At 46.8% G+C, this 128614-nt stretch overlaps 2 protein-coding genes across 10 annotated transcripts; both read left to right on the top strand.

Moving 5' to 3' along the window:
• The first annotated feature begins 31148 nt into the window (after positions 1-31148).
• Positions 31149-46057, top strand: OSER1 (oxidative stress responsive serine rich 1). Of its 6 annotated transcripts, none has more exons than XM_054466825.2 (5): positions 31358-32007; positions 34438-34485; positions 35035-35152; positions 38928-39041; positions 44272-46057. In XM_054466825.2, the coding sequence occupies exons 2-5, from the start codon at positions 34449-34451 to the stop codon at positions 44957-44959; spliced, it is 957 nt and encodes a 318-aa protein (XP_054322800.1). In that variant the 5' UTR covers positions 31358-32007; positions 34438-34448; the 3' UTR covers positions 44960-46057. The 6 variants fall into 6 exon arrangements, with proteins under 6 accessions (XP_054322802.1, XP_054322800.1, XP_063515591.1 ...); XM_063659522.1 differs by having other exon boundaries at positions 31394-33397; XM_054466827.2 differs by lacking the exons at positions 31358-32007; positions 34438-34485 and adding an exon at positions 31149-31322.
• Positions 46058-53130: 7073 nt separating this feature from the next.
• JPH2 (junctophilin 2) lies at positions 53131-128344 on the top strand. 4 transcript variants are annotated; one of them, XM_054468116.2, is made up of 7 exons: positions 53131-53149; positions 54937-55558; positions 81391-82180; positions 121429-121547; positions 123682-124406; positions 125196-125290; positions 126521-128344. In XM_054468116.2, exons 2-6 carry the CDS (start codon positions 55180-55182, stop codon positions 125274-125276), a joined length of 2094 nt encoding a protein of 697 aa, XP_054324091.1. In that variant the 5' UTR covers positions 53131-53149; positions 54937-55179; the 3' UTR covers positions 125277-125290; positions 126521-128344. The 4 variants fall into 4 exon arrangements, with proteins under 4 accessions (XP_054324091.1, XP_054324090.1, XP_063515589.1 ...); XM_054468115.2 differs by lacking the exon at positions 53131-53149 and adding an exon at positions 54246-54261; XM_063659519.1 differs by lacking the exon at positions 53131-53149 and adding an exon at positions 54390-54451.
• Positions 128345-128614: the final 270 nt, after the last annotated feature.

The raw sequence follows: 128614 nt of genomic DNA, 5'->3' as shown, positions 1-128614 counted from the left end.
AACAAATAAAAGCCAGCTTAACTTCTTTCCTAGTGAATCATCTGTGTTTCCATGGGGACCTGGACAATGATAGGACTATGTGATACGTGCTGTGACGGGGATGGGAAAGAGGTGTGGTAGAGCCAGAAGGGGACATCTGGATCCCCCATCTAAGCACTGGTGATGCCAGGGAAGGCTTTTCAGAGGCAATGGCTCTCAGTATGGGTTCCTGCCAAGCAGACCCTGAGACAAGTATTCAAGGGCACATAATTAACTTTGGAGAAAAAGGACATCCTGGGAGGCAAGTGGGGAAGACAGGAAAGACAGCCAAAGAAGGTGTATTGCCAATCAAGTTACTACTGTGGGTGACCAGGGCTTAATTCCAAAGGGAAATTCTGAGAGCCGCATGAAGGCCCTCAGCATTACCCTGCCCAAGGAGGGGGAGAGCTGGGGTATTTATACACCAAGTCCTGTCAGTCATAGTTTGAGGGCTGCTTCTTGAGAGAAGTTTTAATTCCCTGGCACTTCAGGCCTGCCCTGCAGTTGGCAGAGTGGGTCCCAGTGGCACAGAAAGCCCTCGGGCAATAAACATGGGTGTTGCCAGCTAGGGGTCAGCTGATGTGCATTGAGTGGAAAGAGTGGGGCGTACAGGCAGGCATCATCAGCGTCTGCTCAGGGACTTGAAGCAGAGGCTCGTGGGATGAGGGGGACATAGCCAGCTGGGGAGAAGGAGGTGGAAAGGATGCGTGCTCCAGGTAGAGACACAGGCCCAGAGGTGGGACAAGAGTGGAGTGCTTGATGGGCTGATGCCCACTCATCTGCTGGAGGCAAAGTGGAGACGTGAGGCTGAATGGTACTGCCAGGCCACTTAGGCCACCTGCAGGAGTCATCACATTGTGCCAAGGGCACTGGGGAGTCCCAGAAGAGTGTTTTTTTTTTTTTTTTGAGATAGAGTCTCGCTCTGTTGCCCAGGCTGGAGTGCAATGGTGCCATCTCGGTTCACTGCAACCTCCACCTCCTGGGTTCAAGCAATTCTCCTGCCTCAACCTACGAATAGCTGGGATTACAGGCGTGCTCCACCATGCCTGGCTAATTTTGTATTTTTAGTAGAGATGGGGTTTCACCATGTTGGCCAGGCTGGTCTTGAACTCCTGACCTCAGGTGATCCACCTGTCTCGGCCTCCCAAAGTGCTGGGATTACAGGTGTGAGCCACCATGCCTGGCCCCCTAGAGAGTTTTAAGTGGTGAAATTATTGTCCAGTTGGGGTGTCAGAAATCCGAAAAGGCCTGAAGTATGTATTCCTCACAGGGTGGGACTACTCCTCCCCTCCTCCCGTGACACCTAGGAATGGACTCAGCCACCAAGTGGTTGCCACTGAATGTGAACCCAGGGCACAATGAGATGGGGTGCCCGGGGAACATCTCGCCCAGAGCTATACTGGCAGACTGTATACTAAAATGTCTGATTACACATATGATCATATGCTATCATGACATAAAACAGCCAGGAGGATGTTCCATGTGCTCAATACCTCGCTAAGCACCACACTGTCATTATCTCAATGAGGTGGATACTGTTATCACCTTGATGTGGGGATGGATGGTTCAGTTGGCCCATTCTGGGATTTCCCAGCCAGTGTCTCTCCTCCCTGAACACAGCTAGGACACACGGCTGACTTCTGGCTCTCTGGGGCCACCTTTCCAAGTTTTTTTTTACTGACTCTCTCTGTCTCCTGTCTTTCTCCAGGCAGGGTTTAGATCTCAGGGGTGTTTAGAGACTCACAGTCAATCCTCCAGTGGTGTCTCATCTCACACAGAGGAAAGCTGAAGTCCTAATGACTTAAAGGTGCTACCCGATCTGGCCCCATCTGGTCCTGATCTGGCCCCGTCTGGTCCCCATCACACCTCCCCATCTCTTTCCGCCCTCCCTTGCCTGCTGCCCCAGCCCATCGGCCTCCTGACTCTTCCCTAGAGGCAGAGGGTGCCGCCCCAAACTTTGCTGAGGGTCTCTTCACTTGCTGTTCCCACTGCCTGCCATGCTCTTCTTCTTTTTCTGTCCCCAAGCTCTCTCCCTCACCACCTTCATATCTCTGCTCATGTGAATGCCACCTTAGAATTAGCTAAACCTTTCCTGACTGCCCATGTAAAAGAGGTAGCTACTCTGACCCAGCACTCCTTTATATGACTTTATTTTTCTCCATAGCACTTACCAACAGGGGGTCTGCATGCAGGGTTTTTTTGTTTGTTTGTTTGTTTGTTTGTTTGTTTTGAGATGGAGTTTCACTCTTGTCACCCAGGCTGGAGCGCAATGGCTCGACATCGGCTCTCTGCAACCTCCGCCTCCCAGGATCAAACGATTCTCCTGCCTCAGCCTCCCAAGTAGCTGGGATTACAGGTGTGTGCCACCTTACCTGGCTAATTTTGTATTTTTAGTAGAGATGGGGTTTCTCCATGTTGGTCAGGCTGGTTGCAAACTCCTGACCTCAAGTGATCCACCCGCCTCGGCCTCACAAAGTGCTGGGATTACAAATGTGAGTCACCACACCTGGCCTGCCATGCAGTTATTATTTATCTCTCTGATAAGGATACAAGCTGCATAAGAGTAAGGACTTGGTAATGTTCACCTCTGCCTTCAGCTCCCGGCCTAGAGCTTGACACAGAGTAGGTGTCCAGTATTAAATAAACAAGTCAATCAATGAATGACCCCTGGCCTGCCCCTGGTGATGACCTCTGGTCAGCCTGACGGAAGTTTGCCGTGACCCTAAAGTCTCCGTTCCACACTTTTACACAGTTTCTCAATTCTCTTTTCCAGAACACTAATCACATTCACTGGGTGTCATTTTAATTCCCAGAGGTGACATTATTTCCAGGGTCTTGAAGGGCACTGCTGCTCCCCATCATTTTCCCTTCTGCCCCAAAACACTTCAAATCCTGCTTGGACTAAAAGAGTAGGGGAAGGGCTGACAGATTTGATACACAAAGCTTAACAAATTTTGTACCACGAAAATTATAAAATAAAGTTAAAGGATAAGCAATAGACTGGGAGAAATATTCACAATTTACATAAAAAATGTATTAGTCCATTTCCATACTGCTATGAAGAAATATCTGAGACTGGATAATTTATAAAGAAAAAGAGGTTTAATGGCTGAGGAGGCCTCATAATCACGGTGGAAGGTGAAGGAGGAGCAAGGACCTGTCTTACATGTACTCTCTTGGCAGCAGGCAAGAGAGTGTGTGCAGGGAACTGCCCTTTATAAAACCATCAGATCTCATGAGCCTTATTCATTACCATGAGAACAGCACATGAAAACCCGCCCCCATGATTCAATGACCTCCCACCAGGTCCCTCCCACCAGGTCCCTCCCACAACATGTAGGGATTATGGGAGCTACAATTCAAGAAGAGAGTTGGGTGGGGACACAGCCAAACCATATCAAGGCATAATATTCATCATATATAAAGAGCTCCTACAAATCAATAAGTAGTAGTGAAAATTAGAAACAAGCAATTCATACTAAAATCTGCAGTGGACACTGTGGTTATCTGTCCAATATCCATTCTACACACATCTACCTCCCCTCATCCCACCCCATCATGTTCCAGCCAAGGGAGTGGGGTGGGGCTTACCTTGACTCCTGTCCCAGTGGTCAAAGCCAATCAGGTTAATCCCATCCTCCCTTGTTCCAGTGATTGTTTCTAATACGTGAGCCAGTCAGCCCAGAGCATTTCGCTGGTGGTCCAGGGGTGGTCTTGTTAGCACTGCACAAAGCTCAGGTTTTTGTGCAGTGCTTGTGGGATGTGTCTGCTCTTTTTTTTTTTTTTTTTTTTTCTGAGACAGAGTCTCACTCTGTTGCCCAGGCTGGAGTGCAGAGGTGTGATCTTGACTCACTGCAACCTCCGCCTCCTGGGTTCAAGTGTTTCTCCTGCCTCAGTCTCCAAGTGTCTGGGATTACAGGCACACACCACCACACCTGGCTAACTTTTGTATTTTTAGTAGAGATGGTGTTACACCATGTTGGCCAGGCTGATTTTGAACTCCTGACCTCAGGTGATCTGCCCACCTTGGCCTCCCAAATTGCTGGGATTACAGGCGTGAGCCACTGCACCCGGCCATGAGATGTGGCTGCTAGACATCAGCCAGGTAGCCTGTAGCCTCCACTGCTCCCAGCGGCCATTCTTGAGGAGAGCCAGACTTGAATGAAGCAGACACCAAGTGACAGGGTACTGAGGTGGAAGCAAATGGCCTCTGGATGAAACAACTGAGTTGCTATCATAAGTAACCCTACCGCTCCAGCCTACTAAACTTGCCAATTATGAAAGCCAATAATTCCCTAACTGCAATTTTAAAGTCCAACGTTATAAAATCAAAAGTTTTCTCTCTCTATCCCAACTACAAGTTACAAGTTTAAGACAAACTCATTTAGTGGCAACATCTGCACCGAACCGATATGAGACTATGATCTTTATCTCTCTCTAAAGAAACATTAATGTATTTGATTATGAGGTGCTGCCCCAGCCCCCACTGGGAATTTCACGTAATATATAGTATAGCCCTACATTACCTTTCTAAAATCCCACAAAAGCTAAATTCAAAAATTCATTCCAGATAACAGATTGTGGATTTGCCTAGCCTTTCAGGAAGAAAATTTGGTGAAATTTAACAAAATCTATCAAATATACTTACCTTTTACGAATTTATCATATAGAAACCATTGGCTAGGTATACAAGGTTGTACAGATTTATAATAATCATAATAACAGCCATGAGGGTTTCCATGTGTCAGATAGTGTGCTAAGCACTTTATAGACGTTATCGTAATTGAGATAGATATTGTTATTATCCTGATAATATATATCGGGAAACTGACACTCATCTGGATATGAATGTTAGTAGCCTAAAGTTAAGAGCTAATGAACACTAAGTCCGTAGAAAATGGACTTTGAAGTGTCCAGATGATAGGGGATTTGACTTAAAAATTAGAGTATATCTATAACATGGTTGGACGAATTGATTGATTGAGACAGGGTCTCACTCTGTTGCCCAGGCTGGAGTGCAGTGACACAATCATGGCTCACTACAGCCTCAACCTCCACAAGCTCAGGTGATCCTCCCACTTCAGCCTCCTGAGTAGCTGGGACAACAGGCTTGTGCCACCATGCCCAGCTAACTTTTGTACTTTTCATAGAGGTGGGGTTTCACCACGTTGCCCAGGCTGGTCTTAAACACCTGAGCTCAAGCAATCTGCCCATCTAGGTGTCCCAAATTGTTGGGATTATAGGTGTGAGTCATCATGCCTGGCCATGGAATAATTTATATCCACTAAATATGAGGAAGGATTTCATGATACGTTTAAATTTTAAGAACAGGTATTGATTATGTAAGGTGTTTTAAAAATTCTATTTAGCTTAGGTTATTACAATCTTTAAAACGTAAAGAGGAAAAAAAAGCAGGTTACCAAAAAAGTATATACAATTCAATTTTTTAAGACATATAAATTATAGAAGGGCAGTCAATAAAAGTTCAATAGTAGTCGTGGTTATATTGAGATGGGTGGAGACAAGGGTAAGAAGAGATCATGAGTGGGTTTTTTTGTTGTTGTTTGTCTTTCTTTCTTTCTTTCTTACTTTCTTTCTTTCCTTCTTTTTTTTGATGGATTCTTACTCTGTCACCCAGGTTGGACACAATCTCGGCTCACTGCAACCTCCACCTCCTAGGTTCAAGCAATTCTCCTGCCTCAGCCTCCCAAGTAGCTGGGATTACAAGCACATATCACCACACCTGACTAATTTTTGTATTTTTAGTAGAGACAGGGTTTCACCATGTTGGCCAGGCTGGTCTTGAACTCCTGACCTCAAATGATCCACCCTCCTTGGCCTCCCAAAGTGCTGGGATTACAGGCATGAGCCACTGCACCTGGCCTGTTGTTTATTTTTCTTAATTGGAGTTTCTGGTTTTCCTTCTGTTATGGACTTAATTGTGCATCTCAAAATTGATATGATGAAGTAATCCCTAATGTGGTTATATATGAAAATAGGGCCTTTGAGGACATAATAAAGGTTAGATTAGGTCATAAGGGCAAAGCCCTAATTCAACAAGACTCTTGTTCTTCTAAGAGGAAGAGACACAGGAGTGCTCACAGAAGAAAGGCCCTGTGAGGACACAGTGAGAAGGTCGCTGTCTGCAAGTCAGCAAGGGAGGCCTCAACAGAAACCAACCCTGCTGGCACCTTGATCTTGGACTTGCAGCTTCCACAACTATGAGAAAATGAGTTTCAGATTTTTTTTTTTGTCTACTTCTTTCATTTAGTTTCTGATGTGTAAGCCACCTGGGGTGTGATATTTTGTTATGGCAGCCCAAGGTGACTAATATACCTATTGTAGACATGCATTATTCCATCTTTTTAAATTTTTAAAATCCAAGTTGTTCAGAAAAAAAAAAAAAGATACTGCTTGATTTCCCTGTGGCTACTGAGGGCAAGCCAGTCCTGGTCCTCACATTGCAGGAAAAGGGAAGGGAATTCACATCGTCTGAGTGTCCTTCTGAGCTAGACCTGTTACCAAAATCTCATGGAAAGGGCATTAATGTCCACATTTGACAGATGGAAACAGCGACTCAGAAAACAATAAATGCTGACCAGGGCTGTGGCTCACACCTGTAATCCCAGCACTTTGGGAGGCCGAGGCAGGCGAATCACCGGAGGTCAGGAGGTCGAGGCCAGCCTGACCAACATGGTGAAACCCTGTCTCTACTAAAAATACAAAAATTAGCTGGGCGTGGTTGTGGGTGCCTGTAAGCCCAGCTACTTGGGAGGCTGAGGCAGAAGAATTGCTTGAACCTGGGAGGCGGAGGTTGCAGTGAGCTGAGACTGTGCCATTGCACTCCAGCCTGGGTGACAAGAGAGAAACTGCGTCTCAAAAAAAAAGAAAGAGAGAGAGAAAGAGAGCGAGAAAGAAAGAGAGAGAAAGAAAGAAAACAAGAAAACAAGAAATGCCTGGCCCCAAATCCCCAGCTGGGAAGCAAGCATAGCTGGTGTTGGGACCAGGTCTATCTGACCCCCAAATCCAGTTGAGCTTGTCCCATCTCTTACCTCTGCCTCCATATGGCGGATGCTGAAATGGCCACAGATATGGGTAGGGTCGGGGTGGGGAACATCTTTCAGCCCGTAAGGAGTACCCAGAAGATTTTGCTTCCAAATTCTGGGCAAGAATGGCTTTGCTGAGAGTAAGAAGTCACTTGAATTTTGCTGTGAAAAATCTTAATGGCTAACGCGTAACTTCTACAACTATTCCATCAGGGTTCACTGACTCGAGAAGCTGTAGGCATATGGGAGAAGTGTCATGAATGTGAGGCAAGCCAGGCATAAAGCAATGCTGTGTGGTGGAGACTGTGGCAAACTGGAGAGCACAAGTTCCGCTCAACAGGACAGCTGTTCCTCGTCCAGCCACTGGAATGCAAACCCAGGTGCCAGCAATTCTGGGTTTTCACGAACCTGGAAATCTGGATGTTTGTGTGAATTTGCTCATTTAAAAATTTATTAATAAATTGGGCTGGGTGCAGTGGCTCCCGCCTGTAATCCCAGCACTTTGGGAGACCAAGGCGGGTGGATCACCTGAGGTCAAGAGTTTGAGACAAGCCTGGCCAATATGGCAAAGCCCCGTCTCTTAACACAAAATTAGCTGGGCATGGTGCTGTGTGGCTGTAATCCCAGCTACTTGGGAGGCTGAGGCAGGAGAATCGCTTGAACCTGGGAGGCGGAGGTTGCAGTGAGCCAAGATGGCGCCACTGCACTCCAGCCTGGGCAACAGAGCGAGACTCCATCTCAAAAAAAATAAAAATAAAAATTTATTGATAAATTTATATAAAAAAGAACACTGGGGCAGGCATAACAGAACATATTTACAGGGTGGATCAAAGCCCACACATTGTCTGTTTGCAACCTCTGCATTAGAGCATTTAATTTTTGCCACACTCCCAGAGGCAGTATGTTTGGTAACATAGCACTCGTTACTTTAACAGATACAAGTCTCAGTGGCTAAACACATGGAAGTTTATTTTTCACTCATATAAAGTCCAGTTGGCAGCGGTGTGGGGAGGAACAAAGAGTTCTATCAACTTTCCCTTGGGGCTTTCAAGCTACCCCAGGCATTGATATCCAATGGGCAGATGGGCAGAGAGAGTGGAGGATCATGGGGGTTTTATGGGCAGCAGCATTCCTCACTTCTGCCCATATTCATTGGCCACAAGTCAGCCATGTGGTCGCCCCACCTCAATGCAAAGTGGAGCCGGGAAATGCAGTCCCTGGTGAGTGGCAGCCTCTTTCCAACACCTACTGCGTCCTATGGACTGAGAACACAGGTCTCTGGGGGCAGAGATCCATCTCTGCCTCATGCAGTTATTATCATCATCTCTATTTTACAGATGAAGACATGAATCTCAGAGAGGGTAAGTGACCTGTGAGAAGTCACACAGCCAGGAGCCCTGTCTTACTGACTCCAATCCAGGGATCTTTCCTCCATCTGTGTTTCTCAACTTTGCATCTCATGAGAATCACCTATGGCACTTGTTAAACATACAGGTTCCTGGTCCTCATCCCAGACTTTGAATCTGAATGTTCAGCGGAAAAACGTGGTAATCCTAGATGGTTCTTATATTACGCTCTACACTGGTGGCTGAACCTTAGCACCATCTGGGTAGCTTTGTGAAACAAGGTTCTCTTGGCCCTGACACCTAGCAATTCTGATTCAGTTGGTCTGGGGCAGGAGCCCTGACATGGACATTTTATAAAGCTCCCAGGTGATCCTGAAAACCACTGCTTCTGCTCCAAACCAAACTGGGCTGGTCATCAGTCTCACCCAGTAGAGATTTCAAGCTGAAGCAGTGAAAGAGAAGGTGGCGGGGAGTGGAGGGGTGTCAATCAGTGATTTTTTACCGTGTGTGCACATTAGAACTAAGGCCTTTTATAAAGTAGCAATGCCAGGAATCCAGCCCTAGAGATTCTGATTTAATTGGTTTATGGTACGGCCTGGGAATCCATATTTATTTATTTATTTATTTATTTATTTATTTATTTATTTATTATTTTTAAGATGGAGTCTCACTCTGTTGCCAAGACTGGAGTGCAGTGGCATGATCTCAGCTCACAGCAACCTCTGCCTCTCGGGTTTAAGTGATTCTCCTGCCTCAGCCTTCCCGAGTAGCTGGGCTTATGCCTGCCACAATGACCAGTTAATTTTTGTATTTTTAGTAGAGACAGGGTGTCACCATGTTAGCCAGGTTGGTCTCAAACTCCTGACCTCAAGTGATCCACCCGCCTTGGCTTCCCAAAGTGTTGGGATTACAGGCGAGAGCCTGTAATAAAATAAATAAATAATAAATATGAATATAAATAAAATAAAATATAAATATAAATAAATACAAATATATATAAATAAAAAAATAGGTGCAGAGCCTATTTCTTTATAAAATAAATTTATTTTAAAAATATAAATAAATAAAATATAAATATAAAAAATATATAAATATAAATAAATAATTAGGCACCCAGCCTATTTATTTATTTTTGAGATGGAGTCTCACTGTGTCACCAGGCTGGAGTGCAGTGGCATGATCTTGGTTCTCTGCAACCTCTGCTTCCTGGGTTCAAGCGATTCTTCTGTCTCAGACTCCCATGTAGCTGGGACTACAGGCACCCACCACCACGCCCAGCTAATTTTTGTATTTTTAGTAGAGACAGGGTTTCACCATGTTGGCCAGGCTGGTTTCGAACTCCTGACCTCAGGTCATTTGCCTGCCTCAGCCTCCCAAAGTGCTGGGAGTATAGGCATGAGCCACTGCGCCCAGCCACTTTCCCTATTTTTAAAGATCTCGTAGAGGACTGTGATCCTCCCCTCTGCCCCAGGGTCTTGCTACTCAAAGCAGTCTAAAGCATCAGCACATCACTGAGAGCTTGTAAGAAATGCAGAGTCTCAGGCCCTACCCTAAGCCCACAGTTTAGCAGACTCCCAGGAGATTGGCATGCACTTTAATTGTGAGAAGCTCTGCTGTAAGGCACACAGGCTCCTTTTGGGAGGATGGCAGATTAGGTCCTCCAGTCAGGGCTGGCCCATCTTCTCTTGCTTCCCCACCCAGCTCTTGAAGCTGTGAAAGTTTTTTCAGTGTCATCAGCATAGCTAGCTGGCCCCCAGGTGTCTGGCCCTTGCTGCCCCCTGCTGTGGCCATCTGCTCATGAATACTCTGTCGGAAAGTCTGGGCATGTGCAGTTTGGTGAATCAGCAGGGGTTTGCAGGCCCTTCCTGCCAGGGAAGGGCATCACAGACCCTCGGCATCCACTCAAGGAGCAGACCATGGGATTGCATGCTTCACCCAAGGAAGATCTAAAGGTCTTTAGATCTGCAGGTTGGAGAAAATGACAGACTTGTTCTGTGAGGTTCTGGGACCAGTCAGAGGAAGTTATAGGGAGGGCTGCTGCAGTTCAATATAAGGCAAAGGTTCAAACAAGCAGGAAGGGGCTGAGGCAGAGGGCAGTGAACATCCTGTTTCTGAAAAGAACATGCAGGGGTTGAATGACCTTCTTTCAGGGAGAACCTGTGGGTTGGATGTGAGCTTGGAGGGGGCCTCCACTCAGGGCTGGAACATGCAGCCCCCTCAAAGGCAGGGAGGCCGGGTCATGGCACGAGAAGAGTATGGGGAGCGAGATGATTCGGGGTTCCTCTGTGTCTCTCCCTGCCAACGTTGATTCATCGACGCCTATGCCCAGACCTCCTGACAGTTTCCATAATGAGGGAGCTGTGGCCGAGGTCATGGGGCATGAAGGCAGTTTGGTTAAACACAAACTGAGTGTGAAATAACTTCCATGTTGGTCTCTGCTAGTTTGTAAGCTCAGTAAAGTCAGTGGCGGCTACCTGTTGAGTCTGCAGCACCTGGCAGAGGGTCCAGCAGATAATATTCATAGCATCTGCCCAATAAATATTTGTTGACTTAAATATAATTGGTTGAAAATATTAGTTCCTTGTTTGTTTGTTTGTTTTTTGAGACAGTCTCACTCTGTTGCCCGGGCTGGAGTGCAGTGGTGTGATCTCAGTTGACTGCAACCTCTGCCTCCTGGGTTCAAGTGATTCTCCTGCCTCAACCTCCCAAGTAGCTGGGACTACAGGTGCATGCCACCACACCTGGCTAATTTTTGTATTTTTAGTAGAGACAGGGTTTCACCATGTTGGCCAGGCTGGTCTCGAACTCCTGACCTCAAGTGATCTGCCTGCCTCAGCCTCCCAAAGTGCTGGGATTACAGGTGTGAGCCACCATTCCCGGCCCCTTGTGTGTTTTTTTGTTTGTTTGTTTGTTTTTTGAGACGGAGTTTCGCTCTTATCACCCAGGCTGGAGTGCGATGCCAGGATCTCGGCTCACTGCAACCTCTGCCTCCTAGGTTCAAGCAACTCTCCTGCCATAGCCTCCCCAGTAGCTAGGATTACAGGTGTCCGCAACACCTGCCATATTTTTATATTTTTAATAGAGACAAGGTTTCACTGTATTGGCCAGGCTGGTCTCGAACTCCTGACTTCAGGTGATCCACCCACCTCAGCCTCCCAAAGTGCTGGGATTACAGGCATGAGCCACTGCACCCAGCCCCTTGCATGTTTCTTATTGATAATTTTTATCACTGTAGGATAATTTGACATCCTTTTGTGCCCTTTTGAGCACTTTTGTCAGCTGTTCAAATTTTATGGGTTTTTTTTTCGATTTCTCTTTATGCTCTAATTCTTCTTCACCCAACTTATATGTGCACTGCACTCGTTGTAACAGCAACACAACTAGAATATCCTAAAGGGCCCACAAAAGATGGTTTGTTAAGTTAAGCTCAGTATATTAGTAAAGGACAACAGCAAATTGCAAAATAGCCTGTGTGGTCAGATCTCATTAAAGGTATTTTTTATATATATGCAAAGAAAATACTCAAAACACTGGTTCTTGTTTCAATGAGTCAAGAACCTCTCTGAATTGAATGAGAGGTAGAAACTCAAACCTAAACACACAACTTTAGTGAATTCAGGGGCTCCTTTCCCCAAAAGCAGGCTACTAATCCGGGTTAAGAATCACATATCGACCAGGTGTTGTGACTCATGCCTGTAATTCCAGCACCTTGGGAGGCCGAGGCTGGCGGATCACTTGAGGTCAGGAGGTCGAGACCAACCTGGCCAAAATGGTGAAACTCCATTTCTACTAAAAATACAAAAAATTAGCCAGATGTGGTCAGGGGCTCCTGTAATCCCAGCTACCCAGGAGGCTGAGGCAGGAGAATTGCTTAAACAGGGGAGGCAGCAGTTGCAGTGAGCCCAGATTTCACCACAGCACTCCAGCCTAGGTGACAGAGTGAGACTACATTTCAGTAAAACAAACGAAAAAGAACCACATATCTAGAAGGCTTCCACCAGGATGCCACGGCCTTTGGGTGGGTGGAATCATGGGTGTTCTTTAGGAGCTACTTTTTGCTTGGCTGTATCTCTTTTTTTTTTCTTCCTGTTCTGAGCATTGGTTACTTTTGAATAAGAGACAGGAGCTGGACTTACTCTAAACTCTACTTTAAATCTCTAGTTCATTTTAGCCAGCTTTCTCTAATTGGCAGTGTTTATGAGGAAACTTCAGATTGAAAAACGGTGAATGCTTCCAATAACCAGTTAATGAGGAAGCTGAGGCCCAAGAGGTCCAGTGATTTATCTGCCCAGGGTGGGCAGCAGGGCAGGCTGAGAACTCAGGCCCATCTCCTTATGTCATCTCCTCCCCTCCCGATTACTGCCATCTCCCCAAGTCAGCAATGCCCAGGTGTTTCCGGCATTCATGGCCTCGCAGCTTGGACACTCCATGCCCCTGACATGACTGGTGTGGATTCTAGAGAGTGGAGACCTTAGACCATGCAACCTCCACATACGCCTTTGCTTTACTGGAAAACCACAATGGGCTGCAGATCAAACACACAGAACTGCCGGCCAAAGTCCTGTGCCCGGCACCAGGGCCAGGAGCCGTCTGCCCACTCTGAACGTTGGCTATTGGAGGAGCCCACTCCACATGATTCACAAGGGCTGCAGGCAAGTTTACGCTACTTCTACCACATGGGACATTTTCTTGGGAATATCCAAGTGATACCAACAAGTTCCCCGTGGACACTTCCTCCAGGCTGACTCTGGCTGACTCTGGCTGACTCTGGCTGACTCTGCACCAAGTGGAAGGAACGCGGCACTGCTTCAGGAGTCCTTGCCATGCCGGGTGGGGGGGTGAGGGGGTGAGAGTGGGTGAGACTGGGCTCCACTCCATTTCCACTCTGACGGGACGTAGTGGAGATGAGGAGGGAATGTGAGCCCCACCAGAGCCTATGCCAGCAGCTCCAGCTCCAGCTCCGCAGCAGCACCAGGGGGCTTGGCTCAGCTCTGACAGCCCTGGAAGTTCACTGGACAAATAGATCTCAGGTTTCAAAGCTGGGAAATGAACGTGAGCATGAAATGTGTCCCTGGGCAGGTGAGTCCATGGTGTATGTGCTGGGTTTCCCAGGGTCAGCCGCAAGGTACATTTTGCTTTGGAGGTCTGCTCAGTGGTAAGGAGTCTCTCTGGGCCAAGATGATTCTTGGAGACAGCCCCTGGGCCCGGGTGTCCACCAGGTGAAAATGGTTTGGAAGAGCAATAGAGGAATTCTGAAGGCCAGAGGATGGGAGACTGGAACCTGAAGCACGGATGGATTCTCAAAGCCCGCACTGAGGACTTCTTTCTATACCTCATCAAGGAAAAACAAGCAGGCACGTACACAATTAAGTCTTAGGAACACACTGCAACGTCAGTCAACAATTAATGGTCCAAGAGGTAGAGATCTTTAAAAAAACCCCTTAATGGCGCTGAGTGCGGTGACTCACTCCTGTAATCCCAGCACTTTGGGAGGCTGAGGCGGGTGCATCACGAGGTCAGGAGCTCGAGACCAGCCTGGCCAACATGGTGAAACCCTATCTCTACTAAAAATACAAAAATTAGCTGGTCGTGGTGGTGGGTGCCTGTAGTCCCAGTTACTTGGAAGGCTGAGGCAGGAGAGTTGCTTGAACCCGGGAGGTAGAGGTTGCAGTGAACCGAGATTGCGCAATTGCACCCCAGCATGAGCAACAGAGGGATACTCCGTCTCAAAAATAAATAAATAAATAAAAAATCCTTAATGGCTTTTCAAAAGAATTATAGAAATCATACATGTTCATCATATCAAATTCAAGTAATATATAAAGGAAGAAATAAAGATATCTCTATTATCCTGAAGAGGTACAGAATAAATTATCATTTTGCAAACTACCAGATTGCCAAGATTGAAAAGAATGACACTGTCCACCACGGCAATCTTGGTGGAGGCCAGGGTTTCTCATCCTTGGAACTATTGACATAATTCTTTGTTGTGGGGGACTCTCCTGTTTATTGTAAGGTGTCAGGCAGCATCCCTGGCTTCTGTCCACTAGATATCAGTAGCATCTCTGTCACCATCCCCCAAGTTGTGACAGCCAAAAATATCTCCAGGCATTGCCAAATGTCCCCTCAGGGGCAGAACCTCAGAGGAAGAAGCATCTCTGGCTGAGAACCACCGCAGGCCAATGGGTGCCCCAAACACCACTGGTGGGAGTGGAATCCAGGAATTCTGCCTGTTCATCAAATATTACAATCTGTGTTACCAGCAACTTCACTTCAAAATACATTTACAAGAGTACAAACTTGTTTGACAAGCATTTTAATGCAGCACCATTGGTAATGTTTTAAACATTGGTAATAACCAGGCCAGGTGTGGTGGTTCACACCTGTAATCCCAGCACTTTGGGAGGCTGAAACAGGTGGATCACCTGAAGTCAGGGGTTTGAGACTAGCCTGGCCAACATGTTGAAAACCCATCTCTACTAAAAATACAAAAATTAGCCAGGTATGGTGGCGCATGCCTGTAATCCCAGCTACTAGGGAGGCTGAGGCAGGAGAATCACTTGAACCCAGGAGGCGGAAGTTGCAGTGAGTCGAGATCGCACCACTGCACTCCAGCCTGAGTGACAGTGAGACTCTGTCTCTAAATAAATAAATAAATAAAATTGGTAATAACCCAAATTAAATAATACATTAAATATACATACCTGTAAAACGCCCAGACATTGAAAAGAGTTTCTATGTCTGTCTTTTTTTTTTTTTTTTTTCTGAGACGGAATTTCGCTCTTGCTGCCCAGGCTGGAATACAATGGTGAGATCTCGGCTCACTGCAATCTCTGCCTCCCGGATTCAAGCGATTCTCCTGCCTCAGCCTCCTGAGTAGCTGGGATTACAGGCACGTACCACCACGCCTGGCTAATTTTTGTATTTTTAGTAGAGACGGGATTTCACCATGTTGGCCAGGCTGGTCTCGAACTCCTGACCTCAGGTGATCCACCCGCCTCGGCCTCCCAAAGTGCTGGGATTACAGGCGTGAGCCACCACGCCTGGCCATGTCTTTCTTTCTAGAATAGAAAAGTAGCTCTGATGTAGCAAGGTCTTAAAATTATGAGGAGGAAAAATCGTGATGCAGTATAGAGGACATTTTTATAAAATTTAAAGAACAAACTGTATGAACAAGTGCATGTGTACATGTACTGAAAAAGTATACACAGAGAAATATGCATGGGTTTAGTTTATTTAAAGCCTGGAAGGAGGTGTACTAAACCACAAACAGCAGGCAGCTGTCTCTCTGCAGAGTAGAATGGAGGGGCATGGGGGAGCACATGACAATTTTCATTTCTACTTTAAGTATTTCAGCCCCATCCCATTAATGGATATATTATACTCAAAGGAAAAGAAATCGTTCTACCACAAAGACACACGCACCCACATGTTCACTGCAGTGCTATTCACAATAGCACAGACATGGAATCAACCCAGGTGTGGATCAACAGTGGATCTGATAAAGAAAATATGGTACATATATACCATGGAATATTAGGCAGCCATATAAAAGAATGAAATCGTGTCTTTTGTAACAACGTGGATGCAGCTGGAGGCCATTATCCTAAGTGGATTAACACAGAAACAGAAAACAAAATCATACACCACGTTCTTTTTATTTTTTTATTTTTATTTTTTTGAGATGGAGTCCCACTCTGTCACCCAGGTTGGAGTGCAGTGGCACAATCTCAGCTCACTGCAACCTCCACCTCCCCGGTTCAAGCGATTCTCCTGTCTCAGCCTCCTGAGTAGCTAGGACTACAGGTGAACACCACTACACCCGGCCAATTTTTTATGTTTTTAGTAGAGACGGGGTTTCACTGTGTTAGTCAAGATGGTTTCGATCTCTTGACCTCATGATCCACCCATCTCGGCCTCCTAAAGTGCTGGGCATGTTCTTACTTCTAAGTGGGAGCTAAACATTGAGTACACATGGTCATAAAAACGGGAACAGCAGACACTGGGGAACACAAGAATGGAGAGGGATGGGAGTAAGGACTGAAAAAACTACTTATCGGGCACTATGCTCACCTCTGGGGTGACTAATTCATTCGTACCCCAAACCTCAGCAGCCCACACTATACCTATGTAACAAACCTGCACATGTACCCCAATTCTAAAATAAAGGTTAAAAAAGAAAAAAAATATTTCAGCATCACTTGTTTCATCTTACAAGGGCATTGTAAAATAATAAAGATAAAAGTTGAGAGATAGGAAAAGAAAAAAAAGGGAAAAAGAAAAAAACCCTCATTGGAGTCCTGTTCTGCCCACCCCTGGAGATACTAAGTAAGCCCAACTTAAGGGGTCCCTTGAGCTCCAGACTGTAAAGCCCCCAAGGCAGCATCATCCACACCACCTTATCAGATGCTCAAAGCAATTCTAAGTTGGTAGACCGGGGTAGTTATTTCCATTCTGCAAATGGGGAACTGAGACTCAGAAAGTACAGTGACTTGCCCAAGGGCCCACAAGAAGTGGTGGCCCTGGAGGGATGAGAGGGAACCCAGTTCTCTGGAGTCCCAGGCCACTGTTCCTTCTGCTGCAGCTCCCCAAGTAACAGGAACAGGTGCAGCAATAGGCGTTTACAATCAAGGGCCAAACATGCAATCCTGTTCAAGCTTGTGCCTCAACTCTTTCAATTCCTTGTCAGCTTTTATTCCTTCAAAGCTGGTATTCATCTTTCTAAAGTAATTTCCATTCTTCTGGCTCTTCTTTTTTGAAGGCAGCACACTTTAGAAAGAGCAGGGCTTGAGATCTGACTGTCACTCACGAGCTCAAGTGGCTTCGCCTCTCTGGGCCTCATCTGCAAAATGGAGATAAACATAGTAACTCCCACAATCATTCTGAGGATCAAGGCAGTCATGTGTGAACGCATTTTGTAAAATACACAGCACTGGGGAATACTGATTTTACTTTAACAAAATAAAACTCTAGCTCTCTTTCTGGGAGGTTAGGATACCAGCAGTAGGGTAACTTAAAGGGAGAGTACACTGAACGGGAATCTGAAGTTGAAACAGGCACAAGTATTGGCAATATAAGTTGGGAAGGCCACACACAGATTTCAGATAATGGGTCAGTCCAGCTAAGCTCGTACCTTACCTGAGTCAGATTTCTTTAAAATCTATTACTGGGCTTTGAGACTGTGCTGTCACCAGGGAGGGAGGCCACATGCTAAACATCTTAAAGCAGGGGCAACAGAGAAACAGAAAAACCAGTGAACTGGCTAGGCAAGGTGGCTCACACCTGTAACCCCAACACTTTCGGAGGCCACGGCGGGTGGATCACTTGAAGTCAGGAGTTTGATACCAGCCTGGCCAACATGGTGAAACCCTGTCTCTACAAAAAAATACAAAAAAGATTAGCTGGACGTGGTGGTGTGAGCCTGTAATTCCAGCTACTCGGGGCGCTGAGGCAGGAGACTTGCTTGAACCCTGGAGGCGGAGGTTGCAGTGAGCCGAGATGGTGCCACTGCACCCCAGCTTGGGTGACACAGCAAGACTCCGTCTCAAAAAAAAAAAAATTTCCAGCACTGAAAATTATATTTCCACCCGCAGGAAAACAGACCAGGCAGGAAACAGGTGAATATGTCCACTCAGGGCTTATGGGACTGTTAACTAATTTAAGAACATTATAACAGGCAGCATAGGTAGAAGCACCTTGAGCATGGGACCAACCCCCACCAACCCAGGGACATGTAGTAAAACCTGCCTTGTAAAGAAATAGCAACAAAGGTGGACTTTGAAAAAGCTCACCTCACTGCCTGAAAGGGTGTGGTGAGGACGGCCCTAATACACACACTGCTGAGAGTAAACGGTTGAGAACTTTCCTTTGAAGCAATTTATTAGTGTGTTGCCGGAAACTTTAAACTGTTTGTACCTTCCCACCCAGGAGTTCCAGGTGTAAAATTCTATTCTAAGAAAATAATCAGACAAGGAGTTTTGGTTTAGAGTTTTTTTATTACAACAAACACCCACACACACCCCTAATTGTCCAGAAACAGGTGAATGGTTAACTACAGAATAAGTTATGAATATATTTAAATGATGGACTATTATACAGTCATTAAAATAATGTTTTGAGGAATACTTTGTGACATAAAAATGCTAATAGTAAATTGAAGGAAAGCAGGATATAACACGTATGCCCAGTGTATGAGGCTGTTCGTGCACTGATATAAATAAATGCCTGAGTCTGTCTTTATAAAGAAAACAAGCTTAATTTGTTCTTAATTCTGCAAGCTGTACAGGAAGTGGGGTGCTGGCATCTGCTTCTGGTGAGGCCATAGGGAATTTACAGTCATGGTGGAAGGCCAAGGGGAGCCCATGTGTCACATGGCAAGAGCAAGAACAAGAGAGGGGGAGGTGCAGCACACCTTTCAACAACCAGATCTCCCATTAGCTCACTCATCACCACGGGGATGGCGCTAAGCCAAGCATGAGGAATATGCCCCCATGATCAAACACCTCCCACCAGGCCCCACCTCCAACACTGGAGATTACAGCTGGACGTGAGATTTGGAGGGACAAACATCCAAGCCAGCTCACACAGTGTACCAGCAATTAAAATGCACACACTTAAAATACTAATGATGATAGTAGCAGTGGCTGATGTTGTTGAATGCTGTATTAGTCTGTTTTGCGATGCTATAAAGGAATAGCTGAGACTGGGTAATGTACACAGAAAAGAAGCTTGCTTGGGTCACAGTTCTGCATGGCATCAGCATCTGCTTGGCTTCTAGTGAGGGTCTCAGGCTGCTTCCACTCATGGCAGGAGGTGAAGTGGAGCCGGCCTGCGCAGATAACATGGCCAGAGAGGGAAGCAAGAGAGAAGAGGCAGGAGGTACCAGGCTCTTTCTAACAAATGGGCCTGGGGTGAACTCATTACCATGGGAGGGCACCACGCCATTCCTGAGGGATCCACCCCCATGACCCAAACACCTCCCATCAGGCCCCACCTCCAACACTGGGGGTCACATTTTGACCTGAGATTTGGAGGGGACAAATATCTAAGCCATATCAGATGCTATGAGCCGGGCAGTGTTCTACCACATCAGTCATTTCATCCTCTCCTAGCCCTCTAAGGGAAGTCCTATGATTACTACCATCATCCCCATTTTTCAGAGGAGTAAACTGGGCACAGGGGCTTGGGCAGTGTGCCCAAGGCCACGCAGAGGGGTAGGCGTGTGAGGCAGGGCTTCTCAGAGACAGTGTGGCTCCTAGGTGCTCCACAACACCTTTACCAAATGCTGCCAGGGGACATCCTCAAGGGTAGGGGCCAAGTCCAGTGCTTCTGAGGCAAAGGCCAAGCCCCTCAACTGAGTATCCCAAAGACAAGACCGCCTCCAGCTCGCAACCAGAAAGACCTGGGCTCAAATCCGGCATAGATCCTTCTGACCTGTGTGAAAGCAGCAAGCCGTTTTCCTCTCTGAGCCTCCGTTTCCCAATCCGTAAAACGGGGATAAATAATAGTACCTGCCTCCCAGGGCTAACCAGGAGGTAAAAATGATACGATGCCTGAGTCTTTATATTTTCTAAATTTTCTATAAAGGTATGCTTTTCTTTTGTTAAAATTATTTTTATTAAAAAAATATATTAACACATTAAAACATTTCCGGGGGGGGGGTATTAAGTAACCCAGGAGCCAGACGGATGGGAGGAGGTGAATCACATTCAATTTGATTCAATTAAACTGGAAGGGACTGGGGAAAGGCCAGGAGACCAGGCTTAGGGGGAAAGATAAGCTGCTCAATTAGAAACACATCTATGTTTCACCTGGTGTCAGCGGGACATCCACATACGCGACTGACTAGGAAGACTGTGGACACAGAGGTGTGGCATCGAGGAGACACATGGGCTGCAGATATGAATGTGGTATCAGCAGCAGGCAGACGTGACCTAAAGCTATGGAAGACATTTACTGTTTCTGCCTGCCCTTTCCCTCTACCCCTTTTATGGGTGACAGCAGCTCACTTTTCCCTTTGGAGAAGTACCCCACCCCTTTCCACACAGTCTTCGTGAGACAATCAAAGTGTCCTGCCACCCGAGCAGTGGGCACATCTGCCAAGACAGGTGTAAAGGAGGATATTTCTTGAGATGAAACCAAATGCACTTCTGTTGTGGCTAATTCCTAATTCCTAGTTAGCCTGCAGCTCCCTCCAGCCATTCAATCAATGGGAGCCGTTGCCTGGCTCTGTTTTAAATTAGATTTCTTGAGTCTGTGGACACTAGTGTTAAAATGTGACTTCGCTGAGGCAGAAACAGTTTTCCTAACTTCCAAAATCTTCCCTTTACATAGCAAGAGGACAACTTGGGGATGAGAGGATAGAGATTTTCTATAGGCCATAGTGTGGAGATGACACAGTATAAGGTTCAGACAAGTTCCTGTACAGCAAGAGGGGCAAAAGCCTTCTGGTGCTGCCAAGCAGAAAAAAAGCAGCACAAGAGTTCAGGCCAAGTGTCCACTCTCCTCGAAGGAAAACTCCTATGTGGGACTAAGAAGCATCTGGACAGGTTTGGGGGACAGTAGGATCCCACTTTCCCAAGCACAGCCCAGGGAGAGATGCCCCCCACTGACCACGCCACAGCACTAAGCTGGCACCGAAGCTGTAACAGCAGCCCGTGTCCCCTTGACCTGTGGGTGCCATGTAGCTGGTAATCCAGATGTGTCCACGTGTCTCAGTGACGTGCTAAGTGTACTGAGGGACAAAGAGAGGCCAGGTGACAAGCTGCGAGGGTTGTGGCACATGAGGACCTCATGGCTACAGACTGGCAACTTTCTAAGCAGGTCCGTGTACTGCTCGGGAACTAAATCAGGTTCACCCCATTTTGGTAGGTTCCACCATAACCCATAATGCCCAGGGGCAAATTCCGAGCGACCACGTGGGAGTGAAGACCACCAACGGGCAGGGAATGGCATCTGAGCCATGAAGCTCACCCACTGCCCCCTTATACCCAGATGCCACCCCGGGAGGATGGGAGCAAACAGGAGAGAGAAGGATCCAGAATATTGAATATCTGCGCAAAACAGAACGCTGTAAACCAGAAGAGAAGGAAATATCCCCTCAAATTGGGAGAATGGAAGTTTGAGATGAAAATGAGATTAGATGAAAATACAGGGCTGGGTGTGGTGGCTCGTGCCTGTAATCCTAGCACTTTGGGAGGTCCAGGCGGGCAGATCACTTGAGGTCAGGAGTTCGAGACCAGCCTGGCCAACATAGTAAAACACCCGTCTCTGCTAAAAATACAAAAATTAGCCAGGAATGGTGGCGCATGCCAACAGTCCCAGTTACTCGGGAGGCTGAAGCAGGAGGATAGCTTGAACCTGGGAGGTGGAAGTTACACTGAGCCGAGATCGTGCCACTGCACTCCAGCCTGGGCGACAGAGTGAGACTCCATCTCAGAAAAAAAAAAGAAAAAGAAAAAATACAGAGGAAATTGCAGTTTTTGCCCCTGTGAGTAGGAGTGGGTCAAATATGACCCTGCCACGAAAGCCAATCAATTTCTTTCCTGGGAATTTGAATCTTGTACGGAGAGATGTATCAGGAACAAAGATGTGTGGAACTGAATCACCTGGAGGCAATGCTCAGAGATTCCTGGCACCTGGGAAAGGCTCGGTCTGGCTCCCAGGCTGATAAGGCCTAGCTGTTCAGCTTTTCCTTTTGTTGAGTGAGCTTTCTGACATTCTTCCAGTGGATTCCTTTTTCACTCGAGCAAGTCAGATTTGTTTTCCATATTCTCCAACCCGGGATCATCCTGGAAGTGAATGTGAGATGAGAAGAGAGCCAAGGCATGGCCCCTGAGGGTCAGCAGACCAGCGAGAAAAGAGGAGCCTGCAGAGGAGATAGAAAAGGTGAGGCTGAGAGGGTGCCCCTGTGAGCAATGGCCACAGGGGCTGAAAGGAGAGCGAGTGGAGGAGGCGGCTGTGTTCAGTGTCAGGCAGGGCTCAAAACTCAAGCAATATGTGAACGAGACTAGGGCCACTGGATTCACCAACAAGGAGGTTATCCATGACCTTGGCAAGGAACATTTTAGTGGGATAGAAGTCTGGTTGCAGTAGATTGAAGAGAGGGTGGTGAGACAGAGATACACAGAGAGAGAGAAGGGGCGTGGGTGGAGAGGGGAAGAAGTACAGCAACTGAGAGAGAGAGAGAGAGAGACTCAGAGAGAGAGAGAGAAGGTGGGTGGATGGAGAGGGGAAGAAGTAGAGCCACTGGCTAAGGCTCCAACAGGGAGAAAAGGACAGGAGCTCTATGGGGAACCTGGGTAGAAGGGGGCTTTGTGGGTTTGGGGTTTGCTTTTTTTGTTTTTTGTTTTACTATGACAGAAGACATGATGTGTGTTTGCATATACAGAAGAAAGTGAGTTTCCTGAGAAGGAAAGAGAGCTGGGATTGGTTTTAGCTAGGAGGAGGGAAAGGAGAACGGATGGCTAGAGAGACAGGCAAAGATAAGGGACAGAGAGCAAGATTTCATATCTATTGGTTTCTGAAAACACAGATGTACTTTTCTGGTGAAAACTTTTCTTCTTCCCCTCAGGTAGAGTTAGATGCTCATGAATACATAAGCTGAAAATGAAATACTTTGAAAAATGATAGCTAGCTGAGTGTCAACACTTGAGGGGCAAGATTGGTTTTGAGCATATGGAGGGCAAAGAAAGAATTCTTGAGAGTTAGGCTGAGCCAGGAAACTGCAATACACTTCCCTGAACTGTGTTCAAATGTGGAGTAAGCTGAAGACTCTCACCAAGACACAGCTTAGTTCAAACTGAAAAACCAAACCCAGCTATTCTACAATTGGGCAGATATAATAATTTATGAATTCCTAAAGGCTTAGCTCAGCAGCTTTAGAGCAGGAACTCTAAACTTTGTTTTGTTTTGCACAGGTTATACACTGACACGATTCAAAAATCAGAACACGAGGTATACACTCAGAGGCCTGGCCCCTCCTGCTGGCCCCCAACCACTTCCTGAAACACTTCTCTTAGTTTCTTGTCTAGCTTATCAGTTTTTCTTTATGAAGATAGAAGCAATACAAACATATATTCTTAGCTGTATGTCATGCTTTTTTTCACCTATATCTTAGAGATCTTTCCTCAGCACACACAGAGCTTCCTCAAACTTTTTCCCAGTTATATAGTATTTTGCTTCGTGGATGCACCAGTCCTGTACAGACACTCCGGTTGTTTCCGATCTTTTGCTACTGCAGCCAATGTTGCAATGGATCACCTTTTACATAAATTATTACATATATGTACAAATGTCATCACAGGGTAGATTCTTAGACTTGTAATTTTGGTAGATATTGCCCAAATCAACAGGGCTGTCAATTTCACAATCCCACTGGTAATGTATTAAAGGGCCTGCTATTTATTCTCCTGACTCACCCACCTCCAGCCCCATCCACAGGGCATGCTGTCAAGCTTTGGGATTTCTGCCAATCTGACAGGTTAAAAATGGTATCTCCACATACTTTTTATAAGCACTTCTCTTTGAAGATTGAGACTGAGCATCTTTTCATAAGTTTAAGTGCTATTTGTTTTTCTTTTGCTGTGAACCGTCTGTTCATGTCCTTTGCTCACTTTCTCTATTCGGCTGCTGCTGCAAAAGTCCTTAACCAGTGGTTTGTGGCTTTCTCGGAGGAAGGGAGGGAGGGCTGTCTTGTGACTCAGATAAGGTTAAGAATTGTAGGGAAAAGAACAGCTCACCCTAACCTGAAACCTATTTTGTGGTATACATAGAGATGTTTAAGTTTTAAAAACTTTTAACTGAAGTTTAGTTATACACACAGAAAAATGTACATATACTACATTACAGCACACACTCCTATAACCAACATCAGATCAAGGAACAATATTACCAGCACCCCAAAAGCCCCTCTTAACACTCCCTTCCAATCCTTACCACATGGAGGTTCTTTCTTCTGCAGCTTTATTTCTTGATTCTATTCTAAAGGCAAGTGATCCACAAATCCCGGGTCTTCCACAGTTTTGAAGCCACAGTGAAGGGCTTTACCATAGGTAAGGAAAGAGGCCCTGCAGTCCTAGGGCTCCCTCTGCTGGTGATCAGCAGCTACCAGGAAAAGCTGCCCCTCCCCTCCTGGAGCTCTGAGGATTGACTCGAGTCTTAGAAATCAAATCGGTGCAGGCTTAATGGGAATCGGCACACAGGTGCATGGCTAAGGCATCAGAGTCCTCCTTCACTCTCCATCCTGTTAACATTTCGGGAAAGCAACTATCAAAACAATAGACCACAGTAGCTTGGGGGCTATGAAGAGAATGACAAGAAAGCGCAGCGAATTCCCGCTTCCCAACCCTTGCCTATTCCCCACCCACAAAAACAGGAGGCTGTTATGAAAGGTCCTGCTGCTCGAATCAACTGTCAAAGGCATCAACAGTCCCCAGTCATGTTTCTAGAAAGCCAGTAGACAACTGGAATTATTTGCTGAGATGACTGACTGACTGATGGACTCACTGGCTCCTGTGCTAGGTACAGAGATACAAAATGCAGCTCCTATTCTGGTGGACTGCATGTGAAGTCTCATGGGACAACAGGGTCAGGCCATTTAACCCACACAGGGGAGCAAGGGTTGAGGGAGGGAAAGTCAACGTAATAGGTTCTTCTTGCCCTCCAGAAATTTAGAATCTAGCAGGAGATACAAGAAATGTATGGGTAAAGGGCTGAAAATAAGTTCAGGAGGGACCTGAAGAAGCTCCAGGTGAAATGTTACTGTGGTCTTAGAGACAGGGAGGGGACCTGAGCTGATGAAGTGAATGGGTGGTAGATAGAGGAGCTGGAGGCTCTTCAGTTTTGGGGAGGGGCAAAAAACAGATGCCCAGAGAAGCCAACAGGCCCCCAGTGGACTCTCATGGTAGAAGAAAGTGGGGAGGATCACCACCATTGAGGCAGGTCCTTAGGGTTGTGGGTCCAGGAACTCCATTTTGTCAGGGTACCCAGAGCCAAACAAATTCTGGGGGATGGACTATCTGTTGACTGAAGATCTATAAGCCAGGTGCAGTATATTCATTTGCAGAAAGGACTATGTCCTTCCCACAACTGGAATGCTTGTGTTTGCCTTCCAGGGCTCCCTTGTTTCTTTCCTCTGATTATTTCCCACCCTCTCCTTAAGGGTCCTGACCTTTCCTGTGGCTTCAATGGCCACCTGTATGCAGACTCCACAGTCTTTATTTCCAGTCCCCACCTCCCATGTGAGCTTCAGAACCATGTATCTTCATGCCTGCTAGACACCTCCACGCGGCTGCCCCACGGATCTCTCAGGTTCACTCTGTCCAAACTGAGCTAATTTAGAGATATATCAGCACAGAGAGGCAGTGACAGCACAGACTCTACCAAGCTGCCCAGGTTCAAATTCTAGCTCTGCCACTTGTTAGCTGTGTGACCTTGGCGAGTTACTTAACTTCTCTTTGCTTCAGTTTCCTCATCTGGAAGATGAGTGTGATAATGGTAATCTCATAGGATTGTGGTGAGAACTAAAATGAGTCTTCTGATGCATAGGAAGAGCTATGAAAGTATCAGCTCTCACAGGCTGGGCACGGTAGCTCATGCCTGCAGTCCCAGCACTTTGGGAGGCCGAGGCAGGCAGATCACTTGAGGCCAGGAGTCCGAGACCAGCCTGGCCAACGTGGCAAAACACTGTCTCCACAAAAAAAAAAAAAAAAAAAAAAATTAGCCAGGCATGGTGGCACACGTGGGTGACTGAGGCAGGAGAATCACTTGAATTAGGGAAGCAGAGGTTGCCGTGAGCCAAGATTGCACACTGCACCCCAGCCTGGGCAACAGAGCAAGACTCTTGTCTCAAAAAAAAAAGAAAAGAAAGAAATAAAAGAAAGTATTAGCTGTTACTATGATTCTCCATTTAAATGTTCTTCCTCTGCTCACTGTCAGCTGGGTTCAACAGAGTTTAATTGAGACGGGCACCAATATCCATTCAGTTGCTCAAACTGGAAAGCAAAGTATCATTGTAAGCTTTCTCTCACTGCCCATCCTGTTCATAGTCAATCTCTCCCCGAGGCCTGATCTACACAACTTTCCAATCGGCTCACTTGTTCTCCATACTTAGGGCCACCTGCCCCTTCGATCACCATCATCTCAGGCCTCGATCACCATGCCAGTTCACACTGAAATCAGTCATCTTTCTAAAATAAATTTGGTCATTTCTTTCCATAGCTCCTACAGTTCTCAGAAGGAGAAACCTCAGGGTAAGTCCCTTGCCGCAGGCTTTGGGACCTGAGTCCTGCTTTCATCTGCACTTGAAACTTTTATGTTCAAAACCAAACCGTCCCACAGTCCCCAAACCTAGTCTTCTTGGATTCCCTTCTTTAGTGAAGGGGGCCACCTACTGGCGCGGCTCAGGCCAGACATCTCTGCTCAGCAGGCCACCGGGCCCTGCTGGTCTCACCATCCTTCAGCCATGGTTCCCATTCTGGTCTTCCCCCAGATTATTTCAAGTGTCTTCTAACTGGTCTCTCTTACATTCCCCACCCTCCCCATCTACTTTCTAAGAGTCTGCTAGAATGATATAAATTGCTACTAAAAATACAAAAATTAGCAGAGCATGGTGGTGCTCGCCTGTAATCCCAGCTACTGAGGAGGCTGAGGCACGAGAATCAGTTGAACCTGGGGGCAGAGGTTACAGTGAGCCAAGATCGTGCCATTTCACTCCAGCCTGGGTGACAGAGCGAGACCTCAAAAAAAAAAAAAAAAGGTTTCAATAGTTTCTGGCACACAACACTCAATGCCTTCCTTTAACAAGTAATTACTGAGAGCCAACTATGTGCCACATAGAGTTCAGGCCTTGGGGATACACTGTATTTTCATCAGTTCTAAGACACCATCGTTTTAAAGACTCACCACTTACTGTAGGTACAAGTAAGAAAGAAAAAAATACTACCAATTAAACCAGGACACACTGGCGATTATAAGACACATCCAGATTTTCTAACCACTATTAATAAATTGTGGGAAAATGTGCATCTTTGATTAAAAAAAATAGTGACTAAGAAAAAAAAACACAAAGTCCCTGTCCTCGGGTAGCTTCTATTCTAGTGAGGGGACCAAAAAATAACTATACATTGTCAGGTAGTGACAAGTGCCATGATAAAGCAGGGTAAGGGGATACAGAGTGAAGGGGGTGCTGGGGAAGCCAAGAAAGACCCCCCCGGGGAGCTGATATGAGCAGAGATTTTGAATGACGAGATGAACTGTGGGTAAACAATGCTCCAGGAGGGGAAATACATACAAAAGACCTGAGAGGGAAATATGCCTGCTGGGTTCAAATATATGCAAAGAAAGTGTCGCTGGAACAGTCCTAGGCCCTGGGCAGCCAATTTCCTCAAACCCAGTGGTATTTTCCAGGTGAAAGCAGGTATCCCTGGTCTAGCTGGGTACATACAGGAGGTGAAGGTGGGGAGGCTAAGAAAAGCAGTGTAACTCAGCGATCAGCAGGGTGCTATAGTCAGACTGCCTAGACTGGAATCCCCGTTCTACCACTTACAAGCTATGTAACCTTGGACAAGTTATCTAACTATTCTGAGCCTAGTTTCCTCAGCTGTAAAACAGACATCATAGAAGTACATTTCCCAAATTGGTTATGAAGATTACATGAGCTAACATCTTGTAAATCAAGACAAATAATCATTATCACTTCCTTCTATCCCAAAGTCATTTTAATTTTTTTTTTTTGAGACAAGGTCTTGCTCTGTAGCCCAGGCTGGAGTGCCGTGGCATGATCTCAGCTCACTGCAACCTCCACCTCCTGGGTTCAAGGGCTTCTCATGCCTCAGCCTCCAAGTAGCTAGGATTACAGGCGTGCACCACCATTCCCAGCTAATTTTTGTATTTTTATTTATTTATTTTTTCAGTAGAGATGGGGTTTCACCATGTTAGCCAGGCTGGTCTCGAACTCTTGACTTCAGGTGATCCACCTGCCTCAGCCTCCCAAAGTGTTGGGATCACAGGCGTGAGCCACCACGCCTGGCCTACCCTAAGTCATTTTAAAAAGTATATCGAGGTAAGAAATAAATTACTTTGAGTCTTAAAACATAAGAACAGAATATTTTCCAGATTACCAACTGGTAGGATGGCAGCCACATGGTTAGGCAAATAATTTTCTTTATTACTTTGGACTTGGCTTCTCCAAAGTTATTTTTTAAGAGAAACTATTATCTTCCTATATAAATTGTTCTTGCAGTATAAATTCATGGAATTAAGTCTCTCTTACTAAAGCATGTACAAGACACTTGTAGCAAGAAAGAAGCACTGTTAGAGGCTTCTTAATTAAATGGCATTACCATGTGCATTAATACAAAGTTGATTTCTTCAATATAAAGTCCACACACAAATTCAGGTTTTTTCCCCAAGGTTAAAAAGACTCGGAATTGCTGGTATAGGACACCGATCTGGCTTTTTGTTCACTCAGATCCATCCCATTTTGTAGCTTTTCTATCTCATTCCAAGTCATGATGTACCACACCGTGAGCCAGTCCTATGTATAATGACTTAAAACTTCAGGCCATGTCAGGTGTGTGAGTTAACAGGCTTCAGCATTCACAAGAGGTTCTCACCTTCCAAGTACTCCCCGAGTAATGAGTCACATTCTTGGAAAGCATCTAACTCTTTATGATGGAGATGTGCTTACATAAAATGAAATATTGTAACTTTTTAGTTTTTGGTATTTAATATAATTAGGGATGGAAAGCAGGTAAAATGAGAATTCACCAAAACTGTATTGAGCATCTACTAATCCCCAGGAAGTGTGCTAAGCCCTGGGAATTCAATCACGATCCAGACAATTCTTTCCCCTCAAGGATATATGAGGTTTTTTTTGTTTTGTTTTGTTTTGTTTTTTTTTTTGAGACAGTTTTGCTCTGTTGGCCCAGGTTGGAGTGCAGTGGCGCAATCTCGGCTCACTGCAACCTCCGCCTCCCGGCTTCAAGAGATTCTCCTGCCTCAGCCTCCCGAGTAGCTGGGATTATAGGTGCACGCGCCACCATGCCCGGCTAATTTTTCTTATTTTTAGTAGAGACAGGGTTTCGCCATGTTGGCCAGGCTGGTCTCAAACTCCTGACCTCAAGTGATCCGCCTGCCTCGGCCTCCCAAAGTGCTGGGATTATAGGCATAAGCCACCGTGCCCAGCCTTCTCAAGGATATATGAGATTTTAACTGAAGTTATATTTTGAAGTAGCAGCTTAAAAAGACATATTTGGTCTTGACACATTTCACTTGGCAAGGTCTGAGGAAAAAAATGCATCATATTTCCCGCCTTTTCTTGTCCAAGAGATGTTGAGAAGGGCAGTTTAAATCCTGACTTACTAGCACTGTGAGACAGGACAAAGGCAGCTAGAACAAGTTATCTAATCTCTAATATAATCTAATGCTATCTAACTAGCATCATTAGGTTACAATGAACAGTTTTCTTTCATCCCGTCAGTTACTGAGCCTCTGGTAAGAACGACGAGAATTTAAAATGTTTTATCCAGGGCCAACTTCATGTTTAACAACGTTATACAATAAATTGTTAGATTTCATTTACAGACATAGGCCAGGCATTCCAAAGCCTGGCTGTAGTTAAGCTGGACACAGTTAAACCATCTTCGGCAGCCTATCTAGTTAGTTGACTACAACTAAGGTATTGGGGAATGATGGTGGATGGGGCCAATCTTGGTTCAGAGAAAAACCCTCACTCTAGGGGTGGGCCACAATCAACGCCAGCCAACTCTATTGGGCAAAATAATCTGTTCTCACGAAGCTTTGAGAAGTGCAGACGTGGAGCTGGAGACTGGCAGGCGAGGAGAGGCACAGCTAGATCAGCAGAACCAGTCCTGGTGATGGAGCGGGTGGCAGCTGTTGCACAGATCACCTTTTACCGCCTACCATCTGAGCAACATCCAGAATCAGAAAAATGTAAAGAACCCTAAAATTCATCTCCTTTGGTGAACTGCCTAAATCCTTTTGCAAAATTTGGTGTGTAGCTGCATTTCTTTGGCAAGAAGATCTACAGTTCTTACTAGATTCTCAAAGGAGTCTACGCCTGAAAAAACGAGACTCACCGATAAGGTTCAACTTTCTCACTTACTAGATGGAAAACTGAGAGACCCAGAGGAGGAAAAGCAGTTGCCTCAAGACAAACAGCAGCGATATCAAAACCGAAGGCATTTCAATTCAATTCTAATTCCAGCTTCACACTATTGACCCTGGCCACGTCCAATACCTCTTCGCTTCTCTGCAGGCCCTAAAAGATCACCAGGAGGCGAGGGCTGGTGTCCGAGTCCAGGAGAGGTCGCAGGCAGTCCAGATTGTAGCATCACAGAAACTCTGGCCAAGCGCTCAGCCGGGTATTGGCTGCCATAAAGACCCCCTGTCCTTGTCCCCGCCCCGCGGAATTCCGCTGCATAGGTGACTCCAGGTAGAGGACCAAGCACAAGGAGATCCCGGGGCGGTGGAGGCAGAGGACGACTGTGAAGAATGACGCCTACTCACCTGACAGAGAGGAGGTAGCACGCATGCCCCAAAAGCGGGTTGGGAGCAAATCCACGCCACTGGGAGGAGGCAAACCAAAGAATAACAGGAAATGACGTAAGGCGCACGTGCTTCTGAGGGGGGCGGGTGCAGGGCGTTCGAGAGGCGCGGCCGCCGCCCTGCGCCTGCGCAGTCGTCGCCTGCCGCGCTGCCGAGTCACTGGGGTGGGAGGAGCATGAGTAGGGGGCGGGGTGCATGCCGGAGTGCGCAGGCGCAATGCGACTCCCGAGGCGCGGGCCGCCCCCTTGGCTGGTTTGGATCCGGGTCAGTCGGGCGCCGAGATTCGGGAGAGACGCTCTGTACTGACTGCACCGCATCACCGGAGCGCCCCAGCTGCGAGGAGGTAAGTGCCCTGACGTGACGGGGAGGGGCCGCAGCACTGCGTCTCGGCTTCCACAGCCAGTCTGGCCGCGGGCGGTTTTCCCCGGGCCCGCCCGCCTTGGGTCGCGTCGTCTCCCGACGCCTCCTGCCTGGGCCGGGCCTGGGCCTCTCCGCGCTCCCTTATCTGCTGCGGCCTGTGCCTGCTGGAGCTCCGAGCTCCGCGCTCTCTGCCCTTCCCGCCTTCGCGTCCTCCCGCGGTCCCCGCCCCGTCCCGCTCCTCCGCCGTCTCCCGCCCAGCGGCAGCTTCCCCTTTTCGCCCTCCTTGGCCGCCCTTTGCCCCTTCCAGTCCTTTCCCTCTCGCCTCGGAGCCCCATTCTCGTTGGCTACCTCTTCGGCCCCACTCCTTTCTTCTCCCGCATCCCTTGTGCCTCGCTCCGACTCCAGCCTCTCTTTCTGACGCCAGGAATCTCCCGAGGAGCGCAACTTTCCAGCTGGAGACCCCGGGCGGGCAGAGCCCCTGGACAGCTCCCTGCTCGGCGTTGTCCCCAGACTCCCCAAGCCCCGTCCTACCCCTCTGGGTTCTGACTAGGAATTTTCCTCCGTTCATGTTTACCCGCGACAGGCACAGACTCTGGGTGAAAAGAAGGAACTTTGTGCTTTGGCTGCAGCGCTGCGAGTATAAAGGGATGAGTGGGTTGCACGGAGAGGTGTGAATGTGCTTTTTGTCCTGGGGGCTGATTGTTTCCTCCCGGTCTAGTTTGCCTCTTAGAGTTGCTGGGCATGGTTTTCTTCCCCCATACTCTACGCTTCCTGGTGGTCTGGGAGTTTCGAAATCTTTAACGTTGTGATGACAACGCTTACCTGCAAATCCCTTCTTGATCGTTCTTAGGTCTTCTCAGGGGCCTGGAAATGTAGACCTAGACTTGCGATTCAAGGAGGTCTTGGTTAAAACGGCAAGATGTAAATAAGATTGTGACGCATCCATTTCGTTGAAAGAAAAAACCAGGAATTTGTCCTTTTGATGGAGGAACTTAAAAGAACTTTGTAATTTTTGTAAGGTTGTGGAAAATCCGAGGCAAAGTTAAATTGCCTGGTGTGATTTGACTTAAAGTAACTTCGAATAGGCTTTTTAAAGTTTCATCTCTTTGGAGATTGTTCAACTCCACGAGTTCACTGCAGTGAAAACGCCAAGACTGTCTCCCACAGATTTAATATTAATGAAGAAGGGCAAGCCAGTTATATGTGTTGTCCAGAGTTTGTACAACCCTTTCTTTGAATGGGGATCTGGGGATGCAGAGGAGCATAATGAGCCTTTTATAATTACAAACGTGCTCTTCTCTAGCTCTTAAGGTTATGCCTAACGCTCACTTTTGCTCTTGGCTAAAATAACTGAGACAAAAAGTTAGTAGTAAAAAAAATGCTGGAAGTCTGAAAATCGTTTAGACAGAACTTCATTCCTGAAGTTTTAGTCTGTAGCCAGATTTTAATTCTGGCCTGTTTTGGTTTTTAGATGATAGATATTTTAGTGTGTCAACAGGAATGTAAAGTTTGTATTAACATCTAGGGTGATCACCTGCCATGCTATTAAGTCAGCATGGTGTAATTAAAAGTTACATATGTCGGTTCAGAGCCTCTTAGCAGAGTGTTACATTGTAAGCTCTTGGAGGGCAGGAATGAGCTTCTAGTCCTTACGGAAATGGAGTTTAGGCTTCTATCCCTAGCATTCATTCTAGTGCCGTGCACGTGGTAGTAGGAATTCTGTAAATATTTGTGAAAGAAATGAATTTCTGCCTGTAGGGTTCAGCAGTGTATACTTAAATGTGATGTGTACGTAAATGCTGACTGATTTCCAGAGAGGGCTAAGGAGGACTTGTGGGGGGTCTGCGGGTTGGGGAGATTGGCTCAGATGATCTATGAACTCGGTAAGGGCTGAACATTGACTAACGGATCATAAGGTAATTGAGGAACACTGTAAGTCAAACTTCAGTTTAGTTCTACCAGCAGGAAGAATTTGTTTACAACCTACAATAGTACTCTTTTAGATGATGTGAAGCTTTGAAAATATTGAAATAAGTGATTGCTCACCTCTCCCTCCAGGTATATAGGAATTGATTGTGTATTTGGGGGATCCTACCCTAAATTGAGAATTAGAGACTAGTGAAGCATGGGATTGTGTGGATAATGTTTCTTCATGTTTATGTACTTAAATTAACCAGCAAAATATACGTGGAGAATGTATTTAAATTTTTTTTTGTCCTAAGAAGTTGAGGTGCAGGCTGGCTGATTTTTTTTTTTTTTTTTTTTTAGTAGCTGAATTCTTTTGAGACTGTTTTCAGTGTTCCCCAGAGAGCTCTGCCTAAAATACCTTAACTTCCGCAGATAAGTAAAGTGAAAAGTCCTGATTCCTTGCCTCTTTATTTTGCGCTGGTACTACAATAATATAATGGTTACATTATATCAAACATTATGACACCTTGACCTTTGGAATATTAGAGGTCTCACAATAACTTCGGAGCCACCTTGAGAAACGAGCAGATATGAATCAGAGAGGACCCAAGGGCCGGTGGAGAGGCACTGCTCCCTCTGAGAATGCCCAAGAGGGGTGGGGGCGGGGCGGGGGGGGCAGGTAAAGGCTTAGAAATAAAGAGGTGAAGTGAACCTTTTGCTTCAAATATTCTTTATTTCTATTTTTTTGTGGTACTTTTTTTTCTTTCTTTCTGATTCTCTCTGATATGTTCATAGATGCTGGTTTGCTTAATTTTTATTCAAAATTTGGTACTAATAATCCTGAGTGAAAAAATAATTTGGAGACTAGATTCAAGGGTTTATTAACAGACTTCTCTGTTGTGTTTCTTGTTGCTTTGATTGGTTCTTCATCTACCTTTCTCTGTTTAAATATAAAAATCAGGTGGAAAATATGGAGGACTTTGGTTAATCAAACTAGTTAAGAGATCATTTAGTGGTGCGTCTACACAATAGTCATTTCTATTTTTTTCTTTACTTTCAGCCTTTCTTTAGGCTAAAGAGAAGTTTGTTTGTTTTTTCTTCTTTTTCCACTCATGTGCACGATGAATTTTTTAGAGGGCTGCAAGTATATAGTTCATTTATTTTCTTTCTTGTTTAACAATTAATTACAGTATTCCAGGCTATGAAGAAAAACACAAATGGAAGTATCAACCTTACTGGTAGAGTGCATTTCTAATTCTGCTTTCACAGTGGTAACGTCTTGTTCTCTAAAACGTGTCTTCTGTGAACATAGCTGTCTGGGTCAGGACTGCTCTAGAGAAATGCTATCATGTGTCATGAAAGTTATACTTAACTAGTGTTAGGCCAGACAAATAGTGTCATTTTAAAGAATCAGAGTGCTATAATTTGAGCTATTCCCTTTTATTTCTGATGTCATTTTGTTCATAGGTTTCTAGACCAACTGGGGAGATTCCCCTGTTAAAAAGTATGTATACCGAAACATAGACTTTAGATCATCTAGTTTCCAAAATTGTGTAATAGGATTTTGGCATCAAGTATGTGAATAGTTTATATTCTGTCATAGTACGTATCCATTTTTGGTATCATTTCATTTGTTTGCCTTTAAGAAATAAAACCTATAGTCTCCAGTTATCTACACTGAAACTTCGTTTTTGAAATAAAAATTTGCTTTTTTCCTAACAGTAATGGTAACAGGTATACTTTTGATCCCACCTGTTTTTACTTTCTCACTTTATTTTCTTTTTTAGTGTTAACAGGAACATCGATAAGTAGTGTAAAAACTTGCACAATGAAATCCGAAGCCAAGGATGGAGAGGAGGAGAGTCTACAGACTGCTTTCAAGAAATTAAGAGTGGATGCATCAGGGTAATTAAATATGTAATATATTACTTGGAATTATTTGTTTACTCATTTTAAATAGTCCCTTTTCCCTAAAAAGCTCTTCCTCTTTTAATAGTTCTCATTATTGAAAGAAAATATAAATGCTAATAGTGCAACATTCTTCCAGATTCTGCACAGTATGGTTTTAGTTAAAAAAAAAAAAAAACTCTTTGGTTAAATTTGAAAAGTAGCAGTTCATTTGCCCTCCCAGGTTGGGTGTTTTGATTTTTGTTCACTTTGAGGAGGGCTTCCCCCCACCTCTTTTTAATCGAAGATTATCAAGCGGTGTCCCACCAGGGATTTTATCATACATCTCAAGGGAATCACAGTATTTTTCACTAAAAGTGGGTTGGCTCAATGGAAATCTATGAAGACATTGTAGATTTCATGGTCTGTGATTGCTCAGTCTATCACTATGGAAACCTCTATTCAGTAGGATTCTGTCACTGAGGTCAATAACCTTAGTCCCTTTGGCCAAACTAATTAGAGCACCTGCATACCAGCTGCTGTCTGAATGTTAATGTTTCACCCTTTGCAAAATGTTCTGTGTGAGACTCTTCTCACACCAATTCTTTCTCCCAGGCCAAAATAAATCAACATTTTTAATGGATATAAGAATTTCTTTTCATGAATGGAAACTAAACACTGGAAGCTCAGAGTAGAACACCCACAAGTAATAATCGTCATCATTAAAGTTTATTATTCACTTCCTGTGGCCTCAACACTGGGTTAAGTACTTTGTGCACGTTATTGAATCCTCACTACACCTTAGGACGTGGATACTACTGTCATTTCAGTTTACAGATGAGACTCACACAAATTAAATTACTTGCTAAAAGTCACATTGGTAGGAAGTTGCAGAGCCAGGATTTGAACCTAGACAGCCTGTCTCCAGAACCTCTGCTCTCTTTTTTTTTTTTTTTTTTTTTTTGAGACGGAGTCTGGCCCTGTCGCCCAGGCTGGAGTGCAGTGGCGCAATCTCAGCTCACTGCAAGCTCCGCCTCCTGGGTTCATGCCATTCTCCTGCCTCAGCCTCCCGAGTAGCTGGGACTACAGGCGCCTGCAACCACGCCCGGCTGATTTTTTGTATTTTTAGTAGAGACGGGGTTTCACTGTGTTAGCCAGGTTGGTGTTGATCTCCTGAGCTGGTGATCCACCCACCTTGGCCTCCCAAAGTGCTGGGATTACAGGCGAGAGCCACTGTGTCCGGCCCAGAACCTCTGCTCTTAACCATCCTTTATGTGGTACCTTGAAGACAATATGAAGAAATGCATGCAGTACCTAGCACAAAGTAAAAACTAGATGTTAGTTGTTACAGCCACCTGCCTATTGCTAGTAGTATTTTTGGCCTATCAAATGAGAAGATTTATGCTGATAGATTTGCACAGTAGATGTTGTAGGTGCTCATATTTGCTTCCATGATACTTCAAAAACATATCTTTCCTCCTGATGGTTTTCTAATATGGTCAACTTGCCAGTTCATATCAGTACTTTGATAAATTGTCTTGGGAAACAGAAGCAAAGCAGAGAAGCAGAGCGTTCCAGATTGTGGCTGCAGTGTATCCTTTGTGATTTCTTATATAGGAATAATTTTTTTAAATCAGGAAAATACTAGGAATGTGTACACACAATTATACATACAAATCTCTTAGTGTGTAATTTTGTATAAGTAACTCTTGATACACAGACTTCTTTCCTGATGTTTTAAGAAGTTGAAATGTAAAATAAAGCCAGGCCGGGCATGATGGCTCACTCTTGTAATTCCAGCCCTTTGGGAGGCCGAGGTGAGCACAACACTTGAGCTCAGGAGTTTGAGACCAGCCTTGGCAACATGGTGAAACCCTGTCTGCAAAAAACCAAAGAATTAGCTAGGCGTGGTGGTGCGTGCCTGTAGTCCCAGCTGCTCTGTAGGCTGAGGTGGGAGGATCACTTGAGCCCGGGAGCTGGACGTTGGAGTGAGCTGAGATCATGCCACTGCACTCCAGCCTTCGCAACAGAGCAAGACCCTGTCTCAAATAAAAAAAAAAAAAAGTAAAATTAAGCCATTTTGGTATCCCTAAAAATTACTTGGAACATTATTTTAAAATTTTTCAAAATATATGGTCAAAAATTAGATATTTGTAAAACCAAATGCTGCATGTTCTCACTTAGAAGTGGGAGCTAAACATTGAACACACATGGACATGGGAACAATAGACACTGCTGACTACTGGAGTGGGGAGGGCAGGAGCAGAATGTGGGTGGAAAACCTACCTACAGGGTACTGTGCTCACTACCTGGGTCCAGTATGCCCATGAACAATCCTGTGTATGTACCACTTGTATCTAAAGTAAAAGCTGAAATGAAAAAAAATTATATATTTGTAGCATATATTCTGCCTTGAGTAAAATTATAAGAAGGGAAGGAGAATATTTGAGAAAACGAAATAAGGGGTGAGTCATTAGCATGACTAAGCAGAATAAGACTTGTGTAGTAGTGTATCATACATTCTAGTTGTTTTATATTGTTGCCAGTTTACAAATGGGATATCTGAGGATTGACTCATAAACTAACCAGGCCTTGCCAGGAATTTAGCATGATCCTGTTCAACAGGTTTTGATTCCTTAGTGGTATTTGTCTTATTAGGACAAATCTCTGTATATTTATTATAAAACAATATCCTATTTATGTGACTGTAACATAATACATGCTTATTATAGAAAAATTTACAAAAACAAGACAGGATAAAAACGGAAGTAAAAATCACAGTTTCCCATAACCACTGTTAACATCTAGACCACTGGTTCATGATAGCCTATACTTATTTTACATAGTTGAGATCATAATATATGTATAGGTGTTTAACCATGCTGCTTTCTGCTTATAAGCATTCCCCCATATCATTAAAAGTTCTTTGTACACTTAATTTCTAATAATTTCCCAACATTTTACCGTATAGATATGCCATAATTTAGAAATACAGTATTTTTTTCTATTATTTAGTTATTCCCAGTTATTTTTTACTTTCAGTTATGTTTTGTTGAACATCCTTTCATTTTAGTAGATTAATGTCGCTTTCTCAAGAATTTTTGTCAACACCATAGCATGTATAGTAGGGTGTGTGTGTGTGTGTGTGTGTGTGTGTGTGTGTTGAAAAAGTCTGGAAGGATTTCCACCAGTGTTCGATGTTGGTAGTCTCTGGGTTGTGAGGTTATGGATGATTCTGTTTTTCTTGCTTTTAGATTTTTTCACGTTCTTTACTGGGAACCCATATTATCTGTATAATTTTAAACCACAAGGATTTAACTCAGTAATATTTCAAGTTCATTAGTTGCAAAAGTTAGAATATTTTTCTAAAAGTTGCATAATATTTGAAAATGTATTCAGTGTTAAGTTAGATGGAGTCTCCTAAAGTTTTTGCTTCTAAACTTAGTTCCATGACTCTGGTTTGCCCGCATAAGATAAATGGTCAGTGTCATTAGCATTCTCTGGCCATAAGGCCTGATCTGCCCCAGGGAAACAGCCTGAAAGTCTATTTATATCCTGCTGCTGGGTACACTTACCAGTCATTCTTTGGCTTATGATTTTGCAGCCATGGGCTTTTAGGGATACTCTAGATTTGGTTTTGAAGGAAAATTTACATTAAAAGCTGAGCAATTTTTGAGAAACCCAAACTAGAAAAAAAAATGTATTAATAAAAGTTGTATTTGAGTTAGTGAGAACAATATGTTCTCCTCATTTTACAGGTTTTTGTAGCTGTAAACTTTATTCTTGTCTTCAGGTCCATAGCATCTCTGTCTGTTGGAGAAGGCACAGGTGTCAGAGCACCAGTCAGAACAGCAACAGATGATACCAAACCTAAAACCACATGTGCATCTAAAGACAGTTGGCATGGGTAAGAGCTTCTTATTGAAATGATTTTTATTCCAATATTATAAAATATTATTGGATTTTCCTTTCTGAGTGTCCAGAAAAGAGTTAGGTTATGATGTAGAACCTAAGACCCAATGATTAGATAAGGACCTATTCCTTCTTTTGCTGAATTTGCTGAGACTTTTTTTTGGCCTGGTCCATAGTCAATTTTTACAAATATTCCATGTCTGTTTGAGAAGATTGGGACTTCTCTAATTATTCTTGGGTTCTCTGTCCATTAAGTCAGGCTTTTAAATGTGTTATTGGAACCTTTTTTTCCAATTTTTTGGTCAACTTGACCTACAAATAATAGAGATGTATGTAGAAATCTACCCCATGGAAGTGAATTTGTCTATTTTCCCTTTAAATTCTATGTTTTTGCTTTATGTATCTTGAGGTTATTTTGTTGGATTTATATAGCATAGGTTTAGAATGTTTTCCTCCTGGTGAATTGAAACTTTTATTATGTAGTGACATTCTTAATTCCTCATAATGGCTTTTGTCTTAAAGTTTTCTTCTAGTTAGTGTTTCGCTTGTGTGTCTTTTTCTATTCTTTTTTTTTTTTTTTTTTTTTTTAAGACGGAGTCTTGTTCTTGCTCTGTCACACAGACTGGAGTGCAGTGTCACAATCTCAGCTCACTGCACCCTCCGCCTCCCTGGTTTAAGCAGTTCTCCTGCCTTGGCCTCCCAGGTACCTGGGGTTATGCAGGTGCCCGCCACCATGCTCGGGTAATTTTTGTATTTTTAGTAGAGACAGAATTTCATCATGTTGGCCAAGCTGGTCTCAAACCCCTGACCTCAGGTGATCCGCCCACCTCGGCTTCCCAAAGTGCTAGGATTACAGGTGTGAGCCACCACACCCAGCCTACTAGTCTTTCAAGCGTTCTGTGTTCTTGTATTTTAGCTGGGTTTCGTATAAATAGCATATGACTAGGGTTTTTTTTATTCGGTTTTATTCAATGTGATCAGTTTGTTTTTAACTGCTGAGTTTAGTGCATTTACATTTATTTGATTATTGGTATCTTCAGAAGTGATTCTGTCATTTTACTTTATTTGTCCTGCTTTTTTCTATTTTTTTCCCACCGTACCTCTCCTCCTTTCCTTTCCAATTGTTTAAACACAATTGTTTGCAAGGATTTTGTTTGTTCTTTTCCTCTAGTGGTTTGGAAATGGCACACTTTGTTTCTATTCTTTCAGTAGTTGTTAGCCTTGATTTTACCATGCATGCTTTTAACAAAGACAAAAATTAATGGTATTTTAGCCCTTCTCCTTAGAAACCCTTTCCTCTGATCTCCTGACTTCCATGATATAGTTGCCCAATATTTTAGTTGTTACTTAATCTCACAAACTAGGTTTTGTTATTATTATTTAAGCAGACAGTGTTTATTTAGATTTTTCTACTTGTTTATAACTTCTTTCCTCACCATGCTTTCACCTCAGACCTCACATATACAATCACTTACTTTTTTCCTAAAGTAGTTTCTTTAGTGAAGGTTTATTATTAGTAAATAGGACCTCTGCATTGTATAACTCCATATAAATACATTTGAAAGGGCCCCCGATGTTAAATAACATCATGTCCTATTGGTAAATAACAATCATCTGTATCCATGGGGGATCAATTCCAGGTCCTCCCCTCTCACACGCCCCTCTCAATACCAAAATCTGAGGATGCTTATGTCTGTTAGACAGAATGGTATAGTATTTGCATACAACCTATGCTCATTCTCCTGTATACTTTAAACCATCTCTAGAGTACTTATAATACCTACCACAATGCTTACACAGCACTTCACTCACACAGACTCAGCATAGTGCTTAGAGCACAGCAAATTCAAGGTTTGCTTTTTGGAACTTGGTGGAAGGGATATTTTCAGTCTGCTGCTGGTTGAATCCACAGGTGTAGAATCCATGGATACAGAAGACCAACTGTGCTTTCATTTATCTGAAAATGTCTTTATTTCTTCCTTGTTTTTGAAAGATAGAGTTGATATAGTCGACATTATATTTCTAGATTGACAGTTATTTTCTCTTAGCACTTAAATTAGGTACAGTTCATTGTCTTCTGGTTTCATTACATTGATATTGAAAAGCATACCTTCAATCCAATTGTTATTAATTTGGAAATAACCTTTCTAGTCTCTGGCTGCTTTTAAGATCTTCCTGTTGTCTTTGCTATTCTATAGTTTTGCTACAGAGTGTCTCTTATGTGGATTTCTTTTTATCCTGCTCCAGTGTATTTCCTGTGTTCATAGATTCTCTTATCAATTCAGAAAATTTCTCGGTCATTATGTCTATAAAAATCACTTGTCGTCTGTTCTCTGTATTCATTTCTTCAGAAATTCCAGACTTACTCTGTCATCTCTCTTAACTTTTACATTTTTTCCAAATCCTTGTCTCTGTACTGCCTTTTAGGTCAGGGGTTGGCAAACTTTTTTTGTAAAGCACCGTATGGTAAATTTTTTAGCCATTGGAGGCCAAGAAGCAAAAATCCAAGGATATTAATAAGTGCTTAAATAAGAGAGAAAATTCCTACTCTACCCTGTTTGCCTGGGGTTGGCCGTCCTGGCTGGTGGACACATTTTGTCTTCAGTTGCTGAGACAGTCGCAGGGTAGTGACTAGCCTGAAAGGAGAACCTTGTGGAATGGGTGGGTAGCAGGTAGTGCCAGGGTCAGTTCTACTCTCTGTCCCAGTGAGGCTCAGATCCCAGCATGCTCTTTTCTCCTCCAGAGATCCCAGCATTGGTTGGAGTCTTGAACTGAGATTCTGCCTCTCAGTGATCAGCAGTTGCCAACCGTAGAGACCCAACATGTAGATGTTAGCCAGTGTGGGGCTGGACAGTGGCGCAGCGTGTCTACTGGCCAGGAAGGTGGGCAGGGAGAATAGGGACAGGGGGGGATCCCCTAGCCTGGTCTGTGGCCCACAGTGCTAGCCCACTGGAGCAGTGTCCACAAGCTGTACAAAAACAGGCAGGGAGCCAGATTTGACCCACAGGCTGTAATTTGCTGGCCCCTGTTACAAATAATTCAAATTTATTTTCCAGTCAGTCATTCCTTCTTTAGCTGTGTGTACAAGTCCCCTCTTATCCATAGGGAATATGTTCCAAGAACCCCAGTGGACACCTGAAACTGCAGACAATATGAAACCCATTTGCCATCAGTCAGAGCATGTTTTTGTTCGTGTCTTCCACCCACACATTTAATGCCTTTTCCATCTTAACTAAGGACTTACATGCACTGTGGCTGTAACTTTCACATTTGAAGTGCAACAGCAAGTCTATCACAAATTTGTTTTTCCTTCTTCATAATTTTTCAGATAGATTCGTTCTTACCGTAGATCTTAGCAACCTCAGTATATGATTTATTTTTTTCCTTTCCTTATTAAGTCAAGAACTTTCACCTTTTCACTTAAAGAAAGCTGTCTTAGTTCATTTTCTATTGCTATAACTCAATACCTGAGACTGGGTAATTTTTAAAGAGACTTATTTCTTACATTTCTGGAGGCTGGGAAGTGTAAGAGCATGGCACCAGCATCTAGTGAGTGTATCATTGCTGCATCATAACATGGGGAAGGATATCATGTGGCAAGGGGGCTCGTGAGAAGTAGCCAAACCAGCTTTTATAACAGAGCCATTCTTGTGATAACTATCCCTCTCCCTCAATAACCCTTTAATTCATTAATCTGTGGATGGATTAATGCATTCTTGAAGGCAGAATCCTTGTGACCCAATCACCCCCAAAAGTCTCAGCACTGATGCATTCAGGACCAAGTTTACAACACATGAACTTTTGGGTGACGCATTCTAACCACAGCAGAAGCACTTCGTGGCTTTGCCTGGTATACCCAAACTGCTAGCATCACTACTGTTGCACTGTGGGGCCATTGTTAAGTAAAATAAGAGTTACTTGAACACAAGCACTGCAGTACCATGATGGTTGATCTAATAACCAAGGTGGCTACTAAATGACTAATGGGTAGGTGGCATATACAGTGTGGATACCCTGGACAAAGGGATGATTCACATCCCAGGTGGGATGGAGCAGGATGGTGCAAGATTTCGTCGTGCCACTCACAGTGGGGCGCAATGTAAAACTTACGAATTGTTTATTTCTGGAATTTTTTATTTAATATTTTCAGACCATGGTTGACTGCAGGTAACTGAAACTGTAGAAAGCGAAACCGTGGATAAGATGGGACTACTGTGTTCTGTTTAGCTTTTTAGTGTCTTGTTTGGTTCTTGTCTCTAATTCACTTAGCAGTTTTGAGTATCTTTTCTTTTCATTCAGTTCTTTATTTAATTTTTTTATTTAATTTATTTATTTATTTATTTTTTTGAGACAGAGTCTCGCTCTGTTGCCCAGGCTGGAGTACAGTGGCGTGATCTCGGCTCACTGCAAGCTCCGCCTCCCAGGTTCACGCCATTCTCCTGCCTCAGCCTCGCAAGTATCTGGGACTACAGGCGCCCACCACCACGCCCGGCTAATTTTTATATTTTTAGTAGAGACAGGGTTTCACCGCATTAGTCAGGATGGTCTCAATCTTCTGAGCTTGTGATCCACCTGCCTCGGCCTCCCAAAGTGCTGGGATTACAGGCATGAGCCACTGCGCTTGGCTATTTAAATATTTTATAAATAGTTATCTTACATAGTGTGTCCAGTAATTCCCAGTATCTGAAAACCTCAGGGGTTGTAAATATTGTTAGTTTTTTGGTTTTGATTGATTGGCTGTTACCAATGATAGAAATGAATCAGAAATCTATTTAATAGTAATGGCATAATGGTCATTTGTAACGTTAGCCTCACAGTGGTTCTGAAGCTGCTATATTCAGGTTTAGGGCACAATATTTAGGCTTTACAGGATCGGTTTCAGTTGTCTGTTTGAGGTGCTTCCCTCAGACCCACTGGTCAAAGGCTCCCAAGCTTAGAGTTGGAACAGGGCAGGTGTTCTGTCCCAAATGTTTGGCTCAGGTGATTCAGTTAAAAAATACCATTATCTCACCTGGTTCTATAGCTTGCTAATAAGATGATGTTGAAGTTTTTGAGACACAAAGACTTAGGCAGCATGAAAATGGAGGCAGGTACATCTCTTGCAGGAAATTTATGAGCTTAGACTCATAAATCTGAGGGAAGGTAAATTTCCTACTGTCATAAAGAATCTGTTTAGGACAGCTCCATATCCCAATATCTTCTTGTATATTTTTTTTCCTCTTTAGGTCTACAAGGAAGTCTTCACGAGGAGTGGTGAGAACTCAGCGTCGTCGACGTTCTAAGTCTCCTGTCCTTCATCCTCCGAAGTTTATACATTGCAGTACGATAGCATCTTCTTCCAGCAGTCAACTCAAGCACAAAAGCCAGACTGATTCACCTGATGGCAGCAGTGGGCTGGGAATTTCATCCCCTAAAGAGTTCAGTGCAGGAGAAAGCTCTGCTTCTCTCGATGCTAATCACACAGGGGCAGTCGTTGAGCCTTTGAGAACTTCTGTTCCAAGGCTCCCATCAGAGAGTAAGAAGGAAGACTCCTCTGACGCCACCCAAGTCTCCCAAGCAAGTCTCAAAGCCAGTGATCTCTCTGACTTTCAATCAGTTTCCAAGCTAAACCAGGGCACGCCATGCACATGCATAGGCAAGGAATGCCAGTGTAAGAGATGGCATGATATGGAAGTGTATTCGTTTTCAGGCCTGCAGAGTGTCCCTCCCTTGGCTCCAGAACGAAGATCCACACTTGAGGACTACTCTCAGTCGCTGCACGCCAGAACTCTGTCTGGCTCTCCCCGATCCTGTTCTGAGCAAGCTCGAGTCTTTGTGGATGATGTGACCATTGAGGACCTATCAGGCTACATGGAGTATTACTTGTATATTCCCAAGAAAATGTCTCACATGGCAGAAATGATGTACACCTGATAGCAAGAAGCTAATTCATATGCTTTAAACCAATGAAGGCTTGTCAAAGAGATTTAGTTAATGGCAGACCTTGTGGCCACTTTGTGTGAGAAGACATCTCTTTCTGCTCACTGTGCTTGCAATAAAAACTTTTCTTGGCATCTCAGTTAATCTTCATTCTTTAAACTTACTCTCTGAGTTCTTACATACACTTCAAGGCGAGCAGATCAAAGAAAAATCCCCCTTATTTAGAAATGTTCCTGGGGAATGAAGAAACCATAATTACTTGAGACTGGCAGCAGTGGGTATATGGTAAAAGCCTTTGTAAAACTGCATTTTTCAGATTTGTTTAAGGTTTGGTAGCCAAGGAAAGTAAAATGTGATTTTGTAACTGCACTAAACATTTGTCATGCTGTAGTTGCCAGCCCAGAATATTAGAAGTTACAAGACTGATTTAAACCGTCTCTGATTTAATGCAAGATATATTGTGTCTATAAAGGTTTCTCTTGTTATTGTTAAGCCAGAGATCTAAGGTTTAGATTCATTTTGAATAAACTAGCTGGCCTGCCCTCTATTGTTTGAGAGAGTTATTAACCATCACTAGATAAGCCCCTGCTGGTGCTATTCATCCTGAGACATGTTACATGCAGTTTCAAGTAAGCAGCTTGGAATGGGCTGCTTCAGTTGGAGGGAGGGGGTGTAATATTTGAAACAAGTGTGTGTCTTCACCATCTCCAGCATTTTAAATATATGGCTTTTTTTGTTGTTGTTATCAGTTGTAATACAGGTCTCATACCTCAGTTTCAGATGTTACAGATGGTTACCTCTTTGAGTTGCCCTGTCACCCCAGCAACCCTTAAAGAGAATTTTGTACATTCTGTATCCCACAGATTTGGTCAACCATTTCAAAATTCCCTCCAGTTTGGTAAAAATCTGTCTTCAGTTTCAGCTGGATGATGAATCCTTGTTTTTCAGGTGGCTCCAAAAAGAATGTTGCATGTGTTCAGACCATCCTAAGCAGAGCCACCAAATTTAGTGACAGTGTCTAGCCATGTTAGCAATAATGTTAACAGAAGCTTTTGTTTAAATTACAAAATACATTTATACTATTTACTAAAACATCGCGCTGGTTGTGGTTGATTCATGATAGTGGGATGTGGGCTTCAACAAATAGGTGATTTGTACTTGGGGGAGAGGGGAAGGGTGTTTACTAGAAAAACCCTAAGCTTAAGTAGTGGGAGTCCTCTGCTGGTCATTGGTTTGGTGTGGATTTAGTGACATCTGAAGGCTGTGGTTAAAGCAAGGGAGCAAAATACCTTATCACAGCTCTAGAAGCTGTGACAGATATTTCCTAATAATGGTGACAGAAGGTACACTAGTATATCTAAGGCAGAAATTCTCAAACTTTTTGTAAGCACTTCCTTTACACTGACAAATTCAGGACCCAAAAGGTTTTGTTATCTCCAAAAGGATATAAATATTTACCATGTTAGAAATTAAAACTAAGGTATTTTAAAAATATTTATTTAAAAACTCATTACAAGCTAACAAAATTTTTGAATGAAAAATAGCTTTTCCAAAACAAAAAATAGTAGAAGAGTGGCATTGTTCTACCTTTTTGCAAATCTTTTTTAATGTTTGGCTTAATTAGAAGACAGATTCTCATATGTTTCTGCATTCAGTCTCTGGGATATCGCATATTGTGTGGTCTCTGGCAAACTTTTGTACACTTGGGAGAATGAATGTGAAAAAGGCAACTACAGGTTGAATATTCCTTATATGAAATGCTTGGGACCAGAAGTGTTTCGGATCTCAGATTTTTTTTAGATTTTGAAAGATTTGCATTACATGCTTATCAGTTCAGCTTCCGTAATCCTAAAAGCCAAACTGCTCCAATGAGTATGTCCTTTGCTCCTCATGTCAGTGCTCAAAAAGTTCTAGGTTTTGAAGCATTTCAGATTAGGGACCCTCAACCTGTAATGTTTTAGTACCATGAAAATAATTTTGACCTCAGATTTCCTAAAAGGGCCTCAGGGACACCCAGGGATTCCCAGACCAAAATTTAAGCTGCTGGTTGTAAAGGTACCACCCCGCTTTCACCTCCACAACTTGTGTTTTGGCTCACCTTTAAAAAAATTAAAACTGGGCCGGGCACAGTGGCTCACGCCTGTAATCCCAGCACTTTGGGAGGCCGAGGCGGGCGGAACGCAAGGTCAGGAGATCGAGACCATCCTGGCTAACATGGTGAAACCCCGTCTCTACTAAAAATACAAAAAAAATTAGCCGGGGTGTGGTGGCGGGCACCTGTAGTCGCAGCTGCTCAGAGGCTGAGGCAGGAGAATGGTGTGAACCCGGGAGGTGGAGCTTGCAATGAGCCAAGATTGCACCACTGCACTCCAGCCTGGGCAACAGAGCGAGACTCCATCTCAAAAATAAAAGCTGTAGAGGAGTGGAGCTATTCTAATTAAGTAGTGAGCTATTCAAGTTCATGTTAAGTGGGCTTAACATGGGCTTAACATGTTCTTTGAATTAAGATGAGTTCTTAAGCCTTTAAATCCCTTTTAGTTTGTTTTTCAAGCCAGCGGTCTGGTTATTTACTTAGTGCTGTATATTAGTGCAGCAGTCACCAGAGAATGATGATACGTATTCTTTTCATACGAAGGTGTTAGGAGGGTGTAAGGATTGAAAAGGGCAAAGTTCCAACGACCTAGTAACTCAAAATCCAACTTGCATAAAAGTTTAGGCATTCCAGATTTGTGGGAATAAGTTGTAAGTTATCTACATCTCAGCAAAATCTTCCTCAAAACATGAATCTTGAAGTTAAAAATTACTCTGCTCAGACCTAATTGGCCCAACTTTAACATTAGGGTCCCTCATTGGGACATTTGACTTTCTTTTGTGAATGTGACGTACCAAACTGATCTCCTTGCTCTGATATATCTAGGAAAATGGATTTGGTTTGTGGATTGAGGGATTAAGTCTCACTCTGATGTTCCACAAAAGTAACATCCTGATTTCCACATGCCTTTATTTAACAAGTTTTCATTGAACGTTCATTCATTCATTCATTCATTCATTCAATAAGTATCAAGTGCTTACAACACACCAGGGACACTGTACTAGATTCTGGGAATTGAACAGTAAGCAGAACAATATCCTTGTCCTCAGTAGAGAAAGGTGACGAACATATAAGTTGTATGGAGAGAAAAAGAATTAGGAGATAGGAAGGGGTGGGCTAGGGATAGGGTTGCTATTTGGGGTGTGCAGAGAAGATGCTGTGATAAGGTAACATTTGAGCAGAGACCTGAAGGAAGTAAGAGAGTGAGCCACGGGGGCATCTGAGGGAGGGGCATTCTTGGCAGAAGGAACCACAAGGATGTCAATGCAGCTTGAGCAGGTGGGGTCAGAGACAGATGAGTAGGGCCAGATCATGGAGGGCCTGGTAGGCTATTTTAAAGGTGTTGGCTCTTTGGCTCTTACTGTGAGAGATAGGGAGTCATTTGGGGAAGCAGAGGAGAGAGACATGACCAGACTTAACTTTTTTTTTTTTTTTGAGACAGAGTCTTGCTGTGTCACCCAGGCTGGAGTGCAGTGGCACGACCTCAGCTCTGCAACCTCCACCTCCCGGGTTCAAGCAATTCTTGTCTCTCAGCCTCCCAGGTAGCTGGGATCACAGGTGTGCACCACCATGTCTGGCTAATTTTTTTGTATGTTTAGTAGGGACAGAGTTTTGCCATTTTGGCCAGTCTGGTCTCAAACTCCTGACCTCAGGCAGTCTGCCCACCTTGCCCTCCAAAAGTGCTGAGATTACAGGCATGAGCCACCATGCCCAGCTGAGACTTAACCTTTTGAAAGAGCAGTGGCTACTATGTGCAGCCTAAGGGAAGGCAAGGAGGACAGTTAGGAGGCTACTTCAGTGAGTCAGGCAATGGGTTTGGTGGCTTGGGCACTTGGCAGTGCAGGAGATAATATGTGTTCTGGAAGGTTTTTTTTGTTTTTGTTTTTTGTTTTTTTTTTAGACAGAGTCTCGCTCTGTTGCTCAGGCTGGAGTGCAGTGGCGCGATCTCAGCTCACTGCAGTCTCCACCTCCCGGTTCAAGCAATTCTGCCTCAGCCTCCCGAGTAACTGGGACTACAGGCGCATGCCACCATGACTGGCTAATTTTTGTATTTTTAGTAGAGATGCGGTTTCACCATGTTGGCCAGGCTGGTCTTGAACTCCCGACCTCATGATCCACCTGCCTCTGCCTCCCAGAGTGTTGGGATTACAGGTGTGAGCCACCGTGCCCAGCCTGTTCTGGAATTATTTTAATCTAAATCCCTTCAGGGATTTGCCGATGGACTGGATTTAAGGTGTGAGAGAAAGACAGGAATTAAGGTTGACTCCAAAGGTTTTAGTAAGTTTGGAGTCGGCTGGAGGGACAAATTTGCAAGTGGAAACTGAGAGTTTCATTTGTTCTTGTCAAATCTGAGATGCTCGTGAAATATTTAGAAATGTTGAGTAGGTGGCTGGATGTCTGACTGAAGATCAGGAAAGTGGTGCAGCCTGGGGATGCAGACTTCGAAGTCATCGGTAGAGGGAGGTTATGCAAAGCCATGTGACTAGAGACCTCCTCAGAAATGAATGTAGATAAAGAAGCCAGAGAACGAAGGTTTGGGACATTCCCAGGGTACAGAACTCAGGGGGATGAGGAGGAACCAGTAAGGTAGGAGCAGAACCGAGAGAGATTCTAGAAGTCAATTGAAAAAGGATTTCAGAAGGGGGTCATCAGCTGCTAGATGCTGGGAAGACCAGGAGCACCCACTATGTGCAGGCACTGGGTAGACACAGATGAGCTGCAATATCTACTGTACAGCAGGTGCTCAGGTTTTTTAATAATTTAAGTTCTGAGGTACATGTTCAGGGCATGCAGGTTTGTTACATAGGTAAGCATGTGCCGTGGTGGTTTGCTGCACCTACCAACCCATCACCTAGGTATTAAGCCTGTTAAGCCCCATATGCATTAGCGATTTATCCTGGTGCTCTCTCTCTTCCTGCTCCCCCACCCTACCCACAGGCCCCATTGTTCCCCTGTCTGTGTCCATGTGTTTCCATTGTTCAGCTCCCACTTATAAGTGAGAACGTGTTCGGTTTTCTGTTCCTGTGTTAGTTTGCTGAGAATAATGGCTTCCAGCTCCATCCGTGCCCCTGCAAAGGACATGATCTCATTCCTTTTTATGGCTGCGTAGTATTCCATGGTATATATGTACCACATTTTCTTTACCCAGTCTATCATTGATGGACATTTGGGTTGATTCACTGATCATTAGAGAAATGCAAATCAAAACCAGAATGAGAAACCACCCCATGCCAGTCAGAATGGCAATTATTAAAAAGTCAAGAAACAAAAGATGCTGGTAAGGCTGTGGAGAAATAGGGATGCTTTTATACTTTTGGTGGGAATGTAAGTTAGTTTAACCCTTATGGAAGACATTATGGCGGTTCCTCAAAGACCTAGAACCAGAAATACCATTTGACCCAGCAGTCTCATTACTGATTTATATTCCTTTGGGAATGGGTTTGGTGGCTTGGGCACTTCGCAGTGCCCAAGGAATATATATTTATATTCCTTTGGGAATATAAATCATTCTATTATAAAGATACATGCACACCTATGTTCACTGCAGCACTATTCGCTATTTTTTGGAAAGAAGAAAATCCTTGCTTTAAACAACTCATAGTTTGGGGGAGGAGCCAGCATGTGGGAAGGGCACCAGCCCAGCCAGGACACCTGCCTGGAAAGGCTTCCTGGACGGTGAGGCTCGCTCTGCTGAGCCTTCCATGGCTAAGAAGAACTCCAGTGGATTTCTGGGTGCAGTCCTTCTTGTTCCGGATTTCCAGTTCTCTCCCTTTGAGGCTCCCAGAGAAGCAGTCAAGCTTGAGAAGTTGAGCAGGAAATAGAGGGAGAAAGTGACCAGGGAACAGAACCAGGGAGTGGGAAGAGATCTGAGATGAAGAGAGGAAATAGGCTAGCTACCTTTAAAACCAGTTTATAATTATTTCAAGTTTATTTTATTTTTTATTTTTATTTATTTTTGAGATGGAGTCTCACTCTCGCCCAGGCTGGAGTGCAGTGGCACAATCTCAGCTCACTGCAACCCCTGCCTCCTGGGTTCAAGTGATTCTCCTGCCTCAGTACCCCCAATAGCTGGGATTACAGGCAGGTGCCACCACGCCCGTCTAATTTTTGTATTTTTAGTAGAGACGGGGTTTCGCTATGTTGGCCAGGCTGGTCTCGAACCCCTGACCTCAGATAATCCGCCTACCTTGGCCTCTCAAAGTGCTAGGATTACAGGCGTGAGCCACTGTGCCCGGCTTATTTATTTATTTATTTATTTATTTATTTATTTTTTGCGAGAGGATCGTGCTCCATCACTCAGGCTGGAGTGCAGTGGTGTGATCATGGCTCCCTGCAGCCTCGACCTCCCAGGCTCAAGCGATCCTCCTGCCTCAGCCTTCTGAGTAGCTGGGACTACAGGCATGCACCACCATGCCCGGCTAATATTTCAAGTTTAGTAAATTCCATTGGATTTGAAGAACTTGGTTTTTCTCAGGAAAGTCCGTTGTAATGCACATAACGCCACAAGAGGTCTCCCTTTCCCTGAAATGCACTGGTTTAAAAGGTGGGGCAAATGGTAGCTTGTCAGAAAGCTCTGGGCAGGTAAGGCCAGTACCAAATTTGGCAAAGAATCTTATTTAAACTTTTACAAAGTCAAAGTATCCCTTTACCGGTAACTTCGTTTTGCAGTTTAAAACATGAGAATAAGGAGTGCTTCGATGTCAAGATATTTAATATTTAGGAGGGGTTCTCTCTTCCCTCTTTGACGACTATTTTATTAAGCCTGAAAAGTAATTTAGTGTGTAAGAGTAATACTCATAAGAGCTAACACTGATTATATGTGTAATGTGTTCTGAGCTTTTTACAGTATTAACTCTGTAATCCTCACCCAGTCATATCAGGTAGATACTGTTATTCTTGATACCAATAATCCTCTGAGGTAGGGACTTTTACAGATGAAGAATTTGCAGTTTAGAGAAATTAACAATTGGCCCAAGGTCACACAGCTTGTGAGGGGCAGGACTGGGATTTGAAGATGTATCTAACCCCAAAACTACTCATCCTGCGGTAAATGAATTCATGAATTTTTATGTTATTAAATAGTTTCTTAATTTGAAATTTTACCATGGTTTTGTTGTTGTTGTTTTCTATCTATTTATTTATTTTTTGAAATAGGGTTGCCAGGCTGGAGTACAGTGGCACAAATATAGCTCATTGCAGCCTCCAACTCCTTGACTCAGCGATCCTCCTCCCTCAGCTTCCCATGTAGCTGGGACCAAAGGTGTGTATCACCACACCTGGCTAATTAAAAAAAATTTTTTTTAATTGTAGAGGCGGGGTCTCACTTTGTTGTCCAGGCTGGTCTCAAAACCCCTGGGCTCAAGCAGTCCCCCAGCCTTGGCCTCCCAAAGTGCTGGGATTACAGGTGTGAGCCACTATAACAGGCACTTACAGTGTTTTTAACCAGAGATGAAAATCAGATTCATCTGAGGAGCTTTTAAAAGAATTCGACTGCCCAAGTCTTCTCCCAGAACAATCTAATTCTGTAGGTCTCAGGTGGGGCTCTCGGATCTCTTTATGTTTTTAAGTTCTATAGGTGATTCTTATGTGTAGTAACTCTGGGTAGACAGCTACCCTAGGGAGCTGCTATGGATGAACAGTGGTTAAATTCACATAGGTAGAACACCCTGCTAAGATGTAGCAATGGCTGCCTGGCCTAAGCATATGATTACAGTATTGAATCTGCAGCTCAAGCTCCCCTAGCTTCCAGTTTGAGATGCTCTTCCCTTGACAGCAGAGCTAGAAAGAAGTTTGTGATTCTCCGAAGACCTAGTGAGAAGTGGCGAAAGCAGAACTCCCTGGGAGTAGCCCTGAGGTGTTCTTAGAAGTGAATTGTGCAAGCAGGCTGTCAGTCAACCTGGCCAGGGCTCACACCTAACTACCCAGAGGACACATTTTTTATCCACTACGTGCTCCCTGTCAGCTTGGCAAACAGACGGTGACAGTGAGCCCAAGAGGCTGGGTGCCTCTACCTGGTGGTGAAACGCAGAAATAGAAGGGGCTCTTTAAGGTCAGCGGCTGTGACCAAGGATGGAACCAAGTCCTAAGAACAGGTAACCCACTGGAAGGAAAGCAGGGAGTACTTTTTACCCACTCCCCAAACAGGAACAAGACTTCCGCAGTGACTTCACGTGGCCTAAGTTCTCATGGGGTTTGGAAATATGTCAGATAAGTTTAAAGTCAGATAATTGTCTAATGTTCTGTAGTACCTTCTGTGCTTAGTTCTCTCTTTCTCTTCTGTCCCTGTCTTCACACACACACACACACTCACATAGAAACACACACACTCACCACACACACACACACAAACACACACACTCTTACCACACACACTCACATACACTCTCACAGACACACACTCACACACACGTTCACACACACGCACAGACACACACAGATCTTCCTAGTCTTGGTGGCTCTTACCTTTCCCAGAATTTCTCTATACTCCCACTAACCTTGGGCTTAGCTGGGATTTACAATCATTAGCTCTGGCCACAGCTTCTTGCCATGGAGATTTATTTGTTCTTTTTACTGGAGTTTGGTGGGAACCTGAGTGGCTGGGAATCCACCCAGGCCCTTCTCTCCTGGCCCTGCCCCAAGAGCTTTCTGAAGTCTGGCCTCACAGGCTCCTAGGACACTAGAGCAAAAGACAGCTCGGAAAGGGAAATTTTAAAAAATCATGACCCTTGAGAATTTCTGAGAGGACCTCATTACAACACAACCCTGCGTTGACAGGAAGGGGACTCCTTTGACCCTCAGGGTCTGCTGGGTCTGCGGCAGGGGGCAGGGAGGGCGCCGAGGCATCAAGGGGTGGGGAGAGGAAGCCCAGCGGGACGCCCAGTCTGTGTCTCAGGCAGAGAGGAGGGCAGGCTCCTCTCCCTTCTCTTTGCCCTTCAGGGGAGAGAGAAAGGGAATAGATGGTTGCTTCTTGCACCAAGTTCTCCCAGGCTTCCAGGGGTGGAGGGATCTCAGGGTGGTGCGTGAGCACTGGACTGAGATTCTGTGTATCTTCCAGACTGTTTCCATAGCCTCCCCTCTCTTTCTGACTTCCCTCCTCTGCTTTCGGAAGCACATGTGAAACTGTCTCCATTCCTTTCTCTTTAGGTCACCGGATTCCTTGATGGGGCTGGCAGTGGTGCTGTAACCCCAGGTCCCCTTAGGGCATGTGAGTGGTGATGGGGCTGAGATCTGCCAACCTCCTCGCTCTGGGGGATTTTCAGTGTTCCAGGACTGGGTGTTCTGCTGGTCTCCCTCTCCCCTCCCTTCCCCGATTCCCCGGCGCCCTCCCTGCCCGCAGACTCAGGGGACTCTGAGAATGGAACGGAGCTGTCATTCCCGGGAGGAAAAGACACCAGGTTCCCTGGGCTGCCTGCACTCTGTTCTCAGCCTCCTTCCTCATCCCTCCAGCCACTGCCCGGGGCTGCAGCACGGGCGCGATTTGAAATACCCCTCCTTCCCGCTTTGAAGAAGGCTGGGCTGGCTGGGGGTTATTTTGGGAGCAGCTTCTGAGATCCAATGGCCTTGTTAGGGCAACACTGACCTTTCCGTCCCAGAAGGAGGGCAGGATTGGAGAAGGGGGCGGGGCAGCGGCGGGGAGACCGACAGCCCCGCACACCCACTGGGGTGGAGAAGGGGGCCAGCGGGCTGCGGGAATTCAGCCTCCGGCGGGGGCCGTCACCGAGGGGAATTTCCCCTCTTTGAAAAGGCTGGGGACCCCTCCACCCCACCCTTTCACTGGGCTTCTTAAAGAGATCACACCGTTTTCCCTTGGACTTCTTGGAAGGCAGACTTGGGACGCTTTGTGGGGACTTTGAAACTTTCCTTCCTGCTTTCTTTCCAGCAGGCAGCCTTGCTCTGGATGGTGGAGTCCGGGCTCCCGGGCATGGCACTGACTAGCCGACCCGGTGCTGACTTGGCGCCGGGGCACTTTCAGCCTCTGCTGGCATCCTGCTTCCTCCCTCCTGGGGTGCAGTGGTGAGTCTGGGGGCCTGCCTCCGAGGGCACTGGAGGAGTGTTGCAGGCATCACCCACGCCCTCTGCACCCACGCTGGAGGACGGGGAGGTTGTCAGGGGCTATGATGAGATGAGCGGGGGCCGCTTCGACTTTGATGATGGTGGGGCGTACTGCGGGGGCTGGGAGGGGGGAAAGGCCCATGGGCACGGACTGTGCACAGGCCCCAAGGGCCAGGGCGAATACTCTGGCTCCTGGAACTTTGGCTTTGAGGTGGCAGGTGTCTATACCTGGCCCAGCGGAAACACCTTTGAGGGATACTGGAGCCAGGGCAAACGGCATGGGCTGGGCATAGAGACCAAGGGGCGCTGGCTCTACAAGGGCGAGTGGACACATGGCTTCAAGGGACGCTACGGAATCCGGCAGAGCTCAAGCAGCGGTGCCAAGTATGAGGGCACCTGGAACAATGGCCTGCAAGACGGCTATGGCACCGAGACCTATGCTGATGGAGGTGAGGCCAGCTGGGGGCCTGCAGAGGTGGGACGGGGCCTGGGAGGGTAAGAAACCCTGGTGGAGGGTGGGAAAGGTGACCGGCAATTGGCACAGAATCAGATGGGCTAGGATGTGATTTGCTGTGTGGCTTTGGGCAAGCTGCTCTACATTTCTGAGCATCCATTTTCTTGTAGTAAAGATGGAGCTAATAAAGGGGTTATTGAGAGGATTGGTGGGAGTGCTTAGTACAAAGCCTGCCATATAAGTGCACACTCAACACACAATAAAATGTAACTACTACCGTTAGCATGTTCGGTATGCCCCAACATAAGCAGCCATGGAATATACTCTAGCACAATTAGGGTCTAGTCTTAACTTTGCCATGAAAATTATTTTCAAGCAATAGATCATGAGGAGTATTCATCCACCCACCCACCCATCCATCCACCCATCCAACTATCCACTCATCATCTATCCACACACCAATCCACCCACCCGTCCATCCATCCATCCACCCACCTGCCTGCCCATCCATCCATCTACCTATCCACCCATTCATGCTTCCACCCAACCATTCATCTACCCATCCAGCCATTCATACATCTACCTGCCCATCCACCCATCCATCCTTCCATCCATCCTTCCATCCATCCACCCATGATCCATCCATGGATTTTTTTTTTTTTTTTTTTTCGAGAGAAGGTCTCGTTCTGTTGCCCAGGCTGGAGTGTAGTGGCACGATCTCGGCTCTCTGCAGCCTCGACCTCCCAGGATCAAGTGATCCACCAACCTCAGCTTCCCTAGTAATTGGGACTATGGGTGTGCACCACCATGCCTGGCTAATTTTATTATTATTATTATTATTATTATTATTATTATTATTATTATTATTATTTGTAGAGACAGGGCTTTTCCATATTGCCCAGACTGGTCTCAAACTTCTGAGCTCAAGCAATCTGCCTGTCTCTGCCTCCCAAATTGCTGGGATTACAGGTGTGAGACACTGTGCCCGGCCTACATTCCTTTTGTGTTTCCTTTTCCAAATTTTTTAAAGATAGGTCTTGCTCTGTTGCTCAGGGTGAAGTGCAGTGGCACAATCACAGCTTACTGCAACCTTGAACTCCTGGGCTCAAGCAATCCTCCCATCTCGGCCTCCTGAGTAGCTGGAACTACAGGCACATGCCACCAAGCCTAGTTAATTAATCGTTTTTTCTTTTTTTGTAGAGATGGTGTCTTCTTACTATGTGGCCCAGGCTGGCCTCAAACTCCTGGGCTCAAGCAATTCTCGGACTCCGTGGCTCACGCCTGTAATCTCAGCACTTTGGGAAGCCATAGTGGGAGGGTCACTTGAGGCCAGGAGTTCAACACCAGCCTGGGCAATCTAGCAAGATCCCCATCTCTACAAAACGAAAAATCAAAAAACAAAGATAGGCATGCAGAAAAACAGTTATACACATTATACACGAGTATGTACAGATACTGTAAAGGAGAATGTAGACTTGAGGAGGTCAGGAAATACTCTAAGTGGAGCTGACGCCTGAGCTTGGTCTCTACAGGAAAGTTACGTTTGTGAGGGTGGGCACGGGGCCGAGAGAGGAGTGAGGACAAAGGCTCAGAAGCATGAGAGTAGCAGTGGTTTAAAGAAACAGAGAGGAGTTTTCTGTGGCAAAACAGCCCTGTGGAGTGGCAGAGCAGACGTCATTACCTAGTCCACGGGGTATAACATTGGACATATCACTTAGCTGAACCAGTTTCCTCATCTATGAAAAGGGACACTTTAGAATATCAGTACTGCTCAAAATGTGGTCGGTGGACGGGCAGCATCAGCACCATCGATCCACCAGTTAGAAATGCAAATTCAGTGGCCCACCCAGACCTTCTCATCAGAATCACTGAGTGTGAGTCCAAACACTGCTTTCACAAGCGTATCAGGCAATTTTTTAAACATCAAAGTTTAAAAAGGATTGATTTAAATTAGGGCCTAGCAAACCAAAGATCATGGGCCGAACTGGCCCGCTGTCAGTTCTGCACAGCTTATAAGCTGAGAATGTTGGAAAAGAAGAAGAAGAAGAAGAAGATTTTTTGACACGTGAAATTATTTGTAAAGCCCCTATGTAACATCCTCAATTTTGCTTCTTGTCCTGCAAAACCCAAAGTATTTACTATCTGACTTTTTTTGTTTCTTTGTTTGTTGAGACAGGGTCTTACTCTGTCACCCAGGCTGGAGTGCAGTGGCACAATCTCAGCTCACTGCAACCTCTGCCTCCCAGGTTCAAGTGATTCTCCTACATCAGCCTCCCAAGTAGCTGGGACTACGGGCACCCGCCACCTCACCCGGCTAATTTTTTTTTTTTTTTTTTTTTTTGGTAGAAATGGGATTTTGCCACGTTGGCCAGGCTGGTCTTGAACTCCTGACCTCAAGTGATCCACCCTGCCTTGGTCTCCCAAAGTGCTGGGATTACAGGTGTGAACCATCACACCCCACCCTACCTGACTCTTTCCAGTGAAAGTTTGCTGGCTGCAGTTTTGAATCGTCATTCAAACTCTTTCTGATGCAGGATAATTCTATGGAGTCTTCCTAATGAGCTGCATTGGAAGGAGGAACTGATGCAGATAACTCAAAACTGGCTAATTTTTACAAATGACATTTGGCATCAGAAGGCATTCGTAGGACATTATATTCATCACTAGTGTCTCCTCTTTTTGACATTGGCCAGGAAGTGTGGGACTGGGGCTGGGATCAGGCCAGCTGGGGCAGGAAAAGGCATCAGCCAGCCCAGGGAGCAATGTTTGCTGAAGCCGAGGCCCTTGGGCATGTTGAGAGCAGTCTCAGGTGCAGGATAGATTTGCATCTGAGCTGCCAGTTGGTGGGTGTCTGGATGTTAACGAGGTCTCTGGAGTTTGTGCAGGTGCCTATGGCTGCTACCCAGCACTGGCTGGGGACTGAACAGCCCTGAGCACAGATTCTGGCTCTACCACTTTCTAGTTGGGTGACCTTGAACTGTTTTCTGAGCCTCTTGAATCTAGTGCAATTCAGTTCAGCAGATGTTTATGCTAGGCACTGGAGACACAGCAGAGAGCAAGCCTCAGTTTCTCTGGCTAAAAATGGAGATAATCCTTCAGTGCTTATACAGCATCAGTTACCTATGCACAGTGGTGCTCTGCAGGCATGCGTAGAGTGTCTGTTCCCATCCCTCTTCTCTTCAAACCAAGGTGTGTGTGTGCATGTGTGCATGTGTGTCTGTGTGTGCATGTGTCTGTGTGTGTCTTTATGTGTGCGTGTGTTATGTGTGTGTATATGTGTGTTTTGGGTCTGGACATGAGTCACAGGACACAAATCTCTGGGTCAAAACGAGCATAGGAAACCATAGGTCCATCTCCCAACGTGTCTCAAAGAGGAAAACCTATTCATTCATTCATTCATTCATGCAACCAGTACTACTGAGCACCTGCTCTGTTCCAGGCACTGCTTCACAGCAAGTTTTAGGGTGGGGGCAGTGAGCAAGACAAGGTCCTCAAGGAGCTCCTTGTCCAGTGGAGAAACATAAACTAGAAAACAAACATACATGTAATCTCTAAAAGTTACAAGTGTTATGGAAAAATCTAATAGAGGCGGAAGAGGAAGGTGTTCTTAGACGGAGTCATCTCAGAAGCAGGATGGGGGAGCCTGTAGAGGAAGTAGGTCCCCTCATGCAGAGGGAATCCCATTGCAAAGGCCCCAGGGCAGAGCTGGGCTTAGCAGGTTTGAGGAACAGCAAGAATGCCAGAGTGAGCGAGGGGTGCAGACATCGTGGCCTGGGCTGGATCGCACAGACTTTGCAGGCCCTGGATTTTATCCCAGGTGTGCCCAGGAGCTCTTCAGGCCGGGTGACCAGAAGCCCTGCTGCCTTGGTTTGTGAGAGCCCCAGACTTCTCCCAGATGAGATGACCCCACATCCAGGGGCCCTGGAAACCTCACAGATTCTCTTTCCCAAGCCACACACGAGCTGTAACTCTCCAAAATTAGACGTGGCCACTGCTTCGGAAAATCTCTTTAATCAACCTGTCATCAGTCCCCCGAGGGTTTGTTAAGGATCTGCCCTCACCCTTTGCCCCAACCTGGGTATCGCTAAGGGGAATGTGGACAAATAAGATCCTGTGATTAGGAACGGCTGGGAGTCAGGCAGCCCTGGGTCATTCCCCTAGTCCTGCCACATTATTTAAATTCACCAAACCTTAATTTCCTTGTCTATAAAATGGGCCTATCCGAATCTCTCAAAAGACTTCTTATGGGATGAATGAGTACTTAGTAAATGGTGGTTGCTCTTATTACTATTACCTATTATTAATTCATCCAGTAAATATTTATTTAGTGACTATGATGCAGCTAGCACTACGCTACACCTCTGGTGTAGAAATAAGCAGAAGGGAAACACTCCCTGTCTTCATAGCAAATCTAACAGGAAATTGTCCTGCAATTCTGTGTTGGGTGCTAGGTAGGGACAAACAGGGGAGTAACAAAGCCAGAGTGGGCAGCTGACAAGACGCAGGCATTCAGGGAGCCTTCCTGAAGTCAGCTGCAAGCCGAGCCCTGACATACGTGCAGGAGTGAGCCAGGTGACAAGGGCGGAGGGAGACTCCAGGACGAGAGGACAGAGCATGCAAAAGCTGGGTGGTCCAAAACTTGCCATCCAGCTAGGAGATAAAGCTGAAACTTGCATCTTATCCTCAAAGGTTCAGAAGTCTTCTCCACTGCCCTCCTTTTCTTGTAGTCAAATGCTACAAAGGAAACAGCAGTTTTCCAAACTGGAGATGTCAACACATTAGTGGATGGTGAAGTCAATTCAGTGGGTCAGGACCTGCATTTTTCAAAAGGAAAGAACAGAACAGAATAGAAAAGTATCAGAGTATTTCACAGAGAATAAGATAAAGTATTATTTTCTGAAATATTTATTCAGTTGGCGAGATACACATATATTTGCACACACACAATGTGTGAGAGTGTGTGTGTGTTTAAAAGTGCCTGCATTTATGTGTGTCTTGCAATGTAAAATGTGTTTCTTACTGCAAGTCATGGTCCAAAAAGTTTGACACTCATTGTTCTAAGGTGACTTTACATCTTCTTCAAAGCCCTGCCATTCCCATCTGCAGGGCTTTGAATAAGTATTATTTAAAATACTTATTTTAAATAAGTATTTAAAATACTTATTTAAATACTTGTCCTCTAGGCTTTCTCTTTGGTCTAAGGATAAGCTCTCCTGCTCTCGCATGGGAAAGGGAAGGTGGGGCTGGTGCAGGAGCTCTGGCCTCCCAAACCCTGTTGTAAGCTGCTTGGCACCCCTCCCCCTCCTATAGCCCTCATTCCTCCCCCGGCCATATATAGCAAAGCTAAAAACAGCTGCTGACTTAAAGCACACGCACACGCCCCAGCCCTGAAAGAGTTATGTGCCTGTTGCGTGGCTGGCTGGCTGTTCCCACCGAGACACTCACGGACTCTGGACCTCCTAGAGTCCTTAGTGCTTGTTGTTTTCTGAGGTTCTTGGTCCTGGGGCCCCTGCGTTGGCCTCAGAGACCCATAAATACCCTGAAACTTCAGGCGTGATGTGAACATATGTGCAAGACTATCTGTGTTTTTCTGGGAGGCATTTTCTCACATAGTCTCAGATTCTCCAAGTCATCTCTGGCCCAAATAAGTTCCAGAACCACTGATGACTTTATTAATCCCCTCCCCAAAATGTGCACTGGAAGAATCAAGCCCGAAGTTGACTTTTTTCCATAAAGCTAATAAAAATAATAACAGTAAGGCCAAGGTGGGCAGATTGCTGGGGCCCAGGAGTTCAAGACCAGCCTAGGCAACATGGTGAAACCCCATCTCTACAAAAAAGAAAAATACAAAAATTAGCTGGACGTGGTGGCACATGCCTATAATCCCAACTACTTGAGAAGCTAAGGTGGGAGGATCGCTCGAACCTGGGAGGTCGAGGCTGCAGTGAGAAATGTTCACACTACTGTACTCTAGGCTATGCAACAGAATGAGACACTGTGTCAAAAATAAATAAATAAATAAATAAGAATAATGATAGCTAATATTTTTGGAGTGCTTACTAAGTCCCAGGCACCGTTCCTAGCACTTGCGGTACTTGAGGTATGTTGTGTTATTTATTTATTTATTTATTTTTTGAGACGGATTTCCGCTCTTGTTGCCCAGGCTGGGGTGCAATGGCGCGATCTTGGCTCACTGTAACCTCTGCCTCCTGGATTCAAGCAATTCTCCTGCCTCAGCCTCCTCAGTAGCTGTGACTACAGGCATGTGCCACCATGCCCAGCTAACTTTTTGTTTTAGTAGAGATGGGATTTTACCATTTTGGCCAGTCCAGTCTCGAGCTCCTGACCTCAGGTGATCCCCCTGCCTTGGTCTCCCAAAGTGCTGGGATTACAGGGGTGAGCCACTGCGCCCAGCCTGTTGTATTGTTTAAACCTTCACACAACAACCTCATGGAGAAGTAGTTACGGCTCCTGTTTTACATATGAGGAAACTGACATGGAGATCATGCAAGTACCTCACTCAAGGTCGTCTAGCCAATAAGAGGCAGAGATGCAATTTGATAATAATAAGTGATCATTAAACATTTTGTATTATAAATAAGTATTTTAAATAATAAACGGGAAACAATGATACAGAATAGGACATGCTTCATAATTCGTGAGACCCAGTGCAAAATGAAAACGTGGACCCCTTCTTTAAAATCATTAAGAATTTTAAGATGGGGACAACAGAGCATTAACCCAGGCGCAGGGCCCTTCTGAGTGCTGGGTCCTACGAGACTGCATGGTTCCAGCACCCACGAAGCTGGCCTTGACAATAGTAATAACTGTTCCTGGCTACTAGTTAATATGCCTTTACTATGTACCAGACTCCGGCTAAGAGTTTTATGGGCATTGTATCACTTGGGTTACCTCATAACCCTCTCATCTACCAACCTAGTGGCTTTTAAACTGTTATAATTGCAATCCCACTATAATATATGTGTTTTATTCCTTCCCTGGCGGTGAATACAAAAAATATATGTATTTTACATTGTAATTCTATACCTATACACATCTAAAAAGAATGTAAAATTGAAACAAACCGTCACGAAACAAGATTTCCCTTCCTAGGTGCAATGCTTGTTATTTTCTCTTTTATTCTATTTTGTTGAGAGAATTAAATGAGGCCCTGATCCATGTAAAGCTCTTAGAACAGGATATGGCATGTGTTAGTGCTTTTATTACTACTACTATTATTATTATTATTATTACATGCTGAAAAGTTGAGACTTTATGTTTAATTATGACGATTGGGTCAAAAACCCAAGCTTCTGCACTCTGGATCCAGTTTTCTTTCTTCTTCTCAAAGCTTATGACTTAAGCTAATTTTAGTCCAATTGACTCTGAACACAGGAGCTACGTGATTTTGCCAGGCTGGAGGACTGAGCAGTAAGTACCTGGTATCACATTCTCTGGGCCTGTGACACATGTTCCTTGCAGAGATAAGCTTGAAGGAACTTAACTTCCATATTTATTTATTTATTTGCATAATAGAATATCTTTTCTGTTGATCAGTTTGTCTATCTTTATGCCAGTGTCATGCTGCCTTGGTTACTGTAGCTTTATATAGTCATAAAATCAGAGTAAATTCTTCAACTTTGCTCTTCTTTTTCAAAATTGGATTATTCTAGATCATTTCCATTTTAAAATCAGCTTCTTCAGCCTGGGCAACAGAGTGAGACCCTGTCTCAAGACAAAAACAAAACAAAATAAAACAAAGAAAAGAAAACCAGCTTCTTGATTTCTGAAAAAGACCTGCTGGGATTTTGATGAAGATTGTATAAAATCTATAGATCAGTTTGAGAGAATGGACATCTTATTAGCAGTGAGTCTTCCAACCCATGAACATGGTATATATCCCTATTTGTTTAGGTTTTCTTTAATTTCATGCAGCAATGTTTTAGAGATTTCAATGTCTTATACATCTTTTGTTAATTTTATCCCTAGATATTTTATTTTTTGTGATATTGTAAACGGCATTTAACATTTTATTTTTTCAATTGTTCACTGCTAGTTTATAGAAATACAACTAGTTTTGTATATTGACTTCGAATTCTTTTACCTTGCTCAGTTAATTTCTTAGTTCTAGTGGATCTTTTTGTTTTTGTTTTTCAGGTGAAAAGGAATCTCTTTTAACTTAAAATAGTTTGATTGTTATTGAAAATCAAGTGTAGAGGCCCTGAGAGAATCTGATATTACTAAAGGAAGACGTGATATTTAAGCATCTGAGACTTAGAGTAGCCAGATCGGGGTTCAAATCCCAGCTGTGCCGGTTCTTAACCATATGAACCTGGGTGCACCATGTAACCTCCCTGAGCTTCTGTTTCCTTTTTTCCTTTAGGGATGTGTTAAAATCACCCTCAGAATATGGTCAAGACAATGAAACAAGATAATACATATGAAGCACTTAGCATCATGCCTGGCACACAGGAAATGCCAAAATATATATTCCTGTATTTCCTTCACATTCCAAAGGGTGAATTAATTCAGGATGGCCTGAACCATAGCTGTCCCTGTCTTCGGGAGGATATTTGAGGACAAAAATGAGTTTTTGACTTTGGAACAGTAAATAAGACAAGACTTTGAATTCACTTAGTTCTGCCTTGAGTCCTGCCAGTGAAGATGGAATCCATGCCAGACACGATTCCATTTCGAATGTAGAATCAGCATAATTTAACCTCATCTTGGAAATCTCATGTCCCAGTTCACAGCCAGGCATCAGTGTGACAGTCAGCTGAGCTGCTGTCTTAGCAGCTTCTGGGCATTCTATAGAGACCCCAGGAGAGCACAGCAGACCCTTAGCAGGGCAGAAAAGCAGACCTTATTAGTCTTTCCTCTCCACGGCCTTGTTTTCGGTGATTCATGTGCCCGATTGGCCAAATCTCTGCAGACGTGCCCCTGTCCAAGGCCAGGCTTCTGGGATTCATCGAGCTTGCTCGTTTCCAGGGCCTGCTAATTCCGTGCCCAGCAGCTGTTCCCCGGAGCAGGCCCTGCCCTCCACACCCTCATGAGGAATGCCGAGTCTCATTTTCTGAGGGCCCTGATTGAGGGTGGGGTGTGGGGCAAGGGGGACAGGGTTGCTTCCTGCCATAGACTTCCTGCTTTGGAGGGTTATCTTTGTTCTCACCTATCCCTTCCCGAGCTGAAGCTATAGAGTAGGAGAGAAGTTAGGGCTGGCACACCTCCCTCCCATGTAACTTTCACTCCCTGCTTAAAGGGAACTGATGAGAGTTGCCTGGCACAGATCTGTGCCTGGCAGAATCCACAGAGCAGCCCAGGTGTGCTAGGAACTCCAGAGTGACCCCTGCTCCAGGCCAGGAATGAGCACCTTGTGCCTGGAGGTCTTCCTGCCAATGCTGGCTGACCATTGCTGTGGATGGGGTAGAGTTGGAGTCACACATGGAGGCTGGACAGCCGCATGCAGCCTGCAGGGGACACTCTGGATGGCATGCACCATGTTTTTATTATTTCTATTTTTAATTAAATTGGAATCCTTTATGGGTACTTTTTTGTTTGTTTGTTTGTTTGTTTTTAACAGGGTCTTGTTCTGTCACCCAGGCTGAAGTGCAATGGTACAATCACAGCTCACTGCAGCCTTGACCTCCTGGGCTCAAGCGATCCTCCCACCCCAGTCTGCAAGTGCCTAGGATTACAGGCGCACACCACCATGCCTGGCTAATTTTTTTGTAGAGATGCGGTTTCTCCATGTTGCCCTGGCTGGTCTCAAACTCCTGAGCCCAAGCCATCCGCCTGCCTCAGCTTCCCAAATTGCTGGGATTACAGGCGTGAGCCACTGTGCCTGGCCTATGGCTACCTTTTAAAAAAGTGATCAAATTTAACATCATCAGTGACAGGCAAACCTACAGTATGCACCCTTGATGGGATGTACTGAGAAGGCCAGCGCTTTAAGACGCCAAGGCAGGAGGATTGCTTGAGCCCAGGAGTTCAACACCAGCCTGGGCAACATAGTGAGACCCTGTCTCTTAAAAAAAAAAAAAAAAAAAAGACAGACAGGATCTGATCCATGTGATGAGATTCTTTGATTCTTTTAGCTATTGTGTTGAGAAGAAGCAGTTTTGGGAAAATAGGTATTAGGTGAGGGGGAGATGGCATGGAGACCAACTAGTGAGTTTATTACAATTATTACTGGTGAGATGATGGTGGTTTGCACCACTACCTTGTAGTAGCAGAGGTGGTGAGAAGACACATTTTGAAGCAAAAGCTTATAGACTGGATAGGATTGAGAGAAAGAGGAGTTAAAGATGGTCCCAAGGCTTTTGCCTGAACCGTGGAAGGATGGTGTTGCCATGAACTGAGATGGGGTGAGGGTTTGAGGAGGGAAGGTCAGGAGTGCAGTACTGGACACCATGGGTGAGAGATGCCTGTTGGAAGTGTCCATGGGCATTGGGGTTGTGGGCAGGCCTGTGCACAGGTAGGTGGGGCTCCTTTTAGACCCTCTCCCCTTGACCTTTCTTACCTTCTGCACACACAATCATTTCTGGTCTCCAAGGCCCTTAGGGTTGCTGAGCTGACCCCAGGCCTGGAAATGGGCCTTTTCCCCAGGCCACAGGCTCCAGGGCTGTCAGCACCCAGGAGATGCCTCCTGGTTAATCCCCTGCTTCTGGGGGTGAGCCACAGGGCATCATCTGGGGCAGCAGCCTCTGGATGTAGGGGTGGTGGAGCCCTGCGGGATCAGGGACTTGTCATCCACCCGCTGCAACCTGACCCTGCTTCTGGGAGCTGGTCCCAAATGCCGCCAGCTCCTCCGCTTCGGGTTGTCTGTTGGTGATCCCAGGAAACCAGAGACTGTGGAGATTTGATGGACAGCAGCATTTGGAAGCCATGGGAAGGGACTTTGGTGCCAGCCTTGCAGGCGAGCCAGAGAGCAAGGCCTTGGGATTGTTACGGGAAAAATGTAACGCAGTCTAAATGCTCACCGAAGGGACTGTTAAATTAATTTATGAGACCATGCGATGAAGTACAACAGGCCTTTAAAAAGACAGAGGTGGACCCACCTATATTCATACAGAAAGAAATCTAAGGCATTATAAGTGAACAAAAGCCATGTGGCAAATATTTATTGAGTTCCTGCTAGGTGCTAGGTAGCGTTCTCAGAGATGGGGTCAGTGGTAGACTGGTGAACAGCTAATCTTTTAGTCTATTTGTGATAAGTATACGGTTGCAAATTGGCAGAAAAAGGCCTGGAAGGACCTTTAAATCATTAACAGGAGTTACCCTGGGGAGACCGGACAAAGGTGTTTTCTTTTATGTACTCTTCTCTTGTTTGGATTTTTTTGCAATGAGCATATGACTTTTAAAATTTTGTTTTTTTTTTTTTTAATTTGAGACAGGGTCTCACTCTGTTACCCAGACTGGAGTGCAGGAGGGATCTTGGCCCACCGCAACCTCCACCCCTGCACAGGGCTCAAGCAATCCTCCCATGTCAGCCTCCTGAGTAGCTGGGACCACAGACTTGCACCACCACAACCGGCTACTTTTTTGTAGTTTCAGTAGAGACAGGGGTTGACCAGGCTGGTCTTGAACTCCTGAGCTCAAGAGACCCACTCACCTCAGCTTCCCAAAGTGCTGGGATTACAGTCAGGAGCCACCACACCTGGCTTACTGCAACCTCCGCTTCTCGGGTTCAAGTGATTCTCCTGCCTCAGCCTCCCAAGTAACTGGGATTACAGGCAAGCGCCACCACACCTGACTAATTTTTGTATTTTTAGTAGAGACGGGGTTTCACCATGTTGGACAGGCTGATCGCGAACTCCTGACCTCAAGTGATCCGCCTGCCTTGGCCTCCCAAAGTGCTGGGATTACAGGCGTGAGCCACTGCACCTGGCCCAACTTTTGCAATTTTTAAAAAGTGTTTTCTCCATACAAACAGTATTTACACGTAGACATAATAAGGAGCCCTCAGGATGCAAAAAGGGTTGGGGGTGGGGGTGTCTAAGCACAGTTTTCCAGAATGTAGGCTCAGAATCCTGGATGGCCTCCCTTTGTTTCTCCCTACTCTGGGTACTCAGCTTTTCAATGCAAGGCAGGGTTGAAAGAGCATTTGAGGCAAGGGACCTGTTCTTCAGTCCCAGTTGAGCTACTCCTGGGCTGTGTGGCCTTGGGCAGGTCCCTCTACCTCTCTGAGCGTAAGCTTCCTCCCCTGTATAATGGAGGAATAAGACTATACTTACCCATGAAGGTAAGCAGATTTTCTCATGCACAACACTGGCTAATTGGGTGTGGCTACCTGTGGAAGTGGTGAGGGGGGGACTGCAGGCTATAGTGCTACTCAGCCTCATGACCCATTAGCAATGTCAGTTGTGGACACAGGACGGGGAATAAGTGGCCTAAGTGATGGATTACTTATGGGCTTGGACTAGAAGATCTTATCATCATCTGATGAATTGTTTGTTTGTTTGTTTGTTTGTTTTGAGACGGAGTCTCTCTCAGTCGCCCAGGCTGGAGTGCAGTGGTACGATCTCGGCTAATTGCAACCTCCGTCTCCCGGGTTCAAGCAATTCTCTGCCTCAGTCTCCTGAGTAGCTGGGATTACAGGCATGCGCCACCATGCCAGGCTAATTTTTGTGTTTTAAGTACAGATGGGATTTTGCCATGTTGGTCAGGGTGGTCTTGAACTCCTGACCTCATGACCCACCCACCTTGGCCTCCCAAAGTGCTAGGATTACAGGTGTGAGCCACAGAGCCCGGCCTTTGTTTGTTTGTTGTATGGATAACATTAACTTATTAGGACAATGGTATTATAGTAGAGGAAGAGTTTAATAAATGTAGGGCTAGTCATGTGGGAAGATGGGGGTTTATTATTTAAATTTATGTCTCTGAAAGTTTGGAAGGTAGCGTTTTTTTAAGGATAGTTTGGCGGGCAGGGAGCTAGGGAAAGGGAAATGTTGATTGGTTGGATTGGGGATGAAATTATAGGAAGTTGAAGCTGGCTTTTTTGTACTGAGGCAGTTTTGGGGTGGGGGTTATAGGACTGGTTGAATTAGTTTTTTGTTATGAGTCACAGGTCTGGGTAGACTCGTCAGAATGTAAAAGTTCAAAAAATATTTTAAAGGCCAATTTTAGGTTTTGACAGTAGTGATGTTATCTATAGGAGTCACTGGGGAGGTTACAAGTTCTGTAACCTCTGGCTATATTTCTCTGGAGTCATAATTTTATAAAGGCAGTTTTGGTCTCTGAGTAAAGAGGGGGTTAGTTTCAGGAAAGGACTGTTAACTATTTTTGTCTTAAACTATTAACTCAATTTTTGAGTAGTCAGTTTGGTCTATGTCCAGCCATGAATGAAGACAGTTAGCTTGTGAGGTTAGAAGTAAGATGGAGTCAGTTATATCGATTTTTTTTTACTGTTAAATATTTTTATGTCAGATTTTTTTCACTGTCATAATTTTTATAAAAGCGGTTTTAATCTCCAAGCTCCACTCCAGCTGTGACCTTCTCAGGATTGAAATATCCTCACTTGCGCCACAGTTGAGGTTGTCTATGGCTGTGTGGCACATTCGCAATAGAAACCTGAGTGCTCGTATTAAATATGGGTTATTGAGCTGGGCTTGGTGGCTCCTGCCTGTGATTGCAACACTTTGGGAGGTTGAGACAGGAGGATTGCTTGAGTCCAGGAGTTCAAGAGCAGCCTGGGCAACATAGTGAGACCACGTCTCTACAAAAAATAAAATTAGCCAGGCATGATGGCATGCACCTGTGGTCCCAGTTACTTGGGAGGCTGAGGTGGGAGGATCACTTTAGCCCAGGAGGTTGAGGCTGCAGTGAGCTGTGATTGTGCCACTGCACTCCAGCTTGGATTACAGACCGAGACTCTGTCTCGAAACAAAACAAAACAAAAAATATTTATATATATACACATACAGGTTACTAGAGCCAGCTCCTGCTGGCTCATGAGAGCTCAGGAACTTTGCAGTCATGGTGGGGGTATTTACACAATGGAAACTGACTAATAATACAAACTGAGGTTGGTTGGTTTGTTTTTCCTAAAGAGCTGGTTTGCTACTATATCCTGACTATTGTACTAATATGAAATGCCCCTTTTTCCTTCTCACCCCAATTTAGGATGATCAGCCATCTCAATTTACCTGAAACTGCCCAGTGTCAGCATTGAAAGTTCCACATCCCAGGAAACCTCTCAGACATAGGCAAACTGGGATGACTGGTCACCCTACAGTCTTTTCCCATGAAGTGAAGGGAGCCAGCCTTTGTTGAGAGCCCGAGATCTCTGCTAGATAAACCATGTAATACAGCAACCTTGCAAAGGAAACTTGCTATGCTCACTTTACTGAGAGGAGACAGACTCAAAGAGACCTTATTCAAAGCCTGTGCTTGTTAATGCATTTGACAGTATCTGCTGAATGTCTTCCATGTGTTAGTTCCTGCATGGAGTGCTGGGGATGCTGTGGTGGGCAAGGCAGACCTGTCCCTGCCCCCAAGTGCATGTATGCTAACAGCAGAGACTGGCATCTAACAGTTACTTAAATACAAAATGTGATACATATTTTGAAGGAAAAATAGAACAGTTTATGAACTGATAACAGAGAAACCTGGTCTGGTCTGACAATCAGAGAAGGCTTCCTTGAGGAAGTGATGTTTGAGCTGAGATATGCAGGATGAATAGAGGTAAACTTGGTGACGGGGAGGCCGCACAGGCAGGCAGAAGGGGCAGCAAATGCAAAGGCTTGGAGGTGGGACCTGAGCATGCTGTGTTCCAGAAAAGGCTGGAGCACAGACTCAGAGGGAGAGTGGGGTGGATGAGGCTGGAGAGATTGGCAAAGCCCAGATCATGAGGGTTTTGTGGATCACAGTGAGGAGCTTGAACTTCATCCTTCTAGTAGATTCTAGGCTACCCCTTCAGACACTCCTTAGGACCAGGGACACATTCCCTGAGCTGCCAGGAGTGTTAGCAGCTGACAGATCCTGGCTGGGTATTTCTCTCCAACAAAAGGAGCTGCCTCATTCACATCCAATGACTGTAAGGACCTGGCTCCCTTGCTTTGATTTTGGGCGACGCTGAAGGGCTATACCAGCTTAAATCCCCCTGGGATCAGTTGAATATTCTGTTGCAGATGTTCAGCTTCTTCCACTGCCAAATCCTGCTTCCTTCCTTACACGTGCTCTTCCTGAGAGCACTCCCCGATAAACCTCCCACACATCATCTCAGCTTCAGAATCTGTTCCCTAGGGATCCTGACCCGAAACACTCCTCAAGGCACTGGGAAGTTACTGCAGGGTTTTAAGATGGGGAGTAACCTGCTGAGAGTTGCATCTTACGAAGAAGATGAGCGGCAGCAGCAAAGGGTCAACTGAAGTCGGGGGCAGGGAGGATACTACTGTCATCATCAAGGGAGAAAAGGATGTGGCTTGGACTAGACAGATAGGGTGGAGACCAAGAGAATTAAGGAGTATCACAGTGCGTCATCATGAGAAAGTCATTTAAATTCTTAGTTTCAGTTTTTCCAATTGTAACATCGAAATGATGATGCCTGTATCTGTTAGGATACTTTCTTATCTATTCATTTTAACAATATATTAAACAAAATTAAGGAGATTTTCAGAGTCAGGTGTATCTGAAGGCCATGTGATTTCCATTATTCTTTGCTACCTCCAAAGATGTCTTAGTCCTGATTTACTTTCTCTGGGATGCTGGGTCCATAGTCTTTATCAAGGTGGGTTAGAGCCAAGCTGGGATGAGTCCCTTATACTCAGGAGCATCTGTGTGGTGTCGGTGGCATGGGCATGTGTGCTGACCGCAGTGAGCATTTCTGGTTCACCTGGTCTGATCTTGGCATGCTTGGACAAGAGCCACTAACCCCTGGACTCTCTGATGCTCACTCTGTATCTGCCATGCTCCATCTTAAACACTGAAATTTGTTGATGACACTTCTATGGGCCACCCAAAGATCTTGTGCCAACATCTGGTACTATGTGAGAGGACTTGGAGAAGGATCAGGGATGGCTGGTAGACAAAACAGGCAAGATAAAGACAAGAGAGCTGCCATGGGAAGTAAGAAGTGATAAATGTCTTGGGCAATGAGAATCTGGAGGAAGGAAGGCGGTTCCCTGAAGGAGGTGGTTTGAAACTGGGCTATGAAGGATTTGGGAAGACAAGGCTGAGAAAGTGACTTGGAACCAGGTCATGAAGGAACTGGACTATCAGGTAAGGACTTCTATAGGCAATGGGGACTCCTAGAAAGGAGCTAGTCCTCGTTCCTTTCTCTCCATCTCTGTTCAGTTCTCCAGTGTGTTAGTCTGCTTTCCGTTACTTATAACAGAATACCTGAAACTGTGTAGTTTATAAGAAACAAAATGTATTTCCTAAGAGTTCTGGAGGCTAGGCAGTCCAAGGACAGGGGGTCATATCAGGAGCGGCATTCTTACTGGCGGAGACTCTCTGCAGAGTCCCAAGGTGGCACAGGGTGTCATGTGATGAGAGGGCCGAGTGTGCTAGCTCAGATCTCTCTTCCTTTTCTTATAAAGCCACCAGCCCCACTCCCATAACCAATTAAACCATGAATCCGTGAGTGGATTAATCACCTCTTAAAGGCCCCACCTCTCAATACTGCCACATTGGGGATTAAGTTTCAATTTGAGTTTTTTTAGGGGGACAAACATTAAACCGTAGCACCCAGGCATACTGATATTCCAACCTCAGAGAGTTCCCTAGAAATAGGAAGGTGTCGCTGGCCAGATGGGGTGGTGTTCTCAGTGTCCATTCTGTATTTGGAGGCAGAATGCTGGTCTGGCCCATATGTCTCTTTGATGTCTCAAACTGGATTCTGGATCTCCCAGCTCTTCCTTGGTGTCTTAGTCAATTCTGTGTTGCTATAAAAGAATACCCGAGGGCCAGGCATGGTGGCTCATGCCTGTAATCCCAGCACTTTGGGAGGCCAAGGCGGGCGGATCATGAGGTCAGGAGTTCGAGACCAGCCTGGCCAATACAGTGAAAAACCCCGTCTCTACTAAAACTACCAAAAATTAGCTGGGCATGGTGGCAGGAACCTGTAGTCCCAGCTACTTGGGAGGCTGAGGCAGAAGAATTGCTTGAACCCAGGAGGCGGTGGTTGCAGTGAGCCAAGATCACTCTACTGCACTCCAGCCTGGGCAACAGAGCAAGACTCTATCTCAAAAAAAAAAAAAAAAATACCCAAGGCCAGGTAATTTACAAAGAAAAAAGGTTTATTTGACTAACGATTCTGGTGGCTGGAAAGTTCAAGGTGGAGCATCTACCTCTGATGAGGGTCTCAGGCTGCTTCCACTCATGGCAGAAGGCAAAGGGGAGCCGGTATGTGCAGAGATCACATGGCAAGAGGGGAAGCAAGAGTGAGAGTGAAAAGGTGCCAGGCTCTTTGTAACAACCAGCTCTTGTGGGAATTAACAGAGCAGAAACTCACTCACCCCCAAGGGAGGGCATTAAGCTATTCATGAGGGATCTGCCCCCATGACCCAAACACCTCCCATTAGTCCCCACCTCCAACACTGAGGATAACATTTCAACATGAAGTTTGGAGGGGACAAACATCTGAACCATAGCACTTGCATTTCCAAAACGGTCGTGCTTTCTTCAGAGCTGAGATTTGGGTGAGAATTTTGGAACTTTTAACATGTAAGGGAAGTTCTCATATTCTTAGAGGTGAAAGCACTCATCAGGACGCTTGGCTGTGATTGCCAACAACTGCCACATTGTGTCGTCATGAGCAAGTCATTAAAATTCTTAGTTTTGGCTTTTCCAACTGTACAATCAAAATGATGTTACCTGTATCCATTAAGATACTCTTTTGTCTGCAGGTGACGGAAAACCCTAACTCCAAATGACTTAAACCAGCACTTTCTAATGAAAGTATAATATGAACTACATATGTAATTAAAAAATTTTTAGTAGCCATATTTAGAAAGGTGAAATTATTTTTAATAATACATTTTATTTAACTCATTATCCAGAATATTATCTTTTTTGTGTGTAAACAATATACAATCATTAATGAGATATTTTCCATTCTTTTTGTGTGAATTTTTAAAAATTCTGGAATATTCAAAACCTGAGTATTCCAGAGCACAAACATGCTTTCTTACAAACAACTGGACCCGGGCAGAAAATTGGAGCTGGTCTCATTTTCTTCCTGAGCTCTGTCTGTCTTCTGTGGCTCCTTTTCATCTTTCCAGTTAATCCTTTCTGGGCAAAGACTCTGACCTGTCAAAAATCTAGGGTTTATTGAACACTTACTATATCCTAGGCACTGAGCTAGCTGCCTCACACAACAGTTTATTTAATCTTCAACCCACCCTCCCCACTCCCTGCCACTCAAGACCTGGGGCATCACCTCTCATCTGGACTGCTGCCATGGCTGTATTTATTTCTGTGATTGTTTAATTAAATTTAGTCTATCCCTGGCACAAGACTCTGAGCCGCTTGCTGGCAGCGATCATGTCCACTTAGTTCACGGCTGTATCCCAGCACCTAGCTAGAAGAATGCATGGTCTTCATCTAGCTTGTCAAATGCAAAGGGTTGTATGAACAACCAGATGAAGTATGTATCATGATTTCCATTTTACGGAAAGACAAACTGAGCTCCGCAGGCTTAAATAGTCTATGCATGTCTTAGAACTATTCAACGTTAGAGTTTAGATTTAAATCCCTGTTATTCTATACTCACCAGAAGAGCAACTGCAAGAAGGCTATATTTAGGTTTTATTAATTTCAGGAGTCCTATCGGGGGGACAGGACCGTATTTTTGCCATGGTTATGGCCTTCACCAGCATTTTACATGTCCACCAATAACTCCCAGGGCTTGAACTGCTGAATCTGGACCTGAACACCCTTGGCAGCCACTGCTGTCCACTACTGAGCACCTACTGCATGCCGACTCATGAGGGAAAAAAGATGGGTTTCCTGCCTCTCAAAGGACATAAGAGTGTCATTCAGGAAAAGAGTTGAAAATTCATCGGATGCTTACTGAGGATTTCCCTGGGCCTGGGAACTGTGCTAGATGCCAGGATCTTAGCAAGAATAAGGTAGACAAAGCTTCCTCCCTCTTGGAAGGCAAAGACAAGCAGTGAAGGCTTCTGGTGAACAAATGGTCATGATAATTATTCAATGGCACCTGTGGAAAGTGCTAAGAAAAATGGATGACATGATAACCTGTGACTGTTTCCGGCAGCACTCAGGGAATGGGGCTCAAGAAATCTTCCTGGATGAAGTCACGTTTAAGCCAAAGCTTGAACTGTCAATAGAAGTTGGCCAGGGGAAGAGGGAAGAGCATGTGAAGAAATGGGGAAAGCTTGTGCAAAGGCCCCAAGGTGGGAAGGCAAGTGTGAGTGGTGAGCAGTCCAAGATGAGGCAGGGGAGGTGGCAGGGGCGGCCCCTGCCAGGTTTTGTAGGCTGTTGGGGATCTCCCCCCTTTCCTTTGGGACAGTGGGAAGCCCTGCAGGGTTTACAAAGCTCAGTGAGGAGGCAGTCCAAAGGGTACAGGAGGAGGCCCTTCCTTCTGCAGACGGCCCCTCTCAGCCAGATGGCCATGGCCAGAGGCCTCCCTCTCTCCCTCTTCGGATGCATTCTTCCTGTCCCCAGGGAGAACTGTCCTGTCTTGGAGGGAGTTGGAGTGGGGGTGGCCTCAGGAGTTGGTTTTTCCCCTTCCCAGGGCCCTGTCACTCCCAGCCTCCCCTGGGTGTCTGTGCCTCTTGCCACTTGCTTGTAAGTTTCCTAATATAGCCTGACTGTTGCCTTCCCAACTGGTGGCCAAGAGCTGCTCTCCTGTTGCAATCTCAGCTTTTCTTGGGCTTAAAGGGACTATGTCAGCCCATCTCATGCCAAACTGAAGCTAAAGGTAGGTTGGTTGATTTAATTTCATAAAGTTGTCCAACCCAGAGGTTAGATGTCTTCTCTCTTTCTCCCAGTTTACCATCTTCTCTGCTCTCTGCCTGTTCACTTTTCCCTTTCATTTTTTAAAATTTCTTCTGAGAAGTAGAGGAGCATAGCCAGACAAGGATGTGGGTTTGGCTCTGGCATATTTATTAGCTGTGTCATCTTGGATGAGTCCTTTGTCCTTGACGGGCCTTAGTTTTTTCTCATCTGTAAAACAGGAACCATAAAATACCTCCCCAGAGCTGTTATTTCCACAGAGCTGTTTGCAGATGGACAAAACAGAAAGAAGAGAATAAACAGTTATGGAATGCCTGCTGTTCATTCATCCATTCATTCATCCAACACATATTTACTGAGTACCTATTTGGCACAGTTCGAGGCACTGAGGATACCACAGTGAACAAAAAAAGAAAAGAATCCTTGCCTTTAAGGAGCTTGCATGCCAGTGAGGGGGATGGTCAATAACACAAGAAAAAGCAAAATGTATGTTGCATTAGATATGCTCTAGGAAAAATAAAGCAAAGAAGGGAGATAGAAGACCTTGGGCAGGGGCTGAATCTTAAATAGGGTGGTCACGGGTGGCTTCGCTGAGAAGATGACATTTGAGTAAAGGCTTGAAGACGGCAAGAGGGTGAACCATGTAGGTATCTGGGGGAAGGGCATTACAGGTAGAGGGAACAGCAATACCAAGGCCCTGAGGTGGTTCCATGGCTCCTGTGCAGCAGCAAAGCAGTCTTTGTGGCTAGAGTGGAGTGAGGGAAAGGGGAGGATGCGGGGAGAGGAGCACAGAGGAGTGAATGGGGATGAAGTCAGGTAGGGCCTGTGGGTCACTAAGGACTTCAGCTTTTCTTCTGAGTGAGAAGGGTCAGTGCAGTGTCATGATCTGACTTAATACATGTGAACAAAATCCTTCTGATTGCTGTGTTAGGGACGGATAGAGGGGCAAGAGTGGAATCAGGAGACCAGTATGGCAGTGACTATGAAAATCCAGGTGAGAGAGAACAGTGGCACAGACCACCATCTAGTTGAAGTGGAGGTGGTGAGAAGCAGCTGGATTCTGGATTCATTTGGAAAGTAGAGCTGATGACTTTCCTGATAGATATTTGCAGAATGCTATGCTGGGTTGTTTTTTTGTTTTTTTTTTTTTCTGAAAAGCTTCTTTACAATTTATTTATTTACATTACAAAAATCAACTTTATCAAGGTGTAATTTCCATATGATAAAATGCATTTGAAATGTACAGGTGTGACAGATGTACACACTTGTGTAAACCATCAGCACAATCAAAATGCAGAACATTTGGCTGGGCGCAGTAGCTCACACCTGCAATCCCAACACTTTGGGAGGCCAAGGTGGGTGGATCACCTGAGATCAGGAGTTCGAGACCAGCCTGGCCAACAGGATGAAACCCCATCTCTACTAAAAATGCAAAAATTAGGTGGGGGTGGTGGCACACACCTGTAATTTCAGCTACTCGGGATGCTGAGGCAGGAGAATCGCTTGAACCCAGGAGGCAGAGGTTGCAATGAGCTGAGATCGCACCATTGCACTCCAGCCTGAGTGACAAGAGCAAAACTCTGTCTCCCAACCTCCAAAAAAACAAAAAAAGATGCAGAACATTTCCATCAACTCAGAAAGCTTCCCTGTGCCCTTTTGCATTCGATTCCTTCCACACCCAGCCCCTGGCAACCACAGATCCACTTTCTGGCACTATAGGTTCGTTTTTTTTTTGAGGCTTTCATGTAACTGGAGTCACACGGCTTTCATCTCTAGCTTTGTTCACTTAGCATGTTTTGGAGACCCATTCATGTGTTGTATGTAACAGCAGCCTGTTCTCTTTTCTTGCACTTTTCTAGCACACTCTCTTTTCTAGCACTTCACTGTGTTAGTTTATCCATGTACCAGCTGACTGACATTTGAATTGTTTCCACTTTTTGTTGTCTCCTTTTTAATCCTCAAAAGACCCCTGGAAAGTGGGTATTACTTTTCCATTTTCCAGATTAAAAAAACTAAGAATCAAAAGAAGGAACTTGCCCAAGGTTCCCCAGCTTAGACGATATTTGAAGCCAGGTTGACTCCACATTCCATTCTGTCCTCAGCCTCCATCAATGGGATCACATGTGAATGAGCTTGGGAAATGCGACCTGTTGGTTTCCCATCTATCCAACTTCCCATTTTTCATCTGCTATACCACATTCTCATTTCTCTGTTCATTGCACCTGCCACACAATCCCATTTCCTGCTTCCTTAGCTTAAGTTGGATCTTAGTTCAAATCCCATTTCTGCTCCTTTCTCACTGTGTGACGTTGGGCAAGTCACATAACTTCTCTGAACATCAATCTACCTATGAAATAGAGGTCATATTTGCATCTTCCTCTATGAGATCATGCCCAATGATTTCTTCTCCATTTCTGTCTCTCTCCATTTCTCTTTAGCCCTTTTATTGCCGATATTCCATGATCCTTGGTTTTTTGAGACTGGTCATTGAAGGGAACAGAGCCCCGGTGACTCTCCCTCCTGGCTGTTCAGAGGGGCTAGAAGCACTAGGGATCTTCTCCAACAGAATAAACTGGAATTGATGGTGGTGAAGCCCAAGGATCAGTTGTTTTCTTTTAAAGTTTCACTGGTGCTTCTAATGCACACCAGGATTAAGAGCCACGGGCTCGCAGCATACATTCTGGCATCAGACAGATTTAGGCTTGGATCCCATTTCCTTGGTCAAATTGCTTAACCTCTCAGATCACCTGCATCCTCCTGGAAAGGAGGATTATCGTGGGACCCACCTCACAGGACTGTTGAGAGGTTTAGTGAGCCCCTGGCATTGTACATGATCCTTAATGGGGGTTCTTGATTCTTAATGGGGGCTCTTCATGCAGAAGGGGCAGGGTGGGGTAGAAGTGGGATCCTGAGCTCAGTGTGCTGGGAGGGACCAGGCAGTGTGGAAGCATCCAGATGTGCCCTCCTTCGCCTCCAGAGTCACAGTGCACCAATTCCTAGAAGCTCAGCATCTCAGAGTTAGGTCAAGCCTTGGAGAGCTCTTCACCCAACACATCATTGACAGGCAGACAATGGAGGTGTTAAGAAAAGGAATTGCCAAGGTCACCCAATGAGATGGAATTTTTGAACAGGTTTAGTTAGTCAGCCATTTTGCAGATATTAACGGAGCACCTCTGTGTACCAGACACTGTTCCAGGTTCTGGAATCCATCCAAGAACAAAATAGAAAAGATCCCTGCCCTCATGGAGCTTCCATTTTAGCAGAGGGAGAAAAGCAATTAATGTAATAAATAAGTCATATGGTATGTTAGAAGATGATATGTGCTATGGGAAAAATAAGGAAAAGTAGATAAGTGAGCAGGGTGGTGGGGGTGCAGGCAGATTGCAATTTTGGAAAAAATTTTGTGGGTTCATAATAGATGTATATATTAAATATTTATGGGGTATATGAGATGTTTTGCTAAAGGCATGCAATGTGAAATAAGCAGATTGCAATTTTAAACAGGGTGGTGTATTCATCAGGGTTCTCTAGAGGGACAGATCTAATAGGGTGTGTGTGTCTGCGTGTATATATATATATATATATATATATATATGAAGGGAAGTTTTAAGGAGTATTAACTCACACGATCACAAGGTCCCACAATGGGCTGTCCACAAGCTGAGGAGCAAAGAAGCCAGTCCAAGTCCCAAAGCTGAAGAACTTGGAGTCCGACGTTCGAGGGCAGGAAGCATCCAGCATGGGAGGAAGATGTAGGCTGGGAGGCTAAGCCAGTCTAGGCTTTTCACATTTTTCTGCCTGCTTTATATTTGCTGGCAGCTGGTTAGAAGGTGCCCACCCAGATTAAGGGTGAGTCCACCTTCCCCAGCCCACTGACTCAAATGTTAATCTCCTTTGGCAACACCCTCACAGATACACCCAGGATCGATACTTTGCATCCTTCAATCCAGTCAAGTTAATACTCAGTATTAACCATCACAGGGGGTCAGAGTAGGTCTCACTGAGCAAAGACTTGAAAGATATCTGGAGGAAAAGAGTTCCAGGAAGAGGGAAGAGCAGTGCAACAGCAGGTCTGCTGGGGTGAGTTTAGGAGTCCCTTCCTTGGTTGTCTACTCAGCCATCTTGCTCCTGGACGTTTATTAGGAGGAAGACCTTTTGGTTTTTGTTAACCAGGGAGAATGTATCAGCTTGTGTTTAAAACAAAGAAGCCTCAGAATTTCTGCCTTCGGTGCAGTGAACGTTATATATCAGGTACTGTTCTACATGCCGGAGGTACAAAGATGAAGGCAGAGAACTGCCTTTCAGCAGCACTGCTGTGGGAGAGAAAAACCAGGACTGTGGCCCAGGTGTGTGTGGGGTGAGTGAGGGGAGATGTGAGCTGGAGGTGGCTGTGTACCATCTAAGGGAACACAAATTTCCAAGGTGACATCTGGAGCTACCGAGGGGAGGGGAAGGGGTTGGGGATATATTTAGGGGGGCCAGCAGTTTAAAAACTCTAAATGATGCAATCATCTTGAGAGAACAGGAGAAGGTTTTGGATGAGCCCTGGGGAGAACCACATGTCAGGATGGGGGCGAAGGATGAAGTTATTTTGGCAGCTGTGTATCAGCTTGTCATACAACTCAGGTGACAACACACATGAGCACAACTTTGTAGAATCACAGTATCACACACAGCTTTGCTTTCAGAGTTTTTCAGAGACATTAACTCATTTAAACCTCAAAAAAACCCTAGGAGGTAAGAGGCAGTTATTACCTCTGGCAGATAAGGAAGCTAAGGTACAGGGAGGTTAAGTCAGTTGCCCAAGGTCACATAGCTAGTAAGGGCAGAGGCAGGATCTGGACCCAGGGAGCCTGGCTCTGGAGTTTGTGCTCTGAACCACTACTCTCTGCTGCCTCTCCACACACATAAGACTTGGATGGCTACTAACATAAGGCATCTCAATCCCAGGCAGGAGCTCACGGACTTGTGTACATGCAGGGCTTAAGTTGCCGACACCTTGTACATACCACTAGCCTTCCTCCATATGGTCTCATATGGTCTCAGTGTCTCAGTTTCACTGATGCCCATCACCTCACACACTCAGCCTGGAGTGCTACATATTACTTTCTTTGGCACTCTGATAGCCTTACACACTCAGAACCTCATACACATCCATAATGTTACCTCCGTGAGATTTCAGGCACTCACCCCACTGTGCACACACTGCCCTGCACGCTCATGATTTGTGTGTGTGTATGTGTGACAGGGTCTCCGTCTGTAGCCCAGGCTGGAGTGCAGTGGCACAATCATGGCTCACTGCAGCCTCGACCTCCCAGGCTCGGGTGATCCTCCCACCTCAGCCTCTCTAGTAGCTGGGACCACAGGTGCATGCCACCACGCCTGGCTAATTTTTTTGTAGAGGGAGGTTTTGTCATGTTGCCCAGGTTGGTCTTGAACTCCTGAGCTCAAGCGATCCATCTGCCTCTGCCTCCCAAAGTGCTGGGATTATAGGCGTGAGCCACCTCCCCTCACCTCATGATCTTATATAGTCAAAAGACACCGATATGCGTGCCCACAAGTGTCTTGTACACACGATCTTGCACAAATACACACACAAGCCCATGCTCTCCAACATCTGCACTACCATGCGAACTCACTGGCTTATCCGTTCACGACTTGTGACCTTGCCATGTTCCCACCAACGTATTCCCCACCATCGTGCAAGTTCCTCCTGGCTCACCCACTCGTGTTATTGCACACTCGAGTAGACTCAAACACTCATAGCACTGTGCACCCTGACCCTCAGACGGCCGTGCGCCTCTCGGTCCCACCCCGCCTTGCCCACTCCTGCCCTTGCCCTCCCAGGCCACCGTGCACACGCGGGGACCCGTCGTGCCGCCTACTGACGCGCCCTCTCCTCGCCCGCAGGGACGTACCAAGGCCAGTTCACCAATGGCATGCGCCACGGCTACGGAGTGCGCCAGAGCGTGCCCTACGGGATGGCCGTGGTGGTGCGCTCGCCGCTGCGCACGTCGCTGTCGTCCCTGCGCAGTGAGCACAGCAACGGCACGGTGGCCCCGGACTCGCCCGCCTCGCCGGCCTCCGACGGCCCCGCGCTGCCCTCGCCCGCCATCCCGCGCGGCGGCTTCGCGCTCAGCCTCCTGGCCAATGCCGAGGCGGCCGCGCGGGCGCCCAAGGGCGGCGGCCTTTTCCAGCGAGGCGCGCTACTGGGCAAGCTGCGGCGCGCAGAGTCGCGCACGTCCGTGGGTAGCCAGCGCAGCCGTGTCAGCTTCCTTAAGAGCGACCTCAGCTCGGGCGCCAGCGACGCCGCGTCCACCGCCAGCCTGGGAGAGGCCGCCGAGGGCGCCGACGAGGCCGCACCCTTCGAGGCCGATATCGACGCCACCACCACCGAGACCTACATGGGCGAGTGGAAGAACGACAAACGCTCGGGCTTTGGCGTGAGCGAACGCTCCAGTGGCCTCCGCTACGAGGGCGAGTGGCTGGACAACCTACGCCACGGCTATGGCTGCACCACGCTGCCCGACGGCCACCGCGAGGAGGGCAAGTACCGCCACAACGTGCTGGTCAAGGACACCAAGCGCCGCATGCTGCAGCTCAAGAGCAACAAGGTCCGCCAGAAAGTGGAGCACAGTGTGGAGGGTGCCCAGCGTGCCGCTGCTATCGCGCGCCAGAAGGCCGAGATTGCTGCCTCCAGGTAGGACAGCGGTGGGGGTGGGAAGGCGTCGCCTCCCCTCGGGGAAGGGGGTCCTGGGGCAGGGCAACCTAGGAGGCCCTGTCTCCAAGCCTGATTCTGCTTCTTTACCCCCATCACCTTCAGGGGTTAATTGGAGGCTGTTCGGGAGCTGGTGGCTCCTGTTGACTCACCCATCCATCCATCACTCAATTACACCCAGCCCCTCCACTGACTTAACCCTTCCACTCACCCAACCTTTCTAATATCCACCTGAACAACCATCTCTCCAGTCATCCACTCCATTCCCCTACCCATTCCACTTCCTGTTTACCCACCCAGTCATCCAGTCATCTATCTATCCACACAACCTGGCAGTCAACCACCCAAACCCTCCCAAATCCACCCAATTCCTTCATTGACTAACTTCTCTAACACCCACTGAACAACCCCTCCACCCACACACCCACCTCCAGTCCCACATCACACCTGAACATCCACCTGAACAATAGCCTAACATCTACCTGAACAACCACCCATTCACTCAAAGATTTACTCATCTATTCCATCCAACCTACCCAATTTTTCATCCTTTTACCTACTCAGCCAGCTAATCACCCATCCATTCATCGACTCAACCACCCGTCCAACTACCCAGATGCCCATTCAAACATACAGATACCCTTTCAACCACTCACCCGTCTCCTCACCCACCAATCACCTGCATTCACTCAGCTGCTTCCAGCTGCCCAGCTACCCATCTTAACATCCAGCCACGCATCCATTCACTCAAGTACTTCCATGTATCCACCTAGCAACACTTCTGTTCATTAAAACAACATCCACTCCCGCCCACCCACCTGGTCATCTAACTACCCAGCCAGCCACATCTATCACTCAACCAAACTTCTATTCATTCAACCACCCCCACCTATCCATCTACCCATGCATCCATCCACCCTCCCATCTACTAAACACCCACCCTATCGTCTACATTCAAACCCCTTTAAGTCTTCTCATTGTACTTCAGATAAAGTTCTAAATGTTGTCTCCAAACATTTATGGCACCTACTAGGTACAAGGCAATTTTAAGTGGTTCACAAATATTGACTCACTCAGTCCCTTTAACAACCTTATGGTAGGTACTATGTTTATTTCTGTTTTGCAGATGAGCTAAGTGAGGCTCAGAGACATAAGGTGACTTGTCCAAAATCACCCAGTTAGTGAGTGGCCTTTTATAATCAGGTTCCCACCCTCCTACCCAGCCTTATTTTTTGTCATTCTTTCCCTGAGCCTGGAGTTTTCTTCCCTCTGTGCTAGTTCTTCCTTCTTTAGTTTCTCCTGCCACAGAGTTTTTGTTCATACTGGTTCCTTTGCCACTCACTTAACCTCTACTCCTCCTTCAGAGCTCAGGTCAAGCCTGACTCCCTTAGAGAGCTGATGAGGTCCACCGCCAGCTGCCGTTCTGTCCTTAGAGCACATCACAGATGCAGCTTTACATGGCTTACATGACTTGTTTTTAACCCACCACTTAAATAGGATTCTCTATGTGCCAGTCACTGTTCTGAGGTCTTTACCTATATTAACTCATTTAATCTTACAAGATCCTGAAGAGGTAGATACTGTTCTTATTCTCATTTTGCAAATTTGGAGTGAGCTGCAGGGACAGCAGCAGTGTGGTCTGGCAGGAGGGTGGTAAAAGGCAATCGCCTGTCCTGGGGCTGTAGCAATCCTCTTGAGGATGTAAATGGCCTGGGCAGGAGACTGAGCACATGGTCTTCAGAATTAAGCAGGCCTAGGGCCAAATCCTGGCCCTGCCATTTTCTAGCTCATTGACGTGGGCAGATCAGTTGGCCTGTCTGAGTGTCAGTTTCTCCATCTGTGGCACCGCCATTTCTTAGTTGTATGTCCTTGGCCAGATCCATTTTCTTCTCTAATCTCAATGACCTCATCTATAAAGACAAGTTGGTCTAAGGGTTAAGAACGACAGTGCAGGTCAGGTGGCTCACAATCCTATTGTGAGGTGAGTTCCCCAGGAAGCAGACTTTGAGATGAAGATTAACATGCAGGAAATGTATAGGGAGCACTCTCTGGATCAACACTTGTGGGGAAGGGAAGAAGGCCGGACTGGGCGGTGGGAGACACTGGGTTGCAATACAGTCTCAATAAAGCCTCAGCCAACCATAAGGGATGCTCTGCAGTGGAGATGACCTTCAAGGTCATCGCAAGTTGGGATAAGGGAGCTGGCTCTTGTATACTCTCCACATTTGTATGCAGGCTACCCTCCAGAAGGAGGCTTGACTAGGGCTGAGCTCTCTTCAGCCAAGGGCAATCCCTGGAGAGGGCTGACAGCTGGCAACTCTCTGAGTAGCTGGGAGTGGGAGAAATAAGTCCTTCAGTCCTGAAGGGGAATCTGGGTAGCCCATCACAGTCACCACTACAGTGTTGGACACCAGACATGGCTTGATAAATATGACTAGTCATTGTCATCATACAATGAATTCATTTTACAGACGTGGAAACTGAGGCCCAGGGAATGAACGTAACATGCCCAAGATTACCGGCAAGCAAGTGGGAGAACCCAGGCATCAGCCTCTAGCTTTCTGATTCAAAAACTTTAACTAGCACATCTTGCTAATGCTAAACTTTGTAAACTTTACACTGCTATAAATGTGTGAGCCGTTGGCGTCACTAAAGGGGACAGAAGGTATGGGTGATTTTTTTAAAACTTCTTGGTTAGAGGTGACTATAGTTTGAATGTTTATCCCCTCCAAAACTCATGTTGAAATGTAATTGTCATTGTAACATTAAGGCATGGGAACTTTGAGAGGTGATTAGTTCTGAGACTAATCTTTGAGAGGTGATTAATCCTCATGGGTGGGATTAAATCCCTTATAAAAGGGTGAGTTTGACCCCTTTTTGTCTCTTGGCACTCCCGCCTTCTGCTGTGTGAGGATCCAACCTTCCTCCCCTCCGGAGAATGTAGTGTGCAAGGTGCCATCTTGGAGGAAGATAATGTCCTCACCAGACACTGAACCCACTGGTGCCTTGACCTTAGACTTCCCCTACAAATAACCCAGTCCCAGGTATTCTGTTAAAGTGGTACAGATGGTCTAAGACAGGCAGGACCAGGCTTATGACCCAGTGCTCATATAATTTATTGTCTAAACCTGAACACTTCTATGAGTAAAAGGGAGCACTTTTTAAAAATAAAACTTTTAGGTGGGAATAATTTTAGATTTACAGAAAAGTTCCAAAAAGAATACACAGAGTTCCCATACACTCTACCCATTTCCCGCTATTGTTAACTTCTTACGTTATCATAATACATTTGTCAAAACCAACATGGCACATGACTCTTCACTGAACTCCAGACTGTATTTGCATTTCACTAGTTTTTCCATCAATGTCTTCTTCCTGCTTCAGGATTTCCTGAAGGATCATACACTGCATTTAGTTGTCAGGTCTCCTTGGTTCCCTTTGGTCTGTGATAGTTTCTGATTCTTTGCTTTTTTTGTGTGTCCTTGACAGTTTTTTTTTTTTTTTTTGGAGGCAGGGTCTCGCTGTGTTGCCCAGGCTGGACTGCAGTGCTGCCATCTTGGCTCACTGCAACCTCCGCCTCCTGGATTCAAGCGACTCTTGTACCTCAGTCACCAAAGTAGCTGGGACCACAGGTGTGTGCCACTACACCTGGCTAATTTTTGTATTTTTAATAGAGACGGGGTTTTGCCATATTGGCCAGGCTATTCTCGAACTCCTGGCCTCAAGTGATCCTCCTGCTTTGGCCTCCCAAAGTGCTCATATTACAAGTGTGAGCCACCACTCCCAGCCCAACAGTTTTGAGGAGTACTGGTGAAATAGTTTATAGAGTGTCCCCCAATTTGGGTTTGTCTGATATGTTTCTTATAAACTGAGGATGTTAACTTTGATCACTTGGCTAAGGTGGGTCGGCCAAGTTTCTCTGATGTACAGTCACTATTTCCTCTTTTCCCGCTCCATCCTTTGGAATTCAGACACTCAGTGCAGGCCACACTCAAGAAGGCGAAGGGTCTGGAATTCAGGCGCACCTTTTGGAGGGGGGAATATCTACCTATATTATTTAAAATTCCTCTGTATGGAAGATTTGCTCCTTCTTCCAAAGGGAACATTTTAAATAATTACACTAAATGTATCTGGTTATGACAAGTGTAAGCTCAGACTGTCCTGGACCACCCTGGGCCACTTAGGCAGAGCACAGCAGGAAGGAGCTTAGGTTCTTGATTCAGAAGACCATGAATTGGAACCCCAGCTCTTCTCCTGAAAAACTGTGTGACCTTGCCCAAGTTGCTTCACCACTCTGACCCTGGGATCCTCTTTCCTCAGAGGGTGATTAGAAGGAGTAGGTGAGCTAATGCCTGTAAAATGCCTGGCACGGGGCAGCCAGCAGTAAAGACAATCATTGCTATGATCTAACAACATTTGATTTTAAAGGTGAGGAAGTGGAAGTTTGGGGAGAAGAAGGGATGCCCCCTTATTTTCCTTGCCCTCCTGGCCCTTCCTGCCAATGCCTGTGCCCCTGCATGTGGAGGTTTCGAGCTCCCACTGAGAAGGCTGCAAGGCCCACAGCCGGGAAGTGAGCCTGGGGACTGAGAAGCTGGGATCCAGCCTTTTGCATGCGGTGCTGCTGTGGGATTGGATTCCTTGTGTGTCTGGGGCAGGAGTCCTGCGTGCCCATGGAGATGTTGCCATGGGTGGAGGTGGCTGCCTGGATGGGTTTCAAGCTCAGACTGAATTTCCAATTAAGGGAATTTTGGGGTCAGGAGGAAAAGCAGGATTGTGGCCGTCTTCCTCAGGGACTCTCCCCATCCCTGGGGCTTCGTGAGTAATCTGGCTGTGGAGAGACAGAAAGCATCCCCAGCAGCCACGGCCTCTTCACACCCAGGCAGGCCCGGGGTTTCTCTCCATTGTGGCTTCCAGCTCCTCCCTCCAGGCTTATGTGGAACTTGTCAGCCCAGAGGCTACGATCAGGACATCTTTCCTAAGAGAAGGGAGAAAGATGAGACAGCTCTCCCCTGTAAAATGAGCTATGGATTGAAAAAGATTCTTGACCTGGGCTGTCCAGTATGGTAGCCACTTGCTGTACATGGCTACTGGGCACTTGGAATGTGGCTGGTCCAAATGGAGATGCACTGTAAATGTGAAACATCCTGGATTTCAAATACTTAGTATGAAAAGAATGTAAAGTAACCTATTAATCATTTTTAAAATATTGATTACATATTGAAATGGTTACATTTTAGATACATCAGGTTTGACAAAATACATTATTAAAATTAATTGCACTGTTTCTTTTTACTTTTTTGAATGTGGCTACTAGAACATTTAAAATTACAATGTGATACATGTTATATTTTTATTGGACAGTGTTGCTGTAGACCCATTCAGGGCCCTCAGAGTAGTCCCAACCCTGTCACTGAGCAGTTGGGGAGACTGAGGTGCAGAAAAGGATGTAGATATACTCACAGCCACAAAGCGATCGAGAGGGAACTAGATTTATGTCTTCTGATTTTGCAGCTAAGAACTCTTTTGTGATGCCTTTTAAGGTCATAGATACTGGATTGTGGAGGGAAGCTGGTATGTTTGGGGAGGCGCCTAAAGTTTTCAGGTTGTCATGCCAACACCCTGACAAATGCCTGTTTTCTGGAAGGAGCACAGTGAGTGTTAAGAGTAAGGCTTAGACTCAGCCCCTTGCTTGCTATATCTTTTCTTCCCTCCAGACCTCAAATTTCTAATTTCTAGAAGACCCACCTTGAAGAGTTTTCACAAGGTTAAAGCAGAACCTCTATACGAAGGGTATATACACACGCCGCAGGGCTGACAAGCAGGAAGTAGTCTGTAAGCGTCAGCTGCCATTGCTGTTGTCTAGTCTTCCTGCTGTTGTGCCCCCATGGCAGAGGCAGGGCATGGCCCGGAGTTCTCAGTTGTCCTAGGGTGTGAGGTTTGGAGCATCTCAGGTTTTGTACCAGGGTGGCATCTGTCTGTCTTCTACCCCCTCAGCACCCCACCTGCATCTCCTTCCCATGTTGGCTCTGGAAACTCCAAAGCTGATCATAACTTAGAGTTGGTTTTTTGAGTTGCTTGGAGCTGAATTTCTCTGGTGAGCAGGAACCCATGTGGTTCATGGGCAGTGGCATTGGATGGACCTAGGTTTGAATCTGGCTTCAGCCTCTTATAAACTGTGTGACCTTAGGCAAGTTACCTCACCCCTCTGGGCTCACTTTCCTCTTTAATCAAATGGGAATTATATTACCTCCTCCCTGAAAGGAGTGCTGCAGAGAGTAAAAGAAATAGCTCATGTAAAGGGCCGGTGCTTGGAAAGCATGGAAGGAGGTGTAAGCTGTTATTATCAATCCTGTATCATTCTGTACTGATCCAAGAATGAAATTGCCCCAAGGGAAGGCCCTGTCTTCTCTCTCAGTCCGTACAACTGTGCTTCCCAAATGTTCATCTTCTGCAGGCCCCAGTCCCAGTTTTTGTTACATTCACACACCATCTCTACTTACTGTCTTAATCTTCATCTTTGAATCAACTTACTTAAAAACACGTAAGTACATTTATTGAAAAGGAAGACTTTCTAATCACTATTGAAAATGTGAAATCAATATCACAGCAAGTTCTGAAAACAGAACAATGCTCTTCAAGTTCCACGTCAAACTATTGATGCCCAAAGGCACTGAGTGTAAAGTTTGTTTTCTTTTTGTTTAAAAGAGAAATTGGCAAGAGATTGACCGTTATGAAAGAGCCGTAGGCACCTACAGAGGCCTTTTCCTTAACTAATGAGCAAAATGGATTTGGTGTCACTTCAGGCTGTGACTCTGCACCGCCAACACTCATTTCCACACCATGGGGGACACAGGTCACCAGAGGGAAGAGGGCCTGACACTGGACTAGGTCTCAGGGAGGGTCTTGGTAATTGTCCATCTTTGAGCCTGCTTATTTAATTTTTATTTAATATACATTCATCTATTTCTGGGAACCGGGCATGATTTTAAGTACCTTACATGTATTAACTTTTTTCCCCCTTTTTTGTGGAGAACAGCATCTTGCTATATTGCCCAGGTAGGTCTCGAACTCCTGGGCTCAAGCTATCCTCCTGCCTTAGCCTCCCTAAGAGGTGGGATTACAGGTGTGAGCTACCGTGCCCAATGGGGATATATTAATTTATTTAATCCTCAAAACAACCCTGTGAGGAAGGTACCGTTATTCTCATTTTACAGATGAAAAAACTGAGGCACAGACAGGTTAAGTTTCTCAAACAGGTTGCACAGCTGAGTCATGGCAGAGCTGGGAGTTGAAGCCAGGTGACCTGGTTCTAGAATGCTCTTAACCACAATCTGACCTTCGGTTGGTTTTCCTTCACAAACTTTAATAAGCACTTACCCTGTGCCAGGCTTGTGCCAGGGCACTGGACACCCAGTGGTGAATCAGTGTGGGCAGCGTCCTCTGGAGACCCCCATGTTGAGGGCAAAGCCATGCAGGGATTGGACAGTTGGTGGTGGAGAGGGAGGAAGGAGCTGAAATTGATGGGGTCCAACAGAAAGAGCAACTAGCTGTCCCAGAGGAGATCTGGGAAAGCTCCCTGCAGGGGCCACCTGTGGTTGGGAGTCTGCCAGGTGGAAAAGAGAGAGAAAGGTCGTTCCAGGTAGAGGAACTAGCATGTGCAAAGACATGAAGGTAGGAATGCGCATGATGTATTTTGGGAGCAATGAATCATCCAAAATGCTGGAATGGGTGGGGAACGATTAGAGATGAGGCCGAGAAGGTAGCCCAGGGCCAGGTTAGTACGGGCTTTGAATGCCTGGTGGAGTGAGAGTCTGACGTTACAAGCTAAAAGGTTCCAGGGGCCAGGCAGGCCGCAGGCTTGTGTCCTACTCACTAGAGGGTGGTGGGACCATGGGAACCAGGTCTCCCCGGTCTCTGCAAGCCCTCTTGGGTGGAGCTGCCCCTTCCTAGCTAATGGCTGCCCTGGAGAAACATGGATTTAATGTTAGCACAACTCTTAATTTTTCTTTCTTTTTGTTTTGTTTTTTTTTTTTTTTTTGAGACAGAGTCTTGCTCTGTCGCCCAGGCTGGAGTGCAATTGTATGATCTCGGCTGGCTGCAACCTCCGCCTCCCAGGTTCAAGCGATTCTCCTGCCTCAGCTTCCTGAGTAGCTGGGATTACAGGCATGCGCCACCACGCCCAGCCAATTTTTGTATTTTTAGTAGAGGAAGGGTTTCTCCATGTTGGCCAGGCTGGTCTCAAACCCCTGACCTCAGGTGATCCATGCGCTTCAGCCTCCCACAATGCTGAGATTACAGGCGTGAGCCACTGTGCCCAGCCAACTCTTGATTTTCCAAGATAAACTAGAGATTTGCATTTTGTTATAAAAATTTCCATTTTTTGACCTTTTATTATGGGAAAATATGAAGCATATATATAAATAGAGTGATATAATGAACACACATGTACCCATTAACTGGATTTAATAATTATTAGCAATTTTTCCATATTTACTTTATCTTTTTGTTTTGTTTTGGAGATAGGGTCTTACTTTGTTGCCCAGGCTGGAGTGCAATGTTGTCAGGTCAGCTCACTGCAGCCTCCACCACCCAGGCTCAAGTGATCCTCCCACCTCAGCCTCCCAGGTAGCTGGGGCTACAGGTGCATGCCACTACAACTGGTTAATTAAAAAAAAAATTATCTGTAGAGACAAGGTCTTGCTATGTTGCCCAGGCTAGTCTTGAACTCCTGGCCTCAAGTGATCCACCCACCTAGGCCTTCCAAAGTGCTGGGGTTACAGGCATGAGCCACCACCCCTGGCCTGTGTTTGTCTTTTTGTTGTTATTTATTGACTAGACTCTCAATTCTGTTCCAATGATTTATATACATCTATCCTTATGCCAGAGGCTGGTCTTGATTACTGTAGCTTTATACTAAGTATTTTTTTTTAATTTTATTATTATTATACTTTAAGTTTTAGGGTACATGTGCATAATGTGCAGGTTTGTTACATATGTATACATGTGCCATGTTGGTGTGCTGCACCCATTAACTCGTCATTTAGCATTAGGTGTATCTCCTAATGCTATCCCTCCCCGCTCCCCGCTGTACTAAGTTTTGAAGTTGGGAAGTGTGAGTCCTCTAATTTTGTTCTTCTTTTTCAAGATTATCTTGGATATTTTGAGTTCCTTGCATTTCCATATGGATTTTAGCATCAGCTTGTCAATTTCTGCAGGGGAAAAAAAGGCCGCTGGGATTTTGTTAAACCTGTAGGTCAACTGGGGGAATATTGTCCTTTTAACAATTTTAAATCTTCCAATCCATGAACATGGAGCACCTTTCAATTTATTTAAGTCTTTAACTTTTTTCAATGATGCTTTATAGCTTTCAGTGTACAATTTTATACTTATTTTGCTAAATTTATTTCTAAATGTTTTATTCTTTTTGCTGCTACTTTAAGTAGAATTGTTTTTAAATTTTATTTTCAGGTTGGGAGCTGTGTCCTAAATCTCTTAGTCTAGAACCATCCTCCTCATTTTTTTTATGACATGACATCTTCTGGATTTGTCAGGCTGATTCCTTATGGTGCTGTTTAACTTGTTTCTCTCTTTCCTGTACTTCCTGTAAATTCTATCTCAAATGGATTCAGATTAGATTTTTCTGGCATGAAAACTTAATAAATAGTTCTGTGTACTTCATATCGTATCACATCAGGGGGCATGTAATGTCTGGTTAGTATGAAATCTTCCAATTCTTTTTTTTTTTTTTTTTTTTGCTCTGTTGCCCAGGCTGGAGTGCAGTGGCATGATCTCGGCTCACTGCAACCTCCGCCTCCCAGCTTCAAGCAATTCTCATGCCTCAGCCTCCCCAGTAGTTGGAATTACAGGCATGCGCCACCACTCCTAGCTAATTTTTATATTTTTAGTAGAGATGGGGTTTTGCCATGTTGGCCAGGCTGGTCTCAAACTCCTGACCTCGAGTGACCCACTGCTTCGGCCTCCCAGAGTGCTGGGATTACAGGCATGAGCCACTGTGGCCTGCACAAAATCTTCCAGTTCTTAAGTACTCTGCATAACAAATTGGAGGACTTGATTTAGGAGCAGGGGTTGGGGGGAAGAGGGCAGAAGGAGGTGGTGAAGAAGAGGGCAGGGTCACAGGCAGTGGGATGGAGCGACAGGGAAATGGGGAGAGAGGCTTAGCACATCTGTCACTAAACCCCGGAGCTCTCACATCCATGCAGGAAAACTCACCAACACGTGGCTACACACATGCACATGCACACATACACACACTTAAACACATGACAAATATTATGCAGGTGGAGAAATCATGTATGTGTGCTATATGCTACCCTGCCCCGCTTTGTGAGTGGGTAGCCACGAGAGCTGGGAACGGCCTGCCCAAATGTGTATGACCACACCTGGACCATGGCTCTTGTAGTGAGAGTATGGCAAGGGCTAGGCTGTAGGCTGGGCGTCAGTGAGGAGGCTGCTGCAGGATCTGGGGAGATGGTGGAGACCTGAAACCTGGCAGAGCCCCTGGGATGGGAAGGGAGGGCCTGGCAGCACCATCAGGAGGCTGGGCTTGGGCTTCCAGAAGCCTGGGGCACGGTTAGTCAAATTGTCCTTCTTGTGTTCTTTTTTTTTTTTTTTTCCTAATTGGAGAAGGGAGAATGTAGTTTTGTTTTTTTTTTTTTGAGACGGAGTCTCGCTCTGTCACCTAGGCTGGAGTGCAGTGGCGCAATCTTGGCTCACTGCAAGCTCTGCCTCCCGGGTTCAGGCCATTCTTCTGCCTCAGCCTCACAAGTAGCTGGGACTACAGGCGCTCACCACCACACCTGGCTAATTTTTTTTGTATTTTTTTAGTAGAGACAGGGTTTCACCGTGTTAGCCAGGATGGTCTCGATCTCCTGACCTCGTGATCCGCCCGCCTCGGCCTCCCAAAATGCTGGGATTACAAGCGTGAGCCACCGCGCCTGGCCGATTGTTGATTTTTTTAATTGGAGGAAGGAGAGTGTTGAGGTGGCAGTCTGCCCGGTGTTGAATCAGGGGGCTTGCAGGTGTCCAGAGATGCCCACCTTAGATTGTGGGGGAGAAGGGAGAGGAAATACCCGGAGCCCACACACAGAGAAGGGCAGTAACGAACCTAAGGCCACGCGGCAGCTCGGGTTGCCTTCGCCCAATACAGTCCCCCTTTCTGCATCCAGGACGTTGTCAGCAGGTGGGAAAGAAATGAAGAACGCTTTGTTTCCTTTCCTTGTTTCCTCACCACACTCCCTTTCCTCATCTGTTAGGGGAAGGCCATTGTGTCAGAAACAGAGGCAGGCACGTAGAGCAGAAGGAGCACTGGAATGGGAGTCAGGAGACCTGGGGGCTGACCCAGCCTCAGCATCCATTTCCAGTCCCACCTCTCAGCCTCAGCTGTCTCGGGTAATCCCAGGAGATCTGGGATAATAATGGCCAACATCACTGGATGATATTCATTGAGGACTTAATATGTGGCGGCCACTAAGTGCTCAGCTAAATTAACTCATCTAATTCTAACTTAGGCCTATAGAGAGGTTTTTTTATTTGTTTGTTTTTGTTGTTGTTATTGCTGTTATTTGAAAGAAAGTCTCACTCAGTCACCAAGGCTGGAGTGCAGTGGTATGATCTTGGCTCACTGCAACCTCTGCCTCCTGGGCTCAAGCAATTCTCCTGCCTCAGCCTCCCGAGTAGCTAGGATTACAGGTGCGTGCCACTACCACTGGCTAATTTTTGTATTTTTAGTAGAAACAGGGTTTCACCATGTTGGCCAGGCTGATCTTGAACTCCTGACCTCAAATGATCCACTCACCTCGGCCTCCCAAAGTGCTGGGATTACAGGCATGAGCCACCATGCCCAGCCCTTGTTTTGTTTTTAACATGCCCTAAGTCACACAGCCAGTAAGTGATAGAGCTGAGATTCTGGACCCGAGTCTATGTTCTGAGCCACCACCCTATGCTGCCACTTCAGATACGGTGAGTTAATTTCCCTTTCCTTTCTTCTTTTCTTACATTGTTCTAAACAACATACCTGTCATTAAAATCCAAGGAAGATCTTACACACGCAAAATCCAAGGAAGATCTTACACACGCAAAATCCAAGGAAGGTCATACACGTACAAAATAAAAAAGTAATAAATCCCCTGTTCTGCTTCTACCCTGGTTGCACCTCTGAAGTGACTGTTGTTTACATTTCGCTTATAGAATTCTTCTACTTACTTATTCTGATTTTGTTTTTGTTTTTCATAACTAGGACTACCTACATAATGTTCTGTAACTTGCATTTTTGATGTAATATGTTTTGAGATCTTTTTATGTTATGCACATAGATTTATCTTCCTCTCTTTAGCAGCTGTATGCTAGTCCGTAGTGTGGAGGTACCATGATTCATGTAACCAGATCTCTTTTGGTGAAGATTGAAACCATTTCATGTTTTCTTGATAACCAGTGAGGCCGCAGTGAACAGCCTTGGACCAATATCCTTGCTCACAGGGCTGATTAAGGGAATGGCCCAGCCAGGCAATGTATCCCATCAGGGACATTCAAGCAGCACTGGAATACACTGGGAATATGACGGCAATTCACGTGGGCCTTTGCAAGGGACTGACTCCTGACATTTACTGTCAAAATGTCAATTTGGTCAATTTGGTTCCTCTTGACAGGGTCCACAGTACCCAGTGAATTCAGCAAAAATCCAGCCAACCCCATCTAGTGTCTCACCCCACCCCTCCAGTATATGTTCAACAAATATTTAAAGAATAATAATTGCAAGGGAGGTGCAGATGAAACTTTATGGGCTAAATTCCTAAAAGTAGAATTTTGGGGTCAAAAAGAATGTGCATTTTAATTATTATCAGAACCCAAGTTAACATCCAAAAGGGTTGCACTCAGTTTATAACCCCCAACAGTGTACATGAGTGCAGTCTTCCTCACACCCTTGCTGCTGGTGCTACGTGCTATCAGTCTTTTGCATCTTTGCCAAACTGAAAAAATTTTGAAGAAAATCTGGTGTTCCAGGAACCCAGTGGCCACCTTCAACACTCCTCCAAACAACTGCCCGTATCCACAGAGGCTATGTCTGTCCATTTTCTCAGTGTCTCTGGCTCACCTCCTGAGATGCCTGGATAGGTAGGAGGTTCCACTAAGCGAGACTGAATTCCCTGAGGATGGGCTTGAAGCGTTGGAAAGGCCCCCGACTCCGGATTCCTGCCCTTCACCACATCCCTCCTTTGTGAATTACCAGATGGACAAAATCCCTTTGTGCCCAGAAACTGAGGTGCAGGAGTGAATGGAATTTCCTGAGTTGTCAGAGCCGGATTCTCGAAACATATGTGAGGCAGCTGTGACTCCAAGGCTGAGTGGTCTGGGGAGAGAGGAGCTTGCCTGGGTCCCAGGCAGCAGGGAGATGTTGGAACAATGGTGACCATGTGGGCCGGGCGCGGTGGCTCTCGCCTGGAATCCTAGTACTTTGGGAGGCCGAGGAGGGCAGATCACAAGGTCAGGAAATCAAGACCATCCTGGCTAACACAGTGAAACCCTGTCTCTACTAAAAATACAAAAAATCAGCTGGGCATGGCGGTGGGCACCTGTAGTCCCAGCTGCTGGGGAGGCTGAGGGAGGAGAATGGCGTGAACCCGGGAGGCGGAGCTTGCAGTGAGCCGAGATCACGCCACTGCACTGTAGTCTGGGCAACAGAGTGAGATGCTGTCTCAAAACAAACAAACAAAAAGAACAATGGTGACCATGCATTTTGGGGAGCCAGGCCTTCCAAGCTTGGAGTGTAGAGTACTAGAGAAAAGACCCAGCGTGCTCCCTTCAGTCTTCAGAAAAAGCTAGTCAGAGCTGGAAGGTGCCTTAGGGAAGAGGAGGCCCAATGTGCTCATTTCACAGGTGAAAAAACTGAGGGCTACCAAAGGGCGGAGCCTCAGCTAGGGTTGTGCAGGGAGTCTGGGTCAGAGCAGAGAGGAGTGTGGCTGGAAGGCAGGGTGAGGGAGGCTCTCGTGCAGCCTCAGTTGGCTTCTGGGTCACGATTAATAAATCAAATGAAAGAGGACAGAACTCTGCAAAGTGGAAAGGAATGTTTTTATCTCCTCCACCTCTATAAACGGTGCTTATGGCCTAGCTCCAGAGTGTTTCCAGCTTTACTTTTCTTTTTTTTTTTGAGATCGAGTTTCACTCTGTCGCTCAGGCTAGAGTGCAGTGGTGGAATCTCGACTTATTGCAGCCTCCTCATCCGCGTTCAAGCGATTCTCCTGCTGCAGCCTCCCGAGTAGCTGGGATTACAGGCATGCCACCACACCTAGCTAACTTTTGTATCTTTGTAGAGATGGGGTTTCACTATGTTGGCCAGGCTGGTCTCGAACTCCTGACCTCAGGTGATCCACCCACCTCGGCCTCCCAAAGTGTTGAGATTACAGCCATGGGCCACCGCGCCTGGTCCAGCTTACTTTTTAGCCCAAGTAGCAGAGTCAGAGAACATACAGGCCAGCAGCCTGCACCTTCGGGAGAAAAATGTCTCTCTCCCACAGATGCAAGGGTTTCCCCACAGTGAGACCAGGGCTTGGCCCTGCTCCTGGCTCTGAGCTGAGCCCCAGGGATTCGGGTCAGTGCTGGAAGGGCCCAGACCAAGAGTGTTGATATAACAGTAAAAATAAGAAGGCTAGTGGCTGCCCCAAGGTCAGTGAGTTCAGGCCAGGGTCAGGGTCTGGGCTGTAGTCCTGCACTCTTACTGGCCTCATGGCTTTGGGCAAGTGGCTTTTCCCTAAGCTTCCTGTACCTCCATTTCTTCATCTCTAAGGTGGGGATCATGAGAGAACCTGCCCCGTGGGGCCTAGGAGAGGGTCGTGTTGGTGTTGATAAATGTGCAGTGCTGGGAGCAGTGCCTGGCATGGACAGGGCATCTCTCAGTGCCCTCTTCTCACCACTGCCTGCCAGCCTCTACACTGAGTTCCCTTCTATGCTTCATTTCATCGAAGCCTCATGAAGGAGGTGCTACTTATTATATTAGCCCTTTTCACAGATGAGAAAACCAGTCCAAACTCTCACGAGAACTGACACAGCTGGGCTTCCGATTCTCTGAGCCAAACTCCACCTTCTTCACCACGGTGGGAAGAGAAAGTCTCTCAGCTGCTCCCAGGCTGACACTCCGTGCCTAGACCTCGGTGCCTGGCCATGATTTCGAATGGTAGAGCGACTGAGAGTGCAGGCTGGGGAAGCTGAGGAATCGAGGCTCAGATCCTGCTCTGTTACTTGCCCACCAAGTGTCCTCAGTCTTCCCTAAGCCTCCCTTTCCTCGTCTGTAGAATGGGGACAGTAACAGCCCTGTCCCCCCAGGGTTATGGTGAGGATGATATGAGGTGATGTTTGTAGAGGGCTTCATGTGTCCATGGCACTTGGTGGGTGCTTGGTAAGGAGAGACCGTGGGCAGTTTTATCATCGTTCTTACCCAGAGCCCGAGATGAGTAGAACGTGGTGAAGCCAGCTGTCTCCTTTAAGCTTCATCCTTCCCCAAATGCCGCTTCTCTCCTCTGGGTTTCCAAAGCCCAGTCCAACTTCCACTTGACTTCCTAAGTCCATACCAGTGAGTCCCTGCCATTGGGAATGGAGTTAAAAATAAAGCCCATCTTTAAATCCTTCAAGTAAACACCCAGCTCTCTAAAAATAATCCATTTGCAACAGGTCTTCACAGCCAGGCGGGGCTTGAGGGATGGAACTTGGTGAGGCTGGTTCCCGAAGCCAGGCATGACCCAAGGCTGGCCTCCATGTCGCCCCTCCTTGCCTCTCGAGCCTCTGGTTCTTTGGGGAGCCAAGCACCCCCTCTTTGTCTCCATCCCCTGTTTGTCTCTCTGTCTCCACTGCCACCAGCCCAGTGCCAGCCACCAGCCCCTCTTACTGCCCCTCTGCAAGGGTCCCTCACTGCTTTTCATGCCTCCTCCTGCCCCCCGTACTCTTCTCCACACAATAGCCAGCATGAGCGTTAAAAAATGTCAGCTTGCACGTGCCATGCTGCTGTACAAAACTCTCATAGGGCCCTTGGTTAAGGTTCCTGCAAAAGCAGAGCCTGAGACAAGGATTCAGGTGCAGATAGTTTATTGGGGAGGTGATGCCAGGAGGGAGGAGCTGAGAGGGCATGAGCAGGGAGTGCGAGAAGGAAGAAGGACAGGCGGTGCAGGTGTGTGTTATTGAGGCATCACTGCAGACCACGGGGACTGGATCCAGCTCAGACCTCAGTACCTGCAGCATTGTCTGTCTGAAGGATGGACGCAGGCTCCAGTGCCGCATCCACTGGGAGTTTCCCATGCAGCAGAGGGTGAAGGGGCCTCCTGCAGCCTCAGATCAGGCTCTGGGCAGGAAGTGGACAGCTGTGCTTGCGTGGGACCCTGACAGTGCTGGGTAAGTCTGACCTTACATGGAGCTTGCCTCCACAGCTACGGGGGAAACTAGGGGTAGACACAGGAGCTGGGATGCAGGCACCAGGGGTATTGCTTTCAGGAGAAATTCCAGATTCCTTCCTTTGGCCCCCAAGTCCCTTCCTGTCTGGCTCTATTTACCCCACCAGCCTCATCTCATACCACTCTCCCCATCATTTGCCTTCAGCCATGTTTCCTTCAAAGGGCCGTTCTCTTTCCTGCATGTAGTCCTTCGCACATGCTGTTCCATTTGCCCAAAATGCTTTTCCTTTACTCTCTCACGAACACCTACGCTTTTCATCTGGCTTCACTCAGCTTGACGGTTTCTTCCTCAGATGAGCTCTGAGCTCCCTTCTAGTCTGGGTTTCCTGTTTTATGTGCCCCTGGCTCTCCAGTCCCAGGTGCCAGCAACTAGCATAGCACCCAGCATGTGTGTGTGGCCCAGGAAGCCTGGTTGACTGACTAATGTCAGGCCTTAAACACCCTGTAATGGGAAGAACCCACAGCATGGGGCACCCTCCATGTTACTCATTTCAGCCTTGAAACACATCCAACAAATACTTATTGAGAGTTTGCTCCATGCCAGGTAAAGTTCTAGGCTCTTGGGGAGAAAGCCTGAAGATCCAACCTTCATGATGTTTGCCCTCCCGCTAGGGAGACAGACAACACAACAGACATACATAAAGACAGAGCCTGTGGTCGGGCAAGTTGCCTTTCAAAATATGTGGTCCGGGCTGGCCTCACTGAGGAAGGCCTCGTTGACACTGAAGCAGAGACATGGAGCTGAAAGAGCTGGCCAGGGGGCTGCGTCAGGGAGAGCCGCCCAGGACAGGGAGGGGCCAGGGAAGGCTCTGAGGTGGGCATGTGCTTGGCGTGCTCTGGGGACAGTGAGGAGCCCAGTGGGGCTGAAGTGGAGTGAGGGGGAGGACAGCAGTGGGAGAAAAGGCTGGAAAGAGCATGGGGAGGCGGCGGGGATGGATGGCAATGTTGTACAATCCGGGAGCCACTAGCAACCTGTGGCTATTTAAGTTAACTGAAGTTAAAGAAAGGAAAAGTTTCCTTTCTCAGTCTCAGTAGCCACGTATCAAGTGTTCGATAGCTGGGACAGCACAGATATAGAACATTTTCCTCATCCCTGAAAGTTCTGTTGGGTGGTGCCTTCGGGGGCCTTGCAGGTCATGGTAGGGCATACGCGCTTGCCCATACATAACTGGGCACGCATCCTGGGGGCCTTTTCTCACCTCCCAAAGTGGGTATGATTAAAGCATGCAAGGCCATTTGGTCCAACCCCAGCCAATGTCAGAATGCCTTTCCCGTCATCCTGCCAAATGGTCATTCAGTCACTTATTCACTGCGTCTGTCTCTCCAGGCATGGGGAGCTCGCCATCTCTTGAGATGGTCCAGCCCAGCTTTTGATAGATTTGCCTTTTGGATTTGCTAAAACCAGAAGGACTTTCTGCTTCTCTGTAGTTTCTACCCATGGGTCCTGGTGCTATCCTTGAGGACTGTGTAGATTAGAACCGTACTCAGCTGCAGGTAATAGAAGCTGCCTGTGGCTGGGCATGGTGGCTGCTGCCTGTAATCCCAGCTCTTTGGGAGGCGGAGGCAGGAGGATTGCTTGAGGCCAGGAGTTCGAGACCAGCCTGGGCAACACAGTGAGACTCTGTCTCTACAAAAATAAAAATAAAAAAATAAAAATATTAGCCAGGCATGGTAACACGCCCCTGTAGTCCCAGCTACACAGGAGGATCCCTTGAGCCCAGGAGTTCAAGGCTTCAGTGAGCTATGATCACACCACTGCACTCCAGCCTGGGCAACAGAGCAAGACCCTTTCTCTTGAAAAAAAAAAAAAAAAAAAAAAAAAGCTGCTTCTACTGCCTCACCCATTGGGCTTATTTTCTCACATAATGTGATCAGAGAGGCTGTGCCAGGCTGAATGGCAGCTCCATGATGCCCTCAGGGACCCACCTCCATCTACCTTTCTCTCCCTCTGTCCTTAGAGGGTGGCTTTTGTCCTCACACTCAGAAATAGCCACTGCACACCTAGCTTCACCTCTGCATTCCAGGCAGCAGAGGTCCAGATGCAACAGCTTCTCTCCATGCAGAAGTGAAGACCTTCCCCAGATGTAGAGAATGGGAAGGTGAATATTTTTAGCCTGATGCGTTGCTTCCCTGAACAAATTAGGCTTCCGTTAGTGGGAAAGAGAGAGAGAATGGATATTTGGTGAGCAGCTAGCAATGTCTGTCTCAACATCCTTGCAGAGGTTTGAAGACTGTGACCTTAATATCCCAAGTCTTCCCTGGTCACCACATCTCTAGTCCCTTCACTGCACCTCTGTTTCCACATCTCCTCATTCTCCATTTTTCAGATGGAGAGACAGAGGCACAAACATATTCATGGTCAAGAGCACAGGCTTTGGGGTCAGATAACACTTGTTCCTTGAGCATGTCACTTCCCTGAGCCTCAGTTTCTCCAACGGTGGGAGGTGGTAGAAATTGATATAGTACTTACCACTGAGGGTAAAATGAGATATAACCTGTGTCAAATACTGCACACCACAGTCATTCAGTGGTGGCAGTTTTAAAAAATTATTTTAACTATGATTACTCTTGCTTCAGTGATTCTTCTTGGTGTTATTAAAGGGTGAGATCGCGGTGGGGATCTCCCAGGTGTTTCTGTAATCCCAGCGATCACCCCAGGGAGAACCCCTCTCCTTAGGCTGCTAGAGGACGTGTGCCATAGGACCAGATAGGAGGGAGAGGCAGCGGTGGGAATCCATTTTCAGAGCTACCTTTGGCCAAGCCATATCCTTGTGGGGACCTATTGCATTGCTGCTGAAGCGCTGTTCCCATCAGCCCTGGCTTCATGTGGCCCTGTCTGGGAAGGGGGTGCTCCTACAAAGTCATGGCAGCCTGGTGCCAAAACCATCATCCCAAAGGACCTGCTGTAGCTTTGCCAGAAGCCTGGCTGAAGGGGTGGAGGCCCCTGGAGCTCTGACCCACCACGTGGAGGGTGGGAAATGCCACAGAGCAGGTTCTCTAGAAGGGATTTGTCAGAAGCTAAACTGGGGTGCCCCCTGGGCTCAGGCCTGCACAGTTTCTCCCTGACGACCCAGCTGGGATGGATATAGAGACAGGTGTCATGTTGCAGAAAGCCTGCCCTAATAGGCCCTACTGATGTCTTCATTAAAAAAAAAAAAATCTCAGCCAGGTGCGGTGGCTCATGCCTGTAATCCCAGCACTTTGGGAGGCCAAGGCGGGCAGATCACGAGGTCAGGAGATTGAGACCAGCCTGCCTAACATGGTGAAACCCCATCTCTGCTAAAACTACAGAAAATTAGCTGGGCATGGTGGCACGCGCCTGTAGTCCCAGTTACTCGGGAGGCTGAGGCAGGAGAATCACTTGAACCCGGGAGGCAGAGGTTGCAGTGAGCTGAGATTGCACCACTGCACTCCATCCTGGGTGACAGAGTGTGACTCCATATTAAAAAAAAATCATACATTCATTTGGTTCAAAACCCAACAGTTAGAAAAGTATTGCTATAAAGAGTCTATCTCCTTTTCCTGTCCCCATCTTGTTGCCACCTCCACACCCCATAGGCAACTCTTGTTTGTAGTTTCTTTCCTTTCCTTCCAGTTACTTTCTATTAAGATGAAAAATATGAAATTGCTAATATTTGACCAGGATTGACCTATAAAATGGCAATTTCATACGGTTCAACCTAATATAAACAAATGCATAGATTCCTGTTCTCTTTCTTACACAAGAAGTAGCATATTATACTGTAGCGTATACATACTCTTTGGAATCTTGCTTTTTTCTCTTTGCTGTGTATATATTGGAGATCTATTCATGTTTTTCCAAATACAGAACTTGATCAGTTTTTAGATGCTTGTGTAGAATTCCATTATATAGCTGTGCCATAATTTATTGAATCAGGTCCCCATTGTTGAACATGGATGTTTGGGTAGTTTCCAGATATTTGCTGTGTTAGATCAATATTTCACCCATGGGTTGGTATATCTCTAGAATAAATTCCCCCAACTCGCAGTTGCTGGATCAAAGGCTGTCTGTGGTGGTTGTCCCATTTTATCTTCCCGTCCACATTGTTTTAGGGTGGGAAGGCCTCTGCCACTGACTTGCTGAATGACCCCGGGCAAGTCTCTGCCCCTCTGTGGGTCTCCATTTCCTGGAGCACTGAGCTCTCCTTGCCTTGTCCTTGGGGGGAAAAAAGCTGGCCCAGATTTACTTCCTTGCTTGGCCTTTCCCACGTCCCAGTCATGGGCAGCTATTGTTACTGTGGATCCTTTGGGAGATGACTTTATCTCAGAGGGAGTCCAGGACAGCCCAGTGATGTCAGCATGGAAGAGCAGAGAGGAGGACAAGGCGAGGCAAAGGCACAGCGGTGTGGCAGCTGGGGCAAGGCAGCGACTGCCAAATGCCAGTCACTGCCATACCTTCCTGAGCCGCGCCATGTCCACATGCCGTCTGGATCCCCTTACTATTTAAGAAACATTTTAACTTTCTTAAATCTAAATTTATTCTTATAAAGAAACTTTAGATCATTACCATAAATAGAAATCTAGTATTAGATGAGAAAAAGTTAGCCAGAAAAAGAAGAAAAAGAATACGGTGAAGCGAAATATCATCAAACCATCCCTCAGTTGCTTATTAAAATCTTGGCCAAGTGTAGTGGCTCATGCCTGTAATCCCAGCACTTTGAGGGGGCCAAGGCAGGAGAATCGCTTGAGGCCAGGAGTTTGAGACCAGCCTGGGCAATATAGTGAGACCCCATCTCTACAAAAAAATTTAAAAATTAGCTGGGTGTGGCAGTGCTCACCTGTAGTCCCAGGTGCTGTTCGGGAGACTGAGGCAGGAAGATAGCTTGAGCCCGGGAAGTTGAGGCTTCAGGGAGCCATGATTGCACTACCGCACTCCAGCCTGGGCGAGAGAGCCAGACTCTGTCTAATAAAGCAAACAAACTCAGACTCAAGGCTGCTTGCTGCTGGGCTCTCAGTTAAAAAACAGCGTGTGAGAGAGGCATTAAAGTCCAGGCGCGGTGGCTCACACCTGTAATCCTAGCACTTTGGGATTACACTTTGGGAGGCACTTTGGGAAGCCAAGGCGGGCAGATCACGAGGTCAGGAGTTCGAGACCAGCCTGGCCAACATGGTGAAACCCCATCTCTACTAAAAATACAAAAATTGGCGGGGCATGGTGGTGGGCACCTGTAATCCCAGCTACTCAGGAGGCTGAGGCAGAAGAATTGCTTGAGCCCGGGAGGCAGAGGTTGTAATGAGCCGAGATCGCACCACTGCACTCCAGCCTGGGTGATAGAGCGAGACTCCATCTCAAAAAAAAAAAAAAGTTTTTTTTAACTTTTTCTCTTTTTACAGATGCACTTTCTACAATGTTACTTAATGAATGGTCTGGTACCACCTATCATTCTTGGTCCTGCCAGTAGAAAGCATCTCATCCTTTAGAGACACTGGCCTGAGAGACAGATTTCTCCTCTCCCTCTTCCCAGTGTCAGAGAGAAGGAGAGCCAGTCTTTAGAAGGGCTTGTTCAAAATCCGATCTTTGAAAGGGCAGGATTCAAAGACTTAGCCCAGTTGTGACTGCTATCATGGGATAAGGCAACGGGGTTGGAACCTCCTCTGGACCTCCAGTACCTGGCATGGTGCCTGGGGCCAAATCCGATCTCTGGAAGTGTGTTTTGAACAGAGGGATGCAGTTGTCCAGAGGAAGGCTGGGTTCGGCCCCTCCTGGTGGCTTCTTCCTCCCCTGTCCCTGTGACAGCAGGGTCGCCAGCCCCCAGGAGCAAATGGAGCTGCCTGGAATTCCTTCCCAGGGCTCCTTATCAGTTTTTAGAGCAGCCTGCGGTGGGGTGCGAGTGGGTGTCGGTGACACTGGGGGCTGCTCTGGGAAAAGCTGGAATGCCCCAGCCGAGCCCCACCTGGGGAGGGGCCGGAGGTGGGGGAGGCTGCTGGGCTGGGAGGACTCAGCTGTCACATTCCTCCGTCTCACAGAAAGCTCTCCTGGGTGCCTTGTCCTTATTTAGGCAGGAGATGTCTGCTGACTGGGGCCTTGTAAGATGCCATTGCAGGCCGGCTCCCGGGTGGGGTGGGGCGGGGTGGGGGCAGAGCACACCAAGAGCTAAGTCAGCAGGCTCCTGGGCGGGCGAGCCGCAGGGTGGGAGCCCAACCCTTGGGAAGAAAATCCGCTAAGTAATAATAACAAAAAATAGCAGCTAACATTCATGGGGTGCCTACTGTGTGCTGGGCACAATACTGAGCTGGTCTGTAAGTTCCAGAAGGCGAGTCTCTCCTGTTCACAATGGTACCCCAAGATTAACCCAGGTTCTGGTACACATAATGTACATATATACTATATACTATATACTGTATGCACATGCAGAATATCCAAAAGGGTTGTATCAGTCGGGTTCTGGCAGGAAAGGGTCTATTAGGTGCTTAGTAAATACTTGTCACAACTGAATGAATATACCCTTCACATGCCACAATTTACATAATCCTTACAAGAAGCAGCTACTAGTATAGCTAAGTGCTATTAGTAACCCATTTTACAGATGGGGAAACTGAGACTGGGAGAGGTTCCATGACTTGGCAAAGATCATGCAAGTTGGAAGTGAGGGAGCTGGGGTTTGAAACCGGGTTGTCTGACTCCAGTAGTAACTAATGCTTCCATCTTCTTATTTTGGTCTTAAGCCACAATAGAATTCCTGGCCTTCCTCTTCCCTAGCTGTGTGGATTGGATGGGTTATATAATCTTCTCACCTGCGAAGTGGGGATAGTGATATCTACTTTAGAGAATATTGTGAGAATTAATTAAGAAAACGCGTGCAAGTGCCGGGCATCATTCATAATGGTGATGTTGATGATGATGATGATGATGATGATGATGATGATGATGGCGATGAGTCCCAGGGGATTCAGCATCCTCTCACTGGGTTGCACCCAGGGAGCAGAGTAGGCAAATGGTGAGGCCATTTTCCAGCAGACTTCATCCCCCTCCAGGAGCACGGTGACAGTCATGGCCCTCTGAAGAGGGTGGCAGGACCTTCATCCTGTCTGTGTTTCCTAAAGAGAAATGTTCACTACTCCTAGGCCATCTGAGGTTTCCAGGTTCCCCAAGCAAGAGGCTGGAAGGGGTCTGGGGTAGGTTTTACCCTCTGTTCATCCATGGTACATGATCACATTTTTGTGTCAGCTCAATTGCCCAAGGCTTCCATGAGCACCTCCTGTGGACCCGGACTAACTTTCCATCCCTTGCTGTCTGTGTGCAAGTTGTCTTGGGCAAGTTATTGAAATGCTCAGAGTACCGGTTTTCTCATGTGTACACTGAGGGTGATAATAATAGTATTTCTCTCATAAGGCTGCTGTTCAGGTAAAGTGACATGAAGTGTACAAGCACTTACAATGGGGCCTGTCGTGTAGTACATAACCCTTCCAATATGTCTATAACAGAGTAACAATCACAATGACTAACTTTCAATGATTGAAAATTGAAAATGATCACACAGACTTCTCTGGGCCTCAGTTTCCCCTTCTTGTTACTGTGTTGATCTTAAAGGAGATGAGATGATTTCTAAGGGTCCGTCCAGCTCTGTGAGTCTCACAGTCAAGTATATGTGATTCATATAACAAAACGTTTATCCAGCACGTTCCTGGTGAGCCTAAATATTTTCGGATAAATAGTCCTGCTCTGTGCCAGCCTCTATCTGGTGACAGGCACACAGCAGTGAAGCTTTTGCCTCTTGTAGGACTCACAGACTAATCAGAGGAAGACAAAGTGACCTGGGAAGTGAAATGGAGGAGACGGTAGAGTAGAGAGCTGGCAGTCAGGGTGAGCTACCCTGGAGAAGGGTCCTGAAGGATGAGTAGGAGTTCACCAGATAAAGAACCAAAAGATGGGGATGGAGACAAAAGTTCCCAGGAGAAGAAACTACCTATGTTTTCACCCCAGGCATAGAAACAATAGACAGGGCACATTTGAGGAACTGGAAGTTTCTGTCTGACTAGAAGGCTGAGTTTGGAGTCAGACCAGAGAGGTTGGCAGGAGCTAAGTCATGAAGTTACATGAAAGCATTTCCATGTCATCCTTCAGGCATTAGGAAAGGCACTGTGGGGTTTTAAGCAGAGGTTTAAGACCAAATTTTCTGGGGGTGGCCTCTGGACCAGATGGGGCATAAGAAGGAACATTTACATCCGGGGTTAGCATCTCGCTGGGCACCCCAGTAGGTACGGTCATGTTAATTGTTAAATATTGAAATAGTCTGTACTGGTTTGTCACTAGCAGCCTCCCTGAGCCCCCAGGCATCCCCCCTACCCCTGTTGGTATTCCGTCCACTTGGTCTTTCCCAGCAGCTAAATGGTTAGCCACCTGGCACAGCAGGTGGTTTTATATATATATAAATATATATTTATTTATATCGCCTCCTGCCTACATCTCAGTCATGCCGTCCAGCTCTAAGAAGGCATTAGAGAGCATCAGATGGAACAGGACCAGCTTGGGAAACTTGGGTTTTTAACCCAGGCCTTTACCTCTTCTTGCTTGATAGGCAGGAGATTAGACTGGAATCTCCCCTAGGGCCATCCTGCCCTGAGATAGAAGGGGAATAGACACCCAGCCCTCTCTGGCCTCTTGCTGGGGCCCCCAGTCGGCTGGGCACACTGGAAGCCAGTGAGCAAGGGTGCTAGTGATGAGGTTTAGCACAGCCTTTGGAACCAGGTAGACTGCCATTCCATCCCAACCCAGAGCTTCCCTGCTGTGTGGCTGCCCCTAAAGGAGGCCTAGTTTCCTTATTCAGTGGACACAATAATACCTGCCCCCTAGGATTGTTGTAAGGAATAAATGAAACCATACTTCTAAAAGTTCTAGTACCAATAGATGTGAGATTTTAAAAATATTTATTTATTTATTTTGGAGTGAGTATAATTTATGCACATTCAGAATATCCAGAAGGGTTGTATTAGTCTGGGTCCTGGCAGGAAAGGGTCTATTGCAAGGGTTTAATGGGGAGAGTTTAATGAAGGTGCTGTTTGCAGAGATGTGGGCAGAAAAATTAACAAAGTATGTTAAGGCATCCAGGACCAGCAGCCATGGGAGCCGTTATACCCCACGCCTGAAGGGGCAAGAGGTGGGGGAGAGGGAAATGGTGTGATGACTGGAGCAGGGATGGGGACGGTGGGGTTGGGTGAGAGTTGCAGCTGTGGAGGGGGACGGTGGGGGGGGTGAGAGCTACAGCTGTGGAGGGGGCGGTGGGGGTGGGTGAGACCTGCAGGCGTAGAGGGAGGGCAGTGGGGGTGGGTAAGAGCTGCAGGCGTGGAGGGGGGAGGTGGGGGTGGGTGAGAGCTGCAGGTGTGGAGGGGGACGGTGGGGGTAGGGAGAGTTGCAGGTGTGGAGGGGGACAGTGGGGGGTGGGGAGAGCTGCAGGCATGGAGGAGGGTGGTGGGGGTGGGGAGAGCTGCAGCTGTGGAGGAGGGAGCCAGGCAGGAAGAGGGAGAAGTGGAATAGACACCCAGCCCTCTCTGGCCTCTTGCTGGGGCCCCCAATTGACTGGGCGCACTGGAAGCCAGTGAGCAAGGGTGCTGGTGATGCAGGCTGTAGAGATGATCTCCCTGGGCAGAGCTGGTTAGGGAATGGATGGGGTGGGGCAAGGGGAGGAGACGGGGCAAAAGGAAAATAACCAGCCCAAGTGTGTGTGTGTGTGTGTGTGTGTGTGTGTGTGTGTGTGTGTGTGTGTGTGTGTGTGTGTGTGTGTGTGTGTGTGTGTGTGTGTGTGTGTGTGTGTGTGTGTGTGTGTGTGTGTGTGTGTGTGTGTGTGTGTGTGTGTGTGTCCGTCCATCTTCCTCCCTTCCACCTCATTCCCAGTGGGCAACCTGTATTATAAATTCCTTACCTATCTTTCCATAAATATTCTCTGTATAGAAGAGCAAACAGGTTGTCTGTTTACACAAATGTTACATACAATAGAAATTCTTTTACACCTTGCTACCTGACTTAACATATCTTGGAATTCACTCTTTGTCATACATAAAGATCAATCTTATTCCTAGGATTGGCTACATAATACTCCTTCAAATGGCAATGCCATAATTTAGTTAACCAGCTCTGTACTGCTGGACCTGGCTTTGTTTCCAATCTTTTGCTATTACAGTGTTACAATAAATACCGTGGAGCTCACAGACTAATCAAAGAAAGGCAAAGTCACCTGGCAGCTAAGTGCAAGAGATGGTAAGAGCAGACAGCTGGCAGTTAGGGTAAGCTTTCCTGGGGAAGGGTCCTGAAGGATGAGTGGAAGTTCACCAGATAAAGAAGTGAATGATGGGTATGGGGACAAAAGTTTCCAGAAGTCATTGGGACTTGTACATGTGTCATTTTGTACAATTTGAGTATATCTGTTGGTCACACTCCCAGAAGGGGAATCACTAGCACAAAAATATGTAGATGCTGGATTTTTAAAGAAAAAAATGGTTGGACAATTAAATGATAAATGTCAGTATATGGAAACATGGCAAATTACTTAAGTGAATAAATTATAAAAGTATGGCAGGAACAGCTAACACTTCTATAGTGCTTACTCTGTGCAAGGCACTGTTCTTAGCCCTCTGTGGCCATTAACTCATTTAATTTTCATTACCCTATCATGTAGGCACTATTATTATCCCCATTGTGTTAGTTACCCATCACCACATAACAAATTATCCCCACACAGAGCAGCTTAAAACAACACACATTTGTTGTCTTAACAGTTCTGCAGGTCGGGTATCAGGGTGTGGTTGCTGAGTCCTCTGGCTTAGGGTCTCTCTCAGGCTGCAGTCCAGGTATTGGCCAGGGCTGTGGTCTCATCTGAAAGCTCCTCCAGGGAAATATCCATTTCTCAAACATGTGGTTATTGGTAGGATCCAGTTTCTTGCAGCCTGTTAGACTGAGGGGCTCAATTCCTCTCCAACATGGCAGCTTGCTTCAGCAAAGCCAGAAAGAGACTCTGGTGGCAAGAGAGAAGTCACGGTCTAAACGAATCATGGAAGTGACATCCCATGACTTTTGCATATTCTGTTCTTTAGATGCGTGTCTCTAGGTCCAGCCCACACTCAGGGGGAAGGGATTACACTAGGATGGGAATACAGGGGCCATATGAGAAATCTGCCTGGCATCTCTTACTTTTAAGAAGAGAAAACCAATGCACAGAGGGACTAAGTGACTTGTCTAGGTGAAAGCTAGTAAGTCAGGGATTCACACCCACATAGCGTGACTACAGATTCCATGCTATTAACCACCATGCCTCAAAAATGGAATCTTTATTGTGTTCACAGCCCTGATAAAAAAATAGGTGAGTACCTTGTGTTACAAATGGAGGGCCCACCCAAGAAACGAAAAAATAATAGGTGTGCACCTGGAGAGACAAGGAAGGCTCAAAAGCTAAAATAGCTATTGCATTAGCAAAGTGACTTCAGCGCACTGTTGCTTTAATATGATGGTTTTTATAGTTTGTAAAATTTTAAAATCAGGCATAGATTTTTTGAAAAGGAAGTTTCCCTGTGTGGTTTTGAAGCACTCTGTCAGCTCATGCAGTGAAAGCCTCTTTGCCAGCAGCCAGATCCAGATTGAACTGCAGGGTCCACTACTCTGTTGGTTGGTGGAGGAGCAAGGCCCGAGGTTCCCTCCCTGTCATTTCATTGGTTGCCAAAGTGCAGCCAGATCTCCGTCCTGCACAGTCAGCCAGGTGATGCCAGGCCCCAGAGAACTAGACTTTCTTGCAGACGTGAAGGATGTGGGGAACATGCTGGTAACCCAGCCCCAGGCTCTCTCAGACAGGCAGCAGGAGTATCAGGAATATAAAACTCGGGGGCCTCCTGATATCCTTGGGGGACGAGGCTGGGCTGAGGCAACCACAGCTGCTGGGCCCTGTGGAAAGTGGGCAGGAGCTGAAGCGGTGCAGCAGATGCAGGGGTCAGCAAAGGCTTTGGTGCCAGAGAGTCCTGGGTTTGGGCTCGAGCCAGCTCTGGACTTACTAGCTATGAGCCATGGGCAAATGATTTTCTGAGCCTGCGTTTCTTCCGCTGTAAAGTGCATCATCTTGAGGATGACATGAGATCACACGGGTTGTTTTGTTTTGTTTTGTTGCTGCAGTAACAAATTACTACAAACTTGGTAGCTTAAAACAATACAGATGTATTCCTTTACAGTTCTGGAGGTTGGAAGTCTAAAGTCGGATTTCCTCCTGGAGGCTCGAAGGGGACGATCTTTGTGCTTGTCTTTTCAACCCCTAGTGGCCCCCTGCATTCCTGAGCTTGTGGCACCTTCCTCTGTCTTCAGAACACATCACTCCCATCATCACATTGGCTTCTCCTCTTCTGTTATCAAATCTCCCTCTTATAAGGACACCTGTGGTTACATTTAGGGCCTTCCTGTCTAATCCAGGATGATCTCTCTATCTCAAGATCCTTTATTTAATCACACCTGCAAAGCCCTCTTTGCCATAGAAGGTAACATCCACGGGTTCCAGACACTAGGACCAAATATCTTTGGGGCCATTATTCACCGATGCCTTTGGCTGAGTGTCTGGTGCATAGTTAGCTCTCAGTAGGCAGCAACGATTTATTTATTTATTTATTTTTTTTGAGACAGCCTGGCTCTGTTGCCCAGGCTAGAGTGCAGTGGCGCAATCTCGGCTCACTGCAACCTCTGCCTCCTGGATTCAAGCAATTCTCCTGTCTCAGCCTCTCGAGTAGCTAGGATTACAGATGCGCACCACTGCGCCCAGCTAATTTTTGTATTTTTAGTAGACAAGGTTTCACCGTGTTGGCCAGGCTGGTCTTGAACTCCTGACCTCAGGTGATCCACCTGCCTCTGCCTCCCAAAGTGCTGGGATTGTAGGTGTGAGCTGCCGCGCCCGGCCGGTAAGCAGCAACACTTATTACTTTGCCCTGTCTTCTAGGCTGAGAGCTCACACACCCACTCCCTCACTAGAGGAGGCTTTGCTCCAGCTGGAGGCTGGGGGATTTCAGTGGAGCTTCCAAGATGGAGAAGTTCTACATAGGGCCTGAGGGCTATCACAGCCCCCAACCTCAGAATCCCCAGCACCACCCTTACTCCTCACCTCAACTAGAACAAATCTGCATCGAGCTTGCTGTGTGCCAGGCCCTGTTCCCAGTGCTTTCTGCGGGTCCTCTCTCTAATCCCCACAAGCTTATGAGATATGGGCTTTTCATAACCTCATTTTACAGATGGAAAAATCAAAGCACAGAGAATTTCAGTAAGTCACCCACAGTCATGCAGCTGTGTTCCTAACCAACTTGGAATATACCACCATGTTAACCGGGTACAGTGACATGCTCCTGTAATTTGAGTTATTTTGGAGGCTGAAGTGAGAGGATCACTTGAGCCCAGGAGTTCAAGGTTGCAGTGAGCTATGATTGCACCACTGCACCCAAGCCTGGGCAACAGAGCGAGACTCTGTATCTTTAAAAAAAAAATGTTAAAAAGAAAAAGATGAAAATGTTAATAGCAATTTTTTATTTTAAAAAATGCTCATTTTCCAAAATTTTCTTTGAGGAAGCCATTTTATTTTTATAGTATATACAATATATCTTATATTAATATTTATAATATAAAAATAATAAAATACAAACTATGAACATGTCACCCACCCCATGGGCTTTCTCCTGCCCCATAGTCTTGTTCTGCACTCAAGACTTTTTACTTGGTCTTGTCTCTCTTAGCAGACTCTACATCCTTCAAGAGCAGGGGCCATGTCTGCCTTCATTATGACTTTAATTATAACAAGAATGAGCAAATGATCTAACCGCCCTGTGCCTCAGTTTCCTCATCTGTAAAGTGGTGGTAGTACCTACCTCAGAGGGTGGGATTAGCCCTTAGGTTATTTCCCATTTTTTCTTATTAGGAACAGTGTTTGTAGAACTAAGCAGAAGAACTAAAACCATAAAATTCTTAGATGAAAATATGAGTAAATTTTTTTGACCTTGGACTAGGCAAAACCTTCTTAGCTATGATGAAAGCACAAGTGACAAAAGATAGCTAAATTGAACTTCATTAAAATAAAATAACGTTTGTACTTCAAAGGAAGAAAGTGAAAAGACAGCCCAGAGAATGGGGAAAATATTTGCAAATCATATATATGATAAGTGACTTGCATAAGAATATATAAAGAAATTTTACAACTCAATAATAAAAAGAAAAAAATCCAATTAAAATCTGGCAACGGATCTGGATAGACATTTATCCTAAGAAGATATACAAGCAGCCATGAGCACATAGATGCTCAACATCCGTTAGCCATCAGGGAAATGCAAATCAAAACCACAATGAGATGGCACTTCCCAAACGTCTAGTATGGCAACAATCAAAACGAAGGATGGGCCGGGTGCGGTGGCTCACACCTGTAATCCCAGGACTTTGGGAGGCTGAGGCGGGTGGATCACGAGGTCAGGAGATGAGACCATCCTGGCTAACATGATGAAACCCCGTCTCTACTAAAAATACAAAAAAAATCAGCTGGGTGTGGTGTCAGGTGCCTGTAATCCCAGGTACTCGGGAGGCTGAGGCAGGAGAATCACTTGTACCCGGGAGGCAGAGGTTGCAGTGAGTGGAGATTGCGCCACTGCACTCCAGCCTGGGCGACAGAGCAAGACTCCGTTTCCAAAAAAAAAAAAAAGAAGGATGATATCAAGTATTAGGGAGGATGTGGAGAAACTGGAACTCTCGTGTATTACCAATGGAACATAGTGTGATAATATGGTACAGCCATCTCAAGACCAGTTTGGCAGATCCTCAAAAAGTTAAACATAGAGTTACCACAGGACCCAGCAATTCTGCTCCCAGGTATATACTCAAGAGGAATAAAAACATGTCCACCCAAAAACCTGTACACAGATGTCCACAGCAGCATTATTCATAATAACCAAAAAGTGGAAAGCACCCTAATGTCCATCAACTGTTGAACAGGTAAACAAAATATGGTTTATCCACACAATGGAATATTAGTTGGCAATAAAAAGGAATGAAGTACTGATGCATGCTACAACATGGGTGAACCCTGAAATGATGTTTAGATGACACATCCATATGTTGGTAAATGATAGAATTTTGGAAGTGAATGCTGGTCAGCACTGTTATAATAGTAACAGAAACAATAATGATAGCTAATATTTGTTACGTGCTCAGTTTATGCTAAGCACGTTTGTGCTATCTCATTTCAGACTCCCAGTAATTTTGTGAGATTATCCCCCATTTCAGAGTTGAAGAAACTGAGGCCAGAGAGCAAAGGTCAGATATCTAGATTGGGCTTGAGTTTGTGCCCTTAACCTGTCTTGTGAGGGGCTTCCCAGTAGGGCACTGCCTGCCTCATTGACCACCGTCCATGTCTCTAGCACCCAGTTTTGGCTCCACATAGCAGGGGCTCAGCACACATTTGCTGAATGAGTATGAATGGAGTCCTGGGTGGGGAGAGGAAGGTCCCATGGGTCAGGGCTCCCTGACTGCACCTGCATCCTTGGGGGTGGAGGGGGCTTTCTCCTAGGGAGTTCTCTGGGCCAGTGGCTGGACACCCAGCTGTGGTCCTTCCTCTAGATTAGCCTGACCATGGTTGTTCTGGAGTGGATGGTCACGACCAGCCAGAGCTGGGGATGAGGGGCTATTTTGGGAGAGGGTAGGGCAGTGACGTCGGAAGCATCCCCACCTCAGGAAGACACTGGGCAGCACTTTCCCTGTAACCACCTGAGCATCCTCCAGAGAGGCTGGCAGTGGCCTCAGCCAGGGACCCTGATTATCTGCCCCCATCATCCAAACCTACCATGGGATTCCTGGGCTGAAGGATTTTTAAAATTATTATTATACTAAAGTGAACAATTCAGTGGCATTTAGGACATTCAGGATTTCTGTTTCAGTCCCCTTCAAAACACTGTGCCTCCTCTCCTCTCCCCCTCCCCTCCCTTCCCCTCCCCTCCTCTCTTCTTCCTTCCTTCCTTCCTTCCTTCCTTCCTTCCTCCCTCCCTCCCTCCCTCTCTCTCTTTTTCTTTCTTTTTCTTCCGAGATAGGGTCTTGCTTTGTCACTCAGGCTGGAGTGCAGTTGTATAATCATAGCTCACTGCAGCCTTGACCTCCCGGGCTCAAGCGATCCTCCTACCTCAGCCTTCCAAGTAGCGGGGACCGTTAGCCACCATGCCTGGCTAATGTTTTTACTTTTATTTTTTGTAGAGACGGGGTCTCACTGCGTTGCCCAGGCTAAAACTGCACTTCTCATTTTATGTAACAAGCCCTTAGGTAGCACTTCCTGTGTTCTGAGCCACGTGACTGTAACTAATTTACTCCCTACACCATTCCTTGGAGACACGTGCCCTTATTACTCCCATTTTACAGATGAGGAGACTGGGCTCAAGGTGATGAGGAGCAGAGCCAGGGTCTGCACCCGGGCAACCTGGCCAGAGTCACCCCCTCTTTGCCACTCCACCGTGTGGTTTATAGACTTTGCTCTGAGCCCCTGCTCATCCATGGACTTCCAGAAATGTTGCCTGATTGACCTGGCAGGGCTGCATTGGGCTACGAGCTCCCCAGGCGGCTGCTGGGTCCTATTCATTTCCATCCTTGGCCCCAGCACATGACGGACCTGGCTCAGAGGTGGTACCAGGAAGGCAGCAGCTTGGTGTCATGGGTAAGAGCTTGGGCAGGTTCACTTTCTAGTGTGTGACCTTGAGAACGTGCCTCCAGCTCTCTGAGGCCATATGTGTTTACACGGGGCCGTGGCATAAGGCTGGTCACAGAGTGCTTAAGATAGAGTTGGGGTCTTTCTGTGTTGCCCAGGCTGGTCTCAAACTCCTGGCCTCAAGTGATCCTCCTGCCTCAGCCTCCCAAAGTGCTGGGATTACAGGCATGAGCCACTGTGCCTGACCATACAAGGGATTTTTGGATGTTCAGTTTGCCTCTATGTCTTCAGTGCCCAGAAAAGTGCCTAGCACATAGTAGGCACTCCATAAAGTTGTATTAAGTGAATGAACCAATACATACACGTGGGTCTTAAACTGACTCTTTAAGGCCAGGATCGCGGCAGGAGGGGAGAGAGTCTTCCAGGTGGGGGAACAGCCTAAGCAAAGGCCTAGAGTCGGGGCAAGTCCGGTAAGGGTCCCCCTTTGGCCCCATAAAGCCACCAATGCCTAGTGGAGACAACTGAGAAACAACCAAGCAGTTAGGGGCCTGGGAGGAGAGATGGGGAAAGGAGGCCAAGGTGGGGGCAGGTGCTTTTAGAAGTGGCTCTATTGGGTGAGAGCCCTGCTCCTATCTCAGAAACACCAGCCTTATTTTTAACCCTGCTGATGAAAGTTAATCCGAATGAAATCAAGAAGAGTCTCCCCGTTCCTCCCCCGGCCCCAGTGACTGCTCCCTTCCCCCAGGCAGGGTCAGAGCCATCCTCCAGACCCTCACCCAGAGGCATGGATCCAGAGATGGTGAGTGGTCAGTGGAGCAGGAATGCTTCCTGCATTTCCCCAGCAGGGCCTTGATTCAGGGAGGGACCCTGGTGCTGAAAGGAAAACATTCAAGGCTCCTTGGGGGTTGAGCAGGCTGGGAACAACTTCAAGATGGAGCTGGCTTTTCTCTCTTGCGGAACACGTGCTTCTCAAACTTAAATCTGGATCTGGAATATAAAACACAGATTCCTAGGCTCGTTCCCTTCAAATTCCGATGAGTCGGTCTGGGCAGAACCTGAGAATTTGTATAACTGAGCTTCCGGGTGATGAAGATATTGGGTGGGGGTCACGGACTGCATTAGGAGAGGCACTGGCCTAGAAGCAATAGCCTCCCAGCCACAGTGATTCCGCCTGTCCTTCACCCAGTGAGCTGCTGGTATACCCCATCAAGCCTGCCTCGGGCAAGGGTCTGGAGAGCCTCAAAGGCCATACTAAGTAGGTAGGGTTTTATTTTGAGCACAGTAGGAAGACTTGCAAAGATCTGAAGCAAGGGGTGAGACCACGGGTGTGTAGTTAAACAAACTTGCTGAGCCGCTGTGTGTAGGAGCAGCTGTAGGAGTGAGCCTGCAGGCAGGGGGGACACATGGGAGGGGGTGCAAGAGGAGTGGCAGAGGGTTCAAGAGTTATAAAGGGAGCCGGAGAGACCAGTGTTGGTGATTGATGGGCTGTGGATGTGGAAGGAGGTGGAAAGGGGGGGTGCTGAAGAACACTGGGATTCCTGGCCTGAAGGCTGGGATCAGAGATTGGGAGCATGGGACAGGAGAGAAGGACTGATAGGATGCAGCAGGCCGGGTGGTTGGAGATGGACAGGGAGTATGCTTGCTTCCAGCACAGCAGCACTTGTTGCCCTGGGCTGTGTGGCCGCCCCTGTTCTGGCTGTGCACAGCTGGTCCCCCAGAATCTTGCAGGGCTGTGGGGAGAGGCTGCCTTTCCTGCCTGAGGAGTCCTCGGCCCAGCTTCCAAAGGCACCAGAAAGTGGGCATCTTTCTGCTCACATGACCAAAAAAAGGGCATTTTCTCAGTTTGAAGCCTTGCCCAGCCCTTTCCCTCCTCCTCCCTCCTGGGGTTTCAGGTTTCCAGAGAAGTGGCTCTAAAAAGTTTAGAACTTTGTCTCATACATACTCACGTGTAGGCAAAAATAAGCCTGGGAATATGCATGTAGCACACTCAGTTTTGATGTACAAATGTCATTCTCCTCTTCCTCTTGCACCACCGCCACCAACACCCCATCATCATCAAGGCCAAACATTTTCACGCATTGCTTCTCACTTAGTTTTCACAGCAACTTCTGGAGGGGAGAATTACTGTCTCCACTTTACAGATGAAGAAACTGAGGCACAGAGAGGTGAAGCCATGCATGCACCCAAGGTCCTAGACTCCCAGTGGGGTGAGGTGAGTGAGTAAGTGAGGGATCCAAGTGCAGAGTCCAATCCAGGCTTTATTTAAAATTTTCTTCATAGGTTGCTTATCAAGGATTTATTTTTGCATTATTTTTGACTTTTAAAATATTGCATTAAAATGTGATTCCTCTTGATCACTGAGTTTTTTGGCAACCCCGTAAATTTTGCCCCTGAGGTGAGTGCCTTGGTCATCTCACTCTGTCCCCGGCCTTGGCAGAGCCCAAATTGGAATCTAGGGCTGTTAATTCTAAAACTATGTGCTCTTAAATCTTCACTACGCTGCCTCCTTGCCCCTACATATGTGCACGCCTGCATGCGTGCCTTCAGCCATGTATTCATTCATTCAGTAAACATTACTGTGGCAATATGGCATAGTGGAGAGGCAGGGGCTTGGAAATCAGACAGCTCCAGGTTTGGAATCTTACTCTGCTGCTTGTTATTGAGTGGAAATGGAGCCTGTGGTTAAGATACAGACTCTAGATTCTGGAATGCTTTGGTTTGAATCCTTACTCTGGTACTTTCTAGCTATGTACGTTTGGGTGAATTCTTTTTTCCTTTTTGAGATGCGGTCTTGCTCAGTTGCCCCGGCTGGAGTGCAATGGTGCGATAATAGCTCACTGCAGCCTCGATCTCCTGGGCTCAAGCAATCCCCCCCACCTCAGCCTCCTGAGTAGCTGGGACTACAGGTGTGCACCACCACACCTGGCTAATTTTTTTTTTTTTTAAATTTTTAGTAGAGACAAGGTCTTGCTGTGTTGCTTAGGCTGGTCTTGAACTCCTGAGCTCAAGTGATCTTCCTGCCTCAGCCTCCCAAAATGCTGGGATTACAGGCACGAGCCACCACGCTGTCCTGGGTTCTTTAGAACCCTCCTATGTCTTGGATGTCTCCTCTGTAGAGAGGGATGATAGGAATAACATCTACCCTGTAGAGTTATTGGGGGGTTAAATAAGTTAATTTCTGTAAAGCCCTTGGCATATACTAAGTGTTTTGTAAATGTTAACTCCTATTTTGTTTCCTTGAGCAAGACACCTTTCTGAACCTCAGTTTCCCCACCTGTGAAGTAGGGACAGGTAAACACTACCTTACTACCTCACAATTTTGAGGTTTGTAAGGGATAAATGTCCTGGTGCATAGTAGAAGATTAAGGGAATTTATCCCCCTTACTGTGCGTCCAGTTCTCTGCTGGAGACTGAGATAAAGACACACACACATCAGCTCCCCAAGGAATTAACTCATCTGTAGAGAGTGGACACTGACTTGGCTTTGCAGCTCCTCAAAGGCACCAAGCTCTTCCTCAGTCTCAGAGTCTTTGCAAGTGCCCTTCGGTCTACCTGGCTTATTGACCCACCTGCCTCTTAGGGGCCTAACGTATGTGTTTCTTCAAGTCTCAACTCAAATGTCAACTTCCTCAAGGAATCCTTTCCTGACCAGCCCACCTCCACCACCCATCAACATTAAGTCTTTCTGTCCTGCATTTTCATTGTATTCTCTACTCCTTCACGGCATATTTCACAATTATAATTAGGTACTTTTTATTTAATTGCATTTTATTAAATAGTTTTTGTGTCTGTTTACTAGACAGCTCCCTCATCTGACAGTAGCCTTTCTGGTCCACAGAGTCTCTGTCCTCAGTTCCTGGCCATGCTCAGCTCCTGGCACAGGCTCTGGCACATGCTCAGCTACTGGTATAGAGCAAGCTTGTCTAACCCTTGCCCATGGGCCGCATGCAGCCCAGGACGGCTTTGAATGCGGCCTAACACGAATTCGTAAACTCTCTTAAAATGTTATGGGATTTTTTTTTGTGATTTGTTTTTTTTAAGCTTATCAGCTATCATTAGTGTTAGTGTATTTTCTGTGTGGTCCATGACAATCCTTCTTCTTCCAGTGTGGTCCACGGAAGCCAAAAGATTGGACACCACTGCCCTAGAGTTACGTTGCCTGGGTTCAAAATCCCGGTTCCTGCACTTCAGGACTCTGTGACCTTGGGCAAATTGCTTAACCTGTTTGAGCTTCAATTTTCTTTTCTGTAAAATAGGGATAATAATAACAGCACCAGCTTCCTAAGGCATTAGAATGAGCATATGAGATAATCTTCATAACTCCTTTAGAACCATGCCTGGCCCATTTGGAAACTGGACTGTTATTAATTTAGTAGGTACTTCTGTGAGTTAAGCTAGGCTGACAGCTGAAACAGACATCTCCCAAATCTCAGGTACTTAACACAATGAATGTTTAAGATTTGCTCCTGTCACGTGCAACTGTGGGGCTGCGGGAAGGGGCTTTACTCCGTGCAATCCTTTATGGGCTCAGATTTCTTAACTTGGAGTCCACAGGAGGGTCTGTGGATAGATTTCAGGGGTCCATGAACTTGGATGATGTAGGTTAGATTCCCTAGAAGTAGAGCCTGAAGTGGGGATTCTTGTGTAAGTGATTTACTGAGGGAGGCTTTCAGGAGAGAGGAGAATGAGACGCAGGATGGTGTAGGGAAGGAGATGAGCTAAGATGTGGTCTCAGCTGGAGACCTGCTTCAGCCAGTCCACCGGGGGCTCTGGAGCGTGGATTGTACCTGCTGCAGCTGGAGTTCCCTCCTCTTGAGGCAAGAGGAGGCTGACCAGTACCAGTCATTGGTATGGGCTGCCTAGGTTTAGGGGTAGGCAGGGCAGTATTTTTTTTATTTTTATTTTTTGAGATGGAGTCTCGCCCTGTCGCCCAGGCTGGATTGCAGTGGTGCAATCTCGGCTCACTGCAAGCTCCGCCTCCCGGGTTCACGCCATTCTCCTGCCTCAGCCTCCCGAGTAGCTGGGACTACAGGTGCCCGCCACCACGCCCAGCTAATTTTTTGTATTTTTTAGTAGAGACGAGGTTTCACCATGTTAGCCAGAATGGTCTCGATCTCCTGACCTCGTGATCCGCCCGCCTAGGCCTCCCAAAGTGCTGGGATTACAGGCGTGAGCCACCGTTTCCGGCCAGCAGGGTAGTATTTTAACTTCTGGAATAAGGTGGCTTCTATGGGCTACAATTCTCTGGGGTAGTAAGGAGCCATTAGCAGCCAACACTCACATCAGCCGGGGGTAGGCACATTTGCCCAGTGAAGGGATCTGCATAGGGCACCAGAAGTACCCACTACAATGGGAAAAGCTACATCTTTATTTTTATTAACTCCAACTGAAATGTAGCCTTCTCTTCAATTATGGAAATAGGCAATACACCGTAACAGTAGTAGTAGCAGCTGTGACTTTGTCACCAATAGAAATCTCAAATATTTTCATGTTATATTACATGTTGTAATTAGCTATCCTTGAAATATCCTTTATGCTGATCTATAAAAATTACAGTAGTTAACAGACCTGATATTTGATATAGATTATTATTTTACAAATGTGTTCTTTTAAATATTTTGGAAACAGTATGTCAAGTAACTGCATCCTTTTGTAATCCTATGTATATTATGCATTCGAAAACATTATTCTGAGAAGGGATCTATAGGCTTCACCACACTGCCAAAGGGATCTGTGACATGAGGTTAAGTCCCTATTCTGGGGACTCAGCCTGCTCTGCATTCAACCAGCAATGCTGGGGAAAAAAGAGAGGGCACAGAAGTTTTTATGGGCCAATACTGGAAATAGCATACATGATGTCTTCCCATAATGCATTGGCCAGAACTCAGTCACCTGACCACACCTAACTGCAAGGGAGGCTGGGAAAGGTAGTCTGTCTATGTGCTCAGAAAGAAGAAGAAATGATCTGGAGAATGCATAGCAGTCTGGGCCATGAGGCTCGATAAATATTCATTGACTGCCTGAGTGAAAGAATGCTCTGTTTAGCATGTCTCTTTGTGGGCTGGGGAGAAGGGGCAGAAGTCTGGTTCTCTGGAAGGATCCTGAGTCTTCTGCCACGTTGTCTCCATAGGACAAGCCACGCCAAAGCCAAAGCTGAGGCAGCGGAACAGGCCGCCCTGGCTGCCAACCAGGAGTCCAACATTGCTCGCACTTTGGCCAGGGAGCTGGCTCCGGACTTCTACCAGCCAGGTAGGGCCAGCCAGGGATGGGCAGGGTAGGGCTATCCCTAGGGTGGGCACTTTTCTTTGCTTACTGGAATCTGAGATGCCCAAGTGGTTTCCTGGATGCCCGTGAGTCTCAGAAACTGGGGCATGGTGCAAATGTGGGATGGGATGATGCAGGGGTAGGTGGGGAGACACATCTCTGCCTTCATGCTGAGCTCGAGGGGAGGGCAGCAGAGTCACTCCAAGTGGTCTTTTGTCTCTGCTCTGAGCAGGGAAGACAGTTGGAGCTGGTGAAGCTTAGAGGGGAGGAGTCACTGGTGGATGAAAGGGAAAAATGGCTTCTTGCACTTGCCCAACAGTTTCAGTCAAGCACTGAGCACTGTCCATGTGTCAGGCACTGTGCCAGGCTCTGGGGTTACATAAGTGGGGTCCAAAATCTAGGGGAGCAGAGAGTCACAAAAACAACAGAGCTAGGGGTACAATAAACAGACTCTGCATTCGTTCAAACCCTGATTCCGCTGCTTCCCAGCTGTGAGACTTTGAGTGAGGTGTTTAACCTCTGTAAACCTCAGTTTCCTGATCTGTAAAATGGGAGTAAGAATGGTGCCTGCTTTTTTGTGCATGGATTAAATGCATGTAAGGTACATTCCCAGTCCTCAGTAAGCTCTCAGTGACTGTGGCTGTTGTCTCATGATTATGGTTCCATTTCACATTTCACACAGCAGGATGAGCACTGTGCGGTTAGAATGGGAGTGGAGGGAGCTCACAGGAAGCAGTTAGGCAAGAGGAAGTGTTAGAGAAGGCTGCCCTCAGGAGAGGCCATTTGAGCTGAATCTTGCAGGCTGAACAAGAGTCTATCAAGTCAGTGGGTCTCAAATTTGACACAGATTGCTGGGTCCACCCCCAGAGTTTCTGATTCAGTAGGTCTCCGGTGGAGCCCATGAATGAATGTGCATTTCTAAGGATCAGGCGATGTGGATGCTGCTAGTCTGAGACCACACTTTGAGAGCTGCTGTGTACCAGATAGTGCTGGGTGGGATGAGTGGAGGAGGTGCAAAGGCACAGAAATTCGGACAGAGCAGCATGCCAGGAAGCCACATCACAAAGTAGGCTGTGGGTCCTGAGAATCGAGGCTGCAGAGTAAGGAGGACCTCCTGGCCTTGGTAGAGATCTGGCACATGAATAGAGTGGTGGGAACCCCTGAGGGACAGAGATGGGAATTCTCTGCGACGAAGGTTTCGTTTTTTTGTTTTGTTTTTTTTTTTTGAGACAGAGTCTCGCTCTGTCACCAGGCTGGAGTGCAGTGGCGCCATCTCAGCTCACTTTAACTTCCGACTCCCTGGTTCAAGCAATTCTCCTGCCTCGGCCTCCTGAGTAGCTGGGATTACAGGCACGTGCCACCATGCCCAGCTAATTTTTGTATTTTTAGTAAGAGACAGGGTTTCCCCCTGTTGGCCAGGATGGTCTCGATCTCCTGACCTTGTGATCTGCGCACCTCGGCCTCCCAAAGAGCTGGGATTACAGGCGTGAGCCACCGCGCCCAGCCATGAAGGGTTTTTAAGTTAATGAAGTGATCAGATGTGTGTTTTCTAAACGTGATCCTGGCTGCAGAAAGGAGGCCAAGGGAGGCCAGATGGAAAACCTAGGAGCGAAAACCTATGCCTGGGAGGATCCCTCGCTTCTGGTCACAGCGCTCCCCCTGCTGGTCTATGCCGGTGCCGGGCCCTGAGCTCCGCCTTTGACATGCATTTTCTCAATCCTTCTGTTCGTATTTATAAAATAGGTATGATCAGGGCCATGTTTCAGATAAGGGAGTGGAAAGAGACTCGTGCCATAGTAAAGGGCATCGCCTCTGGAGCCAGACTGCTGGGTGCTAGTCCTGGCTCTGCCCTTCGACAGCTGTGTGACTTTGGGCAAGTGATTTAACCTCTCAGAGCCTCCCTTTGAGGTTCACAGTAGCATCAGCTTCATAGGGTTGCTACAGGGATTAGATGAGTTAATATTTGGAAAGTGCTTAGAACAGTGCCTGGCACTTGGTCAGTGCTATGTGAGTGCCGACTAAGCCCATGAATGAGGCTCGAGAGGTGAAGTGGCTGGCCCAGGATCATCCAACAGTGGTGCGGGGTTCGAGCCCAGCCTCCCTGTGTTGCCCCTGGCAGGTCCGGAATATCAGAAGCGCCGGCTGCTGCAGGAGATCCTGGAGAACTCGGAGAGCCTGCTGGAGCCCCCCGACCGGGGCGCCGGCGCAGCGGGCCTCCCACAGCCGCCCCGCGAGAGCCCGCAGCTGCACGAGCGTGAGACCCCTCGGCCCGAGGGTGTCTCCCTGTCACCTGCCGGGACGCCCCCGCAGCCCAAGCGGCCCCGGCCCGGGGCGTCCAAGGACGGCCTGCTGAGCCCAGGCTCCTGGAACGGTGAGCCCAGCGGTGAGGGCAGCCGGCCAGTCACTCCGTCCGAGGGCGCGGGCCGCCGCAGCCCCGCCCGTCCAGCCACCACCGAGCGCATGGCCATCGAGGCTCTGCAGGCACCGCCTGCGCCGTCGCGGGAGCCGGAGGTGGCGCTTTACCAGGGCTACCACAGCTATGCTGTGCGCACCACGCCGCCTGAGCCCCCGCCCTTTGAGGACCAGCCCGAGCCCGAGGTCTCCGGGTCCGAGTCCGCGCCCTCGTCCCCGGCCACCGCCCCGCTGCAGGCCCCCACGCTTCGAGGCCCCGAGCCTGCACGCGAGACCCCCGCCAAGATGGAGCCCAAGCCCATCATCCCCAAAGCCGAGCCCAGGGCCAAGGTCCGCAAGACTGAGGCCCGAGGGCTGACCAAGGCCGGGGCCAAGAAGAAGGCGCGGAAGGAGGCAGCGCTGGCGGCAGAGGCGGAGGTGGAGGTGGAAGAGGTGAGGCTGTCGGGGAAGGTGTGCCTAAGGTCAGGTTCCCTAGAAGTAGCAGGGCTTGAGGCAGGATTCAGGGGCAGGGGATTTGGGGGTTGCCGGGGTGCGAGAGACCGAAGCAGGATAGAGCAGGGGGAAATGCAGCAGGGCTGGGGATTAGGGGAGTATAGGCTTGGCCTGGCCCACAGAGGACGTTGGAGCGTAAATGGCTGCATGGAGTCCTCCTACCTTTGCACCTGGTATCCCATTGGCAGAGACAGTTCTCATGAGCAGGGGGCAGCTGGGAGCCTGAGCAGCTGGAGGGTAGGTCCATTTGCCCAGTCAGGGGGGTTGGGCTGGGCACGAGCAGCATCTGCTACAAGGTGTAGCAGTGAGGGCTTTCTGGAGGTGGAAGAAGGGCCCAACAGGATTTGGGTTATAGACCTCTTGACTTATGGGAGGCAGGGAGCTAGGAACGGTGGCAACAAAGACTGAAGCTGGGCTTTGAGGGACTGAAGAATGCGTCCCAAGGGGAATTAGCAGGATGCCTGGGTTCCAGGCCTGATTCACACAGTATATGACCTGGGGCATGATCTCGTCCCTCCCTGGGTCCTGAGGGATTTGGTTATTTCTAAGAGTCCTTCCAGCTGTGATGGTCTGCCATCCAGGTGACAGGATACAGCAGTGAACAAAGCCGGCAATGCTCTTAGGAAGGTCCATCCAGTAGTTCCTGCTCTGTCCAACCTTGCTGTGACCTGGGTGGGGGGTGTCTCAGAGGCCATGGGGACTCAGGCAGCCTCTCTCTACTGCCCCCAGGTCCCCAACACCATCCTCATCTGCATGGTGATCCTGCTGAACATCGGCCTGGCCATCCTCTTCGTTCACCTTCTGACCTGACCCTCGCCTACCAGGTGCAGCCAGCTGGCTGGAGGAGGGGTTGGGGGGTGGGAGCCCCTGGGGAGTTCTGAGCACCAGGGTGGTGGGAGGAGGGACCTACTCGGTACTTGGATGACAGTCCTGTGACTAACTGAGGCCCACCCACCTGCAGAAGCCGAGACCTAGAGTGTGATTTGATACCAACACACACACACACACACACACTTCATTAGATCAGCGTTTGCAGAGCACCTGCTCTCTGTCAGGTGAGCACTGAGGGCTTCATTCACTCATTCATTTGGCCAAGCAGCAGGGACTCACTCCTGCTCTAAGAATGGGGTGAACACAGTGAAAGTAACCCTGAACTTAGAGCTCATTACAGAAAAGTCTTACAGTTCAAACATTAAGCACAACAGGTCTAGACTGAGCTCATCTGGGACGGTGGGACTCTCATCTCTGTGCTCCCTTTCTCTCTTCCCCACTTCAGTCTTTAATCCCTTGCCCCCGCCCCCCACCCCCAGCCTGCTCCTGTTCCTCTGCCCTTTGGTTCCCTCTCAGTTTTCTCCCCATGATGGAGCTGGGGGCTGGGGTAAGTTCCCGTGAAGTGGAGTGGGCTGGGCTGGGCTAAAGGAGAGTGGCCCTCACTGCTCTCAAGATGAAGCATTTACAAGACAAAATCTTCCCCCTGCTGGAACCAGCCTTCACAGCCTCAATCCCGTGCTTGACAATAATAACAGGGTTTCTACCTTTTCCCCAGGCCCCCTTTTTTGATACTAGCTTAATTTGGGCTGGAGGTTCTTAATCAGCCCCAGGAGAGTATATGCTGTCACCATGTAAACAGTCAATGACAATACCGGCCTGGTAAGTGCTGCCGTAGGGGTGAACACTTGAGCTCTGCAGGTTCCATGTTTCACAGGGGCTCTGGGAATGCTTCCTGCAGGCGCTGATTCCTTTAATGACCTGAAGGGTGAAAAGGAGTGAACCGGATGACAGTGGGGGAGGAAGAGGGAAGAGATGAGTGCACCAGCAAAGGGAACAGCATGTGTAAATAAACAGAGGCAGGCAGCCAGGGCCAGGAGAGGCTTCAGGGACCTGTTTGTGACCTGCCGAGTATCAGAATCAAGGGACAAGGCTGTCTGGGGGTATGCAGAGGTGGGATCTTGCCCCAGAGAAGATGAACCCTGAGGCTTGAGCCCTGCACCTGGCTTGGAGGCCCAGCCTCTGCCCTCTCTCCCTCGCCTGACCCTTTTGCTGTGTCTTTGCAGAGCCAGAAGTTCCTGCTGAGGACATGAGGACCGTCTTTTTGCAGTGCCAGGCAGGGTGGCCAAAGAGGACTGGACTCTGGACCCGGAGCCCCGCGGTCCAGTTCACATTCACCCCACAAGAGTTTCAGGAGGCCTCCCACGGTGCCTGTGCTGGGTGGCGGTGGTGGTGCCAAGAGGAATGGAATGTCCTGGGCTCCTTCAGGAGCTCTCTACCCAGGGGCAAGGAGAGCCCAGAGAGAAGCGCCCTGGTCTCTTGAGCTTCCTGATCTGCTCCTGTCCCCCGCCCTCCTCCACTCCCTTGCCTTTCCCTAGGTTGTCCCCTCCCTGGGCTTTTGTGTGTTTTGGGAGATGTCACCTAACCAGGACATTGATATTCAATCCCATCCCCCTTCCTTCCACTCTGCCCCACTTTGATTTAATCCTTTGGCTGTGGGCTGAGGCCTCCCAGGGAAGCTGGGTGGGTGCTGAGACCCCCTCAGACCAGCGCAGAGGCCTGTCCTTGTGCAGTCTGCACCCCGCACCCCCTCCCTTGCCTGTAGATGTTCTGGGTGACAGGAGAGGAAATGGACAAGGTCAGTTGGAATATCCCAGAACACAGTGCTCTGTCTCCTCCCACCAGTCCAGTTAGCTTCCCTTCTGGACCAATAGACGAGGGGAGACCCCATGGATCCTCTGGCTGGGAAGCGGCTGACCAGGTGGCCAGGGGGCGGGGTGGGAAGAGGGGTTAAGGTACAGTGGTGATGGCCTGTTTTGGAGTGTGTCTGAGACTGGGATTGCATTTGGGGTTTCTCGTGTGCTTGGGATGCTAGAGGGTCACCTGCAGGAGGCCTGAGGCCGGCCAGAGAAATCTCCTGTGATGCCCTGTGAGATGGCTTGTCTCCTCCCCCATCAGGGCCCACCGAAAGCTCAGGGGAGCACAGAAGCCCGTGGAAGCCCAGGGAGATGTCCCTGGGGCAGACACTCAGGCAGGTGTTGAAGACAAGCTGCTTGTCAAGAAGCATTTCCCGGCAAGAGAGGAGCAAGTCTGGGGCTCCAACTGGGTACAGCCTGGGTGCAGTTATCAGCCCCTTTGGCTTACTTGGCAGAAGATGGCTACTTGGATGTACCTCACTTAAAGATGTTTTGTACCACACTAGGTCTCTGGGCCCTTGTGTTTCCTGGGGGTGGGGTGAGGGCCAAAAGCTATGGTTTCCTGCCTCCAGGAGAGTGGAGGGAAGGGGCTTCCAGGCCCCTCCAAGCCTGGGGAAGGACGTGGCATCCAAGCTGAGCCAGAGGGAACTGCTGCTGTCCTCCCTTCATTTCTATGGACCTTGGAGGCTTTGGCTTTGTGGCAGGGCCTCCCCAGGCATCTCTGGGACCTAGGAGTTTGCTTCTGATGGGGTTAGCTTTCCCATTTCCCCTCAGTGCTTGGGAACCTTCTCCCTTAGCTTCACACTTGCCGTTTCAAGCCCTGCTGGGACCTTGTGGCTTGGCTGGAATCCAGGACTGTATTTTCATGGAGAAGAACCTGCAGATTCTTCCATCCTCAGCTGGCTGTGGCCCACGGCTCTGCATCTGCATCTGCATCTGAGCTTCTCAAGACTCCTGGAGCATGAGGGGAATGGGTCAGGGCCACTGCTCAGTGCTGATGGGCTCCAGGCTCTGTATCGGAGATTCTTGTCCTGTTTTTGTTTTGTTTTGTTTTGTTTTGTTTTTGGCTGGTGCTGGGGACAAGCCTGTGCCTGCCAAAGCTCCCAGGCCAAGTTTGGGGCCTGGTGTTTGGGGTTGGGGTTGGGGTTCAGGATGCTGCAGTCTGTGCAATAATAAACCCGCATCTGCTCACGGGTTCTGGCTGGGCTGCAATGTGCTTGTGGGTCCAGGATGGGGGGCTGGCTCAAGGAGGGTGGGTGGGAAGAGGCTGGGAGACGTGGGTCCTGCCCATCTGTGTCCTCGTTCTCACGATACTTGAGGGGCAGCTGAAGGGCTTCAGTTTGAATGGGGGCTCAAAGACCATAGAGCTTCTACAGTGGAGTTTCTAAAGCAAACTTCCAGAAACTTCTACGAGTAGCTGACAATAGAATCAAGAGCCTGCCCTTTGAGGTGGAGTTCCCCCAG

This window comes from Pongo pygmaeus, chromosome 21 (genome assembly GCF_028885625.2).
Source record: "Pongo pygmaeus isolate AG05252 chromosome 21, NHGRI_mPonPyg2-v2.0_pri, whole genome shotgun sequence".
Taxonomy (NCBI): domain Eukaryota; kingdom Metazoa; phylum Chordata; class Mammalia; order Primates; family Hominidae; genus Pongo; species Pongo pygmaeus.
This window is presented reverse-complemented; position numbering and strand designations above follow the sequence as displayed.

Excerpts from the sequence above, each read along its gene's own strand:
- OSER1 (XM_054466825.2), top strand. The coding sequence starts at position 34,449 with ATGAAGAAAAACACAAATGGAAGTATCAACCTTACTG. Across the intron at positions 35,153-38,927 it reads TTAAGAGTGGATGCATCAGG|GTCCATAGCATCTCTGTCTG; the intron begins GTAATTAAATAT and ends TCTTGTCTTCAG. Across the intron at positions 39,042-44,271 it reads TCTAAAGACAGTTGGCATGG|GTCTACAAGGAAGTCTTCAC; the intron begins GTAAGAGCTTCT and ends TTTCCTCTTTAG.
- JPH2 (XM_054468116.2), top strand. The coding sequence starts at position 55,180 with ATGAGCGGGGGCCGCTTCGACTTTGATGATGGTGGGGCGTACTGCGGG. Across the intron at positions 82,181-121,428 it reads GCCGAGATTGCTGCCTCCAG|GACAAGCCACGCCAAAGCCA; the intron begins GTAGGACAGCGG and ends TTGTCTCCATAG. Across the intron at positions 121,548-123,681 it reads TCCGGACTTCTACCAGCCAG|GTCCGGAATATCAGAAGCGC; the intron begins GTAGGGCCAGCC and ends TGCCCCTGGCAG.